The sequence below is a fragment of the Microcaecilia unicolor genome, chromosome 11, assembly GCF_901765095.1.
Source record: "Microcaecilia unicolor chromosome 11, aMicUni1.1, whole genome shotgun sequence".
Classification (NCBI taxonomy): domain Eukaryota; kingdom Metazoa; phylum Chordata; class Amphibia; order Gymnophiona; family Siphonopidae; genus Microcaecilia; species Microcaecilia unicolor.
Genome location: NC_044041.1, coordinates 107,490,001 through 107,611,896, shown reverse-complemented (window position 1 = coordinate 107,611,896; position 121,896 = coordinate 107,490,001). Strand labels below are relative to the sequence as shown.

Below are 121,896 nucleotides of genomic sequence, written 5' to 3'. Positions count from 1 at the left end.
AGATCGCCGATTCACCCCGCCCCCCCCCCAATGCAGCGCGGAGCCCCCCGGCGAAAGGACACCCCCGCGAAGGAACCCCCACCAGGTGCACGTCGTGCGTGCCTGTCCTCCGTTGTTCCATGCTTCTTCTCTGCCCCGGAACAGGAAGTAACCTGTTCCGGGGCAGAGAAGAAGCATGGAACAATGGAGGGCAGGCGCGCGCGGCACCCCCCCCCGGCGGCGTGCACCCGGGGCGGACCGCCCCCCCCCAGGAACGCCACTGGTTGGAGTACTCCCGCTGAAAGTGCTGATAGTTCGAGTGCTGTTGGTTGGCTGCCGGCAGGCCCGCAGAGGTGAAACAGAGCAGAGGCAGTCAGCTGCAGCGGAGGCAGCAGTAGTAACCTCAGATTAAGGCAAGGGCTGCAGTAGCTGTTGCAGTAACCAACCACAAATTAAGGGCAGCAGGATTTCAGGAAGGGAGGTCTCAGGTTGACCCAGGCCCTGAGTCAGAGGGAGGCATGCCTCAGAGTGGGTGAGAGCCACAGGACCAAGCAGCGTTTTTCTTTGGGAGCTAACAGTAAAGTTTTCATTTATCTAATACGAATCCAAAAGAATCCACGGTAATTATTGAGTAGTCTGTTCAGTGAGACAGGTTGTAAATCCATAGCAGTACAACTGGTCTGACTACAAAGGGTTTGCACCAGCTCCAATTGATTCAGAATGCTTCAACAAGACTGATAGCCAGTGAAGTTTATGCATAAATCGCATCACTTACAACCATCTATCAGTACAATACAGAATCAAATTTAAAACTCTTATGTTTGACTTTCAAGGCTCTTAAAGGAAATGGCCTAGAGTACTTGAAGCACAGGAACTCCCTCTACACACCTTCAAGGTCACTAAGGTCTTCCCAAGGAGTTTCCTTAACCACATCCTCTCAAAGGACATCATATGATGTGATACCAGCAAGCGAGCCTTCTCAGGTGTAGCCCCCCATGCTCTAGAATGTACTCCATGAAAGGCTTCACTTAACACAAGACTATCTCTACTTCAAGAAGTAGGTGAAAGCTTGGCTCTTCAACCAGGCTTTTAATGGAAGAAGTAAATGACACCGACTGGACATACTATAGCAGGACATGTTTATCCACTCCTACTCTAGCTAAGGTATGGTTCAAGGAACTTTCTTTAAAGTAGTCCCTTATTTTCTTACTCCTGTTACTCTATCTTATCTATCTATATGCTCCATCTTTGCTTACAACCTATGCTGTCTATTAAAATGTTTTATTGTGTATTGTGTTGACATTGTAATGTAGCATACTATGCCATACTTTGTATTGTTGTTTGAATATTTTTACTTATGTAATTGACTATTGCTTATGTTTGACTTATTCTTGCTGTACACCGCCTTGAGTGAATTCTTTCAAAAGGTGATAAATAAATCCTAATAAATAAATAAATTTTTTATTTTTGTTACATTTGTACCCCGCGCTTTCCCACTCATGGCAGGCTCAATGCGGCTTACATGGGGCAATGGAGGGTAAAGTGACTTGCCCAGAGTCACAAGGAGCTGCCTGTGCCTTTTTTAATTGAATTTTTTTTGCATAGACAAGAACCCAATAAACAAATTACTTGAAAAATATATCACAGGATATCATATATGATAAACAAAAACAATAGTCTATAAGATTTTTTCCCCAAACAAATGTATTATCCCCCCGCCGTCCCCAACTAGATCAACCTGGCAGTGACACACACAATACTTATGTTGCTTTTTATAATCAAAAATGTGCTATCTTTTAGGGAATTACACCCCCCTACCCTCTAATCAATCTGCCCAACTGTCTCACCTTATCTACCCTCACAACTCCTTCTATGAATCTTAAAGAGTGGAGGTATGTTAAACCCTAGTGCTAGTCATCAAACTAGCATTGATTGGAAATCAGGAATCTCAATGTCATTAGGAGTGGAAGAATAGCCTAATGGTTAGTGCAGTGGCCAGGGAACCAGGTTCAATTCCCACTGAAGCTCCTTGTGACTCTGGCCAACTCACTTAACCCTCCATTGCCCCACAAAATAATATGTAAACCATGTTGATGGTAACCATAGAAGGGTGGTATATCAAATCACATCCCAGAGATAGGCTGTTGATAATTTCTGGTCCTGCTGGTTTTTAACATTCTTGTTTTCCTTGTGCTTCTGCCTCCTTCCCTTTGTGCTTTTTAATAAATCTGATTCTCTGTAGGCAGTGGGAAATAAAAATAATAATAATAAAATGCACATACCATGGAACATTTTACTACCTGACTCGAACTACATAGAAATATTTATACTATAAAATGTACCCTCATGCATGGGATTTCTGTGGCTTGTGGGGGGGGGGGGGGGGTTCCATGTTGCAAGCACAAGAGTCTTCCTGAAGCGGATGCAATTAGGTTCCCCCTTAGTAGCACATTTTAATAGGACTAAACATGATTTTGCACAATTTCGCTGCTTTGCGATTGATCAGATCACAACAGATAATGAGAGGAGGCAACAGAACAAAACACCTCCTGCAATTAGAGCAGCGGTGGATTTTCAGACTTAAATCCCTAGAACCCGGAGGTCTTAATACCGTGATCCAGTGGGCAACATTTTTTTTAGTGCGAGCTCTTTAAGTAATTTCGACAACACAGGCATGTTCAATGCCATCTACCAATAGAAAGCGAGCTGCATTAATGAGCGTCTAGAAAAGCAGCCGCCATGTTTGAATAGCCTGTGGAGCACGCGGATAAGAAGTCATACTGAATAAAGTCCGTTCAATATGTTTATGGAGATATTTAAGAAATAAAGTTAGACCGTTGCATTCGTAGACATGTACAATCCTATAGAAAATTGGAGGCAGGCAGTCGTTCAGTGGCCTTTTTCCCGTATTACAGAAACCAGCTCAAGCAGGAGGTCTATATCCTTGAGAAAGCCGAACACGGCAAAACAGGACCCCGTCGGACTATAAAGATAAGTGCTTGCTGCTTCATGATTAAACTATGTGAGATAAAATACTATACACAATATAAAGAGTTAATTTGAATCAAGAAGGAGATCTCATCCCCTGCAATCAGAATAAAAAATGTCTTCTGGATCGGGGATACAAAGGCTTTTTCCTCCATCATTACGTGCAATTCACTGTCACATCACTTGATAACCACTCTTTGAGGATTAAATAACATTAATATCTAAAAGTGTGTTTGAGTCATTTTGATAAGTAAATCTGAATTGTGACAGTTTTAGAATCCTCATGAAATGCTCAAATTTGTTCAAACAACCTTTTATTTCTGCATTGTTCTAAGAATATTACTGACAATTCCTGTCAGTGTGACAAGTGGTGAGCAATCATTTTCATGGCTACTCTTATGTTCGTATGAACAAGAAGACCTTTCTAAAGAGGCAAAGGGATAGGCTGGTCTATCAGGAGATGTATGAGACCTGCATACCAAGGTTTCTAGGGGCCAATCTGAAGCAAACAGAATGATTTCCCCTGGATGCAGAGTGGCTCAGCCAAGGACCCTGCTTATCAGTGGCCAGGGGAAAAACATAAATCAGAGAGTTCTGTAGCTAGGTTTGAAGAAAATCCTCCAGCTCCTCTGAACTATACCCTAAAATCTGGGAATTTAGGCATTGTAGACTCTGCTTTGACTCTATTAGAGATAATACTCCTGGTGAAAGATCCCACTTCCCCAGGTCCAGGGAGTGGTGGCTGAGATGCTCTACCTGGGTGTTCAAGGTTCCTGCTAAGTGCACTCCCAGTAGGATGGTCAGATGCTTCTCTGCCAATTGGAAAAGAAGATGAGCAGCACAGGCTAAGGGAGCACCTTCAGTTCCCCCTTACCTGTTGTTTTAAGATACCACCATCATATTGTTGGAGAGAACCCTCAATGGCTTGTTTCAAAGAAAACTGGCAAAGGTTAGAAGTGCTTTATGAGATCAAATTACCTGATTTTCGAATGCAAGTTTTCTCTGAGTATAACACATCTTTTAATCCCTTGATCAGAGTGATTAAACAAGTCTACACACAGTTTGAAATGTCATCACATGTACATTCGTTCTCTGGATTCTCACACACACGCAGATATGATAAGTATTATTCAAGCTGGCAACACCCTGGAATAGCGGCTGTTTAAAGTATGCAGAGCGAAAAAGTGGCAAAGTTTGAAAAGCCCGCCCTGTGTAGGGATTGGGCAGAAATCTTTCCCGGTCGAGACCTTAAAATTGCTGCCCGGAGTTAGGAGAGAGCGGAGAGGAGACCTGACAAAAGCTGCTGCTTGCTCTGTATTAGGAGCTTTTATTTCAAAATTTCTGTCTTCACTGGTCGTCTCAGAACTCCCTGCATACCTAATTTTGTTTAACTCCATGTGTTCTCTCAAATCATTGATTTCTTTCCCCCGCCTATTTTGTTAGCTGTCCTTGTCGCGCCAAAGAATTATGTCATTAAAACGAAAAGCTCACTAGTCAGGTACTCAGGGCTATTACCACCAGTCTCTAAGGGGAAATACCTAACCTAGAGAAACACTTAATAAAGGATTCCTTATTTTATTTATTTAAAGGTGATACTCATATTGTGCTGAAATCTGGCTCTTTACAAGATAAAGTAGGTGGCTCTGAAAAGAGCCTTTTGGGTTGATTTCGTCCTCTGTGCGGGACAGCTTTACTTGCTTTTAGCCGCCTTGTGACTCTCGGTTTTCTTAGGCAGAAGCACCGCCTGGATGTTGGGCAGCACGCCGCCCTGCGCGATGGTGACTCTCCCTAGCAGTTTGTTCAGCTCTTCGTCGTTGCGAATGGCCAGCTGCAAGTGCCTGGGGATGATGCGGGTCTTCTTATTATCGCGCGCAGCATTACCAGCCAGTTCGAGGATCTCGGCGGTCAGATATTCCAGCACCGCCGCCAGATAGACTGGGGCGCCGGCGCCCACACGCTCAGCGTAGTTACCTTTCCGCAGCAGTCTGTGCACGCGCCCCACGGGGAACTGCAGCCCCGCTCGGGATGAGCGAGTCTTAGCCTTAGCCCGAGCTTTACCCCCTTGCTTCCCACGTCCAGACATTTCGATCAGGTTCTAGCAGAAATAGCTGAAGGCAGCCAGTCAGTGCGGCACAGCACAGATCGAACCGGTTTTATACTCTACCACTCTTTTTTCATCTCTTTCGCGATTGGTTAAGAAACGACCGCCCTGAAGCCCGCCTCTCTCAGCTATTATCATAATGGCCAGGTAAATAGGCCAATCCGAGGGCTGCCAGGCGGTCTGATGACGTCCCATTGGTCTAGACCTAATAGCAAAGGAGAGAAACTCAGCGCCAGAAATTTGCATGGGGTACCTATAAATGGCCATCCGAACAAGCTTTTTCACTGCACTACTAGCTTAAGATTCTTTGCTTTGTGGACTCCAGATAGAGAATTTGCCGTCGAGCTTGTGGCCATGCCTGAACCAGCCAAATCTGCTCCCGCGCCCAAAAAGGGATCGAAGAAAGCCGTGAGCAAGACCCAGAAAAAGGATGGCAAAAAGCGCAAGAGAAGCAGGAAGGAGAGCTACGCTATCTACGTATATAAAGTACTGAAGCAGGTTCATCCCGACACCGGCATTTCGTCCAAAGCCATGAACATCATGAATTCCTTCGTGAATGACATCTTTGAGCGCATCGCTGGAGAAGCCTCCCGCCTGGCTCACTATAACAAGCGCTCTACCATCACTTCCAGGGAAATTCAAACCGCAGTGCGTCTGCTGCTACCCGGTGAGCTGGCCAAGCACGCCGTGTCGGAGGGCACCAAGGCCGTCACCAAGTACACCAGCTCCAAGTAATGGCGGGCTCAGCCTACAGCTTGGGCACACACAACCCAAAGGCTCTTTTCAGAGCCACCCAACTTTCTCCACCTAAAGCGCTAAAATTTTGCTGCACGAGTAGGGCTGACCCAGCTATTGCACTATTTTACCTTATCTCCCAAAGTGAAGGGAGGTTTTAAGATCTTTTTTTCTTTGCAAAGATATATTGAGAGGAGTGTGGGAAAGAGAGCCTTTTACCTTCTTGCTACTTGAGTAGGGCTGGCCCAAAAAAATTCTTCCAACATACGGACAAAATAAAGAAGCTAACATCAAAGCTCTGTTACTGAAAGTGTGGGTGGCTCTTAAAAGAGCCTTTGGGTTGGATAGATTCAAATAAGGGTCAGGTCCTTTAGCCTCCGAAACCATATAGGGTACGGCCCTGGCGCTTCAGAGCATACACCACATCCATAGCTGTTACTGTCTTTCTCTTGGCGTGCTCAGTATAGGTGACGGCGTCTCTGATAACATTCTCCAAGAAAACCTTCAGCACCCCACGAGTCTCTTCGTAGATGAGGCCGGAGATACGCTTGACTCCGCCTCGGCGAGCCAGGCGCCGGATAGCGGGCTTTGTGATCCCTTGGATATTATCGCGTAACACTTTCCTATGGCGCTTAGCACCCCCTTTCCCTAAACCCTTCCCACCTTTACCACGACCAGACATTTTCAGCCTGCAAAGTGAAAAGCTCTACAGAAACAGAATAACAAAGAGAAACACCCAACTGCCACTAATATAGAGGGTGGGCGGACCTTATGGAGAACTGGAATCTGAAAAAAAGGCGGGCCTGCTGAATCCTCCCCTCCCCCACAATTCGTGCCTGGACTCGGTGTTCATTTTTCAACTTCTTTAAGGTTTCATGTGAGAGGAAGAGAAATTAACTTAACTGATCCTATGCGGTATGTACATTTTATGTGCACATACCGTACACATAAAATGTTGCTATAATCGAAGCCTCGTGAAGGATATTTACATGGAACATGAGAACGAGTAGGGACATATAAAGTACTATCTAACCTGCCCTTTCTCAGGCTCCACTCATTCCATACTAAAACTTCTTTTGTTGTTCTCTACTTTTTTTCCCGTTGCTGCTTTAAACTGATTTATTTTTCCAGTGTTCTCAAATTTGGTATTAGCAGACTATTATCTGCTTTCAGGAAAAATGTGGAACAAAAATTGGTAATACCAATCAAATTTGCCTCGCAAATGACACTCCAGATAGCAGGGAGGCCACGATTTAAGTGCCAAGACGAATAGGACTCTTCAGCTGGGGGTGCAGCAATCCAAGAAAGCACATCTCTAATGTCACGTCCGGATTTAGAGCAGGGGCGTAGCCAGACACCCTATTTTGGGTGGGCCTGGTCCCAAGATAGGTGGGCAGAACTCCACCCTGTCCCACAAGTGATTTGGTCTCTCCCTCTCTGGCCTGCATGCCACATTGTCTCTCAAACATCCCCCCTTCCCTGTATACCTTTTAAATAGCAGATTTTCACTGGCAGCGAACAGCAACTAATATACACTGCTCATGTTGGCTCCACAGCCTTCTCTCTGATGCAACTTCCTGTTTCCACATAGGCAGGAATGCATCAAAGGGGAGGTTGTGAGGCTGGTGTGAACAGTATGTGTCAGTCGCTGCTCGCTGCAGGCCAAGATCTTCTATTTACAAGGTATTCAGGAGGGATAGTTGTTGGGAGTTTTTGGCTGGTGGGGCTTGGCGATCCCTGCCAGCCACATCATAGGTGTGCTGCTACTGGGTGGGCCTGAGCTCAAATTGGGTGGGCCTGGGCCCACCCGGGCCCACCCTTGGCTACGCCACTGATTTAGAGCACAACGAGAATTGTGTGCAGTAAACCATAGGCCTTAATGCTCACCTACTTGCAAAACTGGATATCTGGGTTTAAAACAGGTTTGGACTTCCTGGAGGAAAAGTCCATAGTCTGCTATTGAGACAGACATGGGGAAGCCACTGCAGGCCTTGGAACTGGTGGCATGGAATGATGCTACTATTTGAGTTTCTGCCAGGTACTTGTGACCTGGATTGCCTACTGCTGGAAACAGGATACTGGGGTAGATGGACGATTAGTCTGACCCAGTATGGCTATTCTTATGACGTGCCTGTAAATTTGAGAGTGTCTCTTCCATATTTGCTGGTCTGTTTTGGTTATCCATTGCCTTTGGATAACAGTACAAGCTGCTTCTTTTGACTTTCAGGACTTTTCGTGATTCCTCCCCCAGTAATTTGGCTTCCTTAATTTTTCCGTATATTCCCTCTCCAGTATTGACCTTCTCAATGACCACCACCTTGTTCTTCCATCCCCATCGTTGGTACGGCTTGCTACTAAAGCTAAAACCAAATTTTATTAATTAGTATATTTGACTCGACACAACCGTTGTGGTTCGGCCAAAGGGCCTGCATCAGGAGTCTAAATACTAAGGTAGACAGCTAATGATGATCCAGAATAAGAAATACTGGCGAATAGTGTATAAATGGTCTTAAAAAGGACGTTTTTCTTCAAATTTACTGCTGAACTCTTCACGCAAGTGATCCGTTCCACAATTCAATACAAAGGTCTTTTTTAAGACCATTTATACACTATTCGCCAGTATTTCTTATTCTGGATCATCATTAGCTGTCTACCTTAGTATTTAGACTCCTGATGCAGGCCCTTTGGCCTAAACACAACGGTTGTGTCGAGTCAAATATACTAATTAATAAAATTGGTTTTAGCTTTACTGTGATCCAGTCTCTGGGACTCCTGGTTTTGTGCCCACTTTTTTGTTTGTTTTACAAAGTATCCGTGGGTCTTCTTTGAGTTCTCCACGCTTTGTGGATTCTCTATTGACTCTATCTACGGCTTGCTACTACACAGCAGAGTGTTTTTTATTTCCTTGCAACGCTTTTATGGAACCAACTCCTTAAGCCTCTACCTGAAGACAAATCTTTCATCACATTTAAGCCTTTCTTTAAGAATGTCCTTTCATCTCTATTCAAGCCACTGCCTCCGCCGCAATCCTCTTCACCTTCTGCCACCCAAAGGGGCACAAAGGCAGGACATTTTGCCCCAAGTCGCACTGGAGAAGGGGGATCAAAATGCAGCAGAGGCCTTGTGCTGCTCCTACCCTCCATGAAGGGCAAAGAGAGATAGGAAGTAGCAATGCTGAATGGTGCACCATTCAGTATTGCCCTCTCTCTTTTCTCTCTTTCTCAGCACATCAAGCATTGCCCTATCCCTCTTTCTCTCTCTCTCTCACACCCCCCCCCCATGAATATTTTCCCCTGTCCTTCCCTCCCCCACCCCACCCCAATCAACTAGCATTTCCTATTTATCTGTCTCTTTTTCCCCTGGAGATTCCCCTGACCCTGTCTTCTTCCCTTCCCCTCCCTACTCTCCCCACCATTCAGCATTGATACTGCCTATCTCTCTTTCCCCAGGTAACATTGCCCCTCCCCCTCCTATGCAGCATTTCTTCTCTCTGCTGTCTCTCTCCAGACCATCCAACATTACCTGTTTCTCTACCTCTGGCATGCAGCAGTGCCCCAGTCTCTGTTTTCATCCCCTCCCCCCAACAACGAAATTATTTAGAATTGCACATGCCTATCTATTCCCCTGCATCCAGAAATACCCCTCTCTTCCTCCTACTGTGCAGTACTGTCCCCCTGTCTCTTGCTCTCCAGCACATCTAGTGTTTCACCATCAGTATGGCACTGTCTATCTCTCCCTCACCCACCTCAATCTAATATTACTCTTTTTCTCCCCTTATTCCAGGTTTCCCATTTCACTTATTGTACCTCGCCGGGTCTGCTCTAATAAACGAGCAAGGCTGAGGTGAGGTACAGCTGGTCTCTGCTTGCCGCTTCTGCTTCCTGTGCAGGCCCCTGAGGTTTACCTCAAAGGAGACGAGAACGGCGCAGGAAACGGTAGTAGCAGCAGGCAGAGAGCCACAGTCTCACACATCTGCCTTGCTTGTTTATTACCGTGGTCCCCTCAAGGTGCAATGGGTGGGATATTGTACTACATTGCAGCAGTGCATAAAAGGGGAGGAACAGAGAAACAGCACAGTCAGGCTAGGAGAGGTAGTGTGTCCGTGAAAGGTCGCGGTTGGGGCTCTGGAGGATACGGGGCACCTATGAATGAGGACAGGACGGAGATAAGAAGAGAATGACAAGATATTCCAAGGGCAGTGGGTTGTGAACAAGACGATCAAAGAGTATGTGAAAGTGATAAACAAGAGTCTATGGAGGAGCTTCATCAGGGGTGTGAATGAGACAAGGGATTCAAATTAAGGTGTTATTTTAATTTTCGGTTAATTTCAGTTCTGACCGGAAATCTATGCTTTGTCCCGATTGTCTCCCTCCATCTCCCCCGTTATCTGTAAGCCCCTTTGGTCTATTTTACAATCCCTGGTAGTCTAAGGGTGTTGTTGGGGAAGGGGTCATCCCCATTTACTCCTGCCCATTCTGACTCTGCACTCAAAATGTCTACTGGAGCTGGAAAATCGCTCCTGCCCTGACTATACCACCTGAGATTGTAAGGTAGTCCTGGGTGGGGCTATTCTTTGTATTCTTGTGGGGTGGTGGGGTTGTACTTATTTTTTAAGTAATGCAGGTTTAATCTTGCACAATAGTTTATTTGTTAAATAGAGTGCTCCAATCAATGCTTTGATACAAAATTGTAGCAGGAATTTCAGGGGCTCCATTCTCAAAGCCACACTAGTGATTCCAGGTCAGAAATGTGACAAAGCCCACTTCATTCCTATGGTCTTCGTCGCATTTAACAGGTCGGAATCGCTATCATGGCTTTGTAAAAGGCGTCCTAAATTTGGCATGAAGTTATGAAATCCGCTGTGACTTGGATTGTGAAGCAAAGTCAGCCACTGTAAAAGCACTCTGGTTTTTAGTTTCAGTTTTCATTAGCTGTGGTTGTGATTCCATTTGTCCCAATGAAAGGAGAGTTTAATTTTACATCCATTTCATTTCAATATATTCCATCTTTATAATACCAGGCTTCCCAAGGTAGATGACAACAACAGTTAAGATGTAACCATCAGTAAACAGGATATAATAGGCATCTCTGAGACCTGGTGGAAGGAGGATAACCAGTGGGACACTGTCATACCGGGGTACAAATTATATCGTAGTGATAGGGTGAATCGGATTGGTGGAGGGGTAGCATTGTATATTAACGAGAGCCTTGAATCAAATAGATTGAAAATTCTGCAGGAAACAAAACACTCCTTGGAATCACTGTGGATTGAAATTCCATGTGCAAAGGGGAAAAGGATAGTGATAGGAGTGTACTACCGAAAATTTTTCTTCACCCAACGTGTAATTAGACTCTGGAATTCGTTGCCGGAGAACGTGGTACGGGCGGTTAGCTTGACGGATTTTAAAAAGGGGTTAGATAGATTCCTAAAGGACAAGTCCATAGACCGCTATTAAGTGGACTTGGAAAAATTCCGCATTTTTAGGTATAACTTGTCTGGAATGTTTTTACGTTTGGGGAGCGTGCCAGGTGCCCTTGACCTGGATTGGCCACTGTCGGTGACAGGATGCTGGGCTAGATGGACCTTTGGTCTTTCCCAGTATGGCACTACTTATGTACTTATGTACTTATATCCTCAATGACATTTCGCTATCTGTATTGTATTGAACAGTGTAGAAAAATGAGCACAAAGTACAGAGTTTATAACTGTTGTTTCTACCAGCTACAATAATATCTTAAGCTGTGGTGATATAAATATCATGAAATAAAAAATTAAATATCTACATATAGGAAGCCCCTTATTTCTAGTAATCTTTTGCTATTGTTTTGGGGAAGCGAATATGGTGGCAATCTCCACCTACTGGCTTCAGCCCATATAATGGGCTAGATAGACTCATACCTACCGTCTCATTTAACATCCTTGACTTGCTATCCAGCAGAAAGTCCCTTTGCGTGAATTTTGCTTGTACAGCCTTCCCTATCTGTTTTAGAGCTGAGCTGAGCCCGGAAAAAAGGGGTATCAGGGGAAGACAAGGCAGGCTTGGCTTCTGCTGGTCCAAAGACTAGTTTTTGCCAAAAGCTGAATGCCAAAAGCCAAAAGCTGAGTGCAAATAAAGTAGGGTGCATGCCAAGTATACTTGGTAGAAACACGGTTTCTGTGCACAACGTTTGCAGATTTTAACGACCAATTCCCTCTTCTAACACTGTTGTAGAGAATAAGATAGTTGTCAAGATTTCATTTTTCTTTTTTATGTCCAGGTGCAACCACCTGCCCCCTCCCCTTCCCCAGACCTAAAATGAGAAAAATCCCTTCGGTAAGCATTTGAACATTTGTTGGTCCCCGGGATTCAGGTTTGCGCCGGTAACGGAGAAGGGTTTCTTTCCGATCACTGCACAGGGCGGGAATTTCAAACCTCGGATTCGGCCTGCTCATTTGTTTACAAAATTTCAAAATGGTTAACTTAATCTAGGAGGGTGAAGAATACGAAACAAAAACGACCCCCCCCCCCCCAAAAAAAAAAGTAAGTAAAACGAAATTGATGCACCTCTAAGCAAAGCACCAATCCCGCCACAGGGCGGGCTTTTCATACCTTCATTAACGGTTCTCGGAGCCTATCAGCAGCCATGGAGCAACCTATAAAAGAGCAGAACGGCGCGATCTGGTTTTATGTGGTGGAGATATCTTTTTGAAAGCAGAAGAGACGTAAGCAGAGTTTGTATCCAGCATGGCCCGTACTAAGCAGACTGCTCGTAAGTCTACTGGTGGAAAAGCTCCTCGTAAGCAGTTGGCGACCAAGGCCGCTCGTAAAAGCGCACCGGCCACAGGCGGTGTGAAGAAGCCTCATCGCTATCGACCGGGTACTGTAGCGCTGCGAGAAATCCGCCGCTACCAAAAGTCTACTGAGTTGCTTATTCGCAAGCTGCCCTTCCAACGCCTGGTGCGAGAGATCGCGCAAGACTTCAAGACCGACTTGCGCTTCCAGAGCTCGGCTGTCATGGCCCTGCAAGAGGCTAGCGAGGCTTACCTGGTGGGGCTCTTCGAGGATACCAATCTGTGCGCCATCCACGCCAAGAGAGTCACCATCATGCCCAAAGATATCCAGTTGGCCCGTCGTATTCGTGGTGAGAGGGCTTAGAAAGCCATTATGCTCCAGCTACACAACCAAAAGGCTCTTTTAAGAGCCACCACATCCCTACACAAAAAGAGCTGACGAGTCAGTCTGCTCTTTTGTTACTACTTAGGGATTGTAGGCAGCATCTTGCAGTATTTCTTCCCGGTTCTCCTCCCCCTCCCAAACTACCGTATTGAATTTCCCCCCCCCCCCACATTTGGCCTGTTCTCTACTCAATCGGTAACGCCGGTTTCCCCCCCCCCCCCCCCCCAAAAAAAAAAAAAAAAAAAACGCTATTCAGGCTGATGCGTTGTTGAAACATCCGTGCAGGGCCATACCTGCTTCTGCTGAATTAAACCAACTTGCTGGCAGCTACGCCCGCGCCTATACTTTGGTATACCGAAGCTCCAGCTTATATAATAACTGCAGAAGCAGGCTTTTCAAGTCATTTAGCAAGAACCAAAATCTTACTCTTTTTCTTTGATCTGTGTGGTGGTGGCTCTGAAAAGAGCCTTTGGGTTTATAAGAGAATGAACAAATTTTGAAAGCTTCACTTTTTCTTAGATGCCCCCTTTGCGGCCTTTTTGGCTTTGGCAGCCTTTGCTGGGCTTTTCTTCACCTTCGCTTTCAAGGGTTTAGCTTTTTTAGCCGGGCTCTTAGCCACTTTCTTGGGTTTAACCGCTTTGGGCTTTTTGGGACTCTTGGCTACTTTCTTGGTAGCGGCTGCTGACGGTTTCTTGGGTCTCTTCGGACTCTTTTTTACTCCCACCGATGCCGCCTTTTTCGGCTTCTTCACGGCCGGTTTCTTGCTTTTGGGAGCGCTCTTCTTCGTGCTCTCCGGCTGCTTCTTGTTCAGTTTGAAGGAGCCCGAAGCTCCGCTGCCTTTGGTCTGCAGGAGGCTGCCCTTGCTCACCAGGCTCTTGACGGCCAGCTTCAAGCGACTATTGTTCTTCTCCACGTCGTAGCCCGACGCCGCCAGAGCCTTCTTCAGGGCAGCCAGGGACATGCCGCTGCGCTCCTTTGAAGCTGACACGGCCTTCACGATCAGCTCGGAGACGCTGGGGCCCGATGACTTGCGCGCTTTCGCCGCTCCCGCCGGCTTCTTGGCCTTTTTCTTGGCCGCGGCTGGAGCCGTCGTTGGTGCAGCGGTTGATGCTGCTGCCGGTGGACCGGTTTCTACCATTCTCAATCGTAATAAAACAAACAAAAAAAAAAGCAGTCTGAGTAGGACGGAAAAAAATCAAATTACAAAACTCCGCGTTTCCTTCACTTCAACCTGTCCTGGTGGACCACCCCGCCCGCCCTTGCTCTTATTTATAGAATCAGCCGCCCACTGATTGGCTGCCCACTCAATGCCTGCTTGCTACAGACGCCTAGGCTACGGTTCTTCTAGCGCTGTGTTTCTTCAGCACCCGAAATTGTTTTTATAACGAAATGACTTTCATTTACACAAACATTCTCATTCGGATCTCAAAAGAAGAGTTTACAGTGTGGAGAAACCGTGCTGTGTGGTCTGGATGTATGCTAATAAAGTTGAAAAGAGCACACTAACTGCCTCCTTCAGTCTTCTTCAGCTCCCAAAGCCATAATACAAACATTTTGATTTGTGAAAATTAAAGCGATCTCTGGCTCTACCTTTATATAAACTCTCTGGAACAATTTTTAAAATGGTGTAAAACGACACTATTCCTCATCGGCTCTTCCCTGGGAAAATTCTCATTAAAAAAAAAAACTGATCTAACTGAAGAGAACTAGCACATACTATTCTTCAATATCTTGGTATTGAACCTATTAAAGGTTTGTTGTCTTAATAATTAAAACCCTAGTTTAGGTGCCCACGTGTTGCCTGGGGTGCATTCATAGAAAATAATGTACAAGTTAACACTTGCTAAAGCAAAATATAAAACAAGGAAAGAAAACAATCTCCACAAGAAAAAAATGTATCAAATCCTTTCAGACATAAAAAGGAAAGGGGAGTAACAAATTGATAAGGAGATTATATAAGTAACTTTCTAAATAACACCAAAAGGCCTAAGCCAGAATTACCTCCCCTTCCTACTACCGTAATTGCCCGAGTCCTAATCAGATATCTTCTGTTGTGATCAAATTTAAGTCCAGTAAGGTTCTTTATATTTCAGAAAATGCATATATTTTGCACCCAGGTATTTTATCATACGTTTACAAGGATATGCCAGCAAAAATGACCCCTCCCCCCCCCCCCCACCACCACCACCACCAAGGATAGCATTTCTCATCTTAAGGCCAGAAAAGTCTTAACAGGGGATGGCAGACATATACCTATACTATTAAATAGGGACACGTTAGAATTGCTGGAGTTAATCAATATTATTGATTGCAAAAACACTCCAGCTTGTTTTAATAGCAAATATTTTTATTGAAAAAATGTGCTTTTACCCTGAGCACTTATCATATTTAAAAACAATAATACCCACTCACTCACAGTACCTGACTAACATCACTCGAAATTCTCTTGCTAAAATATACAGGTAATGATGTTATGCTTAGTTATTACATTCTACTAAAATATCAAATTGCTAATAATGTCCTCTTAGATTTCTCGTCCCGGCTTTCCACACGGGTACTCTGTATATTTTGACTCTGAAGTTATCACCAATAAATCAGTGTATGATAGTCTATGAAGCAATCCTCCGTCTAGTGTGATAATACCTTTCAGTCCTCCACAGGCACACGATAAAGAAATGGGTTAGTCACTCCTGGATTTGTCGTCAGCTGTTCCTTATATAAATGCCGGTTCCCCAAAGCAGGACCGCATTTCCCTCACTTCATCAGGAGGAACCACCACACCATCTAAAACAACACAAACCCATTACCACCCCTCTATACTCAAATTCCTATATCTCACTAAATCACAATATATTCTCAATAATTCCACTTACTTTGTTCAATTCTGCTGCAGGCCAGAATGAGACATCTCAGCTCGGGAGCCAACAGCCACAGCACTGAAACTATCTGGGGAGGTTAGAACGCCATCTTTAAATGCTCACGCCATATATCACCCCATCTATTTTTCTTAAAGAGACAATACCTCAAACCCATTCTACCTCCTGATTAAGCCCTGCAGGAGCCACTGTTCCCCACGTGTATATATATCGTTGCTCATAGATAATAAACAAAGACTGATATTACCCCCCTTACTGTTACTTAGAGGGATCTGTGTCAAAATCACACACCTAAGTTGTTCTATCGTGTGGTTAAATTCATCCCAATGAGCAACAAGAGGATTAATCATCTTCTTGAGCAGTAAATTACTAACATGCTCTGCTAGTCTGTTCTTTAATTGGCGTTTAGTATGCCCTATGTAGTAAAGACCACAAGGGCATATAATACAATATACTACCTGTGAACTAGTGCAACAGGCATTTTGCCATAATGAGAGGCCCGAGAGCTGGTCTCGAAGGGCCCATTTAAACGAGGGCTGGGCCCGTTCGTGCCAGCGAGGGGCATGCTGGGAGAGCGAGGGGTCATGTAAGGGAGCAGCCTGCTCAGATTGGCTGGGCAAACAATGCACTCTGGTGCTGGGGCAGAGCAGGCTGCTGATTGGCTGGGAAGGTAGCAGGGGGCGGGGCTGGGCGAGGACATAAAGGGAGGAGGGAGACATCGGACTCCAGGGTGCTGGTGATCCGCGGAGGCTGTTTTTGGCGGTTTTTTACGGCGGTTTTTTGTGCAGGCCCTGATTCTTCAGCATGGCGGATGGAAGAGAATCTGGAGAGGAAACTGGAGGAGCGGAGGTGTCCTTCTGCGCTAGTGATTCGATCGGGAGGAGTCCGGTGGAAGTGAGTGCTGGGGGGGGGGGGGGGGGAGGGAGGTGAGCTTGCAGGCCCACGTAGATCGAAGGAGATTGCCAGAACAGCCATTGCTGTTGATGCAGCTGTGGCAGGGAAGAAGAGGCAGAAGAAAACTCGACATCTTAGTGCTAGCAGGTTGGGGGGTACTTTGGGGCAGGGGTTTGGGCCGGAGGAGGACGCACTGGGCGGCCCGGGGGGAAGAGAGAGGGGAGAAGAGGCTGGCACTGGTAGGAGGGGGGGCATTAGTGGGAGCAGCGGACGGGAGGGGTTGGGGGACTTAGAGGATGGGGGGAGCCAGCAAGCACCAGAGCGGGGGAGCGGCCCAGATTGGTCATGGAGGGCAGTCCCGGGTGTCCCAGCCTCTGCAACAGGTCTTGCGGCAGGCGGCTTTGGTGAAGGCCCCCCTCGAGGCGTAGGTGGGGATAGGATGGGGTGGGGCCAGTACCCTTGGGGTGCTTGGCCCACGTTTGGGATGCCTTTGTGGTCGGAACCAGCAGCAGGCCAGTGGGCAGTTCCTTGGGGTGGTGCTCCGGGCTGGATGGAAAGCTGGCCGAGCTCAGGGCGTCCTGGGGTGGGGGTTCGGGACCCCGGATGGGGCACACGGTGGGCTGTTCCTGCTGCTCCTCCCAATTTGTCTTTACAGATGCAAAGAGAGGTCCACGCGGTTGGAGTGCCAGCAACGAGGCGCCCAGGGCAGGAGACGGACCAGTTTGGGACCACACGAGCGGAACAGCTGGAGACCGAGATGGGAGGTCGAACGAGGCCAGCGGAGCGTACGGTGACCACGGACCAGGCGGCAGGCTCGGCGGGCAGTGGCCCAGCAGCAGGAGATGGGCCAGCGCTCCCCACGGCGGGGCCATCTGGATGTGGTAACAGTGAGTGTGCACGGGAGAGCGGGGGAGGCGAGGGCGGCGCAGGCGTAAGGGGAAGGGGAAAAGGGATAGGTCTTCGTCCTCGTCGTCGGACACATCTACGACTTCTTCGTCCTCTTCCTCCGCTTCTAGGCCTGAGGGACAAGAGGCGGGGAGAGTGGTAGCAGGGATGACAGGGATAGGAGAGAGAGGGCCGCCGGCGCTAGTGGCGTTGTCGGAACTATGGGAACAGGTCCCGCGGGCGTTGCGGCAAAAAATTCGGCGCAGGAAGTGTATAGATGTATTCCGGTTGTTGGAAGGTAGGAAGCCTAGGCGCGGAAAAAAGCGAGGTAAGAAAGCAGAGGCTGATAAGGAGCGTAAAGTAGCAAAGACAATAGTTAATTGGGTGCGAGCTTTTTTACGTTTGGCTAGTGTATGGGGGCAGCGGGACCAGGGTCAGTATGGCGTCTTACTGGCGTATGCAGATTCAGTTTTAGACGCATTCCAGCGTTTCGGGGGTTGGGCTTGGTTAAATTACGATGAAGCCTTTAGAGATAAGATGGAAGAAAATCTACACATGACATGGGGGACACAGGACATAAACCTGTGGCTAACGCACATGGCCCCTCGGGGAGCGGTGACTGGGGGAGTGGGAAGAGGGGGTATTCAGCAGACCTCGAGTAGTCGGCCCTTTCGGGTTGCGGGGAGAGGAGAAGGGGGCACCGGCGGGACGGGGACGGCTTCAACAGCAGATGTATGCTGGCGGTTCAATAGAGCAGCATGTCTATTCCCCGATTGTAAATTCAGGCACGCTTGTTCCACGTGTGGGCAGGGGCACCCGTCCATTAAATGTACCAAGAAGGGAGCAGGGGGCACAACCCTTGCCACGTAAGTGGGCAGGACGGGCCCCCACGCCGGTGCAAGTCGATGCGATGCTGCCATGGCTCCATCGATATCCGGTGCGGTCAGCGGCTCAACTGCTGGAGGGTGGTTTTCGGGAGGGGTTTCAGATCCCTTATCGGGGGAGGGTAGAGTCCAATTGGGTGCAGAATTCTGCGTCCGTAACAAAATTGAGGGAGGTGGTACGGCAAAAGCTAGATGAGGAGTTGAGTTTAGGGAGAATTGCGGGGGCCTTTTCAGAACCCCCCGTTTTCCCCATTCATGATTTCCCCGCTAGCAGTGATCCCTAAAAAAGCGCCCGGGAAGTTTCGCCTCATACATAACCTCTCGTATCCGGAGGGCAGGTCGGTGAACGCGGGTATCCCAAAAGATTGCTGTTCGGTCCAATACACTTCATTTGATTGCGCGGTGCGGTTGGTGCGACAGTGCGGAGAGGGCACCCAGCTGGCGAAGGTTGATATTGAGGCGGCCTTTCGATTACTGCCAGTGCACCCGACAGCATTCCCTTTGCTCGGTTTCCATTTTGAGGGGGCCTTCTACTACGATCGCTGTATGCCAATGGGGTGTTCAGTGTCTTGTGCATATTTCGAGCGCTTTAGTTCCTTCGTACATTGGGTGACAGCTCAGAAGGCAGGGTTGGACACACTAGTCCATTATTTGGACGATTTCCTGTTTATAGGAGCAGCGGTCGGGGGGGCGTGTGGCCAGTTGCTGGCTGCCTTTATGGCAGTGGCTGAGGAGTTTGGTATTCCTTTGGCCGCGGACAAGACAGAGGGCCCAACTTCAGTCCTCACATTTCTGGGGATTGAGATTGACACGGAACGAATGGTGACGCGGTTACCGCACGGGAAAGTCGAGCAGTTAGTGGAGCAGATCATAGGGGTGTTGCATGCAAAAAGGCCACGCTTGAGGCCATTCAGTCGTTAGTGGGAAGCTTGAATTTTGCCTGTCGGGTGCTTCCGATGGGTCGCGCCTTTTGAGGCGTCTGGGGGCGGCAACGGCGCACGCATCACTGCCGCATCACCACATCCGTTTATCCGCAGGGGTGCGCAGGGACTTGCGTATGTGGTTGGAATTCCTTGCCGAGTTCAACGGCACGCTGGTTTTGCAGAGTCCAGTTGTGGCGCACGTGGATTTGGAACTGTTTACAGATGCAGCAGGGGGTCATGGTTTCGGAGTGTACTGTGCGGGTTCGTGGTGCGCGGCCCCCTGGCCTTGTTGGTGGGTCGTGTCCGGGCTTACAAAAAATATCACATTTCTGGAGTTGTTTCCATTTGTAGTAGTCTGCGAGTTGTGGCCAGAGCGACTACGGAACAAAAGCGTTGTAGTCTGGTGTGACAATCTAGGGGTAGTGGAGGTGGTGAATAAGCAGTCAGCGCGTTGTTTAATGGTTAACTCGTTAATGAGGGAATTAGTGCTGCGCTGTTTGCGACTAAATGTTCATTTGCGGGCGAGGCATGTGCCAGGAGTGAATAACCGGATAGCTGATGCGCTGTCCCGTTTTCAATTGCAGACGTTCAGAACATTAGCGCCGGGGGCGGATCAGGATGGGCAGCGAATGCCGGAACAACTTTGGCAACTCGGAGACCCGAGGTCTGGCAGTTGTTGAAGTCTTCAGTTGCCCCAGCTACATGGACAGCATACGTATGTGGCTTTGACAAAGTGACGAGTTTCCTACACAGCCAGGGTTGGGAGGCTGGTCGGGCATCTGATGAATTGTTAGCAGCATATGTTGCAAGTGCTCGAGGGTCTGGGACTTCGCGTAGTGCGGTCCGGAGGCATTTAGCGGGTTTTTATTTTTTCAGTAAAGCATATGGGTGGGGGGTTCCTGAATCGCAGTTTCTGGTGGGGAGCGCATTGAAGGGATGGGGGAGGGTCGTGCCACCGGTGGGGGACACAAGGCGGCCAATTACACATGGGTTATTAGTGCGCGTGTTGCACGCGGTGTTCCAGGTGGCGCGGTCGGATTTCGAAGCACGGCTTTTCCGCGCGGCTTATGCGCTGGCATTCTATGGGGCGTTCCGAGTGGGGGAGTTAGTTGAAAGACGCCGGGCGGTGACGGAGTTTTCTGGTATATTACGGGAGAATGCATCCATTCAAGATGGGCAGTTGCGTATCAGATTGCTGCGGTCTAAAACGGATCAGAGAGGAGTGGGCAGTACAATCGTGTTGAGAGGGGTGCCGGGAGTTGACTATTGTCCGGTGACATTGGTGGCAGCGTACCTCGAGGTCCGGCCAGCGGGGCCGTCATCATTGTTGGTGCACGCGGACGGGCAGGTCTTGACGAGGTACCAATTTGCAGCTGTATTACGCCAGAGTCTTATGGCGGTGGGAGAAGATCCTCGGCAGTTTGGTACCCATTCGTTCCGGATAGGAGCGGCGACCAGCGCACATCAAGCTGGGCTTGGAGCGGCTGATATTCGTCGCATAGGACGTTGGGCGTCGGGGGCATATCGGGGGTATATTAGGCCCACATAATGGGGGTCTTGGGGTGCGTAGGGGCGCGGGGCGACGGGGGGGTGAGGTCTCTGGTCTGCTGTCGGTTGTCACAGAGTGGGGACTCTTTGTGTTGGTTGCTTCCCCTTGTAGATGGAGGAGTCGCGGCAGCTGTTTGGATAGTGGGACATTCCTTTGTGCATTGGGCCGGTGCACGGGCAGCCAGGCGCCCGGGTGGACTGCATCTGGGATTGGCGACGCGGGGCCTCCGAATATCGTGGTGGGGCGATCGTGGAATGAGGTGGAGGCAGCTGGTGTCCTTGCTGTATCGGCTGCGAGGAAGACAGCGATCTCCGCGGATATTGCTGATTCATTTGGGAGGAAATGATGTGGATAGTTTGACTGGCAAGAGATTGATTGACATGGTGAAGGATGACTTGCGTCTGGTCAGGATGTGGTATCCGGATACCAAACTGGTTTGGTCAGATATAATACCCAGGCCGGCTTGCCTGCCAGCCCGCAAATGGCGGCGCGGGCTAAGCAAGATAAATCGGCAGGTGGGTCTTTGGGTGACAGCCAGGGGGGGGTATCATATAAAGCACGATTGGGTGGATACATCGTGTGCAGGGCTATTTGCCAGGGATAGAGTCCATTTGTCTGATGTGGGGTTAGATTTGTTTTTGTTGGACATACAAGAGTGTTTAGAGTTCATTTGGGGGCAACGATGAGGTAGGCCGCAGCTTCTTTGGGGGGAGAGGAGAGTCTGGCAGGTGCAAGACCCTCCTCTTGTGGCAAAAATAAAGAACGAAAACCCGAGCTACAAAAGACATGGCTCATGGGGGGGCTGAGCCGGAGCATGAAAGGCGGGTCGGGTGACCCGGGAGACAAGTGTGGAGGTCCACACAGAGTCGGCCCCTGCTGCGAGGGCGGGGCTTAGACGAGAATGCCGATTTGCTGACAGGGCGATCGGCGGATGGGGGGGGGGGGTCCAGGCTTATGGCATGGCCGGACCCACGTAGCTCGGGTGAGGGGGGGGTGATAAGTTGTACAAGTTAACTAATTTGAATTGTTAATAAAGTAAGCTGCGGCCTAAGTTTTCCCAACAATGGTTTCAAGAAAGTTATTACGGTGAAGGAAAAAGGGGGAAGATGGGATGGGGGGGAGGGGGGGGGCTTGGTGGTGAATGGGTCCCAGCTCCAAGGTTTATGAGAGGCCCGAGAGCTGGTCTCGAAGGGCCCATTTAAACGAGGGCTGGGCCCGTTCGTGCCAGCGAGGGGCATGCTGGGAGAGCGAGGGGTCATGTAAGGGAGCAGCCTGCTCAGATTGGCTGGGCAAACAATGCACTCTGGTGCTGGGGCAGAGCAGGCTGCTGATTGGCTGGGAAGGTAGCAGGGGGCGGGGCTGGGCGAGGACATAAAGGGAGGAGGGAGACATCGGACTCCAGGGTGCTGGTGATCCGCGGAGGCTGTTTCCCACCCACCCGCCCTCAGTTGAAATGGGGGAGGGGGATGTGCTGTAGGAGGACGTGTGTGTTTTTGTGTTTTTCAGGTGGAGCAGGTGATGTCGCAGCGGCAAAAATAAAGAACGAAAACCCGAGCTACAAAAGACATGGCTCATGGGGGGGCTGAGCCGGAGCATGAAAGGCGGGTCGGGTGACCCGGGAGACAAGTGTGGAGGTCCACACAGAGTCGGCCCCTGCTGCGAGGGCGGGGCTTAGACGAGAATGCCGATTTGCTGACAGGGCGATCGGCGGATGGGGGGGGGGGGGTCCAGGCTTATGGCATGGCCGGACCCACGTAGCTCGGGTGAGGGGGGGGTGATAAGTTGTACAAGTTAACTAATTTGAATTGTTAATAAAGTAAGCTGCGGCCTAAGTTTTCCCAACAATGGTTTCAAGAAAGTTATTACGGTGAAGGAAAAAGGGGGAAGATGGGATGGGGGGGAGGGGGGGGGCTTGGTGGTGAATGGGTCCCAGCTCCAAGGTTTATATGAACACCTTATCACTGTGGGGTATAGGAATGGTCCCAGTATCCAAGGAATATTGGCAGTACATACATTTCCCACAAGGGAAGTGTCTGCCCTCCTCCATAATCCTACTAGGTCTCAGGTGGGGGAAGGGTAGGGTGGGGGTTCTCAAATGGGGAGGTGGAGAGGGGGTTCACGGATGGGAGAAGGGGTGGGGAGGGGGTTCTTGGATGGTTGAAGGGGACAGGTGGGGAGGGGACTGGGGTTCTTGAATGGGATAAGGGGACTGAGGTGGGAGGGGTATTCACAGATGGGAGAAGGGGGTGGGGAGGGGGTTATTGGATGGTTGAAGGGGACTGGGGTTGGGGAGGGGGTCACGGATGGGAGAAGGGGATGGGTGGGGAGGGGACTGGGGTTCTTGGATGGGATAAGGGGACTGAGGTGGGAAGGGTATTCACGGATGGGAGAAGGGGGTGGAGAGGGGGTTCTTGTATGGTTGAAGGGGACTGGGGATGGGGAGGGGATCACGGATGGGAGAAGGGGGCAGGGAGGGGGTTCTTGGATGGTTGAAGGGGACGGGTGGGGAGGGGACTGGGGTTCTTGGATGGGAGAAGGGGACTGTCACTGGGGTCTGAGAAGGGGCCATATGGGGCCTGGGGCTGGTGGGAAAATGGGGCATGCGTGGGTCAGGTGGGAGAATGGTTCTGAAAAGGGGGCCCTAATACAAGGCATGTGGATGAAGGGGGCTGGAACTGGGGGCTGAAAAGGAGGGTAGGTGGGATAAGGGGGCTAGTACTGGGACTGGAGGCTGAAACTGGGGGCTGAAAAGGGGACAGGGAGAAGTGGCTGGGGGGCTGAAGCTCGGGACTGGTGAGATAGTGGGGCTGGAACTGGTGGCTGAAAGAAAGGGGCGGAGAGAGGGGCAGATCCTGGATGGGGAGCAAGAGGGAGGGCAAACCCTGGATGGATGGCAGAGGGAGGGCAAATGGTGGATTGAAGGGGCAGAGAGAGTGAGGGCAGACAGTGGATGGAAGGGATAGAAAGGGCAGACAGTGAATGGATGGGGGGAGAGAGAGGGCAGACAGGGGCAGATGGTGGATGGATCATGGAAGGGGCAGAGATAGAGGGCAGATGTGGATAGAAGGGGCAGGGAGAGAGGGCAGACATTGGATGGAGGTGACAGCAGAGAGGGCAGACACTGGATGGCAGAGAGAGACCGAAGACAGATGCTGGATGGAAGGAAGTGAAAAGAAGATGAGGAAAGGAGAAACCTGAGACAACAAACTGTAAATAAAATATATATTTTTTATTTTTTTGCTTTAGGATAAAGTAGTATTGTAGATGTGTTAATAAATGTTTATAATATAGAACATGTAAACCAGGTAATCTTTTGATTGGACTAATTTTAATACATTTTGTCTAACTTTCAGAGAACAAAACCCCCTTCCTCAGGTCAGGATAGGATACTGTAACAGTACTATACTATATTGACCTGAGGAAGGATGTTTTGGCCTCTGAAAGCTAAATCTATTAGTCCAATAAAATGGTATTATTTTATTTTTTATATTTGTTTTATTTCTATTTGTTAATTTGTAAAGTGGTGATTGGTATTTGTTAGGTTTTTTTTTCAAATTTACATTTGCTGTCTTTATATTTTGCACAGTACTAGGGGACATTTTCTGTTTCTGTGGTGTTGCATTGTATGCAGAGTCTGGCATCTTGGGGGTTCAGTTTAATTTTTGTCTAAATAGAAAGTTTTAATATTACTACTTATTCTATCGTGGATTAGGGTGTATCTGTGTTTGTGAAAAAGACATGGCTTTCACTTGGCATTGACTGTGCAGGATCGACGACGATCTGTACTATTCTGTCTGGTTTCATTTTACAATAGGTGAATTGATGCTCTAGTGCTCACTGTAGTGTTTTAAGATGTTTTCCTTTTCTTTGTGTGATTTAGTAGAAATGACTGCTTATGGTATGGTAGAATTGCTCTATAGGTCCTGAGTGTTTTGTATTCTCGGCATACCTAGTACTGGATTTTGGAGGGGGATGTTAAAAAATGACTGGGAGGGAGGGAGGGAGGGGGGCCTTGGAGCTGGGAGGGAGGGAGGCCCTGGAGCTGGGGGCCTTGGAGCTCGGAGGGAGCGGTCTGGGAGCTTGGAGGGAAGGGTGGCCGGCCCTGGAGCTAGGGAGGGGGCGGAGCTAGGGGCGGGGCTAGGGTGGGGCCCCATCAAATTGGTCTGCATAGGGTCATGCACTTGCTAAGACCGGCCCTGGATAGTGGACGCCTTCTGTGAAAATAGAATAACACATGCCAATGCTTTTTGAGGAGGTCTTGACTTTGACAAAAACAACCACGACCGGTGGGTTAAAAGGCCCCTTTTATATGCTTTCTTGAGGACCCCCAAAGGGTACCCGCGGGCTTTAAACCTCTCAATCATAATTTTAGCCTGCTTCTTAAATTCCAAAGTAGAGGAACACAATCGTCTTAATCGCAACAATTGACCGACCGGTACTCCCCGCTTTAAACCATAATGATGAAAGCTTTGGTAATGTAATAAGGTGTTGCGGTCGGTAGGCTTTCGAAAAATAGTGGTAATGAAGCCACCATTCACTGTTCTACTGATTTTGATGTCAAGGAATTCGAATTCATTCTGGGTTATTCTAGAAGTAAACTTAATGTTAGAGTTCGTGGTGTTTAAATACCACAAGAAGGCCCGCAATTCTGTGATAGGTCCCCGCCAAAACAATACCACGTCATCAATGTATCGCTTCAAAGACACGATATACCTGCACCACTGAGACTCATACACATGCCTCCTCTCAAACTGAGTCATATAGAGGCAAGCTAAAGAGGGCGCTACAGTCGCCCCCATAGCTACCCCTTGGATCTGTTTATAAAACTGATCCTCAAATTCAAAATAATTATGGCATACCACCCACGTCAACAGTTGTTTTAACACCTCAATTTTTGATACCTGGGTGCATCCTCTCAAATTGGTCGCAGGCTATCTGTATGGCTTTGTCCTGAGGAATGTTTGTATATAGGGCAACAACATCTAAACCCACCATATAGAAGTCATCATCCAGCTGAGGTTCTAAATTCTCCAACATTTGTATATAGTGCATGGAATCCCTCACATACGACTCCGCTTTTTTGACCATAGGGTTAAGCAACTTGTCAATATATTTAGACAGAAGCTGCAGTTTTTTATATCAATAAATGTTTGTTAAAGTTAAGGAAGTTGTCTGGTCAATTACAGTGGTTTAATTATTTTCAGGTATAGGTATATGTCTGATTGCAAAAACACTCCAGCTTGTTTTAATAGCAAATGTGCTTTTACCCTGAGCACTTATATTTAAAAACAATAATACCCACTCACTCACTCCCCTCGTATTTATTTTGTCCCAAAAATTCATAAGTCTACTACAGACCCTCCCGGCCGCCCTATTGTTTCCACCAGGGATACAGTGCTGGAGCCCCTGTCTAAATATATTGACAAGTTGCTTAACCCTATGGTCAAAAAAGCGGAGTCGTATGTGACGAAACGCGGAGTTTTGTAATTTGATTTTTTTCGTCCTACTCAGACTGCTTTTTTTTTTTGATTGTTTTATTACGATTGAGAATGGCAGAAACCGGTCCACCGGCAGCAGCATCAACCGCTGCACCAACGACGGCTCCAGCCGCGGCCAAGAAAAAGGCCAAGAAGCCGGCGGGAGCGGCGAAAGCGCGCAAGTCATCGGGCCCCAGCGTCTCCGAGCTGATCGTGAAGGCCGTGTCAGCTTCAAAGGAGCGCAGCGGCATGTCCCTGGCTGCCCTGAAGAAGGCTCTGGCGGCGTCGGGCTACGACGTGGAGAAGAACAATAGTCGCTTGAAGCTGGCCGTCAAGAGCCTGGTGAGCAAGGGTAGCCTCCTGCAGACCAAGGGCAGCGGAGCTTCGGGCTCCTTCAAACTGAACAAGAAGCAGCCAGAGAGCAAGAAGAGCGCTCCCAAAAGCAAGAAACCGGCCGTGAAGAAGCCGAAAAAGGCGGCATCGGCGGGAGTGAAAAAGAGTCCGAAAAGAGCCAAGAAACCGTCAGCAGCCGCTACCAAGAAAGTAGCCAAGAGCCCCAAAAAGCCCAAAGCTGTTAAACCCAAGAAAGTAGCTAAAAGCCCGGCTAAAACTAAAGCAGTGAAACCGAAGGTGAAAAAAAGTACAGCAAAGGCTGCGAAAGCCAAAAAGGCCGGAAAGGGGGCGCCTAAGAAAAAGTGAAGCTTTCAAAATTTGTTCATTCTCTTATAAACCCAAAGGCTCTTTTCAGAGCCACCACCACACAGATCAAAGAAAAAGAGTAAGATTTTGGTTCTTGCTAAATGACTTGAAAAGCCTGCTTCTGCAGTTATTATATAAGCTGGAGCTTCGGTATACCAAAGTATAGGCGCGGGCGTAGCTGCCAGCAAGTTGGTTTAATTCAGCAGAAGCAGGTATGGCCCTGCACGGATGTTTCAACAACGCATCAGCCTGAATAGCGTTTTTTTTTTTTTTTTTTTTTGGGGGGGGGGGGGGGGAAACCGGCGTTACCGATTGAGTAGAGAACAGGCCAAAGGGGGGGGGGGGGGGAAATTCAATACAGTAGTTTGGGAGGGGGAGGAGAACCGGGAAGAAATACTGCAAGATGCTGCCTACAATCCCTAAGTAGTAACAAAAGAGCAGACTGACTCGTCAGCTCTTTTTGTGTAGGGATGTGGTGGCTCTTAAAAGAGCCTTTTGGTTGTGTAGCTGGAGCATAATGGCTTTCTAAGCCCTCTCACCACGAATACGACGGGCCAACTGGATATCTTTGGGCATGATGGTGACTCTCTTGGCGTGGATGGCGCACAGATTGGTATCCTCGAAGAGCCCCACCAGGTAAGCCTCGCTAGCCTCTTGCAGGGCCATGACAGCCGAGCTCTGGAAGCGCAAGTCGGTCTTGAAGTCTTGCGCGATCTCTCGCACCAGGCGTTGGAAGGGCAGCTTGCGAATAAGCAACTCAGTAGACTTTTGGTAGCGGCGGATTTCTCGCAGCGCTACAGTACCCGGTCGATAGCGATGAGGCTTCTTCACACCGCCTGTGGCCGGTGCGCTTTTACGAGCGGCCTTGGTCGCCAACTGCTTACGAGGAGCTTTTCCACCAGTAGACTTACGAGCAGTCTGCTTAGTACGGGCCATGCTGGATACAAACTCTGCTTACGTCTCTTCTGCTTTCAAAAAGATATCTCCACCACATAAAACCAGATCGCGCCGTTCTGCTCTTTTATAGGTTGCTCCATGGCTGCTGATAGGCTCCGAGAACCGTTAATGAAGGTATGAAAAGCCCGCCCTGTGGCGGGATTGGTGCTTTGCTTAGAGGTGCATCAATTTCGTTTTACTTACTTTTTTTTTTGGGGGGGGGGGGGGTCGTTTTTGTTTCGTATTCTTCACCCTCCTAGATTAAGTTAACCATTTTGAAATTTTGTAAACAAATGAGCAGGCCGAATCCGAGGTTTGAAATTCCCGCCCTGTGCAGTGATCGGAAAGAAACCCTTCTCCGTTACCGGCGCAAACCTGAATCCCGGGGACCAACAAATGTTCAAATGCTTACCGAAGGGATTTTTCTCATTTAGGTCTGGGGAAGGGGAGGGGGCAGGTGGTTGCACCTGGACATAAAAAAGAAAAATGAAATCTTGACAACTATCTTATTCTCTACAACAGTGTTAGAAGAGGGAATTGGTCGTTAAAATCTGCAAACGTTGTGCACAGAAACCGTGTTTCTACCAAGTATACTTGGCATGCACCCTACTTTATTTGCACTCAGCTTTTGGCTTTTGGCATTCAGCTTTTGGCAAAAACTAGTCTTTGGACCAGCAGAAGCCAAGCCTGCCTTGTCTTCCCCTGATACCCCTTTTTTCCGGGCTCAGCTCAGCTCTAAAACAGATAGGGAAGGCTGTACAAGCAAAATTCACGCAAAGGGACTTTCTGCTGGATAGCAAGTCAAGGATGTTAAATGAGACGGTAGGTATGAGTCTATCTAGCCCATTATATGGGCTGAAGCCAGTAGGTGGAGATTGCCACCATATTCGCTTCCCCAAAACAATAGCAAAAGATTACTAGAAATAAGGGGCTTCCTATATGTAGATATTTAATTTTTTATTTCATGATATTTATATCACCACAGCTTAAGATATTATTGTAGCTGGTAGAAACAACAGTTATAAACTCTGTACTTTGTGCTCATTTTTCTACACTGTTCAATACAATACAGATAGCGAAATGTCATTGAGGATATAAGTACATAAGTACATAAGTAGTGCCATACTGGGAAAGACCAAAGGTCCATCTAGCCCAGCATCCTGTCACCGACAGTGGCCAATCCAGGTCAAGGGCACCTGGCACGCTCCCCAAACGTAAAAACATTCCAGACAAGTTATACCTAAAAATGCGGAATTTTTCCAAGTCCACTTAATAGCGGTCTATGGACTTGTCCTTTAGGAATCTATCTAACCCCTTTTTAAACTCCGTCAAGCTAACCGCCCGTACCACGTTCTCCGGCAACGAATTCCAGAGTCTAATTACACGTTGGGTGAAGAAAAATTTTCGGTAGTACACTCCTATCACTATCCTTTTCCCCTTTGCACATGGAATTTCAATCCACAGTGATTCCAAGGAGTGTTTTGTTTCCTGCAGAATTTTCAATCTATTTGATTCAAGGCTCTCGTTAATATACAATGCTACCCCTCCACCAATCCGATTCACCCTATCACTACGATATAATTTGTACCCCGGTATGACAGTGTCCCACTGGTTATCCTCCTTCCACCAGGTCTCAGAGATGCCTATTATATCCTGTTTACTGATGGTTACATCTTAACTGTTGTTGTCATCTACCTTGGGAAGCCTGGTATTATAAAGATGGAATATATTGAAATGAAATGGATGTAAAATTAAACTCTCCTTTCATTGGGACAAATGGAATCACAACCACAGCTAATGAAAACTGAAACTAAAAACCAGAGTGCTTTTACAGTGGCTGACTTTGCTTCACAATCCAAGTCACAGCGGATTTCATAACTTCATGCCAAATTTAGGACGCCTTTTACAAAGCCATGATAGCGATTCCGACCTGTTAAATGCGACGAAGACCATAGGAATGAAGTGGGCTTTGTCACATTTCTGACCTGGAATCACTAGTGTGGCTTTGAGAATGGAGCCCCTGAAATTCCTGCTACAATTTTGTATCAAAGCATTGATTGGAGCACTCTATTTAACAAATAAACTATTGTGCAAGATTAAACCTGCATTACTTAAAAAATAAGTACAACCCCACCACCCCACAAGAATACAAAGAATAGCCCCACCCAGGACTACCTTACAATCTCAGGTGGTATAGTCAGGGCAGGAGCGATTTTCCAGCTCCAGTAGACATTTTGAGTGCAGAGTCAGAATGGGCAGGAGTAAATGGGGATGACCCCTTCCCCAACAACACCCTTAGACTACCAGGGATTGTAAAATAGACCAAAGGGGCTTACAGATAACGGGGGAGATGGAGGGAGACAATCGGGACAAAGCATAGATTTCCGGTCAGAACTGAAATTAACCGAAAATTAAAATAACACCTTAATTTGAATCCCTTGTCTCATTCACACCCCTGATGAAGCTCCTCCATAGACTCTTGTTTATCACTTTCACATACTCTTTGATCGTCTTGTTCACAACCCACTGCCCTTGGAATATCTTGTCATTCTCTTCTTATCTCCGTCCTGTCCTCATTCATAGGTGCCCCGTATCCTCCAGAGCCCCAACCGCGACCTTTCACGGACACACTACCTCTCCTAGCCTGACTGTGCTGTTTCTCTGTTCCTCCCCTTTTATGCACTGCTGCAATGTAGTACAATATCCCACCCATTGCACCTTGAGGGGACCACGGTAATAAACAAGCAAGGCAGATGTGTGAGACTGTGGCTCTCTGCCTGCTGCTACTACCGTTTCCTGCGCCGTTCTCGTCTCCTTTGAGGTAAACCTCAGGGGCCTGCACAGGAAGCAGAAGCGGCAAGCAGAGACCAGCTGTACCTCACCTCAGCCTTGCTCGTTTATTAGAGCAGACCCGGCGAGGTACAATAAGTGAAATGGGAAACCTGGAATAAGGGGAGAAAAAGAGTAATATTAGATTGAGGTGGGTGAGGGAGAGATAGACAGTGCCATACTGATGGTGAAACACTAGATGTGCTGGAGAGCAAGAGACAGGGGGACAGTACTGCACAGTAGGAGGAAGAGAGGGGTATTTCTGGATGCAGGGGAATAGATAGGCATGTGCAATTCTAAATAATTTCGTTGTTGGGGGGAGGGGATGAAAACAGAGACTGGGGCACTGCTGCATGCCAGAGGTAGAGAAACAGGTAATGTTGGATGGTCTGGAGAGAGACAGCAGAGAGAAGAAATGCTGCATAGGAGGGGGAGGGGCAATGTTACCTGGGGAAAGAGAGATAGGCAGTATCAATGCTGAATGGTGGGGAGAGTAGGGAGGGGAAGGGAAGAAGACAGGGTCAGGGGGAATCTCAAGGGGAAAAAGAGACAGATAAATAGGAAATGCTAGTTGATTGGGGTGGGGTGGGGGAGGGAAGGACAGGGGAAAATATTCATGGGGGGGGGGGGGTGAGAGAGAGAGAGAAAGAGGGATAGGGCAATGCTTGATGTGCTGAGAAAGAGAGAAAAGAGAGAGGGCAATACTGAATGGTGCACCATTCAGCATTGCTACTTCCTATCTCTCTTTGCCCTTCATGGAGGGTAGGAGCAGCACAAGGCCTCTGCTGCATTTTGATCCCCCTTCTCCAGTGCGACTTGGGGCAAAATGTCCTGCCTTTGTGCCCCTTTGGGTGGCAGAAGGTGAAGAGGATTGCGGCGGAGGCAGTGGCTTGAATAGAGATGAAAGGACATTCTTAAAGAAAGGCTTAAATGTGATGAAAGATTTGTCTTCAGGTAGAGGCTTAAGGAGTTGGTTCCATAAAAGCGTTGCAAGGAAATAAAAAACACTCTGCTGTGTAGTAGCAAGCCGTAGATAGAGTCAATAGAGAATCCACAAAGCGTGGAGAACTCAAAGAAGACCCACGGATACTTTGTAAAACAAACAAAAAAGTGGGCACAAAACCAGGAGTCCCAGAGACTGGATCACAGTAAAGCTAAAACCAAATTTTATTAATTAGTATATTTGACTCGACACAACCGTTGTGTTTAGGCCAAAGGGCCTGCATCAGGAGTCTAAATACTAAGGTAGACAGCTAATGATGATCCAGAATAAGAAATACTGGCGAATAGTGTATAAATGGTCTTAAAAAAGACCTTTGTATTGAATTGTGGAACGGATCACTTGCGTGAAGAGTTCAGCAGTAAATTTGAAGAAAAACGTCCTTTTTAAGACCATTTATACACTATTCGCCAGTATTTCTTATTCTGGATCATCATTAGCTGTCTACCTTAGTATTTAGACTCCTGATGCAGGCCCTTTGGCCGAACCACAACGGTTGTGTCGAGTCAAATATACTAATTAATAAAATTTGGTTTTAGCTTTAGTAGCAAGCCGTACCAACGATGGGGATGGAAGAACAAGGTGGTGGTCATTGAGAAGGTCAATACTGGAGAGGGAATATACGGAAAAATTAAGGAAGCCAAATTACTGGGGGAGGAATCACGAAAAGTCCTGAAAGTCAAAAGAAGCAGCTTGTACTGTTATCCAAAGGCAATGGATAACCAAAACAGACCAGCAAATATGGAAGAGACACTCTCAAATTTACAGGCACGTCATAAGAATAGCCATACTGGGTCAGACTAATCGTCCATCTACCCCAGTATCCTGTTTCCAGCAGTAGGCAATCCAGGTCACAAGTACCTGGCAGAAACTCAAATAGTAGCATCATTCCATGCCACCAGTTCCAAGGCCTGCAGTGGCTTCCCCATGTCTGTCTCAATAGCAGACTATGGACTTTTCCTCCAGGAAGTCCAAACCTGTTTTAAACCCAGATATCCAGTTTTGCAAGTAGGTGAGCATTAAGGCCTATGGTTTACTGCACACAATTCTCGTTGTGCTCTAAATCAGTGGCGTAGCCAAGGGTGGGCCCGGGTGGGCCCAGGCCCACCCAATTTGAGCTCAGGCCCACCCAGTAGCAGCACACCTATGATGTGGCTGGCAGGGATCGCCAAGCCCCACCAGCCAAAAACTCCCAACAACTATCCCTCCTGAATACCTTGTAAATAGAAGATCTTGGCCTGCAGCGAGCAGCGACTGACACATACTGTTCACACCAGCCTCACAACCTCCCCTTTGATGCATTCCTGCCTATGTGGAAACAGGAAGTTGCATCAGAGAGAAGGCTGTGGAGCCAACATGAGCAGTGTATATTAGTTGCTGTTCGCTGCCAGTGAAAATCTGCTATTTAAAAGGTATACAGGGAAGGGGGGATGTTTGAGAGACAATGTGGCATGCAGGCCAGAGAGGGAGAGACCAAATCACTTGTGGGACAGGGTGGAGTTCTGCCCACCTATCTTGGGACCAGGCCCACCCAAAATAGGGTGTCTGGCTACGCCCCTGCTCTAAATCCGGACGTGACATTAGAGATGTGCTTTCTTGGATTGCTGCACCCCCAGCTGAAGAGTCCTATTCGTCTTGGCACTTAAATCGTGGCCTCCCTGCTATCTGGAGTGTCATTTGCGAGGCAAATTTGATTGGTATTACCAATTTTTGTTCCACATTTTTCCTGAAAGCAGATAATAGTCTGCTAATACCAAATTTGAGAACACTGGAAAAATAAATCAGTTTAAAGCAGCAACGGGAAAAAAAGTAGAGAACAACAAAAGAAGTTTTAGTATGGAATGAGTGGAGCCTGAGAAAGGGCAGGTTAGATAGTACTTTATATGTCCCTACTCGTTCTCATGTTCCATGTAAATATCCTTCACGAGGCTTCGATTATAGCAACATTTTATGTGTACGGTATGTGCACATAAAATGTACATACCGCATAGGATCAGTTAAGTTAATTTCTCTTCCTCTCACATGAAACCTTAAAGAAGTTGAAAAATGAACACCGAGTCCAGGCACGAATTGTGGGGGAGGGGAGGATTCAGCAGGCCCGCCTTTTTTTCAGATTCCAGTTCTCCATAAGGTCCGCCCACCCTCTATATTAGTGGCAGTTGGGTGTTTCTCTTTGTTATTCTGTTTCTGTAGAGCTTTTCACTTTGCAGGCTGAAAATGTCTGGTCGTGGTAAAGGTGGGAAGGGTTTAGGGAAAGGGGGTGCTAAGCGCCATAGGAAAGTGTTACGCGATAATATCCAAGGGATCACAAAGCCCGCTATCCGGCGCCTGGCTCGCCGAGGCGGAGTCAAGCGTATCTCCGGCCTCATCTACGAAGAGACTCGTGGGGTGCTGAAGGTTTTCTTGGAGAATGTTATCAGAGACGCCGTCACCTATACTGAGCACGCCAAGAGAAAGACAGTAACAGCTATGGATGTGGTGTATGCTCTGAAGCGCCAGGGCCGTACCCTATATGGTTTCGGAGGCTAAAGGACCTGACCCTTATTTGAATCTATCCAACCCAAAGGCTCTTTTAAGAGCCACCCACACTTTCAGTAACAGAGCTTTGATGTTAGCTTCTTTATTTTGTCCGTATGTTGGAAGAATTTTTTTGGGCCAGCCCTACTCAAGTAGCAAGAAGGTAAAAGGCTCTCTTTCCCACACTCCTCTCAATATATCTTTGCAAAGAAAAAAAGATCTTAAAACCTCCCTTCACTTTGGGAGATAAGGTAAAATAGTGCAATAGCTGGGTCAGCCCTACTCGTGCAGCAAAATTTTAGCGCTTTAGGTGGAGAAAGTTGGGTGGCTCTGAAAAGAGCCTTTGGGTTGTGTGTGCCCAAGCTGTAGGCTGAGCCCGCCATTACTTGGAGCTGGTGTACTTGGTGACGGCCTTGGTGCCCTCCGACACGGCGTGCTTGGCCAGCTCACCGGGTAGCAGCAGACGCACTGCGGTTTGAATTTCCCTGGAAGTGATGGTAGAGCGCTTGTTATAGTGAGCCAGGCGGGAGGCTTCTCCAGCGATGCGCTCAAAGATGTCATTCACGAAGGAATTCATGATGTTCATGGCTTTGGACGAAATGCCGGTGTCGGGATGAACCTGCTTCAGTACTTTATATACGTAGATAGCGTAGCTCTCCTTCCTGCTTCTCTTGCGCTTTTTGCCATCCTTTTTCTGGGTCTTGCTCACGGCTTTCTTCGATCCCTTTTTGGGCGCGGGAGCAGATTTGGCTGGTTCAGGCATGGCCACAAGCTCGACGGGCAAATTCTCTATCTGGAGTCCACAAAGCAAAGAATCTTAAGCTAGTAGTGCAGTGAAAAAGCTTGTTCGGATGGCCATTTATAGGTACCCCATGCAAATTTCTGGCGCTGAGTTTCTCTCCTTTGCTATTAGGTCTAGACCAATGGGACGTCATCAGACCGCCTGGCAGCCCTCGGATTGGCCTATTTACCTGGCCATTATGATAATAGCTGAGAGAGGCGGGCTTCAGGGCGGTCGTTTCTTAACCAATCGCGAAAGAGATGAAAAAAGAGTGGTAGAGTATAAAACCGGTTCGATCTGTGCTGTGCCGCACTGACTGGCTGCCTTCAGCTATTTCTGCTAGAACCTGATCGAAATGTCTGGACGTGGGAAGCAAGGGGGTAAAGCTCGGGCTAAGGCTAAGACTCGCTCATCCCGAGCGGGGCTGCAGTTCCCCGTGGGGCGCGTGCACAGACTGCTGCGGAAAGGTAACTACGCTGAGCGTGTGGGCGCCGGCGCCCCAGTCTATCTGGCGGCGGTGCTGGAATATCTGACCGCCGAGATCCTCGAACTGGCTGGTAATGCTGCGCGCGATAATAAGAAGACCCGCATCATCCCCAGGCACTTGCAGCTGGCCATTCGCAACGACGAAGAGCTGAACAAACTGCTAGGGAGAGTCACCATCGCGCAGGGCGGCGTGCTGCCCAACATCCAGGCGGTGCTTCTGCCTAAGAAAACCGAGAGTCACAAGGCGGCTAAAAGCAAGTAAAGCTGTCCCGCACAGAGGACGAAATCAAACCCAAAAGGCTCTTTTCAGAGCCACCTACTTTATCTTGTAAAGAGCCAGATTTCAGCACAATATGAGTATCACCTTTAAATAAATAAAATAAGGAATCCTTTATTAAGTGTTTCTCTAGGTTAGGTATTCCCCTTAGAGACTGGTGGTAATAGCCCTGAGTACCTGACTAGTGAGCTTTTCGTTTTAATGACATAATTCTTTGGCGCGACAAGGACAGCTAACAAAATAGGCGGGGGAAAGAAATCAATGATTTGAGAGAACACATGGAGTTAAACAAAATTAGGTATGCAGGGAGTTCTGAGACGACCAGTGAAGACAGAAATTTTGAAATAAAAGCTCCTAATACAGAGCAAGCAGCAGCTTTTGTCAGGTCTCCTCTCCGCTCTCTCCTAACTCCGGGCAGCAATTTTAAGGTCTCGACCGGGAAAGATTTCTGCCCAATCCCTACACAGGGCGGGCTTTTCAAACTTTGCCACTTTTTCGCTCTGCATACTTTAAACAGCCGCTATTCCAGGGTGTTGCCAGCTTGAATAATACTTATCATATCTGCGTGTGTGTGAGAATCCAGAGAACGAATGTACATGTGATGACATTTCAAACTGTGTGTAGACTTGTTTAATCACTCTGATCAAGGGATTAAAAGATGTGTTATACTCAGAGAAAACTTGCATTCGAAAATCAGGTAATTTGATCTCATAAAGCACTTCTAACCTTTGCCAGTTTTCTTTGAAACAAGCCATTGAGGGTTCTCTCCAACAATATGATGGTGGTATCTTAAAACAACAGGTAAGGGGGAACTGAAGGTGCTCCCTTAGCCTGTGCTGCTCATCTTCTTTTCCAATTGGCAGAGAAGCATCTGACCATCCTACTGGGAGTGCACTTAGCAGGAACCTTGAACACCCAGGTAGAGCATCTCAGCCACCACTCCCTGGACCTGGGGAAGTGGGATCTTTCACCAGGAGTATTATCTCTAATAGAGTCAAAGCAGAGTCTACAATGCCTAAATTCCCAGATTTTAGGGTATAGTTCAGAGGAGCTGGAGGATTTTCTTCAAACCTAGCTACAGAACTCTCTGATTTATGTTTTTCCCCTGGCCACTGATAAGCAGGGTCCTTGGCTGAGCCACTCTGCATCCAGGGGAAATCATTCTGTTTGCTTCAGATTGGCCCCTAGAAACCTTGGTATGCAGGTCTCATACATCTCCTGATAGACCAGCCTATCCCTTTGCCTCTTTAGAAAGGTCTTCTTGTTCATACGAACATAAGAGTAGCCATGAAAATGATTGCTCACCACTTGTCACACTGACAGGAATTGTCAGTAATATTCTTAGAACAATGCAGAAATAAAAGGTTGTTTGAACAAATTTGAGCATTTCATGAGGATTCTAAAACTGTCACAATTCAGATTTACTTATCAAAATGACTCAAACACACTTTTAGATATTAATGTTATTTAATCCTCAAAGAGTGGTTATCAAGTGATGTGACAGTGAATTGCACGTAATGATGGAGGAAAAAGCCTTTGTATCCCCGATCCAGAAGACATTTTTTATTCTGATTGCAGGGGATGAGATCTCCTTCTTGATTCAAATTAACTCTTTATATTGTGTATAGTATTTTATCTCACATAGTTTAATCATGAAGCAGCAAGCACTTATCTTTATAGTCCGACGGGGTCCTGTTTTGCCGTGTTCGGCTTTCTCAAGGATATAGACCTCCTGCTTGAGCTGGTTTCTGTAATACGGGAAAAAAGGCCACTGAACGACTGCCTGCCTCCAATTTTCTATAGGATTGTACATGTCTACGAATGCAACGGTCTAACTTTATTTCTTAAATATCTCCATAAACATATTGAACGGACTTTATTCAGTATGACTTCTTATCCGCGTGCTCCACAGGCTATTCAAACATGGCGGCTGCTTTTCTAGACGCTCATTAATGCAGCTCGCTTTCTATTGGTAGATGGCATTGAACATGCCTGTGTTGTCGAAATTACTTAAAGAGCTCGCACTAAAAAAAAATGTTGCCCACTGGATCACGGTATTAAGACCTCCGGGTTCTAGGGATTTAAGTCTGAAAATCCACCGCTGCTCTAATTGCAGGAGGTGTTTTGTTCTGTTGCCTCCTCTCATTATCTGTTGTGATCTGATCAATCGCAAAGCAGCGAAATTGTGCAAAATCATGTTTAGTCCTATTAAAATGTGCTACTAAGGGGGAACCTAATTGCATCCGCTTCAGGAAGACTCTTGTGCTTGCAACATGGAACCCCCCCCCCCCCCCCCCCCCACAAGCCACAGAAATCCCATGCATGAGGGTACATTTTATAGTATAAATATTTCTATGTAGTTCGAGTCAGGTAGTAAAATGTTCCATGGTATGTGCATTTTATTATTATTATTTTTATTTCCCACTGCCTACAGAGAATCAGATTTATTAAAAAGCACAAAGGGAAGGAGGCAGAAGCACAAGGAAAACAAGAATGTTAAAAACCAGCAGGACCAGAAATTATCAACAGCCTATCTCTGGGATGTGATTTGATATACCACCCTTCTATGGTTACCATCAACATGGTTTACATATTATTTTGTGGGGCAATGGAGGGTTAAGTGAGTTGGCCAGAGTCACAAGGAGCTTCAGTGGGAATTGAACCTGGTTCCCTGGCCACTGCACTAACCATTAGGCTATTCTTCCACTCCTAATGACATTGAGATTCCTGATTTCCAATCAATGCTAGTTTGATGACTAGCACTAGGGTTTAACATACCTCCACTCTTTAAGATTCATAGAAGGAGTTGTGAGGGTAGATAAGGTGAGACAGTTGGGCAGATTGATTAGAGGGTAGGGGGGTGTAATTCCCTAAAAGATAGCACATTTTTGATTATAAAAAGCAACATAAGTATTGTGTGTGTCACTGCCAGGTTGATCTAGTTGGGGACGGCGGGGGGATAATACATTTGTTTGGGGAAAAAATCTTATAGACTATTGTTTTTGTTTATCATATATGATATCCTGTGATATATTTTTCAAGTAATTTGTTTATTGGGTTCTTGTCTATGCAAAAAAAATTCAATTAAAAAAGGCACAGGCAGCTCCTTGTGACTCTGGGCAAGTCACTTTACCCTCCATTGCCCCATGTAAGCCGCATTGAGCCTGCCATGAGTGGGAAAGCGCGGGGTACAAATGTAACAAAAATAAAAAATTTATTTATTTATTAGGATTTATTTATCACCTTTTGAAAGAATTCACTCAAGGCGGTGTACAGCAAGAATAAGTCAAACATAAGCAATAGTCAATTACATAAGTAAAAATATTCAAACAACAATACAAAGTATGGCATAGTATGCTACATTACAATGTCAACACAATACACAATAAAACATTTTAATAGACAGCATAGGTTGTAAGCAAAGATGGAGCATATAGATAGATAAGATAGAGTAACAGGAGTAAGAAAATAAGGGACTACTTTAAAGAAAGTTCCTTGAACCATACCTTAGCTAGAGTAGGAGTGGATAAACATGTCCTGCTATAGTATGTCCAGTCGGTGTCATTTACTTCTTCCATTAAAAGCCTGGTTGAAGAGCCAAGCTTTCACCTACTTCTTGAAGTAGAGATAGTCTTGTGTTAAGTGAAGCCTTTCATGGAGTACATTCTAGAGCATGGGGGGCTACACCTGAGAAGGCTCGCTTGCTGGTATCACATCATATGATGTCCTTTGAGAGGATGTGGTTAAGGAAACTCCTTGGGAAGACCTTAGTGACCTTGAAGGTGTGTAGAGGGAGTTCCTGTGCTTCAAGTACTCTAGGCCATTTCCTTTAAGAGCCTTGAAAGTCAAACATAAGAGTTTTAAATTTGATTCTGTATTGTACTGATAGATGGTTGTAAGTGATGCGATTTATGCATAAACTTCACTGGCTATCAGTCTTGTTGAAGCATTCTGAATCAATTGGAGCTGGTGCAAACCCTTTGTAGTCAGACCAGTTGTACTGCTATGGATTTACAACCTGTCTCACTGAACAGACTACTCAATAATTACCGTGGATTCTTTTGGATTCATATTAGATAAATGAAAACTTTATTAGAGGTGCTAAAATCTACAATGATTAAGATATATATAATGATTAAGCTATATACACACAATGATTAGCTATATATAAACAATCATTACATCACTGGTCTCTACATCTAAGCAATGCTAAACAGTTCTTAGACCAGGAAAAGAAGCAATAATACACTATACATATACATATTATACATACAACATCACTGGTCCTTACATCATCCAGGCTCTTATCATCAGCTGGGGGGGGGGGGGGGGGGGGGGGGGGGGGGTCCGTTACAGTGAAAGCCAGGAACCTTTAACCAGGAACAAGTCCTCTGTGCAGTATGTACATTACTCACAGATGAGCTCCCAATTTCACTGAAAGAAACTCCCCTTTTTATTAGGCTCAGAACTCATGTTCAGAGCTAAGGAAAATTACAGAATGCTTCTCTGTCTAGGTAAACAAGCCATACTGTGGGAACGTGGTCACATGTTTTCCAAGTCCAGGTGGCCAGGCTGAACTTCCGAAAACAAGCACAATCCTCCCCTTTGCATACCAAATTAATTAAAGCTGTGTCTTATCTTCTGCAACTTGTTTTTGTATTTACAAGAAAAGTTACTTTTGGTCAAAGACAGAAGATTTCAGAGTTCATTATCGATCAAAGCAGGATTGAAAAGCAATCCTTTAAATCTTCCATTACACCAGTGTAGAGTGCATTACAGTAATCCAGTCTTGATGTTATCATGGCATGCACAAGGTATGTCCCCACTTGTGTTAGGGACCCAAAGAAACTTGGCTTTACTTGGGTTCAGGCAAAGTTTGTTGCTATTAGCCCATTCTTGAATTGATATTAGACAGGTAGTCAGTTTATTCAGGGCTGTGGGTAAGTCAGGTTCAATGGGTATGAGTAGCTGCACGTCATCTGCATAGATGTTGAACTGAGTGTCCATTGACCGAATCAGCTTGGCTAGTGGCTTGAGGTAGACATTGAATAGAATAGGTGACAGTATCAATCCTTGTGGTACCCCAAAGGTGAGTCCCCACAGTGGTGATGAGGTGCTGCCTCATCATCACCTCTGCTCCAGTCAAGGCCCTGGCCGTGGATCAATCTCCTCTCCTGCTTCTGCCATTAAGTTGTGCTGCTGCTGTGCTGTCATACACCTATGGGCGGTGGGCCCGCCAATCACCAGAGAAATCAAAATAAGAAACAGAAGCGCCTTGGAGCTAGAGAATGACACGGTGATGGGGACCCGCAGTAACTGCAGGGATGAAGACAGAGCTTTTGGGCATGGGGCGGGGACAGATCCCATGGGGCCGGGGGCATGGATTGGGACAGAGCCCATGAGGACATGGACAAACTTTGTCCCTGTGTCATTTTCTACTTTGAAACCTGTTAACGAACTAGATTGTTATTTATGTTTAAGTGATGCAGACAATATTTTGATTTTTTGGAAAAACAAGCAAAAATGCTGGCCACAACTAGCAAAATTTGCATGGAGGTTCCTGTACATCCTGCTACCAGCACATCTTCAAAGAAGACATCTTCTATTGCAGGAAGGACTGTGGAAGACAGGAGAGCTAGACTGAATCCTGAAATTATTGATGACTTCTTATTCATCCACAGCTTAAAAAATCATAACAGTGCTTCATAGGGCACATTTTCCCCCTCTAGGGCATACAGAACGGGTTGTATTTTGTCCCCCTGGACACTTTAACAGGGTGGATTAGGGTAGTAGAAATCACCTATTGTTGAACTTGGAAGGGTAGAGGGTGGTGGTGAGGAGGGTTGTTATAGCTGCTCACTGTTATTGTTTTCTATTTGTAATTTATACACAACTAGTAAAAAAAGGCACATTTCTGACACAAATGAAATGGGCGCTAGCAAGGCTTTCCTCGGAGTTTGTATGTTTGAGAGAGTGACTGTGAGAGAGAGTGAATGTGCGAGTGTGTGTGTGTGAGACTGGGTGCGAGTGTGTCTGTGAGAGTGTGTGTGTGAGAATGAGAGTGTGTGCCATGGGCCCCCCCTCCCTCCTTCTGTCCGAGTTTCAGGGTCCCCCTCCCTCCCAGTTCCAAGATCCCCCCCCCTCTTGGAACGCGAAGTCACACGCATGAGGGTGTCATCGTCCCTTCCTTCCTCCCTCCCATTTCCAGGCCCCCTACCTCCAAATTTTAAAAGTCATCTTCACTTACGAAGTCGGGTTTACGGTGGCCGGCAGCAGCGGTAACAGGCATGCAGGCTCGGCCCTTCTCTCTCTCTCAGCTCTGTTCCCGCCCTCATTTCCTGTTTCCGCAAGGGCTGGACCAGAGCTGAGAGAAGGGTCGAGCCTGCACGCCTGTTACCACTGCTGCCGGCCGCCGTAAACCCGACTTCGTAAGTGAAGTTGACTTTAAAAATTTGGAGGTAGGGGGCCTGGAACTGGAAGGGAAGGAGGGAGGAAGGGAGGGACGATGACATCCTCATGCGTGTGACGTCGCGTTCTGTTGCCTGGCAACTCTGCAGCGTTCCCTTCCAGTGATTGGTCTTTACGAACACAGTAGTACGTGACGTCATTTCAGGAGATGGATACAGCAGGAGCAGAATGCTTCAAGGCTTCACTTTCACAGAGTCAGCTTCAGAACGTTGGAGGTGCTTTTTATTATATAGGATAGTTGCAGAGCATATTGTTCCTTTTTATACTTTAATAAAAAGATTTAAATTAAAATCATAATTCTTTTAGACTTCAGCAGCTGAGGACAGAGCCTATGGGGGAAATGTATTTTCTGGTACATTCTGGATAGCTGATGGGAACACGTTCATAAGATAGGTGTTTCTCGTGAAAAGGCTTTGTCCTTATTTATTTATTTTATTTATTGCAATTATACAAGTCTTAAGACTTGACAAGAAAAATAGTTCTGACCAAGGAAATAAAAAAAGAGAAAAAAGAATATAGGAAATACATAAGTCATAACTAAATCTAATCTCTATTTTAAAGAAATTATTGAACAGGAGATCAAGATTACTGAAATACAGTTGCACCTGAGGAAGAGCACTGAAAACAGGAATATCAAATGGTGCATATATCCTAAGAAACAAAAGATTTGCCAAATCTCACTGCAAATTGGATATATGCCCAAACAACCTTATGACATTGGCCCCTCATCAATTCATAACAGACCTCACGAATCACGTAAACTATATGCTATAAACTGGACTGTTCCCGACGGAAAAAGGAAACGTTCTACTCACTCCTATACCTAAAGATGCAAAGAAAAGCGCCAGTGAATTAACCAATTACAGACCAGTAGCATCCATACCCTTAATAACCAAGCTAACAGAAAGGATGGTAACTAAACAACTCACAAATTACCTATACAAATTCTCAATACTACACGACTCCCAATCAGGATTTCGGTCTAACCACAGCACGGAAACAGTACTAGTCATCATCATGAATAAATTTAAACAAACGATTGCAACTGGCATGAACATACTATTGCTACAATTCGACATGTCTAGCGCCTTCGATATGGTTGATCATGGAATACTACTACATATCCTCAAATATTTTGGAATCGGAGGAAATGTTCTCAACTGGTTCAAGGGGTTCCTAACCACACGATCATACCAAGTGACATCTAATTCGACCACATCAGCTACATGGATACCTGAATGTGGAGTTCCACAGGGATCTCCCCTCTCACTGACTTTATTCAACTTAATGATGATACCCTTGGCGAAACTACTATCAAACCAAAACCTTAACCCATACATTTACGCAGACGATGTAACAATCTATATTCCATTTGAACAAGATCTAAAGGAAATCTCTATTGACTTCAACCAAAGTGTACACATCATGCACACATGGGCGGACGCAGTCAAGTTGAAACTCAATGCAGAGAAAACCCAATGCCTAGTACTTTTTCTGTCCCCTGACAGCCTGGCACTAGTTGTAGTGTGACCCTAAAATGTGTTAATGCCTTCACTGCTATTCTTACTCCTAAAGATCTTGACTGCTGCAGTCTTCACTGCTAAGATATGTGTGTGAGCAATGCATTGTGTGTAATGTAGTTCACAGACAACGCAACCCCACTTGCCTGTCTGTATAAGATCTGTTACTACTGGTTGTGATGCTGCTTAGATCACTCCTCTGTCTCAGCCAAGCTTGGCTCCTTTGTTTATGTGCCAGCACTTCCTGGCCATTCTTACTACCTCTGTCCTGAGAGGTCAGTCAGGTATGACCTTTTCCTCCAATCAGGGGCTGCCCCCTAGAGCCACCCTTGCCACTCGAGGACAGGCTTTGTCCCTATTGGCCTTTCTACTCCTTCTTCTCTGAGTCTGTATGAGCTTCTGGCTCCTCCCCCCCCCCCCCCCCCCCCCCCCCCCCGTCCATGAGGACAGTATCCATTTTGCTCCAGGACAAAGCAATGATCCTGTTGTAGCTCTGGAAAAGCACTAGTCTTTTCACCCCGAAAATACTCTCCTAAAAGAGGGTACTGCACTCCCAAACACCTAACTCCGAGCTGCCTCTATCTGTGGAACTACTTTTCTTATCTCTGCAATGAGCTGATCCCACTTAAGCTTCTACCTTCTCTCCACTGATACAGCTCATGAAACTACAGGGTTCCTTTGTGCTTATGAACATCTAACTGTGAGTAATCATCTATGTTATTCAATAAAGGAAGTTCAGAAAAGAACAAGAGATTTAGGTGTGTTGATGTGCTAGGGGTTTATACTTCAAGATATTGAGACTTATAGCTAAATAACTCTTAAGAAACAGCTATACAAGTCTCGAGAGACTTGACAGTACTCACCTCGCAACACAACACGAACAAATTCACCACCATTGACACACCAAAACTAAATCTTCCAATTTTGGACACCCTAAAAATTCTTGGAGTTACCATTGATCGACACCTAACACTTGAGAATCACGCGAAAAATACAATCAAGAAGATGTTCCACTCAATGTGGAAATTAAAAAGAGTAAGATCCTTCTTCCCAAGAACCGTCTTCCGCAGCCTGGTACAATCAATGGTACTCAGTCATCTAGATTACTGCAACGCACTCTATGCCGGCTGCAAAGAGCAAATAATCAAGAAACTTCAGCCAGCTCAGAACACTGCAGCTAGACTCATATTTGGTAAAACAAAATACAAAAGCGCAAAACCCCTACGAGAAAACTGCACTGGCTCCCACTCAAAGGACATATCACGTTCAAAATATGCACCCTAGCTCACAAAATTATTCACGGAGACGCACCAGTCTACATGTCAGACCTGATAGACTTACCACCCAGAAATGCTAAAAAATCATCCCGTATATTCCTTAATCTTCACTTCCCAAATTGTAAAGGTATTAAATACAAACTAACGCATGCATCTACCTTTTCCTACCTGAGCACACAATTCTGGAATGCGCTGCTGTGAAACATCAAAACGACATACGAACAAGCTAACTTCCGAAGTTTACTGAAGACCCATCACTTCAACAAGGCATACAACAAGGATCAACAAATATGAACTCCTGTACACATATCCAGAACTGCCCTTACAATATTTGCTTGCCAAACCATTACCATGTTTTTCGCTACTACTAAATGCACATTTTCTATATAATTCTTAAATATTTTGTTTCATATTCTCCACCCTCCTAGATTAAGTTAACCATTTTGAAATCTTGTAAACAAATGAGCAGGCCGAATCCGAGGTATGAAATTCCCGCCCTGTGCAGTGATCGGAAAGAAACCCTTCTCACTTACCGGGCAAACCTAAATCCCAGGGACCAACAAATGTTCAAATGCTTACCGAAGGGATTTTTCTCATTTTAGGTCTGGGGGGGGGGGGGGGGGAAGGGCAGGTGGTTGCACCTGGACATAAAAAGGAAAAATGAAATCTTGACAACTGTCTTATTCTCTACAACAGTGTTAGAAGAGGGAATTGGTCGTTAAAATCTGCAAACGTTGTGCACAGAAACCGTGTTTTTACCAAGTATACTTGGCATGCACTGGCCCCATTCAGCTTTTGGCAAAAACTAGCCTTTGGACCAGCAGAAGCCAAGCCTGCCTTGTCTTCCCCTGATACCCCTTTTTTCCGGGCTCAGCTCAGCTCTAAAACAGATAGGGAAGGCTGTACAAGCAAAATTCACACAAAGGGACTTTCTGCTGGATAGCAAGTCAAGGATGTTAAATGAGAGGTAGGTATGAGTCTATCTACTGAAGCCAATAGGTGGAGATTGCCACCATTTTCGCTTCCCCAAAACAATAGCAAAAGATTACTAGAAATAAGGGGCTTCCTATATGTAGATGTTTAATTTTTTATTTCATGATATTTATATCACCACAGCTTAAGATATTATTGTAGCTGGTAGAAACAACAGTTATAAACTCTGTATTTTGTGCTCATTTTTCTACACTGTTCAATACAATACAGATAGCGAAATGTCATTGAGGATATCCTGTGTACTGATGGTTACATCTTAACTGTTGTTGTCATCTACCTTGGGAAGCCTGGTATTATAAAGATGGAATATAATGAAATGAAATGGAAGTAAAATTAAACTCTCCTTTCATTGGGACAAATGGAATCACAACCACAGCTAATGAAAACTGAAACTAAAAACCAGAGTGCTTTTACAGTGGCTGACTGCTTCACAATCCAAGTCACAGCGGATATCATAACTTCATGCCAAATTTAGGATGCCTTTTACAAAGCCATGATAGCGATTCCGACCTGTTAAATGCGACGAAGACCATAGGAATGAAGTGGGCTTCGTCACATTTCTGCCCTGGAATCACTAGTGTGGCTTTGAGAATGGAGCCCCTGAAATTCCTGCTACAATTTTGTATCAAAGCATTGATTTGGAGCACTCTATTTAACAAATAAACTATTGTGCAAGATTAAACCTGCATTACTTAAAAAAAAGTACAACCCCACCACCCCACAAGAATACAAAGCATAGCCCCACCCAGGACTACCTTACAATCTCAGGTGGTATAGTCAGGGCAGGAGCGATTTTCCAGCTCCAGTAGACATTTTGAGTGCAGAGTCAGAATGGGCAGGAGTAAATGGGGATGACCCCTGCCCCAACAACACCCTTAGACTACCAGGGATTGTAAAATAGACCAAAGGGGCTTACAGATAACGGGGGAGATGGAGGGAGACAATCGGGACAAAGCATACATTTCTAGTCATGGAGGGAGAGAGGGGTATTTCTGGATGCAGGGGAATAGATAGGCATGTGCAATTCTAAATAATTTCGTTGTGGGGGGGAGGGGACGAAATCAGAGACAGGGGCACTGCTGCATGCCAGAGGTAGAGAAACAGGTAATGTTGGATGGCTGGACAGAGACAGCAGAGAGAGGAAATACTGCATAGGAGGGGGAGGGGCAATGTTACCTGGGGAAAGAGAGATAGGCAGTATCAATGCTGAATGGTGGGGAGAGTAGGGTGGGGAAGAGAAGAAGACAGGGTCATGGTAATCTCCAGGGAAAAAGAGACACTCTGCTGTGTAGTAGCAAGCCGTACCAACGATGGGGATGGAAGAACAAGGTGATGGTCATTGTGAAGGTCAATACTGGAGAGGGAATATACGGAAAAATTAAGGAAGCCAAATTACTGGGGGAGGAATCACGAAAAGTCCTGAAAGTCAAAAGAAGCAGCTTGTACTGTTATCCAAAGGCAATGGATAACCAAAGCAGACAAGCAAATAGGGAAGAGACACTCTCAAATTTACAGGCACATCATAAGAATAGCCATACTGGGTCAGACTAATCGTCCATCTACCCCAGTATCCTGTTTCCAGCAGTAGGCAATCCAGGTCACAAGTTCCTGGCAGAAACTCAAATAGTAGCATCATTCCATGCCACCAGTTCCAGGGCCTGCAGTGGCTTCCCCATGTCTGTCTCAATAGCAGACTAATGACTTTTCCTCAGATAGACTTAAATAAAATTAATAATGACCAGACGGAAGACAACATATTAATAATGCACGTATTAAACGTAATAATAATCAGAACAACAAGCATACATTGAAATGTCTATACGCAAATGCCAGGAGCCTGAGGCATAAGATGGGAGAGCTGGAGTACATTGTGCACAATGAAAAACTGGATATCATAGGCATCTCTGAGACCTGGTGGAAGGAAGATAACCAATGGGACACAGTCATACAGGGCTACAAATTATATCGCAGCGATAGGGTGGATAGGATTGGAGGAGGGGTAGCGTTGTACATAAATGAGAACCTTGACTCAGTTAGGCTGCAAATATTGCAGGAGACAAAACCCTGACTGGAATCCTTGTGGATTAAAATTCCACATGAAAAGGGAAAAGGGATGGTGATAGGAGTGTACTACCGTCCGCCTGGCCAAGACGAGCAGACGGACGCGGCAATGACAAGGGAAATTAGGGAAGCGAATAAAAAGGGCAATGTAATATTTATGGGTGACTTCAATTATCCGGATATAGACTGGGTGAATGAAACATCGGTACACGCAAGGGAGGTGAAATTTCTTGATGAAATCAAGGACGGCTTCATGGAACAGCTGGTTCAGGAGCCGACGAGAGAAGGGAAAATACTAGACTTAATCATTAGTGGGGCTCATGATCTGGTTCGGGGGGTAACGGTGCGAGGGCCGCTTGATAACAGTGATCATAATATGATCGGTTTTGATATTGGCTATGAAGTAAGTGAACTCAGGAAATCACATACACTAGCATTTAACTTTAAAAAAGGAGACTACGATAAAAAGAGGAGAACAGTGAAAAAAAAGACTGAGGGGAGCGTCTGAAAGGGTAAAAAACTTGAATCAGGTGTGGATGCTGTTGAAAAACACCATCCTAGAAGTACAGGACAAATATATTCCGCGTATTAGAAAAAGAGGAAAAAAGACCAATCGTCAGCCGGCATGGCTAAACGGTAAGGTAAAGGAAGCTATGAGATCCAAAAAACAATCCTTCAGAAAATGGAGAAGGGAACCAATGGAAGACAATAAGATAAAGCATAAGGAATGTCAAGCCAAATGCAAAAAGGAGATAAGGAGGGCTAAGGAGGACTTTGAAAAAAAGTTAGCGATAGAGGCGAAAACACATTGCAAAATTTTTTTTAGATATACTAAAAGCAGAAAGCCGGCTAAAGAATCGGTAGGGCCGCTGGACGACGGTGGTGTAAAAGGGGCGATCAGGGAAGACAAAGCTGTAGCGGAGAAATTAAATGAATTTTTTGCTTCGGTCTTCATCGAGGAGGATTTAGGAGGGATACCGGTGCCGGAAAAGGTATTTGAAGCGGACGAGTCGGAAAGACTAAATGATTTCTCTGTAAACTTGGAGGATGTAATGGGGCAGTTCTGCAAACTAAAAAGTAGTAAATCGCCGGGTCCAGATGGTATTCATCCCAGAGTATTGAGCTGAAAAATGAACTTGTGGAGCTGCTGTTAGTAATATGCAATTTATCCCTAAAATCAGGTGTGGTACCGGAATATTGGAGGGTGGCCAATGTAACGCCGATTTTTAAAAAGGGTTCCAGAGGAGATCCAGGAAATTATAGACCGGTGAGTCTGACGTCGGTGCTGGGAAAAATGGTGGAGACTATTATTAAGAATATAATTACGGAGCTGCTGAGACAAAGTCAGCACGGATTTAGTGAAGGGAAGTCTTGCCTCACAAATCTACTGCATTTTTTTGAGGGAGTGAACAAGCATGTGGACAAAGGGGAGCCAATGGATATTGTATATCTAGATTTTCAGAAGGCGTTTGACAAAGTGCCTCATGAAAGACTCCAAAGGAAACTGGAGAGTCATGGGATCGGAGGCAGTGTATTATTATGGATTAAGAGCTGGTGAAAAGACAGGAAGCAGAGAGTAGGGTTGAATGGTCAGTATTCTCAATGGAGAAGGGTAGTTAGTGGGGTCCCTCAGGGGTCTGTGCTGTGACCGCTGCTTTTTAACATATTCATAAATGACCTTGAGATGGGAGTAACTAGTGAGGTAATTAAATTCGCAGATGACACAAAGTTATCCAGGGTCGTCTCGTCGCGGGAGGAGTGTGAATGATTACAAGAGGACCTCGTGAGACTGGGGGATTGGGCGTCCAAATGGCAGATGAAGTTCAACGTTGACAAGTGCAAAGTGATGCACGTGGGAAGGAGGAACCCGAATTACGGCTATGTCATACAAGGTTCCGCTTTAGGAGTTACGGACCGAGAAAGGGATCTGGGAGTCATCGTGGATAGAACGTTGAAATCTTCTGCTCAATGTGCTGCGGCGGCTAAGAAGGCGAACAGAATGTTGAGTATTATTAGAAAAGGGATGGAAAACAAGCATGAGGATGTTATAATGCCATTATATCGCTCCATGCTGCGACCGCACCTGGAGTATTGCGCTCAGTTCTGGTCGCCTCATCTCAAAAAAGATATAAAGGAATTGGAGAAGGTGCAGAGAAGGGCGACGAAAATGATAAAAGGGATGGGACGACTACCTTATGAGGAGATGTTAAGACGGCTAAGACTCTTTAGCCTGGAGAAAAGGCGGCTGAGGGGTGATATGATAGAAATCTACAAAATAATGAGTGGGGTAGAGCGGACAGATGTGAAGCTTTTGTTTACGCTTTCTAACAATAATAGAACTAGGGGACACAAAATGAAATTAGAATGTGGTAGGTTTAAAACAAATTGGAGAAAGTTTTTCTTTACTCAGCGCGTAGTTAGACTCTGGAACTCATTGCCGGAGAAGGTAGTGACGGCAGCTGGCCTTGCTGAGTTTAAAGGGGGTCTGGACAGATTCCTGAAGGAAAAGTCCATTGATCATTATTACATTTTGGGTTTTTGCCAGGTTCTTGGGGCCTGGATTGGCCGCTGTCGGAGACAGAGTGCTGGGCTTGGTGGACCTTTGGTCTTTTCCCAGCCTGGCAGTGCTTATGTACTTATGTAAGTTGTCCAAACCTGTTTTAAACCCAGATATCCAGTTTTGCAAGTAGGTGAGCATTAAGGCCTGTGGTTTACTGCACACAATTCTCGTTGTGCTCTAAATCCGGACCAGACATTAGAGATATGCTTTCTTGGATTGCTGCACCCCCAGTTGCAGAGTCCTATTCGACTTGGGCACTAAAATCGTGGCCTTCCTGCTATCTGGAGTGTCATTTGCGAGGCAAATTTGATACGATTGGCATAACCAATTTTTGTTCCACATTTTTCCTGAAAGCAGATAATAGTCTGCTAATACCAAATTTGAGAACACTGGAAAAATAAATCAGTTTAAAGCAGCAACGGGAAAAAAAGTAGAGAACAACAAAAGAAGTTTTAGTATGGAATGAGTGGAGCCTGAGAAAGGGCAGGTTAGATAGTACTTTATTATGTCCCTACTCGTCCTCATGTTCCATGTAAATATCCTTCACGAGGCTTCGATTATAGCAACATTTTATGTGTACGGTAAATGGACCTACCACATAGGATCAGTTAAGTTCATTTCTCTTCCTCTCACATGAAACTTTAAAGAAGTTGAAAAATGAACACGGAGTCCAGGCACGAATTGTGGGGGAGGGGAGGATTCAGCAGGCCCGCCTTTTTTCAGATTCCAGTTCTCCATAAGGTCCTCCCACCCTCTATATTAGTGGCATTTGGACGGCTTTCCTCGTCATTTAGTAGCACTTTTCACTTTGCAACTAAAGAAATGTCAGGTCGTGGTAAAGGTGGGAAGGGTTTAGGGAAAGGGGGCGCTAAACGGCATAGGAAAGTGTTACGCGATAACATCCAGGGGATCACAAAGCCCGCTATCCGGCGCCTGGCTCGCCGAGGCGGAGTCAAGCGTATTTCCGGCCTCATCTACGAAGAGACTCGTGGGGTGCTGAAGGTTTTCTTGGAGAATGTTATCAGAGACGCCGTCACCTATACTGAGCACGCCAAGAGAAAGACAGTAACAGCTATGGATGTGGTGTATGCCCTGAAGCGCCAGGGCCGTACCCTGTATGGTTTCGGAGGCTAAAGGACCTGACTCTTATTTGAATCTATCCAACCAACCCAAAGGCTCTTTTAAGAGCCACCCACACTTTCAGTAACAGAGCTGAGGTGTCAGGGTTTGTTGGTTTTTTTTTTTTTTTGTCCATATGTATGTTGAAGAATTTTAAACACGGTAGTTGTACCCAGTTCCGAAGCCAAAAGGGAAAAGCAGTTTTTGTGGGAAAGATACCTTTCTGCTCTTACTTGAAGATCTCCTTTCCTCTAGAAATAAGGTAAAGGAGTAGTGCTATTTTTGGGCCAGAAGTTGAAATGTTTGCTCTTTAATAAAAGCTGTTATATTGAGAGAAGTGTAGGAAAACCTTGACCTTCCTTCCCTTTCGGAGATAAGGTAAAGGAGTAGAGCTATTGGTGGGTCAGCTCCTCTCGTGCAGCAAAATTTTAGCACTTTAGGTGGAGCAAGTTGGGTGGCTCTGAAAAGAGCCTTTGGGTTGTGTGTGCCCAAGCTGTAGGCTGAGCCCGCCATTACTTGGAGCTGGTGTACTTGGTGACGGCCTTGGTGCCCTCGGACACGGCGTGCTTGGCCAGCTCACCGGGTAGCAGCAGACGCACTGCGGTTTGAATTTCCCTGGAAGTGATGGTAGAGCGCTTGTTATAGTGAGCCAGGCGGGAGGCTTCTCCAGCGATGCGCTCAAAGATGTCATTCACGAAGGAATTCATGATGTTCATGGCTTTGGACGAAATGCCGGTGTCGGGATGAACCTGCTTCAGTACTTTATACACGTAGATAGCGTAGCTCTCCTTCCTGCTTCTCTTGCGCTTTTTGCCATCCTTTTTCTGGGTCTTGCTCACGGCTTTCTTCGATCCCTTTTTGGGCGCAGGAGCAGATTTAGCCGGTTCAGGCATGGCTACAAGCTCGACGGCAAATTCGTTATCTGGAGTCCACAAAGTAAAAAATCTTAGGCAAGTAGTGTAGTAAAAAAGCTTGATTGGATGGCCATTTATAGGCTCCCCATGCAAATTTCTGGCTCTCTCTCCTTTGCTATTAGGTCTAGACCAATGAGACGTCATCAGACCGCCTGGCAGCCCTCGGATTGGCCTATTTGCCTGCCCATTATGATAAAATAGCTGAGAGAGGCGGGTTTCAAGACGGTCGTTTCTTAACCAATGGCGAAGGAGTGTATGAAACGGTGGTAGAGTATAAAATCGGTTCGATGTGTGTGTGTGTGGCAGCTTTATTTCTGCTAGAACCTGATCGAAATGTCTGGACGTGGGAAACAAGGAGGTAAAGCTCGGGCTAAGGCTAAGACTCGCTCGTCCCGAGCGGGACTGCAGTTCCCCGTCGGGCGTGTGCACAGACTGCTGCGGAAAGGTAACTACGCTGAGCGTGTGGGTGCCGGCGCCCCAGTTTATCTGGCGGCGGTGCTGGAATATCTGACCGCCGAGATCCTCGAACTGGCTGGTAATGCTGCGCGCGATAACAAGAAGACCCGCATCATCCCCAGGCACTTGCAGCTGGCCATCCGCAACGACGAAGAGCTGAACAAACTACTGGGGAGAGTCACCATCGCGCAGGGCGGCGTGCTGCCCAACATCCAGGCGGTGCTTTTGCCTAAGAAAACCGAGAGTCACAAGGCGGCCAAGAGCAAGTAAAGCTGTCCCGCACAGAGGCCGAAACCAGAAACCCAAAAGGCTCTTTTCAGAGCCACCTACTTTATCTTGTAAAGGGCCAGATTTCAGCACAATATGAGTATCACCTTTAAATAGTAGTAGTAGTAGCAGCCAGATTTCAGCATGAGTATCTCCTTTAAAATAAATAAAATAAGGAATCCTTATTAAGTGTTCCTCTGAGTTAGGTATTTCCCCTTAGAGGCTGGTGATGGATAGCGAGAGCACTCCATGGTAATAGCCCTGAGTACCTGACTAGTGAGCTTTTCGTTTTAATGACAATTGTTTGGGGCGACAAAGAAATCTAACAAAATAGGCGGGGGAAAGAAATCAATGATTTGCGAACACACCGAACTAATACAAAAATTAGGTATGCAGACGACCAGTGAAGAAATAAAAGCTCCTAATACAGAGCAGCAGCTTTTGGACAGGTCCCCTCTCTCCTTACTCCCGGTACCAGTTTTAATATCTCGACCGGGAAAGATTTTCTGACCAATCGCTGCACAGGGCGGGCTTTTCAAACTTTGCTTCTTTGCATATATTAAACAGCCGCTATTCGAGGGTGTTGAACTATAGTTATATCTGCGTGTGTGTGAGAATCCAGAGAACGAATGTACTCTGATCAAGGAATTAAAAGATGTGGCATAGTGAGAGAAAACTTGCATTGGAAAATCATGTAATTTGATCCCAGAAACCTGAATGAAATGTAAGAAAATGGAGGGGAGAAAAAGGGGCGATCAGGGAATGCAAAGCCTAAATGAATTCTTTGCTTGGGTCTTCACTGAGGAAGATTTGGGTGGGATACTGGTGCCAGAAATGGTATTTGAAGCTGATGAGTCACAGAAACGTAATGAATTCTCTGTAAACCTGGAGGATGTAACGGGGCAATTCTACAAACTAAAGAGTAGCAAATCTCGTGGTCCTGATGGTATTTATCCGAAAGTACTGATAGAATTGAAAAATGAGCTTACCCAGCTATTGTTAGTAAGATGTGATTTATCCTTAAAATCGAGGGTGGTACCGGAAGATTGGAGGGTGGCCAATGTAACGCTGATTTTTAAAAAAGGTTCCAGAGGAGACCCCGGGAAACTATGGACTGGTGAGTCTGACCTCTGTGCCTGGCAAAATGGTATATGCTATTATTAAGAACAAAATTACAGAGCATATTCAAAAGCATGGATTAATGAGACAAAGTCAACATGGATTTAGTGAAGGGAATCTACTACATTTCTTTGAAGGGGTGAACAAACATGTGGATAAAGGTGAGCCTGTTGATATTGTGTATCTGGATTTTCAAAAGGTGTTTGACAAAATACCTCATGAAAGACTCCAGAGGAAATTGGAGAGTCATGGGATAGGAGGTAGTGTTCTATTGTGGATTAAAAACTGGTTAATAGATAGAAAACAGAGAGTAGGGTTAAATGGTCAGTATTCCCAATGGAGAAGGGTAGTTAGTGGGGTTCCCCAGGGGTCTGTGCTGGGACCGCTGTTTTTTTAAACATATTTATAAATAATCTAGAGATAGGAGTAACTAGTGAGGTAATTAAATTTGCTGATTTCACAAAGTTATTCAAAGTTAAAGCACAAGGCACAGTCCAAAAAAATGAAAAAAGCACCAAGAGCTTCAAAAATCAGGACAAATTCTTAAATTCCACAGCAAAGATCTAAATGGTACATCAATCTCCTACAGCGTAGACCCTCACGGGCGGTGTTTGAGCGCACAGCGCCTCCTCAGGGGTGATTGGATATGTGGTTAATAATGATAAAGAACCAGCTGGAAAGCTTAGGTTCATCAATAAAGAGGAATTTGTCCCAGTGTAACTGAAGCTGAATAGGGCCAGCAATCTGCTGACACATTTAGAGCCTCCGATCAAATCTGTTTAACTCCATCGATGTTCTTCTTGGTGTTTCTTTTGAGAGAATATAGTAAATGCAATGATGAGGCTGTACTTTAAAAATTCTGAGACTTAGGTTTGTGTAGAAAATTGGGATATTTCCTTATGTAACCAAACACAAGAGCGTAGAATAAGGGCAATTGACCAGTCCGGGGGTCGCAGTCGATGGGGGTGGATTGGGGCACTGTGAGCAGCTCCTTGTCTCTGACACAGACTGGGTGGCAGCGGAGGCATCCGGCTTAAGACCTCGCTTGCCCAGGCCACTGGAAGAGTAGCGTGTGTCAGGGGTGGGAATGAAGGGAAGCTGAACGAGCAATGGGAAGGAAAATGCTTCTGATTGGAAGCATTTTTTAAAATGGGAACTCTTCTTTAAGCCCCGCGGTAGGACCAGAACAGAGGGCGGCCTCCTCAGATCTGGATCATTCCTACTCCTGGGAGGCATGCTGATTGCCCACCTTCACACCCTAGAGTGAAAGGCTGGCTAATGTTGCAACTTTGGGGAGAGGAGGTACCCAAGCAAGAAGCACCTTTATGGGAGGCCCTTTGAAGTAGGCCTTAACATTCACCAGATGGTCTGTGTTAGATCTATGCTCTCCAGTGCAGACCCGGTTATTCATGATTCTTTATTTGCCCTTGCGGCCAGGCAAGGTATTTTGGCTAATCCGTGATTAATGTTTTATTGCTCGGAGAAGATACTGTAACCATCTTTGAAGAGAAGCTGCAGTTTTGTGTTTTATACCAATAAATGCTTGTTAACGTTAAGGAAGTTATCTGGTCAATTATTTTCAGTTATAGGAGATGTCTGCCATCCCCTGTTAAGGCTTTTCTGGTCTTAAGATGAGAAATGCTATCCTTGATGGCGATGGTGGGGATGGCATTTTTGCTGGCATATCCTTGTAAATGTATGATTTAATAACTCTTTGCAAAATATACCCATTTTCTGCAATAAAGAACCTCACTGGACTTAAATTAGATCACAACAGGAGATATCGGGTTAGTACTCAGGCAATTATGGTAATAGGATGGGGGAGTTAAATTTTGCTAAGGCCTTTTGGTGTTATTTAGAAAGTTACTTATATAATCTCCTTATCAATTTGTTACTCCTCTTTCCTTTTTATGGTCCGAAAGGATTTGATACATATTTTTTCTTGTGGAGATTGTTTTCTTTTTCTTGTTTTATGTTTTGCTTTAGCAAGGGTTAACCTGTACATTATTTTCTATGAATGCACCCCAGGCAACACTTGAGCACCTAAACTAGGGTTTTAATTATCAAGACAACAAACCTTTAATAGGTTCAATACCAGGATATTGCAAAATAGTATGTGCTAGTTCTCTTCAGTTAGATCAGTTTTTTTTTTATGAGAATTTTCCCAGGGAAGAGCCGATGAGAAACAGTGTCGTTCACACCATTTTAAAAATTGTTCCAGAGAGTTTATATAAATGTAGAGCCAGAGATCGTTTTAATTTTCACAAATCAAAATGTTTGTTTTATTGCTTTGGGAGCTGAAGAAGACTGAAGGAAGCAGTTAGTGTGCTCTTTTCAACTGTATTAGCACACATCTAGACCACACACCACGGTTTTTCCACACTATAAACTCTTCTTTTGAGATCCGAATGAGAATGTTTGTGTAAATGAAAGTCATTTCGTTATAAAAACATAATTTCGGGTGCTGAAGAAACACAGGGCTAGAAGGCCCGTACACTAGGTGTCTGTAGCAAGCAGGCATTGAGTGGGCAGCCAATCAGAGGGCGGCTGATACTATAAATAAGAGCAAGAGCAGGCGGTCCTCTAGGCTTCTAGCAAGGAAACGCGGAGCTTTGAATTTGCTTTTTCTCTGTCCTAGTCAGACTCTTTTTTGTTGTTGTTGTTTTCAGGGTTATTACGACTCAGAAAGGGAGAATGGCAGAAACCGCTCCAGCGGCGGCAGCAGCATCAGCCGCTGCACCACCAACAGCGGCTCCAGGCGCAGCCAAGAAAAAGGTGAAGAAGCCGGCTGGAGCGGCAAAAGCGCGCAAGTCATCGGGCCCCAGCGTCTCCGAGCTGATCGTGAAGGCCGTGTCAGCTTCAAAGGAGCGCAGCGGCATGTCCCTGGCTGCCCTGAAGAAGGCTCTGGCGGCGTCGGGCTACGACGTGGAGAAGAACAATAGTCGCTTGAAGCTGGCCGTCAAGAGCCTGGTGAGCAAGGGCAGCCTCCTGCAGACCAAGGGCAGCGGAGCTTCGGGCTCCTTCAAACTGAACAAGAAGCAGCCGGAGAGCAAGAAGAAGAGCGCTCCCAAAAGCAAGAAACCGGCCGTGAAGAAGCCGAAAAAGGCGGTTTCGGCGGGAGTGAAAAAGAGTCCGAAGAGGGCCAAGAAACCGTCAGCAGCCGCTACCAAGAAAGTAGCCAAGAGCCCCAAAAAGCCCAAAGCTGTTAAACCCAAGAAAGTAGCTAAAAGCCCGGCTAAAACTAAAGCAGTGAAACCGAAGGTGAAAAAAAGTCCAGCAAAGGCTGCGAAACCCAAAGCCAAAAAGGCCGCAAAGGGGGCATCTAAGAAAAAGTGAAGCTGTGCGCCTTGCTTGATCCTCTTATAAACCCAAAGGCTCTTTTCAGAGCCACCACCACACAGATCAAAGAAAGAGTAAGATGAGTTTGGTTCTTGATAAATGACTTGAAAAGCCTGCTTCTGCACAGTTACATATTATATGAGCTGGAGCTTCGGTACTACAAAGGATAGTCGCAGGCGTAGCTGCCAGCAAGTTGGTTAAATTCAGCAGAAGCAGGTACGCTCTGAATAAAAGTTACACTCCTTTGGCCTTTTCTGGGCGCATAAAAAAACCCACATTGCTACAATTCAGATGTCGGCGTTACAATTCAGTAGACGAGAAGAGGCCAAGAGAGGGAGCACAGATTGTTCAATAAAGTAGTTTTGGGGTGGGGGGGGGGGGAAGAGGAACCCGGAAGAAAGACTGCAAGATGCTGCCTACAATCCCTAAGTAGTAACCATAGAGCAGACTGACTCGTCAGCTTTTTGTGTAGGGATGCGGTGGCTCTTAAAAGAGCCTTTTGGTTGTGTGTAGCTGGAGCATAATGCTTTCTAAGCCCTCTCACCACGAATACGACGGGCCAGCTGGATATCTTTGGGCATGATGGTGACTCTCTTGGCGTGGATAGCGCACAGATTGGTATCCTCAAAGAGCCCCACCAGGTAAGCCTCGCTAGCCTCCTGCAGGGCCATGACAGCCGAGCTCTGGAAGCGCAAGTCGGTCTTGAAATCTTGCGCGATCTCTCGCACCAGGCGTTGGAAGGGCAGCTTGCGAATAAGCAACTCAGTAGACTTTTGGTAGCGGCGGATTTCCCGCAGCGCTACAGTACCCGGTCGATAGCGATGAGGCTTCTTCACACCGCCTGTGGCTGGGGCGCTTTTGCGAGCGGCCTTGGTCGCCAACTGCTTACGAGGAGCTTTTCCTCCAGTCGACTTACGGGCAGTCTGCTTAGTACGGGCCATGTTGGACACAAGCTCTTCTTAACTCTCTTCTGCTTTCAAAAAGATACCACTGACTGTATATATAAGACTAGAGATCGCGCTGCGCCGTTCTGCTCTTTTATAGGTTGCTCCATGGCTGCTGATAGGCTCCGAGAACCGTTTATGAAGGTATGAAAAGCCCGCCCTGTTGCGGGATTGGTGCTTTGCTTAGAGGTGCATCACTCTCTCTTGGTAGACAAAAGAGGCTTATTTTCAAAGCACTTTGGGAGGCTAAGTTCCATAGGTTTCTATGGAACTTTGGGAGGCTTTGTGCTTTGAAAATGAGCTTGATTCAATGGCTTCCCTCGTAGAATACGGCTCAGAAAACATGGTTTGGGTTCGTTTGGTATACATTTTCTTTTTAGTGAACCTGATAAAAGGTTGTCTTACTTACTTTTTTTTTTTTGGGGGGGGGGGGTCGTTTTTGTTTCGTATTCTCCACCCTCCTAGATTAAGTTAACCATTTTGAAATCTTGTAAACGAATGAGCAGGCCGAATCAAAGGTTTGAAATTCCCGCGCTGTGCAGTGATCGGAAAGAAACCCTTCTCAGTTACCGGCGCAAACCTAAATCCCGAGGGCCAACAACAAATGTTCAAATGCTTACCGAGGGATTTTTCTAATTTTAGGTCTGGGGGAGGGGAGGGGGCAGGTGGTTGTACCCGGACATAAAAAGGAAAAATGAAATCTTGACAACTTATTCTCTACAACAGTGTTAGAAGAGGGAATTAGTTGTTAAAATGTGCAAAAGTATACTTGGCATGCACCCTACTTTATTTGCACTGGCCCCATTCAGCTTTTGGCAAAAACTAGCCTTTGGACCAGCAGAAGCCAAGCCTGCCTTGTCTTCCCCTGGTACCCCTTTTTTCCGGCTCAGCTCAGCTCTAAAACAGATAGGGAAAGCTGTACAAGCAAAATTCACACAAAGGGACTTTCTGCTGGATAGCAAGTCAAGGATGTTAAATGAGACGGTAGGTACGAGCCTATCTAGCCCATTATATGGGCTGAAGCCAGTAGGTGGAGATTGCCACCATATTCGCTTCCCCAAAACAATAGCAAAAGATTACTAGAAATAAGGGGCTTCCTATATGTAGATATTTAATTTTTTATTTCATGATGTTTATATCACCACAGCTTAAGATATTATTGTAGCTGGTAGAAACAGCAGTTATTTTGTGCTCATTTTTCTACTCTGTTCTATACAATACAGATGGCTAAATGTCACTGAGGATATCCTGTTTACTGATGGGTTCATCTCTCCTTTCATTGGGACACATGGAATCACAATCCAAGTCACAGCTGATTTCATAACGTCATGCCAAATTTAGGACGCCTTTTACAAAGCCATGATAGCGATTCCGGCATGTTAAATGCGAAGAACACCATAGGAATGAAGTGGGCTTCGTCACATTTCTGCCCTGGAATCACTACTGTGGCTTTGATAATGGAGCCCCTGAAATTCCTGCTACAGTTTTGTATCAAAGCGTTGATTTGGAGCACTCTATTTAACAAATAAACTATTGTGCAAGATTAAACCTGCATTACTTAAAAATAAGTACAACCCCACCACCCCACAAGAATACAAAGAATAGCCCCACCCAGGACTACCTTACAATCTCAGGTGGTATAGTCAGGGCAGGACCAATGTTCCAGCTCCAGTAGACATTTTGAGTGCAGGAGTAAATGGGGATGACCCCCTACCCCAATAACACCCTTAGACTACCAGGGATTGTAAAATAGACCAAAGTGATTTACAGATAACAGGGGGGGGGGGGGGGGATGGAGGGAGACAATCGGAACAAAGCATACATTTCTGGTCAGAACTGAAATTAACCGAAAATTAAAATAACACCTTAATTTGAATCCCTTGTCTCATTCACACCCCTGATGAAGCTCCTCCATAGACTCTTGTTTATCACTTTCATATACTCTTTGATCTTCTTGTTCACAACCCACTGCCCTTGGAATATCTTGTCATTCTCTTCTAATCTCCATCCTGTTCTCATTCATAGGTGCCTCGTATCCTCCAGAGCCCCAACCACGACCTTTCACGGACACACTATCTCTCCTAGCTTGACTGTGCTGTTTCTCTATTCCTCCCCATTTATGCACTGCTGCAATGTAGTACAATATCCCACCCATTGCACCTTGCCATAAAACAAACATTTTGATTTGTGAAATTAAAGCGATTTCTGGCTCTACATTTATATAAACTCTCTGGAACAATTTTTAAAAGGTGTAAAACGACACTGTTCCTCATTGGCTCTTCCCTGGGAAAATTCTCATTAAAAAAAAAATCTGATCTAACTGAAGAGAACTAGCACATACTATTCTGCAATATCCTGGTATTGAACCTATTAAAGGTTTGTTGTCATAATAATTAAAACCCTAGTTTAGGTGCTCAAGTGTTGCCTGGGGTGCATTCATAGAAAATAATGTACAAGTTAACACTTGCTAAAGCAAAATATAAAACAAGGAAAGAAAACAATCTCCACAAGAAAAAAATATGTATCAAATCCTACTGTTCTATGATCTGCCCTGTTGGTGCTGGCACTTTAAAGTCACACCTAGGACTTATAGATAATTTTCAAATCCTCTCCTCGTCACACAGAAAGACAGGTCACGGGAGATGCAGGGTTTACTTTGCTCACCGAGGTTAGTAAAGAATATGGAGGACCAGCAGGTAAAAGCTTTACAGTCTGGTTGCATCAAGGACAGACACCTTTCTCAATAGCGACCAAGTGTACCTCTGTTGAGGAATTTGTGTCTCATGTACACAACAGAATGCTCTTCTCCTCAGTGGCATAGCTACAGGTGGGCCGGGGCCCACGAAAACGCTACTTTCCATGTTACCAGTACCTGCGCATGGTCAGTTTTCAGCGCATGCCTGCTGCAGATTGCCAAGGTGGAAAGAAGCGCTTTTCCACCAGCTGAGATAATTTTGGGGGGGGGGAGGGGGGAAGAACACTTAGTGCCCACTTCTTGCCTAGGCCCACCCAAAATCTGTTGTCTGGCTACGCCCCTGCTTCTCCTTATCGGTTTGTTTGCCCAAGTGCACTTCTAATGGCATAAGCTGAGCTGTAAGTGTGTATCACATAACTTTTAAGATGTAGTTCAGCATTAGCCAGTACTGGAGCAGTCACCAATGCAGGGCTTTGGAGCTGAAAAGAGCGCTTTGCCTTCTGGTGACCAAGAAATGGTGTTGGGCAGCCTCTTTTTAGTCAGGGATTTGGCAATTACATGATTCTGGGGGTCAAACCTCCAATTATGGTCTGCTGTCTCCATAACAGAGAATTTGTCAGTAAACAAGACAAAGATCCATAGCAGATTGGTACTGGACGATCTGACAGTTCATCAGCCTAGATGGTTCATTGAAAGCTCTTTGTCTGATGCACATCATTAGTCTACACAAAAGTGGTTACTACTACCTTTTGTGGGAAGAAGAATTGCGGGAAAAATATCTCATTTATTTTCCTTTTCATGCACTCCTCAGTCTCGGCAAACCCTCAATGAGCTGTATAATTAAATGCTTTGTGATTGTCCAAATCTACACTATGAACAGCAAAGTGCATAAGTTCCCAGTTTAGCGATGAAAAGGAATCAGACGCTTTTCCCATCTCTGCATCTCCGAGCAGCCCACGATTCATATGGGACGTCACTTGTGAGTTAACAGGGTCCAACTTTTTTCTCCCATTGTTCTCCTATTAGGTTAATGGGGATCCTTCAACCTCATGCCATAAAGCATTTAACCCTTGGAGCTGGGACTGACTTACCTATGTCTTACGGTAACCCCCTCTCCCAGTCAATATCATTACACACCTTAGATTAACTTGAACCCCTTACCCACTCATAGCTTTTCTACTTCAGCACTACTTAACATAATTCACAGTACACTAATTGGCAGTAAACAGTAGGCCTCAGTTTCATTTATTACCAATTGTATAAATTGGTAACAAGAAAATTTGAACAGTAGCAGCTGCACTTAAAATATTATGACACAGACATCCACACACACTGGATTCTCACCTTGCCAGTCTTGAATTTCATAGCTCCACCTTGATAGCAAAAGTCCTGGAGCACGCATGAGACCCCCATGCCCGGTAACCGGGTTTTGCAACCCACCATAATAAAACAAATCTTGTACCTCGCTTCTTGTTATGACTCATACCTGACGAGTCACAACCCCTATAAACTCGGGTATCCACCCATTGTGACAACCCTAGCCCTTCGCCTAAACACATACACACACACACACCCTTCCCATCAGCTCAGAAACCAGGCCCAGGACAAAATGAGGGAGGGTGGGTAAGCCTCATTCAAGGAGCAGGGAAGCCCTGATCCAGAGAGTGGGCTGCTTAGGTATTCTTGCCCCAAAGCCCACCCCTCAAGGACACGTGCCCAATGGGGTCAAGAGGGTCCGGCGAGAATTGGCCTTTTACCTAAAATGTTGGGGGCTGGTTGGATCACAGAACCAGAATCCCCTACCCAAACCAAATACCCTCAGCTGTATTTTTCTTGGACACCAGTCTGGGCAACCACAAAAAGATAACTACAAACAAAACAAACAATCTTGGCACGTTAGCAACTGTTTATTGTTACAAAATTAGCAGCAAAGCAGAAACTAGTTTCTTAGCAAGAATAAGCAGGGGGGGGGGGGGGAATTGGATACAAAAGCAAAAGGGAAAACAGCAAGTGAGGCATGTACTAAGCCTCTGGCTCCCCAGAGATCCAGGACTGTCATTGCCCACCCTTGCCTTTCAGATCAGGCACTGGTTTTTCAAGAATGCATCATCTAGGATATGTCATTCCTTTGGCATAATTGCCAAAAGGTACATAAAAAGATTACATTTTCTTAAAAGATACATTTCAGCTCTTTTGTTAATTAAACACATCCTCAGTAAAGGAACCCTTATCTCACTTCAAAGGGTCAAGGTCCAGTTCTCACAGAGTCCCCACACTCAATATGTCTTTTCCTCCTTTGCTTTAAGGCCAAACAGGAATCCTGTCCCCACTTCCCCTTGTCCATCTCCTTGCTGCCTTCAAATGGTAATTAGTTCTCAACAGATAAAAACCTCCTGCATTCAAATAGTCTCCAAATGGCCTCTTTGAACACACCTATGGAAAACAGTGAATTGCAGGACCCATTTCCTTTCAATTACCTGGCTTGAAGGGGGGTGCTTGTTTTTGTAATCCACAGAAGAGCAATAATGGTCTTTATCATTTTGCCCGGCACCGATGTCAAGACTCGCAGGTCTATGGTTTCCCGGATCTCCTCTGGAATCTTTTTAAAAAATCAGCCTTATGTTGGCCACCGTCCAATCTTCCGGTACCACGCTCGATTTTAAGGATAAATCACATATTTTTATTTTTTTGTTACATTTGTACCCCACGCTTTCCCACTCATGGCAGGCTCGGGCAATGGAGGGTTAAGTGACTTGCCCAGATATTACTAACAATAGCTCCACAAGCTCATTTTTCAGTTATATCAGTACTCTGGGATGAATACCATCTGGTCCAGGAGATTTGCTACTCTTCAGTTTGTAGAATTGCCCCATTACATGCTCCAGGTTTACAGAGAATTCATTAAGTTTCTCCGACTGGTCAGCTTCCAATACCATTTCTGGCACCGGTATCCCACCCAAATCTTCCTCAGTGAAGATCGAAGCAAAAAATTCATTTAATCTCTCCACTATGGCTTTGCCTTCCCTGATCGCACCTTTTACTCCTGGATCATCTAGAGGTCCATTTTGTTACATTTCATTCAGGGTTCTGGGTTCAAATTACATTATTTTCCAATACAAGTTTTCTCTCACTATGCCACATCTTTTAATCCCTTGATCAGAGTAATTAGGCAATTCTGCACACAGTTTGAAATGTCATCACATGTGCATTCGTTCGCTGTATTCTCACACACACGCAGATATGTTAACTATCGTTCAAGCTGGCAACACCCTCGAATAGCGGCTGTTTAATATATGCAAAGCGAAAAAGCGGCCAAGTTTGAAAAGCCCGCCCTGTGGGATTAGTCAGAAAATGTTTCCTGGTCGAGACATTAAAACTGCTGCCCGGAGAGAGGGGACCTGGCCAAAAGCTGCTGTTCTGTATTAGCTTTTATTTCAAATTTTCTGTCTTCACTGGTCGTCTCAGAACTCCCTGGCATACCTACTTTTTTTTTTTTTTACTGTGTTCTTAAAAGATTGATTTCTTTTCCCCGCCTATTTTGTTAGCTGTCCTTCTCGCACCAACGAATTATGTCAATAAAACGAAAAGCTCACTAGTCAGGTACCCAGGGCTATTACCATGGAGTGCTCTCTGCTATCCATCACCAGCCTCTAAGGGGAAATACCTAACCTAGAGAAACACTTAGTAAGGATTCCTTATTTTATTTTATTTATTTATTTAAAGGTGATGCTCGTGCTGAAATCTAGCTCTTTACAAGATAAAGTAGGTGGCTCTGAAAAGAGCCTTTTGGGTTTCTGGTTTCGTCCTCTCTGCCCGACAGCTTTACTTGCTCTTGGCCGCCTTGTGACTCTCGGTTTTCTTAGGCAGAAGCACCGCCTGGATGTTGGGCAGGACGCCGCCCTGCGCGATGGTGACTCTCCCCAACAATTTGTTCAGCTCTTCGTCGTTGCGGATGGCCAGCTGCAAGTGCCTGGGGATTATGCGGGTTTTCTTGTTATCGCGCGCAGCATTACCAGCCAGTTCGAGGATCTCGGCGGTCAGATATTCCAGCACCGCCGCCAGATAGACTGGGGCGCCGGCGCCCACACGCTCTGCGTAGTTACCTTTCCGCAGCAGTCTGTGCACGCGCCCCACGGGGAACTGCAGCCCCGCTCGGGACGAGCGAGTCTTAGCCTTAGCCCGAGCTTTACCCCCTTGCTTGCCACGTCCAGACATTCCGATCAGTTTTTAGAAGAAATAGTTGAAACTTTCACAGATCGAACCCCTTTTATATTCTGCCACTCTTTCTTTAAACTCCTTCGCGATTGGTTAAGAACCGACTGTCCTAAACCCGCCTGTCTCAGCTGTTATCACAATGAGCAGGCAAATAGGCCAATCCGAAGGCTGCCAGGCGGTCTGATGACGTGCCATTGGTCTAGACCAAATAGTAAGAAGAGAAACTCAGCGCCAACAATTTGCATTGCATTGGGAGCCTATAAATTGTCATCGGAACAAGATTTTTCACTTGAACTCTTTGCTTTGTTGACTCGATTCTATTCTTCATAGTTAGTGAATTCGTCGTTGAGTTTGTGGCCATGCCTGAACCAGCCAAATCTACTCCCGCGCCTAAAAAGGGGTCGAAGAAAGCCGTGAGCAAGACCCAGAAAAAGGACGGCAAAAAGCGCAAGAGAAGCAGGAAGGAGAGCTACGCTATCTACGTGTATAAAGTGCTGAAGCAGGTTCATCCCGACACCGGTATTTCCTCCAAAGCCATGAACATCTTGAATTCCTTCGTGAATGACATCTTTGAGCGCATCGCTGGAGAAGCCTCCCGCCTGGCTCACTATAACAAGCGCTCTACCATCACTTCCAGGGAAATTCAAACTGCAGTGCGTCTGCTGCTGCCCGGTGAGCTGGCCAAGCACGCTGTGTCCGAGGGCACCAAGGCCGTCACCAAGTACACCTGCCCCAAGTAATGGCGAGCTCAGCCTACAACTTTCGCACACAACCCAAATACTGTTTTCATAACCACCCAACTTGCTCCACTTAAAGCGCTAAAATTGTCCTGTACCAGAAGGACTGATTCAGCAATAGCACTAGTCCTTTACCTTATCTGCTAAAGGGGAGATCTTCAAGACTTTTTTCTATGCAAAGATATCTTTCCCACACCCTCAATATAACAACTTTTATTAAAGAGCAAAAAGATATTTCCCACACACCACAAACACTCTCAATATAACAGCTTTTCTCAACTACGGTGTTCTAAATTCAACATACGGAGAAAAAAACCCCGCTGATATCACAGCTCTGTTACTGAAAGTGTGGGTGGCTCTTAAAAGAGCCTTTGGGTTGGTTGGATAGATTTAAGGGTCAGGTCGTTTAGCCTCCGAAACCATACAGGGTACGGCCCTGGCGCTTCAGGGCATACACCACATCCATAGCAGTTACTGTTTTTCTCTTGGCGTGCTCTGTATAGGTGACGGCATCTCGGATAACATTTTCCAAGAAAACCTTCAGCACCCCGCGAGTCTCTTCGTAGATGAGGCCGGAGATACGCTTGACTCCGCCTCGGCGAGCCAGGCGCCGGATAGCAGGCTTTGTGATCCCCTGGATGTTATCGCGTAACACCTTCCTATGGCGTTTAGCGCCCCCTTTCCCTAAACCCTTCCCACCTTTACCACGACCAGACATTTTTATCTTACAAAGTGAAAAGCGCAATAGAATAGGAGGAAAGCTTTCCAACTGCTACTAATATAGAGGGTGTGCGGACCTTATGGAGAACTGGAGTCTAAAAAAAAGGCGGGCCTGCTGAATCCTCCCCTCCCCCACAATTCGTGCCTCCGACTCGGTGTTCTTCATTCTTCAACTTTTTTAAGGTTTCATGTGAGAGGAAGAGAAATGAACTTAACTGATCCTATGTGGTAGGTCCATTTACCGTACACATAAAATGTTGCTATATTCGAAGCCTCGTGAAGGATATTTACATGGAATATGAGGACGAGTAGGGACATATAAAGTACCATCTAACCTGCCCTTTCTCAGTCTCCACTCATTCCACACTAAAACTTCTTTTGTTGCTCTCTGCTTATTTTTCCCATTGCTGCTTTAAACTGATTTATTTTTCCAGTATTCTCAAATGTGGTATTGGTAGTCTATCATCTGCTTTCAGGAAAAATGTGGAACAAAAATTTGTACTACCAATCATATCAAATTTGCCTCACAAACAGAGTAGGGAGGCCACGATTTAAATGCCAAGACGAATAGGACTCTGCAACTGGGGGTGCAGCAATCCAAGAAAGCATATCTCTAATGTCATGTCCGGATTTAGAGCACAACCAGAATTGTGTGCAGTAAACCACAGGCCTTAATGCTCACCTACTTGTAAAACTGGATATCTGGGTTTAAAACAGGTTTGGACAACTTCCTGGAGGAAAAGTCCATAGTCTGCTACTGAGACAGACATGGGGAAGCCACTGCAGGCCCTGGAACTGGTGGCATGGAATGATGCTTCTATTTGGGTTTCTGCCAGGTACTTGTGACCTGAATTGCCTACTGCCGGAAACAGGAAACTGGGCAAGATGGATTCCTCCGGATTTCCCCGGACATGTCCTCTTTTTGAGGGCATGTCCGGGGCGTCCGGCGGGTTTTGCCTGCACGCACGTTTGTCAGGATTTATGGACAAATGTGCGGGCGAGCAGCGCCGTGCGTCTCCCCTCCCCTATCACTGTGTGAGAATACAAACCGGAAGAAGCAGACACGCAAACAACACTTTTCCATGGACAGGATCTTCTAGCCACACCTTCTGAATATTCGTCACGGTGAAGTGCGAGACCCGGAATCCAATAGGAATGCTTTAAAAGTAAAAACACATTAGCATTAGCGCAGTCCCGCCCAGACCGGTAGTATAAATACCTTTGACAGCTCAGAATAGTCAGTTTTAATTTTTCCGCGTTGACGGAACGACCCGCAGTTGATTTATCAGACTCAGTCAGTCAGTCAGTCAGTCATCTTTGTTTTCCTTCACTATTGTTATGTCTCACAGAAAAACGGGCTTTAAACCGTGTGCGACTTGTCCTCGTAAACTTTCCCTCACGGATCCTCATTTTAGATGTGTGCGCTGTTTAGGGGAGTCACACGATACTAAAAATTGTTTTGCCTGTAGAAGTATGTCCCAAAAGTCTTTGGACATCAGAGCATTTAAGCTGCAACAATATTTAACTTCAGAAGTACAATCGGAGTCGTCTTCTGTAAGTTCTCATAAGAATTCTGTAATGTCTGTGTCAGTGTCGGATGCCCCAGCTCCGGTGGAAGAGAATATTACCCCTGCTCTCCCCCCTTGCCTTACGGCCCGGGGATCAGGTTACAGCTGTGTCTAATGGGCAACAAACAGAGCATGATGCTCGTCAGGAAGCTGTCAGCTCCAGAGCTCGACGTCGATATCGACGTTCTTTGAAATCAGCTGATCATCACAGTCGAGGTGGGAGGAGCCGATCTCGTTCACATTCTTCTGACTCGACTTCGAGCAGTGGACTCGATCGACATCGAGGATTTTCTCGGCATGGCCGATCCTCCCGATGCCGTCATGATTCCAGACATAGCAATTTTTCAAGGCATAGTCGTTCTTCTTGTACTTCTCACAGAAATCGTCGTAGGAGATCACCTTCCAGTTCATCATCCGATGTGCCTTTGAGGAAACGTTCTAAATTACATTCTCATTCAGATCACAGCTCTTTAAAGCATAGAGCTTCTCGTCACTCAGTCTCTCATGCTTCTTCAAGAGCTCAATCAACCTCTTGAAGATTTTGGAGTTACTTACAAAACTTCTACATAATCAGCAGACAATACAAGAAAATAACCAGGTGCAGTCACCTCAGACAGCACGTTCAAACAAATTCTATGACTCATACAGATCACAGACAACGTTCATGGTCTGTGTCTCCATCTAGTTCAATACAAGAGTGTGCTTCAAATAAATCTTGTATAAATTCTCCAGTACCTTCTTTGTCTCACTCATTACACGTTGATGATCAGACTCAGTTAGATCAGGAATTACCTTCTACTTCCGCCTTTCCACCTATACATCAGGAAGAAAATGTATCTGTACAAGATGAGTCTTACCATAAATTTTTACAAAAGTTGGTGATGGTTTTGAACATAACTGTCTCTCCTCAGACTGATAGTGCTGTGGACAAACGCTCAGTCACGAAATACTTGAATTTATCTAAGCAATTAGTAGCATTACCAATACCTCCAGAGCTTCAAGAACATCACAAATTAATTTGGAACACCCCTTATTCTATTAGATCTACGCAAAGGTCATTAGAAAATAAGTACAGGGTGCAGGAAATGTTGGGTCATGGTATGACTCAGCTTCCGCATGCATCTTTAGTGGTAAAATCGGCCATGAGACGACATAAGTTGCAGAAAGATATTACCAATCATCCACCAACTAACGATTTAAAATTCATGGACTTATTAGCAAGAAAGAATTTTCAGTCCTCAATGCTCTCAATTCGTATAGCAATCCATATGTTTCATCAAATGGAATATTTGTATACCATCTTGGATGACTTGTCTAAATTACAGTCAGTATTTCCTCAGCAGGAGGTTTCAAATTTTCAACAGATTCTTACCAAATTGGAAGAGAGTTCTATACAAATAATTTGTATCACACTTGACCAATTTGATACATCACTTAGAAACGCAGCTACTGCAATTGCATCTAGACGTTTCTCATGGTTACGGGCATCTGCATTAGGTGAAGATGTTCACGAAAAGGTGGCTGATGCTCCTTGTGTGGGTGACTCTTTATTTGGAGATCAAGTAAAACAGCTGATTGAAGGTCTTACAGAGGACTGTACAACTTTGGACACTCTAGAGCAAGATAAACAGCAGCCTCCTAAATTGAATTATAAAAGATTACCATATTTTAATGCAAGGAATAGATTTCAACAACAAAAATCTTTTGGCCATCAGCGGTCTAGTTTTCCATTTAAATCTCAGCCTCAACGTTATAATTTTCAGGCTAGATCAGGTAGAGACCGGCGGTCACAAAGACCTGCTCAAACAAACCAGCAGCAAAAACTCAATCCGTCTTTTTGACCAGTCCTTGTCTCCGATTCCGGTGGGGGGCAGAGTTCAACATTTTTTCAACTCTTTGGATGTCTATAACAACAGACAAATGGATTTTGGATATCATTCAACATGGATATTTTCTCAGATTTTCACAGCCCCCCACCTATTCGATCACCTACACGTCTTCATGTTCCAAACTCGCAGATTCCATTTTTGCAACAAGAGGTCTCCAGACTCCTCAATCTCAATGCTTTAGAGATTGTACCTGCTCACGACATAAACAAAGGGTTTTATTCCCGATTTTTTCTCATAACCAAAAAGGATGGGGGTTACAGGGCAATCCTGGATTTACGACAACTCAACAAATTTCTTCCAAAACAACGTTTTCGGATGTCATCTTTACAAACGATACTTCCTCTGTTAAAACAAGGGGTATGGTTTTCAGCCATAGATCTTCAGGATGCTTACCTGCATATTCCTATTCATCAATCATCAAGACGATTTCTTCGATTTGTGTGCCAAGATCGACATTACCAATTCAAGGTTCTGCCTTTTGGTCTAACATCAGCTCCCAGAATATTCTCCAAGTGTGTCATAGCTCCTGTGGCACACTTACATCGTCAGGGTATAATTCTTTTCCATATCTCGACGATTGGTTGATTGTAGCACACTCTCCTCAGCAGAATCTTCTTCATTTGCAGAAGACCATGCTTCTTCTCGAAGAGTTAGGTTTAGTGATCAATTACAAGAAATCTCATTTGACCCCCACTCAGAGATTGACGTTTATAGGAGCAGATCTGGTCTCCTATCAAGCTTTAGCGAAACTGCCACTCAGTCGGGCCCAAGTTCTGAATCAATTAATACAGTATTTTCTGTCAGCAAAGATCATCTCTGCTCGCAAAATTCTAGTACTTTTAGGCCATATGGTTTCAACAGTTGCTGTTCTACCTCTTGCACGTCTACATATGCGACCCCTGCAGTGGTATTTAAAGAGACGATGGAGTCCTATTCGACACTCCCTTCATTCAAGGATACGTCTGTCAAATCAGATCAAACTACACATGTTGTGGTGGACACATCAACAACATCTGTTGGTTGGAGCTCCATTCCAATTACCACGTCCAACCAAAATACTTACCACAGATGCATCCAAGATTGGTTGGGGAGCCCATTTGGATCTTCTCAATGCAAGGTCAGTGGACAATTCAAGAGTTGTTTTTCCATAAATCTTCTGGAATTGAGGGCAGTCAGATTAGCTGTTCAGGCTTTCCAACATCTCCTTCATTCTCAGGTGATTCAAGTTTGTGTGGACAACCAAGTGGCAATGTTTTACATAAAACACTCAAGGAGGTATGGGTCTCTAAGTCTGTGTCGAGAAGCAGTCAGACTCTGGTCAATAGTCCGTCTCTACATTCGGTGATTCGAGCAGTGTAACTACCAGGACGACAAAATCACATTACAGATGTCTTGAGCAGACAGCTTCAACCTCACGAATGGTCTCTCAAGATCACAGTTACTCACGCTCTTTTTCGAAGACGGGGTTGGCCTCAGATAGATCTATTTGCATCCCCACAGAACAACAAATGTCGCAAATACTGCTCAAGGTGGCCTTCAACTCAAAGGATAGCGACAAATGCTTTTGCCCTACCTGGACAAATTATCTGTTTTACGCTTTTCCTCCAATTCCTCTAATTCCAAAAGTCTTGCAGAAAATTATTCAGGACAGAGCGTCCATAATACTAATAACACCTTATTGGCCGAGACAAACCTGGTTTCCAGTGCTCACACAGTTAGCTCTGTTCCAGCCTCATTTTCTTCCTCTCATTCCAGATCTCATATCTCAGAACAATGGTCAACTCCTGCATCCAAATCTCAACAAACTTCATCTCACGGCTTGGTTTGTTCAAGTAAAACATTAGATTTTTCATTCTTTTCTCAACCAGTTTTGGATGTATTATTATCTTCCAGAAAGCAATCAACTAGATTGGTTTATGCAGCTAAATGGAAAAGATTTCAATGTTGGTGTAGATCACATCATGTAAATCCTATTTCTTGTCCTATTTCTGTATTATTGGAGTATTTTCTTCATTTGTCTGAATCAGGCATGGTCGTATCTTCAGTTAAAGTTCATGTGGCAGCTATTAAAGTTTTTCATGATCCGGTTGATGAATGTACAGTGATGGCTCATCCTATCACTAAAAGATTTTTGAAAGGTTTAATGAATCTTCACCCTCCTACTCACATACCTCCAGTAGCGTGGGATCTGAATCTGGTTTTGGAAAAACTTATGGATCCTCCACTTGAACCACTTACGTCAGTTTCCTTACAATTTTTGACTTGGAAAACTTTGTTCCTTATTGCAATTGCATCAGCTAGAAGAATTGGAGAACTCCAAGCATTGGTTTATTATTCTCCGTATACTCAAATTTTACATGATAAAGCAATATTACGACCTCATCCAAAATTTCTTCCAAAGGTTGTGTCGTCTTTTCATGTCAATCAATCCATTATTTTACCAGTCTTTTTTCCACCTCCACATCAATCTACTCTGCATAGTAGGTTACATACATTAGATTGTACCAGAGCACTATCAATCTATTTACAGAGAACGTCAACTATTCATAGACCATCACAGCTGTTCCTCTCTTATTCTACGAAGGACAGGCAACCAGTGTCTAAGAGAACACTTTCTTCTTATGTTACTCACTGTATAAATTTTTGCTATCAGCAGCAAGAATCACATCCTCATGTAACAGCCCACAATTTAAGAGCAAAGGCTTCTTCAACTGCATTTTTACATAGTGCACCTCTTTTAGATATTTGCAGAGCGGCTACTTGGTCATCTCTACACACTTTTTCTAAGCATTACTGTCTTGATACAGCATCTCGAGCAGATTCTCTGTTTGGGCTGTCGATCCTACAAGAGGCAATGTAAGCAACAACCTTCCTCCTCCTCCTATCACAGGTAACATGTTATGAAATTAGGTTGGTGGGTGCTTCATATTGTAATTTCTCACGTAAGGTTACCTGTGTATGCTTGGGAGTCTTCAGAAGGTGTGGCTAGAAGATCCTGTCCATGGAAAAATCATAGTTTCTTACCTGTAACGGTAGTTTTCCGTGGACAAAGGATCTTCTAGCCACACAATCCCTCCCTACCCTCCCTGGTTGTCGTAGCTATTTTATGAACGGACTATTCTGAGCTGTCAAAGGTATTTATACTACCGGTCTGGGCGGGAATGCGCTAATGCTATGTGTTTTTACTTTTAAAGCATTCCTATTGGATTCCGGGTCTCGCACGTCACCGTGACGAATATTCAGAAGGTGTGGCTAGAAGATCCTTTGTCCTCAGAAAAATACCATTACAGGTAAGAAAGTATGATTTATGTTGGCCACCGTCCAATCTTCCGGTACAACGCTCGATTTTAAGGATAAATCACATGTTACTAACAATAGCTCCGCAAGCTCATTTTTCAGTTATACTCTGGGATGAATACCATCTGGTCCAGATTTGCTACTCTTTAGTTTGTAGAATTGCCCCATTACATCCTTCAGGTTTACAGAGAATTCATTAAGTTTCTCTGACTCGTCAGCTTCCAATACCATTTCTGGCACCGGTATCCCACTCAAATCTTCCTTGGTGAAGATCGAAGCAAAAAATTCATTTAATGGCTTTGCCTTCCTTGATCGCCCCTTTTACTCCTCGGTCATCTAGCGGTCCATTTTGTTACATTTCATTCAGGTTTCTGGGTTCAAATTACATGATTTTCCAATACAAGTTTTCTCTCACTATGCCACATCTTTTAATCCCTTGATCAGAGTAATTAGGCAGTTCTGCACACAGTTTGAAATGTCACCACATGTGCGTTCGTTCTCTATATTCTCACACACATGCAGGTATGTTAACTGTCGTTCAAGCTGGCAACACCCTCGAATAGCGGCTGTTTAATATATGCAATGAGAAAAAGCGCCAAAGTTTGAAAAGCCCGCCCCGTGCAGCGATTGGTCAGAAAATGTTTCCCGGTCGAGACCTTAAAACTGCTGCCCGGAGTTAGGAGAGAGGGGACCTGGCCAAAAGCTGCTGTTCTGTATTAGGAGCTTTTATTTCAAATTTTCTGTCTTCACTGATTATCTCAGAACTTCTGGCATACCTAACTTTTTTTTTTTTTTACTGTGTTCTGAAAAGATTGATTTCTTTTCCCCGCCTATTTTGTTAGCGGCCCTTCTCGCACCAACGAAATATGTCAATAAAACGAAAAGCTCACTAGTCAGGTACTCAGGGCTATTACCACGGAGTGCTCTCTACTATCCATCACCAGCATGTAAGGGGAAATACCTAACCTAGAGGCAGATGCACTAAAGCTAAATGAGCCTTTAATGACCCTCCAACGAGGAAAATTTGATCCGTTGCATGCATCAAAGGGCTTTTACCGAGGAAGCCAGCGGCTAACGAAAACAGAATGGAGATGAGCAATTAGTGTGAAAACCCCATTGAAACGACATGCACTAACCTTTTCCGATTGCCTTTACGCAGGAAAAAGGCAGGAAATCTAACGAGAGGTCTGGACCTCTCGTTAGGACAGCTCTGTGCCAGGAAAAATCATTAAGTGAAAAAATAAACAAACTTTGAGCCAATCCCAGCGCATTAGCAGAGCTAAAAGCGCTGTGATTGGTCCAAAGGACGTCAGAAAACACATCAAATAAAAAAAATAAAAAAAGGATCGGGAGGGGGCAAGGGCGCTCATCAGGAGCGTCCTGTATGGACGGCCTTGCCCCCCCCCCCGCTGCTCCCCACTTTCCGCCGCTCCCCCCCCCCCCCCCCGAAAAAGCAAAATGCTAGCTGCCCCGGTCCCCCTCCCTTCCCTTCCTGTGTTCTGCAGAGCTAACTCCGCCTCCCGTCATTCTTCTGCCCCGTGCCCCGCCCCCGCTGCCCCCCTGAGGTCGACTACGCCGCTCCCCCCCTCCACCGAGACCCCCCTCCCTATTAACGACCCGAGCAGCGCCTCTCACCTCTTTCTGAAGCGCTGCACGGGCAGAAGATCTATTGTGTTGGTTGTAGAGTCTCCATGACGTCTCTTCTTCCCTGGCCTAGGCCCCGCCTCCTTCTGACGTAAGTAATCTATGTCAGAAGGAGGCGGGGCCTGGGCCAGGGAAGAAGAGACCTCATGGAGACTCTACAACCAACACAATAGATCTTCCTGCCCGTGCAGCGCTTCAGAAAGAGGTGAGAGGCGCTGCTCGGGTCGTTAATAGGGAGGGGGGTCTCGGTGGAGGGGGGGAGTGGCGTAGTCGACCTCAGGGGGGGCAGCGGGGGCGGGGCACGGGGCGAAAGAATGACGGGAGGCGGAGGAACACAGGAACAGGAAGGGAAGGGAGGGGGACCGGGGCAGCTAGCATTTTGCTTTTTCGGGGGGGGGGGGAGCGGCGGAAAGTGGGGAGCAGCGGGGAGGGGGGGCAAGGCCGTCTATACAGGACGCTTCTGATGAGCGCCCTTGCCCCCTCCCGATCCTTTGTTTTTGGATTTTGCTGACCGGGTAGCCACGTGTATGTGTTGTGGCTTTTTTTTTTGTTTGTTTTTACGTTTGCAGCATGCTCAGAGCAGCCAGCAAAACGCTTGGCTGCTCTGCGCATGATTTAGGGGCCGATTACCGATGTGTATTGTGATTCTTTGATACATTGTACGTTTGAATACCGATCTGAGCATGTGTGACTTTTTTTTTTGGTGCATTCTTCGTTTTTTAAAAATCGTTAGGGACTTTAACGATTTTGATTTTTTTACGTTTGGTTGCTGCATCTGCCTCCTAGAGAAACACTTAGAGGCAGATGCACTAAAGCTAAATGAGCCTTTGTTGACCCTCCAATGAGGAAAATTTGATCCGTTGCATGCATCAAAGGGCTTTTACCGAGGAAGCCAGCAGCTAACGAAAACGGAATGGAGATGAGCAATTAGTGTGAAAACCCCATTGAAACGACATGCACTAACCTTTTCCGATTGCCTTTACGCAGGAAAAAGGCAGGAAATCTAACGAGAGGTCTGGACCTCTCGTTAGGACAGCTCTGTGCCAGGAAAAATCATTAAGTGAAAAAATAAACAAACTTTGAGCCAATCCCAGCGCATTAGCAGAGCTAAAAGCTCTGTGATTGGTCCAAAGGACGTCAGAAAACACATAAAAAAAATAAAATAAAAAAAGGATCGGGAGGGGGCAAGGGCGCTCATCAGGAGCGTACTGTACGGACGGCCTTGCCCCCCCCCCCCGCTGCTCCCCACTTTCCGCCGCTCCCCCCCCGAAAAAGCAAAATTCTAGCAGCCCCTGCCACCCTCCCTTCCTCACTATTCTGTCTCACCTCAGCTCCGCCTCCTGACATCCTCCGCCCTGTGCCCCGCCCCCTCTTGGGGTCGTCGCCGCCATTCCCCTCCTCCATCGGGCCCCCCTCCCTCTTACCGGGCCCGTGCAGCGCCTCTCTCCTCTGTCTGAAGGCGCTGCACGGGCAAGAAGAAAGCTGATGCCTGCCTTCGCCCAGCTTCGGTCGCGCGTCTCTCTCCTGCTGCGCCCGCCCCTGTCTGACGTCAGTAACCTACGTAGGATGATGTCGGGAGGCGGAGCTGAGGGGAGACAGAGTAGTGAGGAAGGGAGGGGGGCCGGGGCTGCTAAAGGTACGTTTGCTTTTATTCTTGCTTTTTAATTTAGAATGCAGGGGGAAGTGGGGCGGGGGGAACGGCGACCACGGGTGGGGGGGGGCAAGGACGGCCATATAGGATGCTCCTGACCAGCGCCTTTGCCCCCTCCCGACCCTTTTTTTTTTTTTTTTTTTTTTTTGATTTGGGAGCCATGTGCTTGTGATTTGACTGTGTTTTGACTATTTGTGGCATGCGCAGAGCAGCTAACATAACGCTTGGCTGCTCTGCGCATGATTTGGGGGCCGATTAACGATGTGTATTGTGATTCTTTGATACATTGTACGTTTCAATACCGATCTCAGCATGTGTGACTTTTTTTTGGTGCATTTTTCGTTATTTTAAAATCGTTAGGGACTTTAACGATTTAGATTTTTTTACATTTGGTTGCTGCATCTGGGCCTTAGTAAGGATTCCTTATTTTATTTATTTATAGGTGATGCTCGTGCTAAAATCTAGCTCTTTACAAAATAAAGTAGGTGGCTCTGAAAAGAGCCTTTTGGGGTTCTGGTTTCGTCCTCTCTGCGGGACAGCTTTACTTGCTCTTGGACGCCTTGTGACTCTCGGTTTTCTTAGGCAGAAGCACCGCCTGGATGTTGGGCAGGACGCCGCCCTGCGCGATGGTGACTCTCCCCAGCAGTTTGTTCAGCTCTTCGTCGTTGCGGATGGCCAGCTGCAAGTGCCTGGGGATGATACGGGTCTTCTTGTTATCGCGCGCAGCATTACCAGCCAGTTCGAGGATCTCGGCAGTCAGATATTCTAGCACCGCCGCCAGATAGACTGGGGCGCCAGCGCCCACACGCTCAGCGTAGTTACCTTTCCGCAGCAGTCTGTGCACCCGCCCCACAGGGAACTGCAGACCCGCTCGGGACGAGCGAGTCTTAGCCTTAGCCCGAGCTTTACCCCCTTGTTTCCCACGTCCAGACATTTCGATCAGTTTTTAGAAGAAATAGCTTAAAATGCCAACAGATCGAAACCCTTTTATACTCTGCCACTCTCTTAAACTCCTTCGCGATTGGTTAAGAACCGAACGTCCTAAACCTGCCTGTCTCAGCTGTTATCACAATGAGCAATAGGCCAATCCGAAGGCTGCCAGGCGGTCTTGTGACGTGCCATTGGTCTAGACCAAATAGTAAGGAGAGAAACTCAGCGCCAGCAATTTGCATGGGGAGCCTTTAAATGGCCATCCGAACAAGCTTTTTCACTAGCAGTGGCCTGGGCACTCTTTGTTTTGTGGACACCAGATAGCGAATTTGAGGTTGAGCTTGTGGTGGCCATGCCTGAACCAGCCAAATCTGCACCCGCGCCCAAAAAGGGATCGAAGAAAGCCGTGAACAAGACCCAGAAAAAGGACGGCAAAAAGCGCAAGAGAAGCAGGAAAGAGAGCTACGCTATCTACGTGTATAAAGTGCTGAAGCAGGTTCATCCCGACACCGGCATTTCCTCCAAAGCCATGAACATCATGAATTCCTTCGTGAATGACATCTTTGAGCGCATCGCTGGAGAAGCCTCCCGCCTGGCTCACTATAACAAGCGCTCTACCATCACTTCCAGGGAAATTCAAACTGCAGTGCGTCTGCTGCTACCCGGTGAGCTGGCCAAGCACGCCGTGTCCGAGGGCACCAAGGCCGTCACCAAGTACACCAGCTCCAAGTAATGGCGGGCTCAGCCAACAGCGTCCGCACACACAACCCAAAGGCTCTTTTCAGAGCCACCAAAGTTGCTCCACCTAAAGCGCTAAAATTTTGCTGCACCAGTAGGACTGACCCAGCAATAGCACTACTCCTTTACCTTATCTGCGAAAGGGAAGGGAGACCTTCAAGATTTTTTTTCTTTGCAAAGATAATGTTTCCCACGCCCCACTCTCTCAATATAACAACTTTTATTAAAAAGAGCAAAAAGATAATGTTTCCCACAAACACTCTCAATATAACAGCTTTTCTCAACTACGGTGTTCTAAAATTCAACATACAGACAACCCCCCCCCCCCCCCCGCCCCGCCCCGCCCCGCCCCGCTGATATCACAGCTGCTACTGAAACTGTAGGTGGCTCTTAAAAGAGCCTTTGGGTTGGCTGGATAGATAAGGGTCAGGTCCTTTAGCCTCCGAAACCATACAGGGTACGGCCCTGGCGCTTCAGGGCATACACCACATCCATAGCGGTTACTGTCTTTCTTTTGGCGTGTTCAGTATAAATGACGGCGTCTCGGATAACATTTTCCAAGAAAACCTTCAGCACCCCGCGAGTCTCTTCGTAGATTAGGCCGGAGAATGATACGCTTGACTCCGCCTCGGCGAGCCAGGCGCCGGATAGCGGGCTTTGTGATGCCATGGATATTATCGCGTAACACCTTCCTATGCCCCCTTTCCCTAAACCCTTCCCACCTTTACCACGACCAGACATTTTTTACCTTATAAAGTGAAAAGCGCAAACGGAAAGCTTTCCAACTGCCACTAATATAGAGGGAGGGCGGACCTTATGGAGAACTGGAATCTAAAAAAAGGCGGTGCTGCTAAATCCTCCCCTCCCCCACAATTCGTACCTCCGACTCGGTGTTGTCCATTCTTCAACTTCTTTAAGGTTTCAAGTGAGAAGAAGAGAAATGAACTTAACTGATCCTATGCTGTAGGTCCATTTTATGTGTACATACCGTACACAGCTTGCCGCGGCGACCGGAAGAGGTCGACCGGCTCCCATCGTGGGCTTTTAAGCCCCTCTCTGGCTCCTCCCGATGCCCAGCGGGGAGCCTCTGGCGATAGGGGATGTCCCTTCCCTCGCCTCCCGCTGGGGCTTGGTGGGCATGCCCGTCGGGGCACGGCGCCATGCATGTCTCCACTCATACCACACTAAAACTTATTTTGTTGTTCTCTGCTTGTTTTTCCCATTGCTACTTTAAACGGATTTATTTTTCCAGTATTCTCAAATGTGATATTGGCAGTCTATTATCTGCTTTCAGGAAAAATGTGGAACAAAAATTTGTACTACCAATCATATCAAATTTGCCTCACAAACAGAGTAGGGAGGCCAGGATTTAAATGCCAAGACGAATAGGACTCTGCAACTGGGGGTGCAGCAATCCAAGAAAGCATCTCTCTAATGCATCGTCCGGATTTAGAGCACAACCAGAATTGTATGCAGTAAACCACAGGCCTTAATGCTCACCTACTGTAAGTCCCTTTGGTCTATTTTACAATCCCTGGTAGTCTAAGGGTGTTGTTGGGGCAGGGGTCATCCCCATTTACTCCTGCCCATTCTGACTCTGCACTCAAAATGTTTATTGGAGCTGGAAAATCCCTCCTGCCCTGACTATACCACCTGAGATTGTAAGGTAGTCCTGGGTGGGTGGGGCTATTCTTTGTATTCTTGTGGGGTGGTGGGGTTGTAGGGTTTGAGGGGGTAAATTGCATTGTACTGTTGAGACATTCGATTGTCTGGAATATTCTCCCCAGTATGCAGCCGCAGCCAAAGTCAAACAGGATGCTAGGAATTATTAGGAAGGGGATGGTAAATAAGACTGAGAAGACTTATATGGTCTGTGCCAGAGCTGGTGGTGGGCGGCAGGGATAGTGCTGGGCAGACTTATACGGTCTGTGCCAGAGCCGGTGGTTGGGAGGAGGGGCTAGTGGTTGGGAGGCGGGGATAGTGCTGGGCAGACTTATACAGTCTGTGCCCTGAAGAGCACAGGTACAAATCAAAGTAGGGTATACACAAAAAGCAGCAAATATGAGTTATCTTGTTGGGCAGACTGGATGGACCGTGCAGGTCTTTTTCTGCCGTCATCTACTATGTTACTTATTTTTAACTAATGCAGGTTTAATCTTGCACAATAGCTTATTGTTAAATACAGTGCTCCAAATCAATGCTTTGATACAAAATTGTAGCAGAAATTTCAGGGCTCCATTCTCAAAACCAGACTAGTGATTCCAGGGCAGAAATGTGACGAAGCCCTGTTCATTCCTATGGTCTTCGTCGTATTTAACATGCCGGAATCACTATCATGGCTTTGTAAAAGGGGTCCTAAATTTCGCATTAAGTTATGAAATCAGCTGTGACTTGGATTGTGAAGCAAAGTCAGCCTAACAAAAAAATCCAGACCACCCAAAATACAGCAGACAGATTGATATTCAGCAAAACACGCTTTGACGGTGCCAAACTTCTTTGAGAAAAACCGCACTGGCTCCCAATCAAAGAACGGATCATCTTCAATATTTGCACTCTGGTCCACAAAATCATATATGGTGTAGTTCCAGGATACATGATAGACCTCATAGATCTACCAACAAGAAAGAGTCAGTTATGCTAGATCATACCTAAACCTACACTACCCAAATTGCAAAGGCTTGAAATACAAAACAACTTACGCATCCGGCTTCTCCTACATAAGTGCACAACTATGGAATGGCCTCCCAAAAGCTGTGAAAACAATCCATGACCACCTTAACTTCCGAAAATTACTAAAGACTATCTTATTCCAAAAGGCATACCCTACTGACCCAACGTAAGTGCCTGAATCCAGCAACACAACGAAACCAAATCCCGTAACGAACACTATATAACTTTTCTTCTCTACGATTCTACTAACGTATCTGTAACACATGAACCTCTTTGATAATAACATCACTTTGTATCTGTTTTTCATTACTACTACTACTACTTAACATTTCTAAAGCGCTACTAGGGTTACGCAGCGCTGTACAATTAACATAGAGGGATGGTCCCTGCTCAAGGAGCTTACAATCTAAGAGACAAGTGAACGGACAGTCCGATAGGGGCGGTCAAATTGGGGCAGTCTGGATTTAGTGAATGGTAAGAGTTAGGTGCCGAATGCAGCATTGAAGAGGTGGGTTTTAAGCAAAGACTTGAAGATGGGCAGGGAGGGGGCTTGGCGTAGGGCTCTGGAAGGTTGTTCCAAGCATAGGGTGAGGCGAGGCAGAATGAGCGGAGCCTGGAGTTGGCGGTGTTAGAGAAGGGTACAGAGAGGAGGGATTTGTCCTGTGAATGGAGGTTACGGGCGGGAACATAGGGGGAGATGAGGGAGGAGAGGTAGTGAGGGGCAGTAGACTGAATGCGTTTGTAGGTAAGAAGGAGAAGCTTGAATTGAATGTGGTATCTGATTGGAAGCCAGTGAAGTGACTTGAGGAGACGGGTGATATGAATAAATCGGTTTTGGCAGAATATGAGACGTGCCGCAGAGTTCTGAACATATTAAAGTGGGGGATAGATGGCTAAGTGGGAGGCCAGTGAGGAGAAGGTTGAAGTAGTCAAGGCGAGAGGTGATGAGAGAGTGGATGAGAGTTCGGGTGGTGTGCTCAGAGTGGAAAGGGCAAATTTTGCTGATGTTAAAGAGGAAGAAGCGGCAGGTCTTGGCAGTCTGCAGGATATGCGCAGAGAAGGAGAGGGAGGAGTCAAAGATGACTCCGAGGTTGCGGGCAGATGAGACGGGGACTAACGCCTCAAGGTACTATGTAAGCCACATTGAGCTTGCAAATAGGTGGGAAAATGTGGGGTACAAATGTAACAAATAAATAAAAATAAAAGCACTCTGGTTTTTAGTTTCAGTTTTCATTAGCTGTGGTTGTGATTCCATGTGTCCCTATGAAAGGAGAGTTTAATTTTACTTCCATTTCATTTCAATATATTCCATCTTTATAATACCAGGCTTCCCAAGGTACATTACAACAACAGTTAAGATGAACCCATCAGTAAACGGTATCCTCAATGACATTTCGCCATCTGTATTGTATAGAACAGTAGAAAAATGAGCACAAAAACACAGAGTTTATAACTGCTGTTTCTTCCAGCTACAATAATATCTTAAGCTGTGGTGATATAAATATCATGAAATAAAAAAATTAAATATCTACATATAGGAAGCCCCTTATTTCTAGTAATCTTTTGCTATTGTTTCGGGGAAGCGAAAATGGTGGCAATCTCCACCTACTGGCTCATACCTACCGTCTCATCTAACATCCTTGACTTGCTATCCAGCAAAGTCCCTTTCTGTGAATTTTGCTTGTAGAGTCTTCCCTATCAGTTTTAGAGCTGAGCTGAGCTGATCCCCCCAAAAAACGGGTATCAGGGGAAGACAAGGCAGGCTTGGCTTCTACTGGTCCAAAAGCTAGTTTTTGCCAAAAGCTGAATGGAGCCAGTGCAAATAAAGTAGGGTGCATGCCAAGTATACTTTCTAAAAACACGGTTTCTATGCACAACTTTTGCACATTTTAACAACCAATTCCCTCTTCTAACACTGTTGTAGAGAATAAGATAGTTGTCAAGACTTCATTTTTCCTTTTTATGTCCAGGTGCAACCACCTCCCGCCCCCCGACCTAAAATGAGAAAAATCCCTTCGGTAAGCATATTTAACAGCAGCATCCCAAGACATTTGAACATTTCTTGGTCCCTGGGATTCAGGTTTGCGGCTGGCAGTGGTAACTGAGAAGAGTTTCTTTCCGATCACTGCAGAAGGCGGGAATTTCAAACCTCGAGTTCGGTCTACTCATTCGTTTACAAGATTTCAAAATGGTTAACAATCTAGGAGGGTGGAGAATATGAAACAAAAACGACCCCCCCCCCCCAAAAAAAAAAAAAAAACACTAAGTAAGATACCCTTTTATCAGGTTCACTAAAAACAAAATGGATTGCATGGTGAACCCAAACCACGGTTTCTGAGTCTTGTTCTACGAAGAGGCTGCCATTTCCTCACAAGAGAAAGAGATGCACCTCTAAGCAAAGCACCAATCACGCCAAAGGGCGGGCTTTTCATACCTTCATAAACGGTTCTCGGAGCCTATCAGCAGTCATGGAGCAACCTATAAAAGAGCAGAACGGCGCAGCGCGCGATCTCTAGTCTCATATATACAGTCAGTGGCATCTTTTTGAAAGCAGAAGAGAGTTAAGAAGAGCTTGTGTCCAACATGGCCCGTACTAAGCAGACTGCCCGTAAGTCGACTGGAGGAAAAGCTCCTCGTAAGCAGTTGGCGACCAAGGCCGCTCGCAAAAGCGCCCCAGCCACAGGTGGTGTGAAGAAGCCTCATCGCTATCGACCGGGTACTGTAGCGCTGCGGGAAATCCGCCGCTACCAAAAGTCTACTGAGTTGCTTATTCGCAAGCTGCCCTTCCAACGCCTGGTGCGAGAGATCGCGCAAGATTTCAAGACCGACTTGCGCTTCCAGAGCTCGGCTGTCATGGCCCTGCAGGAGGCTAGCGAGGCTTACCTGGTGGGGCTCTTCGAGGATACCAATCTGTGCGCTATCCACGCCAAGAGAGTCACCATCATGCCCAAAGATATCCAGCTGGCCCGTCGTATTCGTGGCGAGAGGGCTTAAAAAGCATTATGCTCCAGCTACACAACCAAAAGGCTCTTTTAAGAGCCACCACATCCCTACACAAAAAGAGCTGACGAGTCAGTCTGCTCTATGGTTACTACTTAGGGATTGTAGGCAGCATCTTGCCGTCTTTCTTCCCGGCTCTCCCCCCACCCCCAATAAACTAGTATTGAACAATGTTCTCTACTGAATTGTGGTAATGCGGGCTCTTCCCCCTCCCCCAAACCGCTATTCAGGCTGCTGCAGTATTGAAACACTTGGCCTGTTCTTGTCTGAATTGTAATGGTTTTTTTTTTTTTGCGCCGAGTAAAGGCCAAAGAAGCGTACCTGCTTCTGCTGAACTAAACCAACTTGCTGGCAGCTACGCCTGCGCCCTTTGATGTACCAAAGCTCCAGCTTATATAATATACAACTGTGCAGATGCAGGCGTTTCAAGTCATTTAATAAGAACCAAATTCATCTTACTCTTTCTCTGATCTGTGTGGTGGTGGCTCTGAAAAGAGCCTTTGGGTTTATATGAGAATTAACAAAGGTTGAAAGCTTCACTTTTTCTTAGGGGCCCCCTTTGCGGCCTTTTTGGCTTTGGGTTTGGCAGCCTTTGCTGGGTTTTTCTTCACCTTCGCTTTCAAGGGTTTAGATTTTTTAGCCGGGCTCTTAGCCACTTTCTTGGGTTTAACCGCTTTGGGCTTTTTGGGGCTCTTGGCTACTTTCTTGGTAGCGGCTGCTGACGGTTTCTTGGGTCTCTTCGGACTCTTTTTTACTCCCACAGATACCGCCTTTTTCGGCTTCTTCACGGCCGGTTTCTTGCTTTTGGGAGCGCTCTTCTTCTTGCTCTCCGGCTGCTTCTTGTTCAGTTTGAAGGAGCCCGAAGCTCCGCTGCCCTTGGTCTGCAGGAGGCTGCCCTTGCTCACCAGGCTCTTGACGGCCAGCTTCAAGCGACTATTGTTCTTCTCCACGTCGTAGCCCGACGCCGCCAGAGCCTTCTTCAGGGCAGCCAGAGACATGCCGCTGCGCTCCTTTGAAGCTGACACGGCTTTCACGATCAGCTCGGAGACGCTGGGGCCAGATGACTTGCGCGCTCCCGCAGGCTTTTTGGCCTTTTTCTTGGCCGCACCTGCAGCCGGAGGAGATGCAGCGGCTGCCGCTGGAGCGGTTTCTTCTGCCATTCTTCCTTTCAAAGAACAAAATAAAAGAGTCGTACCGTACGTACTAGAGTTGATTAAAAGCAAATTACTAAACTCCGCTCCGTGGCTATCTTTACTTGCCGCCTTGAAATTGAGAGAACCGCCCCGCTCTTGCTCTTATTTATAGTATCAGCCGCCCTCTGATTGGCTGCCCACTCAATGCCTGCTTGCTACAGACATCTGGTCTACGGCTCTTCTAGCCCTGTGTTTCTTCAGCACCCGAAATTATGTTTTTATAACGAAATTACTTTCATTTACACAAACATTCTCATTCGGATCTCAAAAGAAGAGTTTACAGTGTGGAGAAACCGTGGTTTGTGGTAAAGATGTGGGCTAATAAAGTTGAAAAGAGCACACTAACTACTTCCTTCAGTCTTTTTCAGCACCCAAAGCCATAAAACAAACATTTTGATTTGTGAAAATTAAAGCGATCTCTGGCTCTACATTTATATAAACTCTCTGAAACAATTTTTTAAAAGGTGTAAAACGACACTGTTCCTCACCGGCTCTTCCCTGGGAAAATTCTCATTAAAAAAAACCCGATCTAACTGAAGAGAACTAGCACATACTATTCTGCACTATCCTGGTATTGAACCTATTAAAAGTTTGTTGTCTTAATAATCAAAACCCAAGTTTAGGTGCTCAAGTGTTGCCTGAGGTGCATTCATAGAAAATAATGTACAAAACATAAAACAAGGAAAGAAAACAATCTCCACAAGAAAAAAAAAAGTATCAAATCCTTTCAGAACATGAAAAGGAAAGGAGAGTAACAAATTGATAAGGAGAGTATATATGTAACTTTCTAAATAACACCAAAAGACTTTAGCGAGAATTACCTCCCTGTCCTACTACCATAATCGCTAGAGTCCTCATCAGATATCTTGTGTTCTTCTTTAAGTCCATTAAGGTTCTTTATACACCACAAGGCCTTAGCGAGAATTAACTCTCCTGTTGTGATCTAATTTAAGTCTAGTAAGTTTCTTTATTGCTCTGGCAGAAAACACATATATTTTGCACCCAGTTATAAATATCATACATTAACAAGGATATTCCAGCAAAAATGACACCCCCCACCACCGCCACCAAGGATAGCATTTCTCATCTTCAGGCCAGAAAAACCTTAATAGGGGATGCCAGGCATCTCCTATACCTGAAAATAATTAAACCACTGTAATTGGCTAGAAAACTTCATTAACTTTAACAAGCATTTATTGGTATAAAACACAAAGCTGCAGCTTCTCTTCAAAGGTGGTTCACAGTATCTTCTCCGAGCAATAAAACATTAATCAGGGATTAGCCAAAATACCTTGGCTGGCCGCAAGGGCAAATAAAGCAATCTGCACTTGAGAGCATAGATCTAACATTGACCATCTGGTGAATGTTAAGGCCTACTTCAAAGGACCTCCTTTGAAGGTGCTTCTAGCTTGGGTACCCTCTCCCCCCAAAGTTGCAACATTAGCCAGCCTTTGACTCTAGGGTGTGAAGGTGGGCAATCAGCATACCTCCGAGGAGCAGGAATGATCCAACTCTGAAGAGGCCGCCCTCTCTTCTGGTCCTACCGCGGGACTTAAAGAAGAGTTCCCATTTTAAAAAATGCTTCCAATCAGAAGCAATTTTCTTCCCATTGCTCGTTCAGCTTCCCCTCATTCCCACCCCTGACACACGCTACACTTCTTGCGGCCTGGGCAAGCGACGTCTTAAACCGGATGCCTCCGCAGCCGCCCAGGCTGTTGTCAGAGATAAGGAGCTGCTCACAGTTCCCCAATCCACCCCCATTGACCGCGGGTCCCGGACTGGCCAATCTCCCTTATTCTACGCTCTTCTGTTTGTTTGGTTAAAGTCTCAGAATTTTGAAAGAACAGCCTCATCACTGCATTTACTATATTCTCTTGAAAGAAATGCCTCGTCGCACAGAAAGCAGTGGCATAGCCAGAAAGCAATTTTTGGGTGGGCCAGCAGGTTGGATGGGTGGGCACCCATGCTCTGTCCCTACCCCACTCCATGCTGGACCTCTACCTTACTCCCCACATGGTCCACATCTCTCTCCTTTCCCTTTAGCCATCCCCAATCCCCTTGCAGATCCAGCACCTATCCCAGCCCCCCTTCTACATGTCCAACACTTCACCTCCCCTTTCCCTCCAACCAACGGCCCGCCCGCCCACATATGCAGCTCCTCTCCCCTTCCCCCCTGCAAATCCAGCACCTCTCTGTCTCCCCTTCCCTGCAACCTCCCCCTGCAAGTTCAGTGCCTCCTCACCTCAAAGTCTCCGTGTTCTACCCCCGCTGCAGCACTTGCAATTTGCTATCGTCGGCGCTGCCTGAGACAGCTGAGAGAAGCGGCACGACGTCCTGCTCCAGGGCCTTCCCTCTGCCGCGCTAATTCAACTTCCTGTTTACGCAGGGCGGAAAGCACGCGGCAGAGGGAAGGTCCCAGAGTAGAACGTCACGCTGCGTCTGTCAGCTGTGTTAGGCAGCGCGCTGATGAGAGCAAATTGCAAGCGCTGCCTCGGGAGGTGGAAAACGGAGACTGTGAGGTCAGGAGGTAGCGCTGATAGCGTTAAAGGGAAGCGCTACGGTGGGGGTGGGAGAGGGTGTGCGGAGACACGTCGGTGACGGAGGTGTTGGGAGTGTTCTCTGGATGGGCCTGAGCCCAAACTGGGCGGGCCGGGGCCCATCCAGGCCCACCCGTAGCTACGCCCCTGACAGAAAGGCAGATCACGGGATATGCAGGGTTTACTGGACTCACTGAGGATAGACCTTACCTCTTAAAGATTATGGAGGACCAGCAGGTAAAAGCTTTTCAGTCTGGTCGCATCAAGGACAGGCACTTTTCTCAATAGCGACCAAGGGTACTGTCACATCCGTCGCTCCCTCTGGCTGCTCCTCTGTGGGAAGCAAGAACCGGTGTCCATTGCGGTGAGGGCCGGCCTTCTTGAGGCCGCGGCGGAGAGCCGGGGCTCGCCGCGGCGATAGCTGCCCAGTCCGGGGCCGAGGCCGTGGGCCGGCGATCGCGGCTTCCGGGGCCTCAATCGCCGGCTATGAGGTCCGTGCTTCCGCCAGCGGGGAGAATGGCGCCGAGACGCGATGGCCGGCGTCGCCTCCACTTTCGGGCGCAGGAACCCGAAGCTCCGCCTCAGAGGAGTTAGATTGGGAGGCCGGTGCTGTAGTCCCGCCTGGGAGGTCGGACGGAACCAACCAGAAGGATTTCGTCAGTAACCGGGTTCCGATTGGCCGGCCATGTCGGCTGGGGCTGGGCGGTTGAATGCTGACAGTATTTAAGGAGCGGGCCTGAGACAGGACATAGCTTCAGGTTCTGTTTACCGAGGCCAGTCTCCGTGTGTTCTAGTTTTCAGTTCATTTTCCTTGTTCTCCTGATTTTGACCTTTGGATTGTTTCTGGACAACTCTGCTAGCCGCCTGCCTTGACCTATTGCCTGTTTCGACTACGCTGTGAGCTGCCTGCCCTGACCTGTTGCCTGTTTTGGACTCCTCTGTTTCCCACCTGCCCTCTTTGCTCCTGGTTCCAGTATTGGGTCAGTTCGTCAACACCACGGTTCCGGAAGTCCCGTTGGCCGCCTGCAGCTGGGAGCTCAACCCTCGGTGAACGGTGGTCGCCGCGGGTGAAGACTTGGGGTTGCAAGGCTTTCCTCTGAGGTCCTTCGGGGCCTTGCAGGACCTAAGGGCTCACCTTCTTTTCAGACAAGACAGGTACCTCTGTTGAGGAATTTGTGTCTCAGGTACACAACAGAATGCTCTTCTCCTTATAGGTTTGTTTGCCCAAGTGCACTTCTAATGGCATAAGCTGAGCTGTAAGTGTGTATCACATAGCTTTCAAGATGTAGTTCAGCATTAGCCAGTATTGGAGCAGTCACTAATGCAGAGCTGAAAAGAGCGCTTTGCCTTCTGGTGACCAAGAAATTGTATTGGATAGCCTCTTTTTCGTCAGGGATTTGGCTATTACATGATTCTGGGGGTCAAACCTTCAATTATGGTCTGCTGTCTCCATAACAGAGAATTTGTCAGTAAACAAGACAAAGATCCATAGCAGATTGGTACTGGACGATCTGACAGTTCATCAGCCTAGATGGTTCATTGAAAGCTCTTTGTCTGATGCACATCATTAGTCTACACAAAAGTGGTTACTACTACTTTTTGTGGAAAGAAGAATTACGGGAAAAATATCTCAATTATTTTCCTTTTCATGCACTTCTCAGTCTTGGCAAACCCTCAATGAGCTGTATAATTAAATGCTTTGTGATTGTCCAAATCTACACTATGAACAGCAAAGTGCATAAGTTCTCGGTTTAGGGATGAAAAGGCATCAGGTGCTTTTCCCATCTCTGCATCTCCGAGCAGCCCACGATTCATATGGGACGTCACTTGTGAGCTAACACACACAGAGCTTGTGAGGTCTCTCAGGGTGCAACTTTCTCCTCCCATTGTTCCCTTATTAGGTCAGTGGGGATCCTTCAACCTCTTGCCATAAAGTATTTAACACTTGGAGCTGGGACTGACTTACCTACATCTTACTGTAACCCCCTCTCCAAGTCCCTACTATTACACACCTTAGGTTAACGTGAACCCCTCACCCACTCATAGCTTTTCTACTTCAGCACTACTTAACATAATTCACAGAACACTAATTGGCAGTAAACAGTAGGCCTCAGTTTCATTTATTACCAATTGTATAAATTGGTAACAAGAAAATTTGAACAGTAGTATCCCCAGCTACACTTAAAATATTATGACACAGACATCCACACACACTGGATTCTCACCTTGCCAGTCTTGAATTTCACAGGTCCACCTATAAGTCCTGGAGAAGGCATGGGACCCCATGCCCGGTAACCGGGTCTTGCGACCCACCATAATAAAGCATATCATGCACCTAGCTTCTTGTTATGACTCGTACCTCACGAATAACAACCCCCATAAACTCGTGTCCACCCATCGTGACAACCCTAGCCCCCCCTCCCTAAACACATACACACACACACCCTTCCCATCAGCTCAGAAACCAGGCCCAGGACAAAAGGAGAGAGGGAGGGTGTCATGACTCTTGAGGCTTGATAACTTGAGGCCTCAATATCATGCAATATAACCTTGGCACACCAATCGCCCAAAGTCTCTATTATTTTTATAAAGTCTCTTTTATTGAATAAATCATAGATAATTAACTCACAGGCAGATGTTCAGAGGTGCTGCTCAAGGATACAGAGACTCCTTGGTTTGAGAGTTGTTGGGGGTGGAGATCTGAGGAGAGCAGTGGCATACCAAGGGGGGGGGGGGCGGTCCGCCCCGGGTGCACGCCGTTGGGGGGCTGCCATGCGCCGGTCAGCGCCGTTCGTTTCCATGCTGACTAGCGCGCGGCACCACCCCCAGCGGTGTGCACCCGGGAGTGAGGGGGTTCTTTCGCCGGGGTGAGGAGGTGTCTTTTCGCCGGGGGTGGGTGCTGCACCCGGGGGGGGCGGGGCGCATCGGCGATCTGCCCCGGGTGTCAGCGCCCCTAGGAATGCCACTGGAGGAGAGGTAGCGATATTACAGGGAGGGAAGGATAGTTGAACAGGTAGAAATGGTCCAAAGCTTTAGCCTTTCCTCATAGGGAAGTCGTCCCATCCGCTCTATCATTTTCGTCGCCCTTCTCTGCACCTTTTCTAATTCCACTATATCTTTTTTGAGATACGGCGACCAGAATTGAACACAATATTAGAGCTGCGGTCGTACCATGGAGCGATACAAAGGCATTATAACATCCTCATTTTTGTTTTCCATTCCTTTCCTAAAAGTACCCAGCATTCTATTTGCTTTCTTAGCCGCAGTAGCACACTGAGCAGACGTTTTCAACGTATCATCAACGACGACACCTAGATCCCTTTCTTGGTCCGTGACTCCTAACGTGGAACCTTCCATGACGTAGGAATAATTCGGGTTCCTTTTTCCCACATGCATCACTTTGCACTTGCTCACATTAAACGTCATCTGCCATTTAGACACCCAGTCTCGTAAGGTCCTCTTGTAATTTTTCACAATCCTTCCGCGATTTAACAACTTTGAATAACTTTGTGTCATTAGCAAATTTAATTACCTCACTAGTTACTCCCATCTCTAGGTCATTTATAAATATGTTAAAAAACAGCGGTCCCAACACAGACCCCTGGGGAACCCCACTAACAACCCTTCTCCACTTCTATCTGTTAACCAGTTTTTAATCCACAATAGAACACTACCTCCTATCCCATGACTCACCAATTTCCTCTGGAGTCTTTCATGAGGTATACACAATATCAACGGGTTCACCTTTATCCATATGTTTGTTCACCCCTTCAAAGAAATGTGGTAGATTGGTGAGGCAAGATTTCCCTTCACTAAATCCATGTTGACTTTGTCTCATTAATGCAGGCTTTTGAATACGCTCTGTAATTTTGTTCTTAATAATATTCTCTACCATTTTGCCCAGCACCGACGTCAGACTCACTGGGCTATAATTTCCCAGATCTCCTCTGGAACCTTTTTTAAAATTAGGCATTACATTGGCCACCCTCCAATCTTCCGGTACCACACTCGATTTTAAGGATAAATTACATATTACTAACAATAGCTCCGCAAGCTCATTTTTCAGTTCTATCAGTACTCTGGGATGAATACTATCGGGTCCAGAAGATTTGCTACTCTTCTGCTTGTTGAACTGCCCCGTTACATCCTCCAGGTTTACAGAGAATTCATTAAGTTTCTCAGACTCGCAGTGGCGTAGGAAGGGGGGGCGGTCCGCCCCGGGTGCACGCCGCTGAGGAGTGTCGGCACCTCGCTGGTTCCTTGCTCTCTCTGCCCCGGAACAGGTTACTTCCTGTTCCGGGGCAGAGAGAGCAAGGAACCAGCGAGGTGCCGACACCCCTCAGCAGCGTGCACTCGGCGGATTGGCCCTCCCACCCCTCACCGCCTTCCAGGTATGTTCTCACGGGGGGGTTGCGCTACGGAGGGGGAAGGGTGCGTCGTGCTGCACCCGGGGGGGGGGGGGTGTGCAGCAGCAACCCACCCCGGGTGTCAGCTGCCCTCGTGATGCCACTGCCGACTCGTCAGCTTCGAATACCATTTGTGGCACCGGTATCCCACCCAAATCTTCCTCGGTGAAGACCGAAGCAAAAAATTCATTTAATCTCTACGCTACGGCTTTGTCTTCCTTGATCGCCCCTTTTACTCCTCGGTCATCTAGCGTTCCATTTTTTTACATTTCAGTCAGGTTTCTGGGATCAAATAACATGATTTTCCAATGCTACATCTTTTAATCCATTGATCAGAGTAATTAGGCAATTCTGCACACAGTTTGAAAGGTCATCACATGTGCATTCGTTCTCTGGATTCTCACACACACGCAGATATGATAAGTATCGTTCAAGCTGGCAACACCCTTCAATAGCGGCTCTTTAATATATGCAGAGCGAAAAAGTGGCAAAGTTTGAAAAGCCCGCCCTGTGCAGGGATTGGTCAGAAAATCTTTCCCGGTCGAGACCTTAAAACTGCTGCCCGGAGTTAGGAGAGTGGACCTATCCAAAAGCTGCTGCTCTGTATTAGCTTTTATTTCAAAATTTGTCTTCACTGGTTCTCTCAGAAATCTTGGCATACCTAAATTTTTAACTCCGTGTGTTCTTAAATCATTGATTTCTTTCCCCCCCCCCCCCTATTTTGTTAGCTAAAAGCTCACTAGTCAGGTACTCAGGGCTATTACCATGGAGTGCTCTCCGCTATCCATCACCAGCCTCTAAGGGGAAATACCTAACTCAGAGGAACACTTAATAAGGATTCCTTATTTTATTTATTTAAAGGCGATACTCTGCTGAAATCTGGCTCTTTACGAGAAAAAGTAGGTGGCTCTGAAAAGAGCCTTTTGGGTTTGATTTCGTCCTCTGTGCGGGACAGCTTTACTTGCTTTTAGCCGCCTTGTGACTCTCGGTTTTCTTAGGCAGAAGCACCGCCTGGATGTTGGGCAGCACGCCGCCCTGCGCGATGGTGACTCTCCCCAGCAGTTTGTTCAGCTCTTCGTCGTTGCGGATGGCCAGCTGCAAGTGCCTGGGGATGATGCGGGTCTTCTTGTTATCGCGCGCAGCATTACCAGCCAGTTCGAGGATCTCGGCGGTCAGATATTCCAGCACTGCCGCCAGATAGACTGGGGCGCCGGCGCCCACACGCTCAGCGTAGTTACCTTTCCGCAACAGTCTGTGCACGCGCCCCACGGGGAACTGCAGCCCCGCTCGGGACGAGCGAGTCTTAGCCTTGGCCCGAGCTTTACCCCCTTGCTTGCCACGTCCAGACATTTTGATAAGTTTTTAGAAGAAATAGTTGAAACTTTCACAGATCGAACCGCTTTTATACTCTCTACCACTGTTTCTTACACTCCTTTCCTTGCCATTGGTTAAGAAACGACCGTCCTGAAACCCACCTGTTTCAGCTATTATCATAATCGGCAGGCAAATGGTCCAATCAAAGGGCTGCCAGGCGGTCTGATGACGTTTCATTGGTCTAGACCAAATAGCAAGGAGAGAAACTCAGCGCCAGCAATTTGCATGGAGAGCCTATAAATGGCCATCCGAACAAGCTTTTTCACTGCGTTACTAGCTTAAGATTCTTTGCTTTGTGGACTCCAGATAGAGAATTTGACGTCGAGCTTGTGGCCATGCCTGAACCAGCCAAATCTGCTCCCGCGCCCAAAAAGGGATCGAAGAAAGCCGTGAGCAAGACCCAGAAAAAGGACGGCAAAAAGCGCAAGAGAAGCAGGAAGGAGAGCTACGCTATCTATGTGTATAAAGTGCTGAAGCAGGTTCATCCCGACACCGGCATTTCGTCCAAAGCCATGAACATCATGAATTCCTTCGTGAATGACATCTTTGAGCGCATCGCTGGAGAAGCCTCCCGCCTGGCTCACTATAACAAGCGCTCTACCATCACTTCCAGGGAAATTCAAACCGCAGTGCGTCTGCTGCTACCCGGTGAGCTGGCCAAGCACGCCGTGTCCGAGGGCACCAAGGCTGTCACCAAGTACACCAGCTCCAAGTAATGGCGGGCTCAGCCTACAGCTTCCGCGCACACAACCCAAAGGCTCTTTTCAGAGCCACCCAACTTGCTCCACCTAAAGCGCTAAAATTTTGCTGCACGCGTAGGGCTGACCCAGCAATAGCACTAGTCCTAATCTCCGGAAGGGAGGTCAAGGTTTTCTCCTTGCAAAGATATCTTTCCTACACTCCTCTCAATATAACAGCTTTTATTAAGAGTAAACATTCCAACTTGCTACATGAGTAGGGCTGGCCCAACAATAGCACTACTCCTTTACCTTATTTCTGAAGCTTTCCCAGACCCCACTCTCTCAATATAACAGCTTTTATTAAATAGCAAAAATCTTTCCCACACACCACAAACACACTCAATAGAACTGGCTACACATGAAATCGTAACTACTGTGTTCTACAATTCTTCAACAAACATGCAGACAAAACGAAAAAAGCTGACATGACAGCTCTGTTACTGAAAGTGTGGGTGGCTCTTAAAAGAGCCTTTGGGTTGGTTGGATAGATTTAAGGGTCAGGTCCTTTAGCCTCCGAAACCATACAGGGTACGGCCCTGGCGCTTCAGGGCATACACCACATCCATAGCTGTTACTGTCTTTCTCTTGGCGTGCTCAGTATAGGTGACGGCGTCTCTGATAACATTCTCCAAGAAAACCTTCAGCACACCGCGAGTTTCTTCGTAGATGAGACCGGAAATACGCTTGACTCCGCCTCGGCGAGCCAGGCGCCGGATAGCGGGCTTTGTGATCCCCTGGATATTATCGCGTAACACCTTCCTATGCCGCTTAGCGCCCCCTTTCCCTAAACCCTTCCCCCCTTTACCACGACCAGACATTTTTAACTTATAAAGTGAAAAGCCCTATAGAATGACAAAGGCCACCAGCCTTCCAACTGCCACTAATATAGAAGGTGGACGGACCTTATGGAGAACTGTGTTCTGAAAAAAAGGCGGGAGTGCTGAATCCTCCCCTCCCCCACAATTCGTGCCTCCGACTCGGTGCTCATTCTTCAACTTCTTTAAGGTTTCATGTGACAGGAAGAGAAATGAGCTTAACTGATCCTATGCGCTCCCTACATTCTATGTGTACATACCGTACACATAAAATGTTGCTCTATTCGAAGCCTCATTAAGGATATTTACATGGAATATGAGGACGAGTAGGGACATATAAAGTACCATCTAACCTGCCCTTGCTCAGTCTCCACTCATTCCATACTAAAACTTCTTTTGTTGTTCTCTACTTGTTTTTCCCATTGCTGCTTTAAACTGATTTATTTTTCCAGTATTCTCAAATGTGGTATTAGCAGACTATTATCTGCTTTCAGGAAAAATGTGGAACAAAAATTGGTAATACCAATCATATCAAATTTGCTTCACAAAGGACACTCCAGAGAGCAGGGAGGCCACGATTTAAATGCCAAGACGAATAGGACTCTGCAACTGGGGGTGCAGCAATCCAAGAAAGCATCTCTCTAATGCATCGTCCGGATTTAGAGCACAACCAGAATTGTGTGCAGTAAACCACAGGCCTTAATGCAATTCAGGGGCGTAGCCAGATCACAGATTTTGGGTGGGCCTAGGCAAGAAGTGGGTGGGTACTAAGTGTTCTGCCCCCCCCCCCCCCAAACCACTTCCAAAAAATGATCTCAGCTGGTGGAAAAACGCTTCTTTCCACCTTGGCAATCTGCAGCAGGCATGCGCTGAAAACTGAGCATGCGCAGGTACTAGTAACATGGAGAGTAGCGTTTTCATTACCAACAGGGAGAAGTTTCAGCTGGCAGAGCTTGGGATCCCCACCAGCTACCCTAAACGTGTGCTACTGTTAGGTGGGCCTGAGCCCTAAGTGGTTGGGCCCCAGCCCACCCAGGCCCACCTGTAGCTACGCCACTGGCTCACCTACTTGCAAAACTGGATATCTGGGTTTTAAAAAGATTTGGATAACTTCCTGGAGGAAAAGTCCATAGTCTGTTATTGAGACAGGCATGAGGAAGCCACTGCAGGCCCTGGAATAGGTCCCATGGAATGATGCTACTATTTGGGTTTCTGCCAGGTACTTGTGACCTGGATTGCCTACTGATGGAAACAGGAAACTGGGCTATATGGACGATTAGTCTGACCCAGTATGGCTATTCTTATGTTTCTTATGACGTGCCTGTAAATTTGAGTGTGTCTCTTCCCTATTTGCTGGTCTGCTTTGGTTATCCATTGCCTTTTGATTACAGTACAAGCTGCTTCTTCTGACTTTCAGGACTTTTCGTGATTACTCCCCCAGTTATTTGGCTTCCTTAACTGTTTCGTATATTCCCTCTCCAGAACTGACCCTCTCAGTGACCATCACCTTGTTCTTCCATACCCATCCCTCCCCTGGGAACACGACCTCACACGCATGAAGGTGTCTTCATCCCTTCCTTCCAGTTGCAGGCCCCCTACCTCCAAATTTTAAAAGTCAACTTCATTTACGAAGTCAGGTTTACGGTGGCCGACAGCAGCAGCAGCGGTAACAGGCGTGCAGGCTGGGCCCTTCTCTCTCTCTCAGCTCTGGTCCAGCCCTCATTTCCTGTTTCTGCAAGGGCGGTACCAGAGCTGGAAATGAGGGCTGGACCAGAGCTGAGAGAGGCCAGGCCTGCAAGCCTGTTACCGCTGCTGCCGGCCGCCGTAAACCCGACTTCATAAGAGAAGATGACTTTTAAAATTTGAAGGTAGGGGGCCTGGAACTAGAAGGGAGGGACAACACCCTCATGAGTGTGACGTCACGTTCCGAGGGCGGGGATCCTGGAACTGGGAGAGAGGAGGGAACCTGAAACTCGGAGGGAAGGAGGGAGAGAGGGGGGGGAACCTAAAACTCAGAGGGAGGGGAGAACCTGAAACTCGGACGACCCTGGAGCTCGGAGGGGGAGGACCACCCTGGAACTGGGAGGGGGGCCCATGGCACACACTCTCATTCTCACACATACATTCTTCTCTCTCACAGACACACTCGCACCCAGTCTCACTCTCTCTATGTCATACACTCGCACATTCACTCTCTCACACAGTCACTCTCACAAACATACACACTCGGTGGAAAACCTTGCTAGCGCCGATTTCATTGGTTTCACAAACGGGCCTTTTTTCCTAGTCATGAAATAAAAAATTAAATATCTACATATAGGAAGCCCCTTATTTCTAGCAATCTTTTGCTATTGTTTCGGGGAAGCAAAAATGGTGGCAATCTCCACCTAGTGGCTTCAGCCCATATAATGGGCTAGATAGGGTCTGTAAATTTTGCTTGTAGAGCCTTCCCTATCTGTTTTAGAGCTGAGCCCGGAAAAAGGGGGTATCAGAGGAAGACAAGGCAGGCTTGGCTGCTGCTGGTCCAAAGGCTAGTTTTGCCAAAAGCTGAATGGGGCCAGTGCAAATAAAGTAGGGTGCATGCCAAGTTTAATTGGTAAAAACACGGTTTCTGTGCACAACTTTTGCACATTTTAACAACCAATTCCCTCTTCTAACACTGTTGTAGAGAATAAGATAGTTGTCAAGATTTCATTTTTCCTTTTTATATCCAGGTGCAACCACCTCCCCCACGACCTAAAATGAGAAAAATCTCTTCGGTAAGCATACTTAACAGCAACATTCCAAGACATTTGTTGGTTCCTGGGATTTAGGTTTGCGGCCGGTAACTGACAAGAGTTGGGATATGTAAGTATGTATTTATTTATTTACTTACCCCCTGTTTGAAGGAATTCACTCAAGGCTGTATACATTTTCTAAGTTTATTGTAGTGAGGCAGCTGTTCTTCAGTATGAGAGGGAATATAGTAGCTAAGGATTTGAAACTTTTCCTTTTTTATATACTGGTTAAGACCATGCAGGACTAAAATTGGTCTCAATCCTCCCAATTTTGGGGGAATAAGGTAATACTTAGTGTGAAGAAACAATGTGTTTTAAGCCTGTAACATGTATTAGATATGGTCCTATTTTAATTACGTCCTGAAGTGTATTTCTCTTATTTGGCCAGCAGGTGGTGTTTCTTTGCTGTAAAGCTGTTAAAGAAAAACAACATTCATTCCCTATAGCACAAACAGGAAGCAAGCAGCAGTAGTATACTTTCAAATCTTTTTGACTGGGCTCCGATTGGCCCAGTTCATTTCCTTTAGTGTCCTGATTTTTCCTTCAGTCCTGGAAGAAGAGGGAGACAGATCTTGTTGCTAAGGCTCTGTTTAGACAGTATATAGATGTTTAGTTAGTTTTCTAACTGATCCATTTTTCAGTTACTTGTTACTGTTTGTTATTTGCACATTTTTGTTGTGTTCAGTTTTTATGAGAAAAAACATAATTGTTCGCTCTGCTTGGCTAGACTGATAAAGAATCCTGATGGTTTGTGTGTTGGGTCTGTGAGTGCTTTCTGGAGTGGCCCCAGTAACCTAGAAAGCACAGAGGATAATTTGAGAGCGGGAGACTTGCCCAGAAGCAGTTGTCACTCAGTCTGTTGGAGAAGGATGTTAGTGTAGAGCACAAGCGGCAGGTGTAGGCGGACCTGAGCTACACTGGGGACAGTGGCTGTGGGATAACCCCAGGCAGGTGGCTAGGCGTTTTGTGACTGACGTCCTTTTTTGGTGGCAGCGTGGTGGGATTGTCAGACTCGGTGTGTAGCGTGAGGGTCATCTTTCACAGAGTCTTTTTTTTATCTGTAACCTCCAGACACAGCAGCAGTAACAGGGTCCCTTTCCTGTTCAGAGTTTTTTTTTTTGGTAATGTTAGATTAGCAGCATGCTGATGATGAACAGCATTGGCCAGCAGTCACTGGAGATGCCTGCCCTAACACAAGAGCAACCAGATGGCCTCAGCGAGGAGGGAACAAAGGACCGGCCTGCACAGTTCTCTTGAGGGAAGACCAGACTGCTTGTGGACAACGGCTTGTGAATTGGCAGGGCCAGGTGCCACATCAGCTGAAATCCGGCAGATCTTCATGATAGAGCAACAGCAGCTAGACCAGCTGCTACGAGAGGAAGACCAACTGTGGCCTGAAGAGCATGAATACCAGCAGCAGCAGCAAGAGGAACGGGAGTTCCAGCTGCAGAAATCAAAGGAGATGGAAATGGCTCATATCCAAAGCTCCAGACCAACCCCTGCGCCAAGGTCAAAGAGAGGATCCACCTCCCGGATCAGGCCCAAAGACAGTTTGGCTATACCAGAGGTGACATAAATGGATATCTAACTGCCTTTGAAAAATTTTGCCGACTCAATGAGATTCCTCAGAAAGATTGGGTGCTCTATCTGGGAGAAAAGCTCACTGGTAGAGCATTTGAGGCAGTCCAAGGACCATGTAAAATTAGTTTATCTTGTTGGGCAGACTGGATGGACCGTTCAAGTTTTTATCTGTCGTCATTCACTATGTTACTATGTCACAGCGCTCTAACCCTGACCTGGAAGCCCTGAGGCAGAGGGCTGGTGAGCCAACTAATGAGACTGGTAAAGATCATAGCCAATGGCAAGGGGACTTGTTGTACAGAGACTGATCCTGCTGATCCTAATAGGCCCTGGACTGAAGGCAAGCAGGGCATACCAAGAACTGCTACAGACTGCACATGACATTCCACTAGCATTCATCAGGGGGTGACACGTACTAGATTAACACAGAACTTTTACTGGTCGGGAGTATCTTGAGCCATAGCTGGTTACTGTCGAACCTGTGATGCCAAAGAGTGGGCAAGACCCAAGATCACCCCCGAGCTCCCCTGAAACCTTTACCTATTATCAGTGAGCCTTTTGAGAGAATAGTTGTGGATATAGTGGTGCCTCTAGCTGTCCCAAGAAGGACTGGAAAAATATATATATTGAGTGTGGTGGACTTTGCTACCACATATCCTGAAGCAGTAGCCTTATCCTCTATAGAATTAGAGAAAATTGCCACTGCCCTGCTAGAAAGTGAATGATACATACCTCTAGCAGGTGTTCTCCGAGGACAGCAGGCCGATTGTTCTCACGACTGGGTGACGTCCGCGGCAGCCCCCATCAACCGGAAGAAGCCGATTTCGCGGACATCGATACCGGTACCGAAGAACCGGCCGTCGATACCGATGCCGTCGAGGTCGAGGGGCCGGCGCAAGTTCCAAAAAGACGGTCCCGAAGAACTTGCCTCGCAACCTGAGTCCGTTTCCGGAGACCAAGACACAAAGAACACGACTTGATATTGTGCTCCGGCCCGAGGCACTGGAGGCACCAAGCGTGGGTGTTGGTCTGCGAGATAGGCCGGCCGCACCGACCACACTTCTTAAATCCACTCGGGACCTTCGAGGACATCGACGGAAAAATCGCGTCGGCGAAGTTAAAGTCGTCGATGGTGGCAGTAAATCACACCTCGAAAAATAAATCGACCGCGCGGCCACAAGGCCGCAACGCGACGCCCCCGCTAGAAAACGAGGGAAAAATTCAGCGCGTTCTCTTCTCTCTTTTTTTTTTTTTTAAGAAATAAAGTTTTGAAAGCGCGCGACAACAAAACACAGAAAATAAGCAAAGATTCGCGGACAACGCGACGGTTTTCCGGGGCTAAGAGAGAGCGGCGACGCACGACTCTCTCCAGCGCGGAAAAGAAAAGACTGGCGGGAACGGTCGCGCACGGGCGGGAAGACGGCCGCGCATGCACGGTGGGCGTGCCCTGCGTGCGGACCGCCCGCGAAGCTTCTTCCGGTTGATGGGGGGCTGCCGCAGACGTCACCCAGTCGTGAGAACAAGCAGCCTGCTTGTCCTCGGAGAAATATTTTCCCGGATAGAACAACTAATAGCAGTGGGTGAAGGCCTTAAGTCGGCTTTTGAAACTTAAGTGGGTGGACAAGTTGGCAGGGGTTATATATCTTTTGTTTATGGGCTCCTCAACACCTTAGATAAATGGAAGGCTACCTACAGGGGGCATGGGAGAGGGATCGAGTTTTCTATGAAGAACTGGAAAGATATCTTCTTGCGATCTCATAAATTGTCAGATGCACCTCACCTACATAAGCACACAACTATGGAACGCACTACCAAAAGCTGTGAAAACAACTTATAACCACCTAAACTTCCAGAAATCACTAAAAACTTATCTGTTCAAAAAGGCATACCCTACCGACCCGACTTAAATACCTGAACCCTGCAACACTACGAAACCAAAGAACGTAATGGACATAACTCTTCCTCTATACGATTCCCTAATATGTTTGTTCCACATGAACCCTATTCTACCATATCACTGTATAACTGTTTATACTGGAATTGGCAAACGCCTTTAACGGTACTATGCAAGCCACACTGAGCCTGCAAATAGGTGGGAAAATGTGGGATACAAATGTTACAAATAAATAACTCTCAGACCAAGAGACACAGTTTATGTCTGAGTTGATCCAGAATCTGTGGACATACTGTGGAGTGAAATCTGTACGTACCACACATCACCCTGAAACAGGAGACCGAAACTGGGAAAAATACTTACCCTACCTACTGATTGCATAAAGAGAAGTGCCCCTGGTACCTCATGAGTCTACAGGGTTCTCCCCATTTGAGTTGCTTTATGGCCGGAGGGTGAGAGGGCCCCTTCACCTAATAAGAGAACATTGGGAGGGGAAAGTTGATACTTCCGACACCCCTATAATTGAATATGTAGTTAAGATGTGGCAGAAATTAGAAGAACTTGTGGGCTTTGTCAGAGATAATTTGCAGGCAGCCAAGACTAAGCAAAAGACCTGGTATGATCATAAGGCCCGAAATAGAGTTTTATGAGGGCCAGCAAATACTTGTTTTAGTCCAAGTTCATCAAAATAAACTTCAAGCTAATTGGGCAGGACCTTACAAAGTGATAAGACGCCTGAATGATAAAAACTATATCTATGGGCTCTTAAGACAGAAAGCAGTGCACCTTTCATGTAAATATGTTAAAGGCCTATGCAAATCGCGCAGACATGGTACTAGCTGTGTGCAGCCTACCAGAAGAGTATCAGGATAGTGAGCCCATACCTGACCTCTTAGCAGAAACATTACCAAAGAGATCCGACACTGAAGATAGACCATCAGAAAAACACCGATGCTAGAATATCTTCATGTCCTGGTTATGACAGTAGCTTCAACCAGGAAGAAAGCTCCAAAAGAAATACAAAATTTCACCCAGGAGAGAGACCAGTTTCAAGTACGGAGTGTAAGCAAGGTTTTGGTTGCCGGAAATTATTGTCAAAAGCAGCATACAATCCATTCAGGGAAGAAACCGTTTATATGCACTGAATATAGAAAAAGCTTTACTCATAAATCACAGCTAACAAAGCACCAGAAAATACATATAGGAGTAAAACCATGGTGAAGTTTGAGCTTCCATCCCTTCAAGGTTCTAGCCCATGCTGTCTAAATATTTTTTTTTTTTGGGGGGGGGGGGGGGGGGGGGGTTGCCGCATTTCAAAGATGCCTAAGATATTTCAATAGCTTTTAAAACGGAGGTTTAACTTCCCAAAAATAACCCCAGTTCCCAATTAATAAGGTGGCCCTGAAGCACTATGCTAAGGGTGACTAGCTGAATCAGGCCAAGTGCTTCACACTGCATGCAAAAAAATGTCAGCCTTGTTTTTGTTAGGGAAGAGTATGGGATTCTCATGCATGCACTTGAGTAAAACCAGACTGTCGTTCTTTATGTATGGACAGCCTATCAATATTCACCTTCCCACCACCAAACTTTTACCTCTGAATCACAGCTCTTTGTTGAAATTAACTGTCTTCTTCCCTACTCTATACAGAAACCTTGTCTAGCTTCAAGGACTTGCCTGCTTATTCAAGGCCATTTCCCAAATCCCTGAACTCTGGAATTCGTTGCCAGAGAATATGGTAAAAGTAGTTAGCTTAGCGGGCTTTAAAAAAGGTTTGAATGACTTCCTAAACTTAAAACCCATAAGCAACACTTATGTTCATATGTTATGTAACTATTCTTGAACTGCTGCTTCTAATGCAACCTAACCACATACACAGATGTTCAAGCCCCCCTCTTCCAGAAACCTCTGGATCTTCTGCCATCCATGCAAGGATATCTGGAAGGTTCCCCCTTTAGCCCACATTTCCCCAACTTCACAGTCCTACCTACCAAGCCCTCATCAGAATATTCTTGTTCTTATGCCCTGCTCCTGTACTACTCACATATGTTGTCAGCCCATTTCCTTTATAGAAATATGTCAGCACTCAACGGACCTATTTTCCCCTTCCTTCTAGGCAACCTCTGTAGCAGTAGTACATGGGCCAAAGTAAGAAGGCTCTCCGGACCCACACTAGTAAAGCTCTGAGTTTGGCAACTTTCTTCCATAGCCTACAGGGGTGTATACAGGAAGGATACATGGTGTTATGGTATAAGCCAATCAGAATTAAATGTGTAGCATGATGTTGTGTTGGATCAGATACATATATATACACCAATATATTTGTACAGCTTTTATAAATATATATATTTGACACTGCAGCAGAACTGGCTTTCATTCCAAAGCCCTCTTCCCCCTCCCTTTGGGGAACATTTAAAAGACAAAGGTACTACTGACCTCACCTCCCCCTTTAACAAAAGACTTCTCAAGTAAGAGACTGCCTCAAGGTTAAATTGACTCTCTTCCTCTGATCAAAAAAGCCTGGCTGATCAACACAACAAATATCAAAGGTATCCAGTAGAGGCAAGGAGACAGGCAGGTGGGAAAGGTGTGAAATACAGCTACTAAAAACAAAGGACACCTGCTGGTTGCCCCAGACAAATCTTATCAGAGTAAATTCAAGCAGAAAACCCTGCACTACAATAAACCATTTGTCAGCAAAATCCAGACAGCAAGTCTTGTGATGTCATAAGACATGAGACCAAGATACCACAATGCTTTGCAAATGCCCAAGGGTCGTGTGCAAACCAGGAAAGAGATACACATGGCATGTCTTCCTGCAACTTGCAAGAGTATAAAAGATAGAAGCTGTTCCAGACAAGCAGATGCTTACCTTCAACTGCAATACAGATTCTTCTCTTCCTGGGACCTGTAGCCCACCTGCCTGCTATGAGGACCTCTTCTGCAAACATGTGCTTACCTCATGCTGTTCATACTATGTAACAAGGACTTGTAAGTAACATAACTTTTGATCTAGACCTGCTACTTTACTTTGCTTAAGTACAGATTATCTGTAAAGATCTCTTTAAAAAAACTACCTCTCATGTGCAATTAATTGTATTTTAAAATAAACCTTTTCTGAAGCTAAAAGTATAGTCTCTTTGTGCTCTGAGTACATGCTTTCAAATCTTGAAATACAGAATACTGCATTTCAACAGATATATACTTAATTTATTTAATTTATTGCAATTATCACCTTTGTTGATTGGTGGAGAAATTGATATCCTAAAACTTAGAAACATCCCATTGTTACAAGAAATGATTTATTTTGGGGGAAAGAGCTCTAGAGCACTCGCTACTGTTTATAATTTAAGAGCAGGCGCTATATTTATAACTTCTGTCACCCTGCAAATAATGAGTTTCTTAGTTGCTTATTTAGCATCCCTGTATTCTCTCTGCCAAAATGAACCTGTAACATGGAAAATATCAGAAGCCCTTACCAATACCATTTAACAGCAGGAGATGCAGTTTGCTCTGCCCCTCCCCCCCCCCACCCCACACACACACACTTTGGCAAATTCTTTTCAAGTGTTACCTGCAGACAGTAACAAATCGAGCCCATACAGTGGAGTCTAACAACACATTTATTGAGACAGAATTTTACACAACTAATCTTTCTTGGCAGCTGCTTTTCTCATAGCTGCTAGCACGTTGCTCAGTTCTTCTCTTTTTCTCTTGGCACGAATGTGAGTCCCAACCTGAGAAAGGCAGATCTTGTTAGCATTGAAAAAACTAGCAAACAGTGTGCAATGCTGCTCAGCTTACACAATCCCAGAAATGATAGTCCCCCTTTCACCACCCTAACAGGTGAAGTCACAGTACAGTACTGTTTCAGGTCGTTCTTCAACTTGGTTGATCCTCATCGCATACAAGACCAGATTTTGTAATGTTTTCATCCCCCATTTAACTGAGAACGTCAGGGAACTTACCATATTCCATCTAATAATCACCTGGGATATTATTAGAAACATTGGGTTTTCTGAAGTCTAGTATGGGCTATTAATGGAGGCATCATTTTCTCCTCCAATCCTCCCCCCTCCAATGACCATTTCTCTCCTTCACCCCCTCCCACCATCAATAACCAATATTTCTGTCCTACACCCTGCCTCCTGCAGTAACTGACATTGCTCTGCTCCACCTTCCACTCCCCCCTCCCAATGACTGGATCTTTTCATATGTCACCTTGAGGTTATGGTGCTGGACCTTGAGCACCTGCAAATGCTCAAGGCCCTACACCATAACCTCAAGATAAGAAGGGGGGATGGAGGGTGGAGAACAGCAATACCGGGAGTGGGGGAAGCAATTACCGTATTTTTCGGACTATAAGACGCACTTTTTCCCCCCCAAAATTTGGGAGGAAAATGGGGGGTGCGTCTTATAGTCCGAAGGTAGAGATTTCCCTCCCTCCCTCTGAGTTCGGGATCGATCGCCCGCCCGCCGAGTTCGGGATGGCCCTGTCACCACTTCTCCCTACTCACGCGATCTTCCCTGGTGGTCTAGTGACGTCGGGGCAAGAAAGAACCCCCTCTTTCCTGCCCAGCGCGCTGCTCTCCATCCTCCTGTATGCAGCCTGACGGTCTCGGCGAGATTCAAAATAGCCGCCGAGACTTCAATTCTCGGCGGCAATTTTGAATCTTGCCGAGACCGTCAGGCAGCATACAGGAGGACGGAGAGCAGCGCGCTGGGCAGGAAAGAGGGGGCTCTTTCCTGCCCCGACGTCACTAGACCACCAGGGAAGATCACGTGACGTGAGTAGGGAGAAGTGGTGACAGGGCCGGGGGAAGGGCGATCCCGAACTCGGAGGGAGGGATTCGGACAAGACACACCGGAGCACCTAGGTTTTAGAGGAGGGAAAAAGGAATAAAAAAATGTTCCTATTTCCCTCCTCTAAAACCTAGGTGCGTCTTATGGTCCGAAAAATACGGTACTGGCAGAATCTTGATTTAAAACAAAATTTTCTGGGGTGTTTGGGTCCTGTAGCGGGCAGGGGGGCAATACTGAAGGTGGCCTATTACAGTACTTTAACTGCACTAAACAGCCTAAAACAGAATTAGACACATTTATAAACATATCTAAGGGAGGGTGTTCCATTCTCAGTCCTTTTCTGGATTTTAGTTTAATTTCCAAGTTGTATTTCCCTTTCTAAAATATGCTTCAAGCTTCTCTCTGCTAAATGATCACACTTATTCTCTACCCAAGCAATTAAGGTACTTAAAGATTATCTGAGATTCTGTAAATTACTAAAGGCTTTTCTATTAAGTACATATCTTATCAAAAGACAATAAACTAATGTTGCAGTCTCTCTTATGTTTCAACATAACCAATACTCCTGCCTTGCTTCATGACAAACACACAATTACTCCTAATATGCTAAAATGTTATAATTAATTATGTGTATCATATTTTTGATGTTCTTCTTTAATGTAAGCCACATTGAACCTGAGCTTGTTCGGGATAACGTGGGATACAAATGTCATTAAATAAATAAGTTGAAATTCTCTAACAGCAGCCTAGGATCAGAAACTCCAAACTAGGCCATTTGGCCTTTTTGATCCAAGCATAAGCAAGGTGGCTGAGATATTTTTCCCATATAATTCAGTTACCTTCAATATTAAAACAAAGATGTGTTTCTGGAAAATGTGCAAATGGTCAGCAGGCAGGAGTTGAAGCTTGGTCAGCCAAAACTACAGAAGTTTCAATTCTGTAATAATCCCTTTGGGTGTTTCCTCCATTTTGCCTTTCACCCCCTTCTCCCCTGTCTGGCTGTCTGTCCTGATACTGTGTCAACTTTATTGTAATCAAGTTCCCCAATGCAGGCTGTAGACAAAATCCATTGCACATCTGATGTGCACATGGACACTGTTGATGTACTTTTGGAAACACATGTATTTGTTTTATGTTCTATTTAGAGTTCTTTTAAAGTGTCCAGCTTGTTTTATGACATGTTTATTTTTTTGCGCTTCGTATTTATTCCTTTGATTGGGCACTTTCCATTTACTCCCTTTTCCATATTAAAACGGCACAATAGATCATGTTTGGACAGGATTAAGGGAGTATTTGGAGAAGCTTCTTAAACATTTCTCTCTCACTCATAAATTACGGGGAAGTCAGTAGATCCTAATGCATCTATACAAATCGGCTCAGGAGAACCTGAAATTGCTGCTCCCCTACTCCCATGCTTGCTTCATGCACACTGAGAAGTAGGCAAGCATTTGGAAGGCCATACCCTTTTCTTGATGAATTTCAGAGCACGTTTATCCTTAGACACTTTTAGCAACTCCATGGCACGTCTCTCATATGGTGCAAAGCCACACACCTCACGGATCATGTCTCGAACAAACTTAGTATGTTTGGTGAGGCGCTGAAAAGGAAAAAAACAAAACAAAACATGTCAGCAAGCAGAATACAAAGACACACAACTAGAAATCTCAGAAATTTTCATATAACTACACAAGAACTAAAGATCTTGTGAAAACAAGAGAGTCTAACCTGCATAATATGCAAGGTCCCAGAAAAATCAGCAATACGTTAACAAAAAGAGTAGCTCCAATCAAGGCCACTTGAAAACCAAGGGAAAATTAGGTTCTTACCTTGGTAATTTTCTTTCCTTTAGTCACAGCAGATAAACTGATGGGTTGTATCCGCCTACCAGCAGGTGGAGACAGAGAACACTAAAAAAACATAGTGCCTCTTGGACGGCTAGCCCCAACTGCCTTCAGTATTTGAGATTTCCAAAGCAGAGTGAACCATAAAGGTATAACATAAACTTTCCTCACAGCGAACAAACGCCCCAGAACAGAAGCAATAACCATACAAAGGAGGGATGAACTCAACCTCCTGTAGAAGAACATTATGAAAAATTACAAGAGGACCTTACAAGACTGAGAATCCAAATGGCAGATGACATTTAACGTGAGCAAGTGCAAAATACTGAATGTGGGAAAGAGGAACCCAAACTATAGCTATGTAATGCAAGGTTCCACATTAGGAGTCACCGACTGGGAAAGGGATCTAGGTGTCATCGTTGATGATACGTTGAAACCTTCTGCTCAGTATGCGGCGGTGGCTAAGAAAGCAAATAGAATGTTAGGTATTATTAGAAAAGGAATGGAAAACAAAAATGAGGATGTTATAATGCCTTTGTATCGCTCCATGGTGCAACCGCACCTCTAATATTGTGTGCAATTCTTGTCACCACATCTCAAAAAAGATACAGTGCAATTAGAAAAGGTACAGAGAAGGGTGACAAAAATGATAAAAGGGATGGGACGACTTCCCTATGAGGAAAGGCTAAAGCGGCTACGGCTCTTCAGCTTGGAGAAAAGACGGCTGAGGGGAGATATAATAGAGGTCTATAAAATAATGAACGGATTGGAATGGGTAGAAGTGAATCGCTTGTTTACTCTTTCCAAAAATACCAGGACTAGGGTGTATACAATGAAGCTACAAAAGTAGTAAATTTAAAATGAATTGGAGAAAAAATTTCTTCTCTCAACATGTAATTAAACTCTGGAATTCGTTACCAGAAAATGTAGTAAAAGCAGTTAGATTAGCAGGGTTTAATAAGCCATTATTAAAACAGACTTGGGGAAAATCCACTGACATATAGATTGTCTGCTGAACGCAATGCTATTATTTTCTAACTCATCTCACTACAGCAAGATTTTAGAAGTAATGAAGAAACTGAATACAGGGCACTGTGATGGGCCAGTCCCTTCTGAACCTCACCTGTACTGGCTCCTACAGTGTCTCATTTAGAGCACAAAAATCCAATTCCTAAAGCCTGACAACAGGAATCCCTGCTCAGATTTGGCTTCTCTTGAACTAGCCAAGATGAGTTTAAAGATATCCAGATGAAGGCTCCCCTGATTCGGGTCACAAATCTCCCCTCAAACTGCTTTCTCTTACCTATCTTTCCTTTATATTTTATCTATTATCCTATCTAATATTGTAGTTCATTTCCTTTTTCCAGTGATTAGTTTGTAAACCACTCGGCTACATTATTGAGCACTATGGTTAAAGGTAAATCCTCACTCACAGAATCTCTCAGGTATAACAATAAAAGCAAAAGAGTTCTGCACATTCAGAATGCAATACTTTATTTTGATAAAAGTATAAATTTAATCATAAATGGGATATTACCACAGCAATGCAATTAAAACTCTGCAATTCCACCCGCCATTTTTTGTACTGTGTTATATTCATCAGCAGAGATAAGACAGCCGCTTCCCCCAATCCATTACTGATATGGCACTATGTGGAACTAGATTCTTTTTATATACCCATCCAAATATAAATTCAGGATTTATACAGCACAGGAAAAATAAGCAACAGACATCTTAAATCCCAACCCAGCCTTTCTCATACACAATTTGTTTATATTGGAGGCTTGCAGTGGAAACACTCACCCCTCTTCTGCGGCACTGCCTGGGCTTAGACACATTCTTGGTAACTTGATGGCCTTTATTAAGGCCAACGGCCATGGGATACCTGATTGCCATTTCTTTAAAAAAGAAAAGTACATCTAGATTACAACCCAAGTAGTATCAAAATGTCACCAAACAAGACAAATACCACAAAAGACCACCTCCACACTGTAAATTTTTTTTTTTTAACATATTCTAAATTGGATTTTCAGGCTTATCTATTACTAGATTGATATGAGAATTATCCAACGATCACATGCATGGCCTCTTAAGATGCCTATTTCCTTCTTCAGATGTCATCCATTTTTATATGCTTGTAAAGCTTAGGTTGTCATCTCTCTCCATCTACGTGTTAATAGGTGAATTAGGTTTTTTGTTCCCCGTCCCCACAAGTTTGTGGGCAGATGTTTCTTCAGGAGCACCATCGGAAGGTTAGACTTTTATGACTCGGGAAGCTGAGTTTTTCAAATAATTCTTCATCTGGTCCAACAAAATGAATCTCACCCTAGAAAAATCTAGGTTCCTCCAGGACAAATATTTTCTGGGTGACTATGGCACTGAAGTGATAGATCACAGCATTACCATAAAGCAGGTCTTCTGAAACCTGTGCTGAGGGCTTCATAAACAGTGCTGATTTCAGGATAGTCACACTGAATATGCACGTGATAAACCCTACATGTGCTAAAGAGCCAGTAAATGCACATTCTATGTAGCTATCCTGAAAACCAGATTAATGGTGGTGTTCCCATGACAACTTGGGGAAACCCTACTGAATGCTAAAAATGAGTTCCAGAGAGATGTTCAGCTCCCTCACAAACATTTCTAGGAGCTCATTCATTAAAGTAAAATCTTTTTTTTTTTAAAGTCAGCAGCAATGCTTTAGGGCTCAGCTGCAGCAGGATTAGGTTGAGAGGTAGCAAACCTAGTTGTGTCGAGATGCAACTTAGGGGCCCTTTTTACTAAGCCACAGCAAAATCTGCAGCATATTTTGGATTTTTTTTAATGCATCTTGCTAATTATCCCATTAGTGTGGGACTTAAACAAAAACAGAAAAAGGCATACAGTGCAGGAGCATTTACCGCCTCCTATTTAGATGGCTCTTAATGCTCCCATGTCAAGCTCATGTAGTTAGCATGTACTAATCAGAGGGCTAGCTAATTAATGCTTCCACTCCCATTCCATGCCCATGCCACAAAATGCTTTAATATAACTTGCAATACTTTTTTTAGCCACATTAGGAGTACATTAGCATTTAATCTGGTTTAGTAAAAAGACCCTCTGCTAGGTAAGGAGAGGAGTACGGACATACAGCCTAAGAGAGGTGCTCCCCCCCACCTTCAATCCTGGGCCTGTTAAAGGAGGAACAGCGAGCAACCTCAGGAAAGGAAAAGAGCAAAAATCACCTTGGACTTGGGAAACAGAAGAGGAATGAAGAAAAGCGCCCACCAGCCCTGCTACTTTAAAATGCTTAAGCCTATAACTGTTCCTCTGGGAAGGTTACTAATGTTTTCAGTCCGCTGTACTGAGCAAATTTTAGACCCTGAAAAGCAATAAGGATACTACTTTGAAACATTTGACCTCATGCTTTTCTTTCATCAGGTCCTTTCGTGTCCCCAGAGGGCTTACAATTTAAGTGTGTACCTGAAACAATAGAGAACTAGTGAGTTGTCTACGTTACAAAGGGTGGCAACAGGATTTGAACCCTTGCTTCCCTGGTTCTCAGCTCGCTGCTCTAAACATTAAGGTGGATGAGGCATAAGAGGGCGGGAACGGTTGAATTGGTCAAGCAATTTTGAGTTCATCTTCTCAAAATGGGCAAATCGCTGCTAGGTAGATTGGACGGGCCATTCCGGTCTTTATCTGCTATGAGTACGTTAGATTTATAGCTAAACGGCCCGATAGAACCCGAAAAGCCGCATCCTCCGGCAGCAGGGAAGCTGAACCATAGTGAATTTTCTTTAAAGCCCAAGAAGAGAGCCGACCCATCCCCCCAACCACCACGGAAGCCGCTTCCGCCGGCGCTCAAGACATACAACACAGCAGCTCAAAGAATCAGAACGTAAACCTAATCCCCTAATACAAACCCAACCTGCCACCGCTCGCAGCTTCCCCACCCCTTGAAACCCATTATCCCACCGTCCCTCAGAGACTGCGGATGGAAGCGGATTCAATCACGCACCCTCGGCCTGTACTATACCTGCTACGCTCCGCGACAGCCACAACGGAAGGAGAGAACCGTACCGGAAGTGAGCGAATCAAACCTTCTCGAAGTCCTCCAGCAAAACCATAGGACGAAGCGACTGATGGGCAAGAGTGGCAGTGGAGTTTCTAGTTCAGCTAGATAATCGGATTATCGGAGGCTTTCGTAGGGGAGGAAGGGTTTATAGATCTTTGCTTTGTACGATTTTTAATCTCGCCATATTTTGTCCTTTTTTCCTCTAATCTAAGTAGGGTGAGCCTGGAAAAATACATCTCTTGCTGGAGACTCATGTAGTATCAGACGCCAAGGGTGGTCCATCCCAAAGAGTAGGATGTATTGGTCCAATAAAGTTTTTCTTGGAGAATGAATTTGGAATGGTTTGCTTGTTGAATTATTTTGCCTACATTGCTCCGCTCTGTCTTCTGCCCCCGCCTCCTGGTCTAACATCTGCCCTCTTGCTCTTCTATGCTTGCCCACTCTATTCTCTCCTCTTGCAAAAAGCCCTTCATTCCGTATCTCCCCGCTTTCTCGCACCTTTCATCTTCTAACCTTGTTCTCGCTCCTTTCCGTCTAGCCCTTTGTTCTGTCCATACCCTTCCATCCAGCATCTCCCTTACTCCAGAGCAAGAAAGTTGACATCAGTGGAGGGGGGAGGGGGGAGGGGGGTCCATTTTGCAGTGACCTAGCCAGACCTGACATTTTGGCTGTGCCCAGAGCTAATATGGGTGGGCACTATGTATATAAGTATGAGTAGTGTTTCTTGGAATACTACAAAATAATGCCTTAGAATGTATTTTATTATGAATTTCTAAGTAGTCTGCCCAACAGCTGCCCTGCATTAATATAAACCACATACATACTTAATAGAAAACAAAACAATATTTTTATATAGTTACATTATCCCGTATCTTAAACTTGACCAGACACAAGTCTACTATAATGGCAAACACCTCAACATAAGACAAGATATCCACTATCCATCCTGTAGCTAGGTAATAGCCCTACCCTACCCCTCCCTGTAGCCCAACATCAGCCCTGTCCTAAACCCTACCCATCCCCCATCTTGCATCTCCCCTGCCTTTCCTAATCTCACCGCCACCCCCACCTTAAAGCACACTAGCATTAAATCTAAAACATTTTGTATTTTAATGTCCTGCGCATGGCAGAGCCCACCTCCACCCAGAAACCCACCTACATTAATACAAAACTTTTTTTTTTTTTTTAATCCTGGGCTCTGCAGTACCCAGGCACAGGTTAAAATAATTTTTTTTAACGTTTTTGTATTTAATGTTGGTGGGTTTCTAGGTGGGGATAGGCTCTGCAGTGCCCAGGTTAAAATTAAAAAAGAGACTATCCACACCAACATAAAATCTACAACCTTTTTTTTAAATTTTATTTTAACCTGGGCACTGAGCCTATCCCCACCCTGAAACCCACCAGAAGTCCAGCATTACACATAATAAAAATTAAAACATTTGTTTTTACCTGGGCTTGAACGTTGTTGTTTCTCAAACAACTGTAGTTGTGCACACTATGCAGTCAGTGTGCACGTGGAACAGAGCACTGCAGACTGCGCTGGATCCTGCACCTGGCCCCGTTTGTGGCAGCGGGAGAGTGCTGAGTGCCATCTGAGGCTGAAGTGACACAGCATCGTGGCTGCTAATGCCGCTGCTGCCATAGTGCTTTGTGTGCACTCTGCAGCTACTCTCACCAGTGCCTGCTGCCCTGTCCCCCATGCGCCCCCTCCCCCCGCAGCGTGATTGCGGCTCGTCTGGACCGGTCTCTTCCAACTGTGCCTGTGTTCCACTGCCAGTACTGAGCTCATCCTAGGATCTGAACCAGATTTGGGACGGTTTCTAGGAGGAGCTCAGTGCTGGCAGTGATACACAGGCACAGTTGGAAGAGACCGGGCCCGACGAGTCGCATTCACGCCGCGGGGTGGGGGGGCCTGGAGGGGCAGGGCAGCAGGCACCAGTGAGAGTAGCTGCAGAGTGCAGACAAACCACTATGGCAGCAGCGGCATTAGCAGCCGCGATGAGATGCAGAGTAGGTCCTCCCAGTTCTGACAGACTAACTCCACTACCGACTTGCGATCCGGACCCGAGCACTGCAAGAAAACAAATCAGGTAGGACTTAATGCTCCAGGCTTGTGGAGCTGAACTAAAATGCTGTGCTTAACCGGTGCCTAGAAAATCGGCGCCAATTGGTGAATCAGAGAAACTGGGTGGGCCTAAACCGAGATTGGGTGGGCCTGGGCCCACCCATAGCTACACCCCTGCTGTGGCCCCATGACTACTTTAGATTGTTTAGCCACTGTTGTTGCTAATCCAGAGAAGCAGCAGCAATCGTGGAGGTGAGAAAGGTGCAGTGGCGTACCTAGGGTAGTTGACACCCGGGGCCGGTCATTCTTTAACTCCCCCCCTCCAAAATCCAGTACTAGGCATACCGAGAATATAAAACACTCAGGACCTATAGAGCAATTCTAGCATACCATAAGCAGTAATTTCTACGAGTCACACAAGGAAAAGGAAAGCATCTTAAACACTACAGTGAGCACTAGAACATCAATTCACCTATTGTAAAATGAAACCAGACAGAATAGTACAGATCGTCGATCCTGCACAGTCAATGCCAACAGTCACAAACACAGATACACCCTAATCCACTATAGAATAAGTAATCATAAACTTTCTATTTAGACAAAAATTAAACTGAAACCCCAAGATGCTAGATTCTGCATATAATGCAACACCACAGAAACAGAAAATGTAAATTTGAAAAAACTAACAAATACCAATCACCACTTTACAAATTAACAAATAGAAATAAAACAAATATAGAAAATAATACCATTTTATTGGACTAATACATTTAGCTTTCAGAGGCCAAAACCTCCTTCCTCAGGTCAATACAATATAGTGCTGTTACAGTATCCTATCCTGACCTGAGGAAGTGGGTTTTGGTCTTTGAAAGATAGTCAAAATGTATTAAAATTAGTCCAATAAAAAGATTACCTTATTTACATGTTCTATTTATAAACATTTATTAACACATCTACAATACTACTTTATCCTAAAGCAAAAAAAATAAAAATATATATTTTATTTACAGTTTGTTGTTTCTGGTTTCTGCTTTCCTCATCTTCTTTTCACTGTCTTCCTTCCATCCAGCATCTGTCTTCGCTCTCTCTCTGCCATCCCCTCCATCCAATGTCTGCCCTCTCTCTACCTTCCATCCACATCTGCCCTCTCTCTCTCTTCCATCCACATCTGCCCCATCTCTGCCCCTTTCATCCACCATCTGCCCTCTATCTCTGCCCCTTCCATTCACCATCTGTCCGTCTGCCCTCTCTCTCTCCCCCTTCCATCCATTGTCTGCCCTTTCTCTCTGCCCCTTGAATTTACCATTTGTCCTCCCTCTCCCATCCATCCATCCATCCAGGGTCTGCCCTCCCTCTCGCTCCCCCTTCCATCCAGGATGTCCCCTCTCTGCCCCCTCTTTTCGGCCCCAAGTTCCAGCCCAATTATCCCACCTGCCCCTAGTTCCAGCCCCAGCCCACATCTCCTACCTGCCCCCCTTTTTCAGCCACCAGTTTCAGCCCCACTATCCCATCAGTCCCCAGTTTCAGCCCCAGCCCTTTTCTCCCACCAGTGCTGAGCTTCAGCCCTAGCCACTTCTCCCTGTCCCCTTTTCAGCCCCCAGTCCCCACAGTTTCAGCCCCTGCCCCTTTCAGCCCCCAGTTCCAGTCCCCTTCATCCACATGCCTTGTATTAGGGCCCCCCTTTTCAGCCCCAGACCCATTCTCCCACCTGCCCCAGGCATGGCCCCATTCTCCCTCCTGCCCCCTTCTCAGACCCCAGTTCCAGGCCCCTTCTCCCATCTGAGCCCCCCCTCCCCAACCCAGTCCACTTCTCCCATCTGATCCCCCTCCCAACCCAGTCCCCTTCTCCCATCTGAACCCCCCTCCCCTCCCCATTCTCCACCTGCCTACCAGCTCCGTGGACAGACGACCCTCTTCTCCTGCCACCCGGCACCTGACCCAGCCTTTTTTTAAAAATCTGTGAAGGTGGAGGCGCAGCGCCTCTCATCTGTCTGCTCTGCATGTAAAGAAAGCAAATCACCTCGTCGGCCAGCCTTCCCTCACTGCGTCCCGCCCTTGCGGAAATAGGATGTTACATCAGAGGGCGGGACACAGTGAGGGAAGGCCGGCCGACGAGGCAATTTGCTTCTTTTACATGAAGAGCAGACAGACGCGAGGTGCTGCGCCACCACCTTCACAGATTTTTTTTTTTAAAAGGCTGGGTCAGGTGCCGGGTGGCAGGAGAAGAGGGTCGGGTGTCCATGGAGCTGGTAGGCAGTTGGGGACTGGGGTGCCGGCAGAGCACCCCCCCCCCCACTTGCTGACACCCAGGGCGGACCGCCTCCACCACCCCACCCTTGGTACGCCACTGGAAAGGTGTTATATCAGGTGCCATGTATCTCCTACTGAAGTCTTGCATACTCAAGATGGAAAGTCTACTAATCTCTGCTTGTCTTCATGGAGGGAGTGCCATTTGGCAGGCACTGTCATTTCATTTTACTTATGTAGTTGGATTTAGCACACATTTTTTTCACTAGTAGCTCAAGGTGAGTTGCATTCAGGTACACTAGGTATTTCTCGCTCCTCTAAGGGCTTTCAATCTAAAGGGCCCTTTTACCAACCTGTGCTAAAAAGTGGTGTTAGTGTGTTCTTACATGGGTCATTCCTGTGCGCTAAGGCTATTTTTACCACATGGGTAAAATGGCCATATTTTTTAGTTTTTCTGTTAATGGCCACGTGCCAATTTTCCCATTAGCGAGTGGCCATTAGCACATGAGCCCCTACCACCACCTATTTTATAGGTGGTAAGGGCTCACACACTAACATGCTAATCGATTAGTGCACAGCAATCAATTAGCGCAGAACACGACTACTTGCTGCTCCCAGTGCTAAAAAATACATGGTAGCGTACACTGATGTGAAAATTATCATGGGATGCCTAAGTGCAACCCATGATAAAGCATTTTAAGCTGCGGTAAGCACACATTAGTGCTTACTGCAGCTTAGTAAAAGGACCTCTAAGTTTGTATCTGAGGCAATGTTGGGTAAAGTGACTTGCCCAGGATTACAAGCAACTGCAGCAGGAATTGAGCCAGGCTTCTCTGGTTGTCAGCCCAGTGTTTTAACCACTAAACTACTACTCCTACCTTTCATCTCAACCTAGCTGTCTTTTAACTAAAGCATTTCCAAATGAGGAGAGTATCTGGAATTCCCCACCACCACCACTTTCTGCTGCTCTGATTTGAGTGACTGAGTGCAAACCCTTAAGGTTTCACTGTAATGGATCCAGTCTTCTTTTCCACCTCAGCCCTGGTGGTGACCTGTGTAGCACCCATGCATTACCTCTAGTAGCAGACTGTGTGAGGCAACCATCAACCCCCATGCTATCCAAAGCAATTTAAACATATAGGAGCTAATGGAGTAAAGGTTTTTTTCACATTTTTTTTCTACCCAAACTTATTCCTGATTAGAAATTCAGTGCTAATGAGGTCCTGGAATCTTCACAGACCATGATACCATTAACTGTATGAAAATTGATGTAGCACGTAAGCTTTCAGATTCCCAGCTTAACTGAAGAAGTGAAGCAGACTGTCCCAGAGGAGTTCCTGAGTGCTCTGGGGTCTGAAGGAGGTATTTGGAGCAGCAAATTCCCCCCCCCCCAATAATCCAGAACTTGAAAGAATGCTCAGTTCATAACAGCCCTCCCCCCCCCCCCCCCCCCCCCCCCCCAGATAATCCAGAACTTGAAAGAATCTTTAGGTTTATAACAGATCCACACTAGGTTCTCAGACTCACCAGTAGAGGGCACATACTCCTTTAGTTATTAATTTCATGGGGTTGCAAAGGAATGCCTAAAAGGTAGTAGTTTCCTGTGACAGAACATTTTAAGGCTGTAAAACAACCTTTATTAATTCAAGTGTATTTCTCTAGTTTAGCCAGGTGGTGGTTCATGTTGTGTTTTAAGCTATTACAAAAAACGTACTTTTCGTTCTTTTAGGGCCCCTTTATCAAGCTGTGGCAAAAGGGGGCTGGTGTTGGCTTCGGCGTGTGTTTTTCACATGCACCGAAGCCCCCTTTTATCGCAGCTGGTAAAAGGGAAGTCTCGCTTTCCTATAGGAAATGGCCGGGTGGGAAGTAAATCACCCATTGAGGTAGCGGTAAGGGCTCCCGCGTTAACCCGGCGGTAACCAGGCAGATTACCACCAGGTACACTCCAGCACTACAAAAATAAATAAATTTTTGTAGCACCAGAAATGACGGCGTGCTAGCCCGGTGGTACTTCTTGTATAGCAAGCAGTAAGCCCGCATTGGGCTTACCGCTGCTTAGTAAAAGGAGCCCTTAGTTAGCACACAGATAAAGGAAATGCCTATAGCGATGTAACCAGCTTTCTTTTAAAACTTGTTGACTGGGCTCTGATTGGCCCAGGAGCTTTTTTCATTTGGATTGTACTGGTTTTTTCCTCCTGTTTCAGCCCGGGAGAAGAGAGAGAGAAAGCTCTTTGCTGAAGCCCTGTAAAACAGTTATATTTAATAACTGGTGAGCACTATATGTCCTGATCTCCCCAGGTACTTTCTAGAAAGTTATCAAATGTTTAGTTAGTGTTATAATTGATCCCGCCATGTAGGTGGACTTTTATAGTACATTTTTGCAGTTGTGCAGGTGAAGTAGTCGGTAACATCTGGTTCCTGGGTTTGCATGTCTTGGTGATAGTTTGATCCTGTCCAGCATGTAGTCCGGTGACATGCCAAACAGTGTTTTGAAGATGATTGTGCTGTTTTTGAAAAATAACCTGGCCTTGATTGGGAGCCAATGTAGCATTATGAGTAGTAGGGTTGCTTTATCATATTTCAATTATTTGAATATTAGTCTTGCTGTTGTGTTTTGGATGGTTTGCAATGATCATAGTAGGTTTTCTTTGCAGCGTACATAAACTGCATAACAGTAGTCTAGTTGGAACAATATCAGCATTTGTACTATAAGACAGAATGACTATCTGGGGAAATAATCTCTGATTCTTCTCAGTTTCCATAGTGTTTTGAAACTTTTTGACTTGATTGCAGCAACTTGGTCTTCAAGGATCAGATGTTTGTCGAGAATGAGTCCTAGTATTTTTATTTGTGTACGATTGTTGATCTATTATGAGGTTTGGGTAAGTAGTGGAATTGTGCTGGTTGGATAAAACCAGGAGTTTGGTTTTGACTCTGATCAGTTTGTTTGACAGTTGTGGCCCAATTTTACATGAGGCTGAGTCCTGTTTTGGGCTTATCCAGTATCTCTGTGATGCTGTTGTTGAAAGGTATGTAGATGGCGACATCATCTGCATATATGAATGGGTTTAAACTCATTTTTTCCAGTTTCTTGCCAAGTGGACCCATCATGACATTGACTAATATTGGTGATATCGGGGAACCCCGAGGGACCCCACATTCACGGATCCAGGAGGCTGAAAATTCATTGGAAATCTTGACAAGGTAGGATCTAGTTCTTAGAAAACCATTGAACCAGGCTGCTACTGCTCCAGTTATTCCTATGTTGTCAAGCAGGGTCATTAGTACTGTGTGATCTACTAGGTCGAAAGCGCTTGACATATTGAATTGTAGTAGTAGTATTGACTGGCCTTGGCTTATTATTCTTCTGAATTTTTGACATATCGAATTGTAGTAGTAGTATTGACTGGCCTTGCTTATTATTCTTCTGAATTTTGTGATCAGGGTGATTATCACTGTTTCAGTGCTATAGCATGGTCTGAAGCCTGATTGAGAGCTGTGAAGGACTGAGTAGTGCGTTAAGTATTCCATTAATTGTTGTGCTACTAGTCCCTCCATTGTTTTGGTCAGCAGTGGTATTGATGCCACTGGTCTGTAATTAGTGAGTTCACTGATCTTTCTGGTGGCATCTTTAGGGATTGGAGTGAGTATGATGCTGCCCTTGTCAGAAGGGAAATGGCCTTTTGAGAACATGTGATCTATGTGTTCAGTTAAGCGTTTGATGAACCAATCTGGTGGGTTTTCCATCACGTAATTTGGGCAGCTGTCTAGTAGGCAAAAGGCATGTGCATATTTTGTCAGTAGTGCTTTAACTGAACTGGTTGTTGGTATCTTAAATGAAGACCAGATTCTGTCTGCCTTGATGTGGTCCTCATTGATTTCACATTCATGTGGGAAATCTATGAGTGTTGTTTGTGTTACAGCTAGGTTTGCTCTTATTTTTATAATTTTTTGTTCAAAATGTTGAGTGAGCTTATCTGCTGTTGATGGTTTTTTGTTTGACGTTAGCAGAGCTTGAGCGTTCAGTATGTTTTTCATTAGTTCATATAGTTTTTTTCATGTTTATCTCTTCTGGGCGCACATATGTGCTATAGTATTCCGCTTTGGCTCTTTTTATGGTGTGTTTGTACTTGTTTAGGGCTTTCCTCTATGTGGTTTTGTTTGTGTCTGATTTGTTTTTGGACCATTTTTTTTTTTACAGTTTCCTGCACAGTTTTTTTCATCTCTAATAGTTCCTCATCGAACCAGGGGTGTGGTTGTCATTTGCTCTTCGTTTTCATTTTGAGTGGTGCTATTTTGTTTAGTGTGTTTCCACTTAGTTCGTCCCAGTTTCTCATGAAGTGAATGTTGGTGGGTATTATGTTATATAGATAGATAAGGTAGAGTAACAGGAGTAAGACAATATGGTACTAATTTAAAGAAAGTTGCAAATGAGGTCAGAAATGTGCTTGAATATTACCTTAGCTAGGGTAGGAGTGAATAAGGGATTTTAAGGGCTCCTTTTACAAAATGGTGCTACTGATCAGCATGTGCTGAATGCGAAGAAGCCCATGGAAATTGAATGGGCTTCTTCGCATTCAGTGCACACCAATCGGCAGCACCACTTCACAAAAGGAGCCCTAAGTTCTTTAAGTTAGTGCTATTTTGGTATGGCACTGTGCAACGTAATTGCACAGTGTGTTCCTACAGGGCTTTGTTACTTCATCAAGTGCCTGGTATTGAAGTGAATTTGTGTTATTGCCAATGAAATGAAACCAAAATTTGAATATCCTTTTAATGATAAACTGAATGGAAAACATTCTAG

General features: G+C 45.9%; 23 protein-coding genes across 23 annotated transcripts; 11 read left to right on the top strand and 12 right to left on the bottom strand.

The window, feature by feature from the left end:
* Positions 1-4,656: 4,656 nt before the first annotated feature.
* On the bottom strand, positions 4,657-5,072 carry LOC115480338 (histone H2A type 1-E-like). The gene has a single exon (XM_030218953.1). It carries the CDS (start codon positions 5,048-5,050, stop codon positions 4,658-4,660), a length of 393 nt encoding a protein of 130 aa, XP_030074813.1. The 5' UTR covers positions 5,051-5,072; the 3' UTR covers position 4,657.
* Positions 5,073-5,379: 307 nt separating this feature from the next.
* On the top strand, positions 5,380-5,810 carry LOC115480026 (histone H2B type 2-E). Its single transcript, XM_030218413.1, has one exon. The coding sequence runs from the start codon at positions 5,423-5,425 to the stop codon at positions 5,801-5,803; it is 381 nt and encodes a 126-aa protein (XP_030074273.1). The 5' UTR covers positions 5,380-5,422; the 3' UTR covers positions 5,804-5,810.
* A 357-nt stretch (positions 5,811-6,167) lies between these two features.
* On the bottom strand, positions 6,168-67,375 carry LOC115481206. Its single transcript, XM_030220311.1, has 5 exons — positions 67,090-67,375; positions 34,054-34,083; positions 27,755-28,097; positions 25,676-25,684; positions 6,168-6,492 (listed from the first exon to the last, which is right to left on the bottom strand). Exons 1-5 carry the CDS (start codon positions 67,373-67,375, stop codon positions 6,174-6,176), a joined length of 987 nt encoding a protein of 328 aa, XP_030076171.1. The 3' UTR covers positions 6,168-6,173.
* LOC115481212 (histone H3) lies at positions 12,492-13,023 on the top strand. The gene has a single exon (XM_030220318.1). The coding sequence runs from the start codon at positions 12,529-12,531 to the stop codon at positions 12,937-12,939; it is 411 nt and encodes a 136-aa protein (XP_030076178.1). The 5' UTR covers positions 12,492-12,528; the 3' UTR covers positions 12,940-13,023.
* Positions 13,466-14,098, bottom strand: LOC115481208 (histone H1-like). Its single transcript, XM_030220314.1, has one exon. It carries the CDS (start codon positions 14,096-14,098, stop codon positions 13,466-13,468), a length of 633 nt encoding a protein of 210 aa, XP_030076174.1.
* Positions 26,521-27,147, top strand: LOC115481209 (histone H1-like). Its single transcript, XM_030220315.1, has one exon. The coding sequence runs from the start codon at positions 26,521-26,523 to the stop codon at positions 27,145-27,147; it is 627 nt and encodes a 208-aa protein (XP_030076175.1).
* LOC115481228 (histone H4) lies at positions 34,130-34,447 on the top strand. The gene has a single exon (XM_030220335.1). The coding sequence runs from the start codon at positions 34,130-34,132 to the stop codon at positions 34,439-34,441; it is 312 nt and encodes a 103-aa protein (XP_030076195.1). The 3' UTR covers positions 34,442-34,447.
* LOC115481223 (histone H2B type 2-E) lies at positions 34,812-35,192 on the bottom strand. The gene has a single exon (XM_030220330.1). The coding sequence runs from the start codon at positions 35,190-35,192 to the stop codon at positions 34,812-34,814; it is 381 nt and encodes a 126-aa protein (XP_030076190.1).
* LOC115481217 (histone H2A type 1-E-like) lies at positions 35,544-36,012 on the top strand. Its single transcript, XM_030220324.1, has one exon. It carries the CDS (start codon positions 35,566-35,568, stop codon positions 35,956-35,958), a length of 393 nt encoding a protein of 130 aa, XP_030076184.1. The 5' UTR covers positions 35,544-35,565; the 3' UTR covers positions 35,959-36,012.
* On the top strand, positions 51,675-52,013 carry LOC115481227 (histone H4). The gene has a single exon (XM_030220334.1). The coding sequence runs from the start codon at positions 51,675-51,677 to the stop codon at positions 51,984-51,986; it is 312 nt and encodes a 103-aa protein (XP_030076194.1). The 3' UTR covers positions 51,987-52,013.
* Positions 52,450-52,867, bottom strand: LOC115481221 (histone H2B type 2-E). The gene has a single exon (XM_030220329.1). The coding sequence runs from the start codon at positions 52,862-52,864 to the stop codon at positions 52,484-52,486; it is 381 nt and encodes a 126-aa protein (XP_030076189.1). The 5' UTR covers positions 52,865-52,867; the 3' UTR covers positions 52,450-52,483.
* Positions 53,216-53,643, top strand: LOC115481218 (histone H2A type 1-E-like). Its single transcript, XM_030220325.1, has one exon. The coding sequence runs from the start codon at positions 53,219-53,221 to the stop codon at positions 53,609-53,611; it is 393 nt and encodes a 130-aa protein (XP_030076185.1). The 5' UTR covers positions 53,216-53,218; the 3' UTR covers positions 53,612-53,643.
* On the top strand, positions 57,422-58,088 carry LOC115481207 (histone H1-like). Its single transcript, XM_030220312.1, has one exon. It carries the CDS (start codon positions 57,422-57,424, stop codon positions 58,061-58,063), a length of 642 nt encoding a protein of 213 aa, XP_030076172.1. The 3' UTR covers positions 58,064-58,088.
* On the bottom strand, positions 58,551-59,045 carry LOC115481231 (histone H3). The gene has a single exon (XM_030220337.1). It carries the CDS (start codon positions 59,005-59,007, stop codon positions 58,597-58,599), a length of 411 nt encoding a protein of 136 aa, XP_030076197.1. The 5' UTR covers positions 59,008-59,045; the 3' UTR covers positions 58,551-58,596.
* On the bottom strand, positions 65,528-65,920 carry LOC115481213 (histone H2A type 1-E-like). The gene has a single exon (XM_030220319.1). The coding sequence runs from the start codon at positions 65,918-65,920 to the stop codon at positions 65,528-65,530; it is 393 nt and encodes a 130-aa protein (XP_030076179.1).
* Positions 67,376-77,967: 10,592 nt separating the features above from the next.
* LOC115481214 (histone H2A type 1-E-like) lies at positions 77,968-78,360 on the bottom strand. The gene has a single exon (XM_030220320.1). It carries the CDS (start codon positions 78,358-78,360, stop codon positions 77,968-77,970), a length of 393 nt encoding a protein of 130 aa, XP_030076180.1.
* A 348-nt stretch (positions 78,361-78,708) lies between these two features.
* LOC115481219 (histone H2B type 2-E-like) lies at positions 78,709-79,096 on the top strand. Its single transcript, XM_030220326.1, has one exon. The coding sequence runs from the start codon at positions 78,709-78,711 to the stop codon at positions 79,087-79,089; it is 381 nt and encodes a 126-aa protein (XP_030076186.1). The 3' UTR covers positions 79,090-79,096.
* A 5,251-nt stretch (positions 79,097-84,347) lies between these two features.
* Positions 84,348-84,758, top strand: LOC115480966 (histone H3). The gene has a single exon (XM_030219950.1). It carries the CDS (start codon positions 84,348-84,350, stop codon positions 84,756-84,758), a length of 411 nt encoding a protein of 136 aa, XP_030075810.1.
* A 516-nt stretch (positions 84,759-85,274) lies between these two features.
* LOC115481210 (histone H1-like) lies at positions 85,275-85,924 on the bottom strand. Its single transcript, XM_030220316.1, has one exon. The coding sequence runs from the start codon at positions 85,922-85,924 to the stop codon at positions 85,301-85,303; it is 624 nt and encodes a 207-aa protein (XP_030076176.1). The 3' UTR covers positions 85,275-85,300.
* Positions 85,925-93,803: 7,879 nt separating this feature from the next.
* LOC115481215 (histone H2A type 1-E-like) lies at positions 93,804-94,250 on the bottom strand. Its single transcript, XM_030220322.1, has one exon. The coding sequence runs from the start codon at positions 94,248-94,250 to the stop codon at positions 93,858-93,860; it is 393 nt and encodes a 130-aa protein (XP_030076182.1). The 3' UTR covers positions 93,804-93,857.
* A 307-nt stretch (positions 94,251-94,557) lies between these two features.
* LOC115481220 (histone H2B type 2-E) lies at positions 94,558-95,015 on the top strand. The gene has a single exon (XM_030220327.1). It carries the CDS (start codon positions 94,610-94,612, stop codon positions 94,988-94,990), a length of 381 nt encoding a protein of 126 aa, XP_030076187.1. The 5' UTR covers positions 94,558-94,609; the 3' UTR covers positions 94,991-95,015.
* A 505-nt stretch (positions 95,016-95,520) lies between these two features.
* Positions 95,521-95,832, bottom strand: LOC115480965 (histone H4). Its single transcript, XM_030219949.1, has one exon. It carries the CDS (start codon positions 95,830-95,832, stop codon positions 95,521-95,523), a length of 312 nt encoding a protein of 103 aa, XP_030075809.1.
* A 9,852-nt stretch (positions 95,833-105,684) lies between these two features.
* RPL36 (ribosomal protein L36) lies at positions 105,685-112,846 on the bottom strand. Its single transcript, XM_030220333.1, has 4 exons — positions 112,742-112,846; positions 110,527-110,621; positions 108,345-108,479; positions 105,685-105,816 (listed from the first exon to the last, which is right to left on the bottom strand). Exons 2-4 carry the CDS (start codon positions 110,617-110,619, stop codon positions 105,727-105,729), a joined length of 318 nt encoding a protein of 105 aa, XP_030076193.1. The 5' UTR covers positions 110,620-110,621; positions 112,742-112,846; the 3' UTR covers positions 105,685-105,726.
* Positions 112,847-121,896: the final 9,050 nt, after the last annotated feature.

Bases quoted from the DNA above. Each gene is read 5' to 3' on its own strand.
- LOC115480338 (XM_030218953.1), bottom strand. From the start codon at position 5,050: ATGTCTGGACGTGGGAAGCAAGGGGGTAAAGCTCGGGCTAAGGCTAAG.
- LOC115480026 (XM_030218413.1), top strand. From the start codon at position 5,423: ATGCCTGAACCAGCCAAATCTGCTCCCGCGCCCAAAAAGGGATCGAAG.
- LOC115481212 (XM_030220318.1), top strand. From the start codon at position 12,529: ATGGCCCGTACTAAGCAGACTGCTCGTAAGTCTACTGGTGGAAAAGCT.
- LOC115481208 (XM_030220314.1), bottom strand. From the start codon at position 14,098: ATGGTAGAAACCGGTCCACCGGCAGCAGCATCAACCGCTGCACCAACG.
- LOC115481209 (XM_030220315.1), top strand. From the start codon at position 26,521: ATGGCAGAAACCGGTCCACCGGCAGCAGCATCAACCGCTGCACCAACG.
- LOC115481228 (XM_030220335.1), top strand. From the start codon at position 34,130: ATGTCTGGTCGTGGTAAAGGTGGGAAGGGTTTAGGGAAAGGGGGTGCT.
- LOC115481223 (XM_030220330.1), bottom strand. From the start codon at position 35,192: ATGCCTGAACCAGCCAAATCTGCTCCCGCGCCCAAAAAGGGATCGAAG.
- LOC115481217 (XM_030220324.1), top strand. From the start codon at position 35,566: ATGTCTGGACGTGGGAAGCAAGGGGGTAAAGCTCGGGCTAAGGCTAAG.
- LOC115481227 (XM_030220334.1), top strand. From the start codon at position 51,675: ATGTCAGGTCGTGGTAAAGGTGGGAAGGGTTTAGGGAAAGGGGGCGCT.
- LOC115481221 (XM_030220329.1), bottom strand. From the start codon at position 52,864: ATGCCTGAACCGGCTAAATCTGCTCCTGCGCCCAAAAAGGGATCGAAG.
- LOC115481218 (XM_030220325.1), top strand. From the start codon at position 53,219: ATGTCTGGACGTGGGAAACAAGGAGGTAAAGCTCGGGCTAAGGCTAAG.
- LOC115481207 (XM_030220312.1), top strand. From the start codon at position 57,422: ATGGCAGAAACCGCTCCAGCGGCGGCAGCAGCATCAGCCGCTGCACCA.
- LOC115481231 (XM_030220337.1), bottom strand. From the start codon at position 59,007: ATGGCCCGTACTAAGCAGACTGCCCGTAAGTCGACTGGAGGAAAAGCT.
- LOC115481213 (XM_030220319.1), bottom strand. From the start codon at position 65,920: ATGTCTGGACGTGGCAAGCAAGGGGGTAAAGCTCGGGCTAAGGCTAAG.
- LOC115481206 (XM_030220311.1), bottom strand. From the start codon at position 67,375: ATGTCTGGTCGTGGTAAAGGTGGGAAGGGTTTAGGGAAAGGGGGCGCT. The intron at 34,084-67,089 runs GTACCCTGTATG...AGAATAACAAAG, and splicing joins TGCCCTGAAGCGCCAGGGCC to AGAAACACCCAACTGCCACT. The intron at 28,098-34,053 runs GTGGGCGGACCT...AGACGTAAGCAG, and splicing joins AACTGCCACTAATATAGAGG to AGTTTGTATCCAGCATGGCC.
- LOC115481214 (XM_030220320.1), bottom strand. From the start codon at position 78,360: ATGTCTGGACGTGGGAAACAAGGGGGTAAAGCTCGGGCTAAGGCTAAG.
- LOC115481219 (XM_030220326.1), top strand. From the start codon at position 78,709: ATGCCTGAACCAGCCAAATCTGCACCCGCGCCCAAAAAGGGATCGAAG.
- LOC115480966 (XM_030219950.1), top strand. From the start codon at position 84,348: ATGGCCCGTACTAAGCAGACTGCCCGTAAGTCGACTGGAGGAAAAGCT.
- LOC115481210 (XM_030220316.1), bottom strand. From the start codon at position 85,924: ATGGCAGAAGAAACCGCTCCAGCGGCAGCCGCTGCATCTCCTCCGGCT.
- LOC115481215 (XM_030220322.1), bottom strand. From the start codon at position 94,250: ATGTCTGGACGTGGCAAGCAAGGGGGTAAAGCTCGGGCCAAGGCTAAG.
- LOC115481220 (XM_030220327.1), top strand. From the start codon at position 94,610: ATGCCTGAACCAGCCAAATCTGCTCCCGCGCCCAAAAAGGGATCGAAG.
- LOC115480965 (XM_030219949.1), bottom strand. From the start codon at position 95,832: ATGTCTGGTCGTGGTAAAGGGGGGAAGGGTTTAGGGAAAGGGGGCGCT.
- RPL36 (XM_030220333.1), bottom strand. From the start codon at position 110,619: ATGGCAATCAGGTATCCCATGGCCGTTGGCCTTAATAAAGGCCATCAA. The intron at 108,480-110,526 runs GTGAGTGTTTCC...TTTCCTTTTCAG, and splicing joins GGCAGTGCCGCAGAAGAGGG to CGCCTCACCAAACATACTAA. The intron at 105,817-108,344 runs GTATGGCCTTCC...TGCCTTTCTCAG, and splicing joins TGAAATTCATCAAGAAAAGG to GTTGGGACTCACATTCGTGC.